The sequence below is a fragment of the Malaclemys terrapin genome, chromosome 2 (genome assembly GCF_027887155.1).
Source record: "Malaclemys terrapin pileata isolate rMalTer1 chromosome 2, rMalTer1.hap1, whole genome shotgun sequence".
In the NCBI taxonomy this organism is placed as follows: Eukaryota; Metazoa; Chordata; order Testudines; family Emydidae; genus Malaclemys; species Malaclemys terrapin.
Genome location: NC_071506.1, coordinates 217,701,939 through 217,805,779, shown reverse-complemented (window position 1 = coordinate 217,805,779; position 103,841 = coordinate 217,701,939). Strand labels below are relative to the sequence as shown.

Here is a 103,841-nt window from a genome sequence, read left to right as displayed (position 1 = left end):
AGAGGCCGAGGGGAATGTCTGTCACAGCTGTACTGAGAGACAGCTGTACTTCCAGTTGCAGGAGGAGAAGGAATGGCATCATAAAAGAGCTGGGCAAAACACAACTTATATGAAAAGTGGGGGAAGATCGATTCTAACCTGCTGCAAAACTATTTCCTGATAATGTCACTTGTACAGCCAAGTAAGGGATAGGGACAATCTCGCTGTAAGGGAGCTAAGTGATCAGTCTTCGACAGGTATTGAATCAATGGTAAAGCAAAGAACAGAACACACTAGCTGTGCCTCAGTCCGTCCCCTCCCCGCTTTAGTCACTGAATCACACCATCTACAGCAATAGTTCACTGCCCATAGAAGCTTACTAATCCTGTAGAAAGCTGTATGTATATGCAAGTTTCACTCTGACACAACACCAGCTGCTCCAAATTGTTTGAGGGCTACAAGTAGATCAGTTACTTTACTGCAAGGGATGGTAGTACTTAGAAAGGACACTAAGCCTGAGTGACTAAAAAGCAGTAGGACAGACCTGTAAAGAAAAGGGCTTTTTTTCTTTTTAAAAGCCCCAGACAATGCCAGTATCTAGTCTGACCAAATGAAAAGTAACGTGTTGGGTTTTCTTTAGCTTATGTGGTGATGTATTACTTCTTAGTCACCCTGTATAATCCCTAATGCCTTCTCCCTTTATTAGGCTATGTCTACACTTAAAATGCCACAGTGGTACTGCTTCAGTGAAGCCACTCACTAAAGCGACCCGTGGGGTTCTCCTTTCACTATAGTTGATCCACCTCCCTGAAAGATGGTAGCTAGATCAACAAATTTTCAGTGTAGACCAATTAGAAACCACCTAGGTTCTTAATGCCCAATAGAGCAGTGCTGAGTTGTTAGGCCTGGCCTACACTGAAAAGTTACATTGCAATAGCTATGTGGCTTGGGTGTGAGAAATCCACACCCCTGAGAGATGTAGTTAAGATGATCTAACCCTCCGTGTAGACAGCACTAGGTTAACAGAAGAATTCTTCCATCCATCTAGCTATTGCCTGGGAGGTGGAATGCCAATGAGAGAACCCCTCCCAGTGCTACAGTGGCAAATTGATGCCATACTACCACCTGATCTCCTCTACTTCTGAGGAAGGGATCAGGTCATTTAGATCACAGCAAGGGCAGCAAACAATGTAGAACTTTCTCCTGGCTCATAACCTCTATAGGATTCAGGCTATGTAGTGCAGAAGTGTATAGGGTACAGATCCACACGGTAACACTGTCCACTCCAACCTCACAGGCCTTCACTGTTAATTCTGACATACTAGCATTATTTATCTTGCCTGCTTTTCCTGCTCTCTAATACAGAACACCCACTCATGTGGTGACTTCATAGGTAGTATTTGGTTAGACACCTGGCACGTCCACGTGGCTGATCTGAGACTGAATCATCTGCCATTCTGAGCATGGGTTCTCCACCTGCTGCTATGACAGCAGGGGTGGCACACCCTACTTCCTCTGTGTTATGGGTAGATAGGAGCTCCTTAAACTTGATAACATGGGGGAGGGGGGGTTAATGATGGCATGTAAAAGCAGGAGAACCACTGCTGGTAGAACAAGTTAGTCCTATCTTCATCCCACTTCCAAAATTAAGTCAGTGGTCTGCTGCAAACACTACATGTAAAACAGTCAAGTCCCCTGTATGGTGAGAAACATGGAGAATTCATGTACAGTCAGCAGGAAATTAAAGTGGGTGGTGTTCCACTGCTGCTCTGCTAGTGCCATAGCTCTTAGTCAGCTGCAATCCTGCAACAGAAACACATGCAAGATTCTAGCAGAGGGTAACAGGAGCTTGCTCAGTCATAAGGAATAGCAAATAATTGAAGATATAATTGCTGACTCTCTCGTCATACGCCTTGCACACAGGAAGAACACTGATCCAGAACTACCTCATGGAGCAAGACAAAAAACAGGTTCAACTGTACAGGTAATCCAAGTTACTCCATCGTAAAAACTTGCTTCAGTTTGGTAAATTGTATTATTGCACCATCCTTACTAACTGTTATACTTTGCACTGAGGTATTCATACCACTGTGAAGCAGAAGGATATTGCAGGTACATACTTAAAGGGTTAGTGCAGCCATCAAACTTGAGACTTTCAAATGACAGTACTCAGCAGCTTAAGCGTCACCACGAATAACTATTGAGATCTTGCTGACTCATGACAGTACAACACAGTACAACAAAATACCAGGAAATACTACTTAGTTGGAAGTGTATGGAACTTTACTCATCTGTTCACTGTTTCATTCATCTGGCTTTCCAAGCAGCTGCTATCTCTCTGTGGAAATGATTTGCTCTCCCGCTGCTTTCGCTCTATCTCCCTCCTCAGGCCTTGTCAGGGTTCCCTCCTCACTCTGAACACGGGTATAGATGTGGGGACCCGCCTGAAAGACCCCCTAAGCTTATATTCCACCAGCTTAGGTTAAAAACTTCCCCAAGGCACAAATTCTGTTGTCCTTGTCCTTGGACGGTATTGCTGCCACCACCAAGTGATTTAAACAAACATTTGGGGAGGGGCCACTTGGAGCCCTATCCCCCCAAACCCTTCACCTCCTTTCCTGGGAAGGCTTGAGAATAATATACCAACCAATAGGTTAACAAATCCCTGGTTTGTAGGTCACTGAAAATTAATTAGGTTCTTTAAAAGAATTTTATTTAAAAAATAAATAAAAGTAAAAATCACACCTGCAAAATCAGGATGGAAGATAACTTTACAGGGTAAATAAAAAGATTTAAAACAGAGGATTCCCCTCTGACTCTGCTTCCCAGTTACAAACAGGGATAAAATTACCTCTTAGCATAGGGAAAATTCACAAGCTAAAACAAAACATAATCCAATGCATTTCCTTGCTATTACTTACAATTTCTGTAATTTTAGATGTATCATTTCAGGATCTTTTTAGGAGCTGGTTTACCTGCTTGGTTTCTCTCTTTGTCCCAAGAGGGAACCAACAAAGAGAGCACAAACAAAACCTTCTCCCCCCCCCCCCCGGATTTGAAAGTATCTTCTTTCCTCATTGGTCCTTCTGGTCAAGTGCCAACTAGGTTAATTGAACTGATTAACCCCTTGCAGGTAAGTGATTCTGTACCTCTAGCCAGGAGGGATTTTATGTTACTGCATACATAAAGATTGTTACCTTCCCTTTATATTTATGACAGTCCTGTTCAGATTGTTGGGAGAGCAGAATCCTGAAACGTGTTGATCCGTCCTTTGAGGTCAAGTTCAGTATCCTATGCATCTGCTGTTGGAAGCTGTGCCACTTGTTACAGCTGAGGGATCTGCACAAGCATTTCTGCTGAGCTGCCATTTGGAGCTGGCTGGCTGACTTTTAGATATACCCACCACTAGCAGGCCTCTCACTACACTCATTAAGCCTCTTCCACAGAGATACAGTGCTTCACACTGTTGTTTACTTAGGCTATGGCTACACTACAGAGCTTACAGCCAATGCAGCTGCCCCACTGGTAGTGCAGATGCTCTAAGCCAATGGGAGAGAGCTCTCCCATCGACTTAGCTACCGCCGCTCACAGGGCCGGAGTAATTATGTCAGTGGGAGAAGCTCACCTGCTGACACAATGCTGTCCCCACACATACTTAGGTTGGTGTAACTTACTTTGCCGGGGGGGGATACCGACCTAAGCGGTAGTGTGTACACAGCCTTAGTCTTTCTACAGAATACAAGCTGTAACTTCCCTGTGTAGATGGACAGCAGCTGTGTTTGTGGCTTGCTCTGCTGGGCGAAGGTAGTAACCGCACCCTTTCCTATCTCATATTTCCTAAGCTGTTGCAGAGTTCCAGATGGCTTAAGAACTATGGTACTAGCAACAGGGAAGTTGTACCATTTCTTGTCAGTGAAACCGTCCGATATCTAATCATAACCAGGCACCAATTTTTGCTTCAGTTGACAGCAGCAATATAAAAGTGGAACAAAATTACATAGTTAGTCTACCCTCCCCCAAGGGTTAGATTTTTTTTTTAAATTGCTCCTCAAGCTTTTGTTTTGTACACCACATAATAGTAAAGGTCACTTTCCAAATTGGATGAGTCTAGTGGAAACTACAAGGAAGTCACATCACGTTCCAGCCTTTGATCGCTAGTTGCAAGTCAGGCCTGACCTATCTGAGGATCACTCATGGAATGTCTCTATTTCCACATGCAGCAGGAACATTGATGCTCGGATATCCCTGCCAGGTAGGCAATGTTCTTGTCCATTACTCCTGGAGTATTCTCGCTCAGCTGTCGTGGAACTTCTCCAGCTGTGTACACCACCCATGGGTAGTAAGTGAGGCGCAAAGGAGCTGAAACAACATCACACGTACTCTTTCCCAGCCGTGGGAAGATAGATAAGCCCTTTCTCCTTTGCTGCAGCCAGGAGTTTTTGCAATTGCAAAAGGGGAACATCAGAGGCTGGACAGCTGCATATGGAGTAGTTTACTAATTGTCCACGTGTGAACTTGACCCAGTAGCACCCTGAAGTGGCCATGTGTGGGGATGTAGACAGCCATCACTGCTGTACATCTCTGTGCTGAAGTGGGCTTTAATAGAGCTTCCCACTAAAAACAACGCCCCCATCCCCAGTGACCATTACATTTTTACAAAGTGCTCCCTTGCGGAGTGCTTTAGACCTTGACCAGCTGTGGTTTTCCAAGCAAATACTGGATTGAAGGACAGCTACATTTACGACTTTGCTGCTTTTAATTCTGAATTCAGTGTTGCCTCAGCAAAAACATGCCAAGCAATTGGCAGAGAAAAAGAGACACCATGCCCTTGCAGCAGCAGATAAACAGCTTCCCGTGGAATAGGGGTTTTTAGTTATCACAGTTATTGCCTTTGCTCTTCCTCCCAGGCAAGGGAAATGCTGACTTGTTCTGGGACTGGGAAAGCTTGCTGGCTAACGAAGTGAAAGGTTCAATGAGCGTTTTCCGATCTGTCACTGTCACCTCCCACAGTCTCACCTTCTCAGCCTTTGCCCATTGCTGTGCTTTTTCTGTTTCCACTTGTCTTTGCTCTGTGAGGTCAGTTTTGTTTCCTAAGACAACAACTGTCACCTAGAAGGAAGAGAGAACAGGCTGTGGTGGTATATGCAGGCCAGTCACTGTAGCACAGAGTTGTTAAATAGCATACAGTAGTGAGGCCGTTCACAATCTAGTCTCTACGTTAATTTCGGCTCACCCTAAACACATTCTGCATTTTGAAGTAGTCGAATGTGGGGTTCAAACCGTTGTGTCACTCAACGTGCTGGGAGCAAAGTGGGTGGTGATTGCTACCCACAACCGGAGGGAGACAGGGGAGTGGAGAGTCACACATCACCCAATGGAAACCCATTCTGCTGATGAGCAAAGCTCTACAGCCAGATTCTCCATTTGCTTTGCACTTTGTGTTACTACACACACCAATGACAAGAATGGAGAATGCTTGTGAATGTCAGTTTGACACCTACTTCACAGAGGTGATGACAATACAAGGCAGTAAGGCAGCCAAGACCTAGCCCAGACTGCTGCTTTCTGAGCCCCAGATTGTAGCATATGGAGAGTAGGGCCTTGGCTACACTTGCGAGTTGCAGCGCTGTAAAGCCGCCCCCAGCACTGTAACTCACTCCCCGTCCACACTGGCAAGGCATTTGCAGCGCTGTATCTCCATGGTTGCAGCACTGCATGTACTCCACATCCCTGAGAGGCATAGCATGTATTGCACTGTCGCTGCAGCGCCAGTGTGACCGCCCAATGTGCTGTGACTGGCCTCCAGATCTCTTCGGCAGTATCCCACAATGCCTGTTCTAGCCACTCTGGTCATCAGTTCAAACTCTACTGCCCTGACCTCAGGTAACCAACCATGTGACCCACCGTTTACATTCCCTGGGAATTTTAAAAATCCCCTTCCTGTTTGCTCAGCTCGGCGTGATGTGGAGTGCTATCAGCGAATCTTTCCAGGAGACCATGCCTCCACGCGCCAAGCGAGCCCCAGCATGGAGCAATGGTGAGTTGGACCTCATAAGTGTTTGGAGGGAGGAAGTTGTACAGTCCCAGCTGCGCTCCAGCCGTAGGAATTATGATACCTTCGGGAAGTTATCAACGGACATGATGGAAAGGGGCCATGACTGGGACGCCCTGCAGTGAAGGAGCTGCGGAGTGCCTACCGCAAAGCCAGCGACGCAAACGGCCACTCGGGTGCTCCCCCTGCGACCTGCCGATTCTACAAAGAGCTGGATGCGATACTTGGGGTTAACCCCACCTCCACTCCGAGCACCACCATGGACACTTCAGAGCCGGTGGGGGGAGGGGAGGAGGAAAATGGGAGTGAAGGTGGTGGGCCGGGTGGAGACACTCCAGAATCCCTGGAGCCATGCAGCCAGGAGCTCTTCTCAAGCCAGGAGGAAGGTAGCCAGTCGCAGTGGCCGGTACTTGGTGGAGGACAAACAGAAGAACAGGTTCTTGGTAAGCGTTTTTTTCTTCGGGAAGGAATTTTTTTGGTGCAGACTCTTTGGGAGAGGAGGGTTAGGCATGCATGCCTAGATGCGGAATAGTGCATTGATGTGGTTTATCACATCACGGTAATCGGCCTCAGTAATCTCCTCGAATGTCTCATCCAGAATGTGTGCAATGTGCTTGTGCAGGTTTATCGGGAGAGCTACTGTGGTCCTTATCCCAGCCAGGCTAACATGTCTGCGCCACTGTGCCACGAGGGGCGGGGGGACCATTGCTGCACACAGGCAAGCTGCATATGGGCCAGGGCAGAAGCCGCATTGCAGTAGAAGACCCTCCCTTGCTTCCCAGGTCACCCTCAGCAGCTAGATATCGTCCAGGACGAACTCCTGTGGAAAATGTTGGGACAGTGTTCAGCGTAGGTGCCCCCTGAAGCTGTTGGCTCTCCCCAAGGCACAGAAGCCCAGAGGACAGTGCAGCCCTAAAACAATCAGTCCCCCTTACTCACCATTTTGAGGCTCCCGTGGGATGTGTGCGCTCTGTTTTGGACGGGAAAATTATGCTATTGTGTAAACCCTGTGTGTTTTCTACTCAAGTGCGGGGGGAATCATTCCTCTGTCTGGTATAAACAATGCTGCCTGTTAAATGTTGCATTTTGCCTATACAGCTGCATCAATTTTGAGACCTCAGCCGTCCCTCTTATCGCCTGCTCAGAGCCTGCAAAGACTCAGGAAGAGACCGCGAAAAAGCAAAGAAGACATGCTGCAAGAAGTGATGCGGCAATCTATTAAAGAGAATAAGAAAGCCCAGAACTGGAGGGAGAGAGAAAGCAGGATCCGCCAGGAAAACGCAGCACATCAGTGGCAAAGCATGGAGCACCGGCAGCAAAGCACGGATCGGCTCATAAGCATCCTGGAGCGCCAAGCAGACACTATCCAGAAGCTCGTAGCCATGCAGAAGGAGCAGTACCGCAAGCGCAAACGCCACCCCCCCCTACAGCCCTTGTCCCAAAACTCTTTCCGTTGTGCCCCACTGTCACCTCCAACCCACTTTCCCCAACTTCCGTGTTCTTCACACCACCAGCTGCCTCCAACACCAGTATCTTCACCACCCAGCCCTGAAAACCATGACCCTTACCCTCTGCACTCAACCCCCATCACCATGCAGTATAGCTATCCTGAAGAGCAGCACTCACTGCACAGCACACCGGACAGGACATACGTGAATCTGTGATTGTACTGTTCCCCACTCCACCCCCTTGTTTCTTTTCAATAAATAAATTTGTTTTCTTTTCAATAAATGGATTTCTTGGCTTTGAAAACGTTCTTTATTATTGCATAAAGTAAAAGACTCCTTAGCCCAGGAAATAAACAGGCACTGCAAGTCTGCTTAGCAAACACTGATTCCTAAAGATTGGAACTACTTCACTCCCATGCAGGGCACCAGATATCACTGCTGGTTTTCATCCTCAAATTGTTCTCTCAAGGCATCCCTAATCCTTGCAGCCCCGGACTGGGCCCCTGTAACAGCCCTGCTCTCTGCCTGTGCAAATTCAGCCTCCAGGTGTTCAACCTCGGAGGTTCATGCCTGAGTGAAGCTTTCACCCTTCCCTTCACAAATATTATGGAGGGCACAGCACGCGGATATAACCGCAGGGATGTTGTTTTCGGCCAAGTCCAGCTTCCCGTACAGAGATCGCCAGCGGCCCTTTAAACGGCCAAAGGCACACTCCACAGTCATTCAGCACCGGTTCAGCCTGTAGTTGAACCGTTCCTTGTTGCTGTCAAGGCTCCCTGTGTAGGGTTTCATGAGCCACGGCATTAATGGGATCTCCAAGGATCACAATGGGCATTTCAACTTCTCTACCGTGATCTGCCGCTCTGGGAAAAAAGTCCCGGCCTGCATCTTCCTGAACAGCCAAGTGTTCCGAAAGATGCGTGCATCATGCACACTTACGGGCCAGCCTGTGTTAATGTCAATGAAATGCCCACGGTGATCCACAAGCGCCTGGAGAACCATAGAGAAATACCCCTTCTGATTAACGTACTCAGATCCTAGGTGGGGTGGTGCCAGAATAGGAATGTGTGTCCCATCTATCGCCCCTCCACAGTTAGGGAACCCCATTTGTGCAAAGCCATCCACTATTTCCTGCACGTTATCCAGAGTCACGGTTCTTCTGAGTAGGATGCGATTAATGGCCCTGCAAACTTGCATCAACACGATTCCAACGGTCGACTTTCCCACTCCAAATGGTTTGCGATCAACCGGTAGCTGTCTGGAGTTGCCAGCTTCCAGATTGCAATAGCTACCCGCTTCTCCACTGGCAGGGCAGCTCTCAATCTCGTGTCCTTGCACCGCAGGGTGGGGGCGAGCTCCTCACACAGTTCCATGAAAGTGGCTTTTCTCATCCGAAAGTTCTGCAGCCACTGCTCATCATCCCAGACTTCCATGACGATGTGATCCCACCACTCGGTGCTTGTTTCCCGAGCCCAAAAGCGGCGTTCCACGGTGGTGAGCATGTCCATGAATGCCACAAGCAATTTCGTATCGTACGCGTTACGCGGCTCGATAGTATCCTCGGAATCCTCACTCTCACTTTGGATCTTAAGGAATAGTTCGACAGCCAAACGTGACTTGCTGGCGAGATAAGTCAGCATACGCCTCAGCAGTTCTGGCTCCATTTCCCGCAGAGAACAGATCACACTGCACAGAAACAGTTGAAAGATGGCGCCAAAGGTGGCCAGAAACAAAGGGATTTCTGGGATGTGAAGCGATGCATCACGGGGTGTTGGGACAGGACCCACAATGTCCTGCACCCACGCCCCCTTCCCACAACCCACAGCGCCCGAATGGAAAGAGGTGCTCTGTGGGATAGCTGCCCATAATGCACCGCTCCCAATGGTGCTGCAAATGTGGCCACGACAGTGCGCTGGGCAGCTGTCAGTATGGACAGACTGCAGCGCTTTCCCTACTCAGCTGTACGAAGTCAGATTTAACTCTCAGCACTGTACATCTGCAAGTGTAGCCAAGGTCTAAGTCTCTTCCTCCATAAGATAACCTGTTGATGTTACTACAGGCTGTTGCACTACACAGAACATCATACAGGCAACCCCTCTATGTTTTGCCTCTAAATATCACACTCAAGTGGCATATTGTCCTGGAGGAGAGACATATAAACTAGGTACATAAGCTAAGACTAATATAATTTTTTTCAGAGGAGTTTATCTAAACATTCTCCTGATGGTTTTACAATCCAATCTGTTTGCTAACACAGCAGAAGTTGAAAGCAGAACTGACTACATCAGGCTACTAGTGCTATTTAACCTTGTGTATTCCAAGAGGTTTTTCTTTTAGTTTTAATCATCTCAATTGTTAGCAACAGGTAAGAAAATCTGTGCCAGTATTTACATTATATGCTCCTTGGAGAAGCCCTGCTCTGCACAGCCCTGAACTCAAACTTTTTACTGTGTCTCTTTAATTCTAACCCTCTCCTCTTGCTTTGGGTTGTTTTCATTCTCGCTCTCCCCTCTTCCTGCCAGCACTGATTTTTACTGTAGCCAGGCCTAACTATTCTTTCCTGTTGAGCAGACTCTGGGATGTCGTATGCCTCCAGTTTCTTTCCTGGGGTTCTTCTGTCTGTAAGTACTTTACTACAGGTTCTCTCGCCTTAATATCTTCTATGACTCCCTGGAGAGCTCTCAGAGCATCATTACCTTCTGAGCAAGTTGGGATTACTGCTTTAAGTTATGTCAATATTGGTGATGTTTTAACTTATTGTTTAGGGCCACCATTTCCACCACGTGCTTTAGTCAAGATCACAGCATCTTTCATTTGCCACAGAGGCCTTCCCAGACCCACCCATAAGCAGCTCTGTATCTGCCCAGAAAGGGGGAAGTTGACTTAGAAAAGCACAATAACCCTCAAGAACATAACTTCTGCAACCCACTCAGGAAACAAGATACCTAGCTATGGTCAATGGCTAATCTGTCTCTTCTGTGACTGCAAGTTGCACTGCTGTCAAACCATTCCTTCTCCCCCCCCCCCCCCCCCGATACGTTTTGAGTACTAAATAGTAAGTCTTGTGTTTTGCAAGAAGTGGTATGACATTCTGCCTGTGTCTCCCCCCCCCCCCCTTTTCCCCCTTCCTTTTTAATAGCCTGAATGAGCTTTACTTTGCTGATCTATCGGCTAAAGGCATTTAGCAGGGAAAACCATTAAAGGATACATGGATTCTCTAAGAAGATGGTAAGCATAAGTGTACTGTGCAGGTGATATTCAGCTAGCAGAGCTGCAACACAGTATCAACTGATAACACTAGCTGCTTTCTAAGGGAAAATACAGCAGTCATTCTGCACAATAGAAGTGATTTAACAGCCACACTGGAATACAGTAGAGTCTCCTTGCTAATTGACTCTAATGTGTGGGAGACCCACTGTCAACTACTGTATTTTGTAAATGAGCAAGTGAATAAAACCAAGTGACCACATTGTTTTATCCACTGCACTTTGGTTTTCATGTATAGCACCTGATCAGTTTACAAACTATACTACCGTCCGTATGAAATACTACATTACATCGCTGCCGAGAAGAGGGGCAAGACATTTATTTTATGTGCCAATTATATAGCGTGTGGATTAATGAAATTCTCCTGTATAAGAAAAGTTCTTTCATTAGATGGCCTGAGACTGCAGGGAAAATTTGCTTTGCTTTGTACTGCTTTGTAATTTAACTTTCCATTACTGTGCTATTTCAGACATGGTCAAGAAATTAAGGCATCAAGCTTTTACCTCTTTTTTGTCTCTGACTGTGTCAATCTCTTTTTTGATCACTTCTGCTCTCTGGAAGGATTCAAGGCTGTTCACAGCATACACAAGAACAAAACCATCAGCAACAGAGAAGTAATGCTTTGGAAACTCTACTCCCTCTTGCAGACCTGTAGTGTCATAGAGACGTAACTGTTCCTTTACCCCACGATCTGTTTCGACTGAAGCCAAATACACATCTTCAACTGTTGCACCCTCTTCTAAACCTGTTGTTTTAAAAAAGCCCCCTAAAAGTTAAAACTTATAATAAATTCTGTAAAGTGATGATGTAAGTATTTATTCATACTGCAGTAAAACTACTAACACTCGGCTTTCAACAGTACATTTCAATCAATTTTTTAAAACATTGCTTTTTTGGATGGTTTTGATCAGGATTTGAACTCAGATCCTATTGTGTTCTCAGCAAGACCAACAGGCCAGCTATTTACAGTAATGAGACCATGTCATATACACATTCAGTACATGAATATATGTAATGCATTTTTATGGGCATAAGTTTAGGATGATATCACTTAGGTGGCCCTTCCCACAGGTTCCCCAAATCCTGCCCACCAGAACTGTACCAGTTGTGCTAAGTATAAAGCCAGCTGTGGAGAAGTCAGAATTTGCCCCTCAGGCAGCATAACGGAGGAAAAAGGAGTACTAAAGAAATTACTAGTGTAAGGCTTAATTAAGTTTTCTTTAGCACCCTATCTAGTCCCTATAGCCCTAATGTTGCCACTCTTCCTCATAATGAATAGTACCTTTCTCCACGAGTAGGGGGACTAATACATGAAGTCTATGGGACTACTTGTGTAAAGTACTAACAACCCAACAGGTAGACTCAGGCCATATGATGCTATAAGCAGCAAGGTTGAAGGATGTTTGAGTGCAGAGAATCTACATAACTTAAGGACATGATGGAGATCTCAGAATTTCAAGTCTAGCTCACTGGTTTTAGTAGTAGTAGTAGTTTCAAGTTTTCAAACAAGCCTTCTGTTACCAAAGTTTGTCATCTCCTGCCTCTATTGCGCACCCACAAACATACGCTTGTTGGTTCTTGTAGGATAGCTAGCTTTCTGTTGATTTTCAGACAATATTGACACATTGTGTTAGAAAATAAGGATTTTACTATGTTGAATAACACTATTTGAAACCCTTCATACCAACAAAGATGCTTAAGTATTCCACCCACACGTGTGCTGATTATTTCCCCTGCTGCATGCAACCTTTGTTTCCAGAAAAAAAGTGGCACAAGCTCTCCTTGCTACTCCCTCCCTCTTTTTCTAGTCTTCATAAAGCCAACTCCTATTAGATTCACAGCAAACTCTGAATCCAACTCTATAGTTGGAGGCAAGATCAAGACTATTTGATCTTGCCTGCAACTATAGCCACACTGACATGAGGACATAAGACTAACAGCATGAGGAAAGACCGGACAGATTAATAAAAAGAGAATGAGTGCGAAATAAGGTTGTAGATCTGATTTAGGAAAGTGGTAGCAGGAGGGTATGCTGGGGCATTTTTAAAAACTAGGTGGCTAATTGAGTCCCTTCTGGGAACAATAATTTCTTCCTGCTCTCTGTCTCCAGCCACTGTACATGTGGCAGTTCCTCCCAACCAACATAATGGAACCAGCGACAGATATGTCTGTACCATCTTACCTGATGAGAAAGGGGTGGAAATGAAGAAGTCTTTCATGCTGGAAAGAGCTGAGGGTGGGAGTGAGAATAAGTAACCATGATGGAGGACCCCGTGCCTCAGAGAGGTCCTTAAGAATTTACATAGCAGTAGTCTCAATGGGTGAAATTCAGGCCTCTGAAAAAGGACAGCACAAGGCCTATGTGCTACTCAAAACAGGGGTTAGAACATAAGAACGTATGTCCTTTAATGGGATCCATGCTCCCATTGTGTTCCTTGGGCACTTTTTGAAAATCCCATCTCAGGTTAACAAATTTATTTAGGCATAAGCTTTCATGGGCTAGAACCCATTTCATCAGATGTATTAGTAAAAGATACAGGAGCAAGTATAAATACATGAAAGGATGTGGGGTGCTTTACCAAGTGTTAAGTCAGTCTAATGAGATAAATCAATTAACAGCAGGATACAAGGGAAGAGAAATAACTTTTGAAGTGGCAAGAGAGTGGCTGATTACAGACAGTTGACAAGAAGGTGTGAGTGACAGTAGGGAGAAATTAGTATTGGGGAAATTCATTTCCTTAACTTATCTCATAGCTGATAAGCTTTGGCAGAAATAGAGGGGCCATAGGCACCTCGAAGTACAGGGCTGACCTCCATCTGAGACATCACTGAACAGAGGGAACATTTCAAAAGCTTTTCCAGACATCTTTAGGAGAAATTAACCAGTCAATGCTCTAGTCTGCTCTCACAAGACAAGTCAGGCTAAAGAGCCCCAGGTGCTATGGAATTCACACCTTACCTACTAGATGTTCAGCTAAACAGGTGTCAACCACAACTAAAACTAAGTTTTAAAGAGTCTACAAAAGTGAAATCACCTCCCTTTTCAATTTAGCAGGATTCCTATTCTAGGTATCTGTATCTATTACATTTCAGATGTAATAAGTCTACTCTTTCTACAGTCATCTATATAGTCTCCCAGGTGGAAGACCAGAATTTCTAGTGTCAAAAAACAGGCAGAAAGAAAACATATTGCACCCTCCACTCTTCATCTTTTTTCCCTTTTAAACTTTTATGTTAAGCAGCAAGAAGAACAAATAACCTCCCACCACCACCACTACACACACCCAACCCACACAACCAATTTTATTGTTACTTTGCAAGTGTCCATTAAGAGGTGGTATAGAAGGCTTGAAACAGAATTTAGAAGAGTTCCAGAAAACTGATCGCTGCCAAAAAACCAAGACCATATTCTTTCTCCCCCTTCATCTCAGTAAAGGTAAGAAATTAAGCCGATTGGTACTCCCAAAACTTGTTGGATTATAAAAAAGGAAAACCTATCTCACCAACAGTATGTTTTCCATAGAGAAGCTGCTCCAAAATTGCTGTTTTTCCCACTGATGCCATTCCACAAATCACTACTTTGTAGCCCTTTCCCATCTTCTTTCAGGATGGCAAAGTCAGCAAATAAATCCTGTTCAAGCAAGGAGATCTGTTATATTTAAGACATTACATTAACAGAACTCTGAAGACAGACTAAAGCAAAGCCACTGAAACATTTAGTGCTTCAGTATATTTTAATTATATAGTTCAACAAGCCATGGAGTTGATTTTGAAGCAGAGCTCTCTCTGAAGCTTATGCTCTAATAAATTTGTTAGTCTCTAAGGTGCCACAAGTACTCCTGTTCTTCTCTCTGAAGAGGTCACTAGCAGCTGGTATTTCTGGGACAATGCAATTTGCTCCCACCTCCACTTTTTAAGCCTCAAGCCTGCCAACGTTTACACACATTTAAATTTACTTAGGCAAGCAATTCCCTCCACTTCCGGGGGGCTGTTCACACAAGTAGAGTTACACACCTGCTTACTACTTGCAGGATCAAGGTCTTGCAGCCTCTTCAGGGCAGGGACTGTGTCTGCTTTTGTGTTTGTACAGCACCCAGCACATTGCCTGTGCAGTGCTGCCAACTCCCACCTCTACCACTGTGGGTTTCATCTCTCTCTCTCTCTTTAATATATGGAGATATCTCATAGAACTGGAAGGGACCCCAAAAGGTAATCAAGTCCAGCCCCCTGCCTTCACTAGCAGGACCAAGTACTGATTTTGCCCCAGATCCCTAAGTGGCCCCCTCAAGGATTGAACTCACAACCCTGGGTTTAGCAGGTCAATGCTCAAACCACTGAGCTATCCCTCCCCCCATCTGACCCCTCCTGGAAACACAAGCGCCTGGGCCTGCATTTCAAACCCAGCACAAGTCTCGCCCTCACATTCGCAGGGAAAAGCTGGCAGAGGTGCCCCCCAAAAGCTCAGACACCAGCGGGCTGAGAACAGCTGCGTGCTGGGCACTCTCAGGCTGGGGGGGGGGGAGGGGGGGTGATGTGCGATTTTGACATGGCTGGAGGTGGCTATGCCCAGGCACCACCCAAACCGCTGGCTCGATGGGCAGGGACCCCTGGCCCGGAGACGGGCGGAGAAGGCACCGTAGGCAGGCAGATGCCAGCTGGGCCCGAGGCTGGGGGAGGCTCTCTCCAGGGCCATTAGCCCAGCGAGCTGGCCCCAGGCCCGCCTTTCCCTACGGCTATTAGCCCAGCGGCAGGGGGCGCCCCTGGCAGGAGGGGTCGGGGACCCCGAGCTGACGGAGCAACTGCCGCGTGCGCCGCAAACCCCGCCCAGCCGCTCCGCTCCGCTCCACCCACACGCCCGGCCCCAGGAACGCGGCGGGACATCGGACCTCCACTCGCACAGAAAGATGCTCCTCCCACCTTGGGGGTGCAGCTCCTAGGCCACTTCCTCAAGCCCTGCCCACCCACAGCCCACTTTGTGATCAGAGCCCCGCCCCCTCCTTTTATTGGCCACGGGGTGAGGGGCGGTGCGGAGGAGGCTAGGCCAATCAGAGCAGTTGGCCCCCTCAGAACTACGTTTCCCAACAGGCTCCAGCGCTGGCGCCGGAAGCGATAGGGGGCTGCAAAGGACTGTGGGAGCCAGGCCTCTTCCTTTCCGGCTTCGGGCGCCATCAGGTGAGGCTGTGTGCCATGCTGGGCAGTTGGCTTCATCCGATCCCATCGGAGCTTAGAGCCGCCCATCCGTCTCTCCTTCTTCGCTCCCTGCGCGGCCCAGGCCTCTAGGGCTCGGGCTCCGAGCCAGGGACAGGGCGGCAGGGAGCGGGTCGGGCCGGCCCGCCCCCCTGAGTGGTGTTGGCGCGAGCTGGGCCGGGCCTCCCCCCTGCGTGGGGGTGCCTGGGGCGCAGGCAGTGGCGTGCCGAGTGGGGAGCCCCATTGGGCGGCCGGGGGCGGGTCACTGAACGGCCATGACAGGGTGAGGAAAGGGGCGCAGCGGGTGCCTAGGCCTCTCTGAGTTGGCTGCTGTGGGACAGCCCTTAGGGTGTGAGGGATGGGGGTGACAGCTTCTGACTGACACGTATGGGGCGGGGGGAGGCGTGTCGCACTAGGGTCCAGGGGCAGCCAAGCCTTAGGGCTGTATCGTGGGGGAGCTTCGCTGAGGAGGAGCTTGGGTAGGGGGTAGATAGTGACTCCAGTTATTCAGCTTGGCTTGCTTTTACTAGTTTGTGTTCTATACAGACATCTGCACCCTGTGGATCAGCAAGGGCTTCTTAAACTGCCCCATTGAAAACAGTGAGGGAATGGTGTAGGAATGCCACCCCATATAGGTAGACTGGAAGACAGAGCTTTTAGCACAAGAGGGGAAGATAACCAAAATGTGGTTTGTTTCTAATCAAGCTGTCTCAGGTTGAGATATTTTTTAGGGTTGAATTTGATGTGGCTGAATTAAATTGGCTTTTTGACTTCCCATGAGACTTGCAAAACTATGCTTCCCATGAGACCTATTCCAAAACATGGGATAAGTGGCTTCTTGAATATTTTGCAGAATTTTAATGATGCTCTTCTGGAGCTTTCAAAGAATGTGAGATACCAATAAAGTAAGCTTTTTGTTAGATGAAGAAACTGAGACCCAGCATGACTTCCCTGAAGTTTTAAGTTTTACAGAGCAATAACTAAAATTCAGGTCTGATATTATTTAGTTTGTGGTAGCAGCCAAAACATGCTGAGTATGTTCACAAAGGAAAAAAGTCTCTGGGCTGAAGAGTTTGAGGTATAAAGACATAAACAGATGAAAAGAGGAGGAAACTTCATGATGGTAATCAGAATGTGTAGGTTAGTTACGGATCTCCAGAATCCCAGATGTGTGCTTCTTTAATAGTGTAGCCATGCTTGACATAGATATCTATCTATCTATCTATCTATCTCCTTGGAGATGAGTTCACATAAGGCAGCATATTTTTTATTCCCTTTGTGATGTTTTTTGGTTGGAAAGATGCTGCAAGCTTACACAGATCTCTAATTCAGCAGGTAAACAAACATGGGTGCCTACAAATACATCCAAGAGCTATGGAGGAAGAAGCAGTCAGACGTGATGCGTTTCCTCCTGCGTGTCCGCTGTTGGCAGTATCGCCAGTTGTCTGCCCTCCATCGAGCTCCCCGACCAACCAGGCCAGACAAAGCCCGTAGACTGGGATATAAGGCTAAACAAGGTAACTAGAACTAAAAGGGTGTGAGGTCAGCATGCTTTAGTGGTGTAATGGTTTTTGATAGGTCCTTCCATGATTGAATATTAATGAATCAGTGTAACTGGGAGCATGCTGCATACTTAATCATGCTCTTCACTGAGAGTTTAAATTTTTGTTTCCTGTGTGAAGTTAGTTTGGTATCATACCAAGTTACCATATGAGTTGTGGGCACATACGAGAAGTAGAACCTAGATTAACTCTTAATTGGCACCCATGTTGGCATTTTGGGTAGAGAAGCTAGCCATAGCCTAAATATGTATGGAAACTGAAATCCTCTCATTCTTATGGTATATCTTCACTACTGAGTTAGCCTCGGTGTTCAGCATCTGGTTTAGCCTAGCTCAAGTATAGACCAGCCACAGTCAAGTTACTGTGTTTTCACTGGTGCTGCATTCCTCCTTGTGTCACCAGCACTTCTGGGGACAGATCCCATGGTTCTATGTGCTGCAATGAAATGAGCCCTGATTCTTTCCCAGTGAATTGTGGGAGACCTTGTCTGTCCTTCTGGGCACAGAAGGAATTATGGGAAGGCACTTGAGTGATATAGACCAGTGGTTCTCAAAGCTGGTCTGCCGCTTGTTCAGGGAAAGCCCCTGGCGGGGCGGTTTGTTTACCTGCTGCGTCCACAGGTTCGGTCGATCGCGGCTTCCACTGGCTGCAGTCCGCGATCGGCCGAACCTGAGGACGCGACAGGTAAACAGCCCGGCCCGCCAGGGGCTTTCCCTGAACAAGCGGCGGACTGGCTTTGAGAACCACTGCTATAGACTATATCCTCGCTGCAAACTGCCAAGTGAAAGTGGAACCTGGGTTCTAATCCACATTCCCAGCTAGACCCGCTAGCCAGAGTTAAAAGCACTAAACTTGGGTGAAGCATTTGTGAGGGGATAGGAGGGAATTTAGGGGGCAACACCCAGGTAAGAGCCTGTATAAGTGTACTCTATATTATTGGTAGGTTATTTCAATTCCCAAACCAGAATGCTCTATGCCAGTGGAACTGTCTATACTTGGGGAGTTTTGCCGCTTTAACTGTACCAGTTAACATAAAACAACAAAACTTTCTCACGCAGACAAGCCCTTAATGTTCTGTATTACTCGGTGAGCAATGCGTGAAGATTATTGTACAAAAAGCAGTACTTGTGGTAGCCTAGAAGTATAGCCCTTGGTGGGGAAGCATAATAGCATAATTAGTGACTCAAAGGTTATAAGAAGTTTGTAGTTCCAAGAAACTCAGTTTTTAAAAAATGATGTTTGCAGGTTATGTTATCTACCGCATTCGTGTTCGCCGTGGTGGTCGTAAACGCCCAGTCCCGAAAGGTGCTACCTATGGTAAACCTGTAAATCATGGTGTTAACCAGCTGAAATTTGCCCGGAGCCTGCAATCTGTAGCAGAGGTAAGTGTCTTTTCTTTTGGTATTATGTCCATTCGTTTGCATCTTCCTTTCCACACACATCATCTGTCTTTCCTTGGTGTCACTCAGTAGCAACTTCTTTGGGGGGCTGAGTTGCACTGGTTCTGAATATCCTTCTTTACCAAAAAGTGATTTCCTCTGTAACGTAGAAGATCATAACTAATGATAGTACCAGAGTACTTGTATAGGATTCTTTATCCATTTCTTATTTTACAGATGTGAACACTAGTGTTCAGAGAAGTTAACGTGAGCAAGTCATTTGCACTGCACATTAATGGCAGAGCAGTCACCTAATGTATATATGCACCTAATGTGTCAATGCAGCTGTCCTATGCCCAGCAATATAGCCTACATCAAATAAGGGGGTTTGAAATCAAGAAACTTCAAATATGTTATGGTGCATGTTTTCGCCTATGCTTTTGGTCTCTGTAACCTAGACTGTCCAAACAAATCCACCCTGATGTTTAAACTTGCTATGATATGCATGGTATGGTATGCATATTTATTCTGCAATCTTAATCACTTTCCTGCAGAAGAATTCAATCTGAGTTGTTGCTTCCCAATACTCTGCTTGCCAAGTAGTAAAATAATTTTTATGAAACTAACGTGATCCTAAGTCAGTTTCATCTTGCTACACTAAGGGAACAACACAATGGTACCTGGTGAGCATCCTAGAATACATGGAAAGGATAGGCTTATGCATAATAAGAGAACATGGAATAGATTAGAACATCTATCAAATTCCACCCTAAAACATAATTATTTTGCTCAGTATTTCCTACCATTGTCATAGTTCATTACATACTGTTTATTATGTATGATCAGATTTAGATTGTAACCACCTCAGGGCATGGATTGTTGTGCTTTATACTGTATAAAGCACAACACCATATAATCAGGGCATTCGCTGTGTCCCATAGCTTCAGAACGCCCCAATCTTACTGAATTGATAGTTGAAAGGTGTTTTGTATCTCTCCATTCCTTCCCTGTAAAGTTCTCATTTACAGTACACCCAACGAAACATCTCTTATGTTTAACAGAAAACTGCTGATGAATGAGTTAGCTAGTCACTGTCTGACCTGCCTTACTTGGTGTGGGGAGGCTGTATTAAACAAGTGTCCCTTGGGGGGGGGGGGGAGGGCGGCAGGAGAGCGGGAGGAGTAGCTCAGTGGGTTTGAGCATTGGCCTGCTAAACCCAGGGTTGTGAACTCAATCCTCGAGGGGCCATTTAGGGAACTGGGGTAAAAATCTGTCTGGGGATAGGTCCTGCTTTGAGCAGGGGGTTGAACTAGATGACCTCCTGAGGTCCCTTCCAACCCTGATATTCTATGATACCCTGAGAGCTTTAAAGACTATGTGTGGGTTAACTTAGCTCTGGATTTGATCACTGGCTACTGAAATACTGAAGCTATAGTGATGCCAGAAATTGCTAATAGAAAAAAGTTTGGCTGAACGATAATTGAGAGCTCAGTTAAACCTAATTACTGTCAAAAGAACGTTATGAGATGTTAAAACTGTGTGTTATATATGGAACTCCATCCTGCGAGTTAGAAAAATATCCAATTGTCCAACAACCCAAAAAGATATGTTTGTGGCAAACAAACTGCCTGATGTGCCATTAAACCTTTTAAATTGGTTTTGAAAGGTAGGCTTTTTCCATTATTGGAGCCTTCGAGCACTAGACGGTTCTAAAGAAACTTCAGACTATTCGGTAGCTTCAGTTGATACCACATACACTTATATACAGTGTCAAAGAGTAAAATGTTACTTATTTGCACACATTTTAATACAAGAAATGAAGAAGCTGTGGGGTATCCATTGTATCAACTGTTAGAAAATTTCACCTAGGTTTATAATGGGTTAGCCAACTTTACTTAAAAAAAAAAAAAAGGTGCTTCCATTGGTTATGCACTCATGATGTGCTCTTGAAATGTGATGTTCATGGGTTATCCCAGCTATCATACAGAGAAGCCTTGAATTCCATCTGTGCAACCACCCTTTCCAAATCAGAGCCTTAACTATACATTATTTTACATAGTGATGAACAGAGTGAACTGCCTTTCTACAGCAAGTTCATGCCAGCAAATCTTTCTAAAAACAAAAGACAACATTGTGAGAATGGGAGTGCTGTGTGTCTGACACTATACTTGTAGTCCCCTTGAGGGGACACTCCTCCAGTGTTTCTCTTGACCATGCATCCGAAGAAGTGAGGTTTTTACCCACGAAAGCTTATGCCCAAATAAATCTGTTAGTCTTTAAGGTGCCACCAGACTCCTTGTTGTTTTTGTCCCTTGACCATGGGCAGAGGTGAGAAGGAGGGGGTTTGCAATGCCAAGAAAAGAATGTCTAAGAAAACAGTTGCTTGTTCTTTGTAAGTCAAAGCTTGTCTGAAATTGTTTCCTGTTGTGTGTTTTGTCTATCTTTACTCTGAAAAGTATTTCTGAATATCAAGAATGTTCCAACTTCCCTCTTTCCTGTAAAGTGTCACTTTTGTGGAGGAAAATAATTTATTTCTTTTTTGGCAACCTGAACTGAGATCCAGGTTGTCTTTGAGCAAGTCACTGTTTATTTTTTAAAAAATTGTAATGTTTTCAGATCTGTCTGCCTCATGCTAATCAGAGCAGTTCTGGTCACTTTAAAGGACTAACCAGGTTTCCAGCTCTTCAGACCCCAGTTCACTTAATTTTGTATACTTTTTTGCATAGACAACTTCTGCTGCTAATCTATTTCAATCATTATTGAGGCTTTGTCTATAGGCAGGAATGCTTGTGTTGCAGTGTTCTAACTTTTGGGTGGAGTGTAAAGAAGATGAATATTGCATTGATTTAACAGCAAGGAAAAACTAATGTAATGCCCTTTACTGCTCTTTTTTATATTGAAATATGGCTTCATGTCCTTGCTTTTTGTTTCAGATATAATAGTCATACTAGATCCTCACTTCTTGCTGCAGGACTGGAAATGGAGTGGGATGTTGGGGAGATCTATTGGCCTGTGGAATAATCTTCCATGGGTAGTGATGAAAGTCTTCTAGTTACACGTGCTTAAAATTAAACTGAACAGCACCAACAAAAGTAAAAAGAGAACAGTCCTAAACTCGCAGGGGAGGGGGCAGGATTAGGTGACCCAGTAGGTCTTTTCTTTCTCTTGTTTCTGTGAAAACTGAGCTGCAGTGTTCTTGGACATCAATTAATGGAGAGAGGATGTTGTGTCTCAGACAAAGTGGGCAGCAGACCTCCATAGAAATTTGAGAGATGGAAAACACTTACCACTTCCTATCCCCCCTTCCAGCCAATACGGGATTATTCCCTCTAGTGATTTTTGTGTGTGTTCTCTACTATAACATGGTGTCCGTTATTGAGGCTTCCATCACTTCCCTCAGAAGACTTTCACAGCGTAATACACGTCCAGTAACCTGATGACACTCGATTCATATAGTCCTTCTTTAAATTCCTTAACTCGGTGGTGCACAAACAGGTGGGCATGGAGGAACGTTCTGGGAGCAAGCAGTGATGCCAGGTGGCTCATGCCAGTCCCATGCAGTAGGGCCCGGGCCAGCCCCCATGGGGGAAGGGGGCTAGGACGGAGCACCAGCTCCTCCTCCACCTCCTGACTCACCTCAGCAGATCACCCAGCCTGTGGGTCAGTGTGCTCTGCGATTTCCACTCCAGGCAGCTTCTGTGCCCCGCCCTGGCTCCACCACCAGAGATCATCACACACGTCTTACCCCCATACAGAAAACCCAAGGTGGGAGGAGCAGAAGAGCAGGTATTGGCCCTGCCCTAGCAGTGCCTCCTGGCTGCAAGATAGAAGCAACCCACCGCTGTGAGGAAGCCTTGGCTGTGCAATAATGGGGGGGAGGGGGCATGGACAAGATTCCATTAATGGGGGCATTGGGGAGGGGTTTGCAACTGGAAAAGCTGTGCACCACTGCCTAAACTGACTTGCAGTCTGCCACATTCGGCTTTTGTTTTGGTGCCTGTTACTGTGGCATATAATCTTGCCCCCAGCCACACCTTTGCTCTCACTTCCTCCTATTCAGTCTTTCATTCCTTGCACTCTTCCTGCACATCTCCTTAATGTATCCTTGATTTTTTTTCCATTCCTACTCTTTGCCATCATTGTGTGTCTGTGCTGTGAAGCAGTCTCCTTCCTTTTGTCCACCAAACGCTTTTACTCTTTTTTTCTTAGTTAAAACTCACACCTGAGAATCCTTCCAAACTGCTCTCCAGTCTGAAATTCTTTTGCTAACTGTTGTCCCTTTTTTGTTGTTGTTGTTGTTGTTGTTTTCTGTCCTCTTCAGGGTTTTTTGGGGAAGAGAACCTGAGTTAAGTGCCACGAATTTCAATTGTCCCTTTCTTAATTTTATATTTGTAGTTAAAGCCCTGTGCACAATCCTAAAGAATTCCTCTCCTTCCACCCTTGTGTGAACTTTTTTTTTTTTTTTAACCCTGTTGTCTAGGAGCGTGCTGGTCGCCACTGTGGGGCTCTGAGAGTGTTGAACTCCTACTGGGTGGGTGAAGATTCCACATACAAGTTCTTTGAGGTAATCCTGATTGATCCATTCCACAAGGCCATCAGACGCAACCCTGACACCCAATGGATCACCAAACCAGTTCACAAACACAGAGAGATGCGTGGGCTGACATCAGCTGGCAGGAAGAGTCGTGGCCTTGGCAAGGGCCACAAATTCCATCACACCATTGGTGGCTCTCGCCGTGCTGCATGGAGAAGACGCAATACCCTGCAGCTCCACCGTTACCGCTAATTCTTGTAAATGTCACAGTTTAATAAAGGTTGAGAGAGAACTTGAATTTACCACTGCCTGTCTCTACTTAATTGGTTAAAATGGGAAGTCAGGTTTTCTCAAGGCGGTCATAGTTGGTACTATCAATGCTACGCCCACATCTCGAATACTGCGTGCAGATGTGGTCTCATATCAAAAAAGATATACTGGCACTAGAAAAGGTTCAGAAAAGGGCAACTAAAATGATTAGGGGTTTGGAATGGGTCCCATATGAGGAGAGATTAAAGAGGCTAAAGAGGAGAGATTAAAGAGAAAATGGGAGACTAAGGGGGGATATGATAGAGGTATATAAAATCATGAGTGATGTGGAGAAAGTGGTTAAGGAAAAGTTATTTACTTTTTCCCATAATACAAGAACTAGGGGTCACCAAATGAAATTAATAGGCAGCAGGTTTAAAACAAATACAAGGAAGTTCTTCTTCACGCAGCGGACAGTCAACTTGTAGAACTCCTTACCTGAGAAGGTTGTGAGAACTGGATAAATTCATGGTGGTTAAGTCCATTAATGGCTATTAGCGAGGATGGGTAAGGAATGGAGTCCCTAGCCTCCGTTTGTCAGAGGATGGAGATGGATGGCAGGGGAGAGATCACTTGATCGTTGCCTGTTAGGTTCACTCCCTCTGGGGCACCTGGCATTGGCCACTACAGGATACTGGGCTAGATGGACCTTTGGTCTGACCCGGTATGGCCGTTCTTATGTTAAAGGATTGGCAAAAAAATTTAACGTGGTGATTGGGTGCTAGAATGACATCCTTGGAGAGAAGAACTCTAATCACAACAGATAAAGTAGGGGCAATAGTGCAAGCGTCTCCATTCTATTCTGGTCAAAAAGGGTGACGTGGTTTCCATGTCTATTCAGTGTTCTCTGCTGAGTCTGTTAACGAGGCCAGCTGTGATGCATGCACTGTGAAGTGAACCAAATGCCAGATTTGTTTTATATTGGTATCAGATGGTACACTGAAAGATGCTTAAAACATAATTTGCTTGGGAGTGATGTCTGGTCCTTAAGTTTGAGTGGGCCAAAGCATTTTTAGTTGTAATTGTTGAATATGAATTAATACTTTTAGAAATTTTCAAGCCTAGGTGCCTCAAATAAGGTGCTTAAATCTATACCTGGATTTAAAATCTAGTATGAAGATACTTGTTCTTTTCATTAAAATATTGTGCATTTTAAATGCACATTTAATAACTTCACACAGTTATATTCAAAGATACAGGCTTGGTGAGTATTTACTACAGTTCTTCAGTGTCTGCTCAGCTTTTCCAGACTGGAACTCTGTTGCTGTGTTCTGTTGCTCTTTATAGGTCTTCTGGCATTTTCTTCTGATTTATTTACTTTGATGTACCTAATCTACATGGAACAGATATTCATTCACCTGTTTAGGAACAATGCAACCTAACACACACTCAAGAAACATAATCTGCTTTCCTAGTATACTTCATTCATTCATTACACTGGGAGTAGAGAGAGTAATGATGCATTCTCACAGAAATGTGCCACAAAACTGGGCTCTGTTTTGGACTCTGATGCCTACCGGGGCCTAGGACCGGACCACAGGGAATGTGGTTCAGAGCCATAGAATCATAGAATATGAAGGTTGGAAGGGACCTCAGGAGGTCATCTAGTCCAACCCCCTGCTCAAAGTAGGACCAATCCCCAGATAGATTTTTGCCCCAGTTCCCTAAATGGTCCCCCTCAAGGATTGAGCTCACAACCCTGGGTTCAGCAGGCCTATGCTCAAACCACTGAGCTACCCACCCCCTTAGGCCATGGAACTCCAGATTAACTGACAGCCTGAAAGTAGCTAGGGACATAAGCTTTTGTGGGTAAAAAACATCTTGCATCTGAACTGAGGTTTTTTACTCACTAAAGCTTATGTCCAAATAAATGTTAGTCTTTAAGGTGCCACCGGACTCCTTGTTGTTTTTGTGGATACAGACTAACACGGCTACCCTTTGTTAAACCTAGTTATTATCTTAAATTCCCTCTCCCTTTCCAATTCATATATTATAGGTATGTATGGGACAGAGGGAAGGTACATGATCAATATTATGTGCTTTTTCTCTCCAGTATCAATATTTACACACTGTTTTAAGGAATCACATGAATACAGTTAAAGAAACTGGGATAGGAGTGTGAAAAATCTCAGTTTTTTTGAGTCAGTCTGACTCTAAACAGATTTTTTTTTTTTCTTTTACATGTAATTGAGAACAAACTGTCTGGTACTTTTTAGACCAGAAAGAATGGGTACAGCAATTACATTCCAGAACAATAGCACTTTGTAGCAAAAATCTCTCTCTGCTGTTGCCAAGTACCGTCAAAAGTAGTCAATTGTAAGCTTTTACCACCTGAAGTAGTATCAGATGCGTTTTAAGCCTCATGTATTAACCACTCACTTAGCATAGAGTTAAAGGTGAGTGCTAGACAAGCAACTTAATTTTAACTATGGTTCAGACTTAATTCATTCCTCTCTAAAGTTGGTAAGTGTGTTTACAAAAAAAAAAAGTGTTAAAATTGATTAAATGGTGTAATTTAGCTGGTGCTCTGACCAAGTTAGAAGAGCTTGCTGGCTGCCCTGCAGTTGATAGAGATGCTCGTTACTTGGCAATGCTGGTTAGGCTGAAAACTGCAGGCTACGCTAATCAACAGTGAGTTTAAGTTTTATTGTTTTGTTTTCTAATCACGGAGAGCCTTTCTATAATATAGTTATGTAGAATGTAAGGCTTATAGATTTACATTTAATGGGGTCAAATGAGCTGATGTTTGGGGGAAGAGAATTGTGAACCAGCATTAATTGGGACACATTGGGGTGCCATCAGCCCTGCCCACAGTCCATCCTCGCTCCTCCCAGGCTCTGCCCCAGGTCCTGCCCCCTCCCTGCTCGTGCCCCCCCCTTCCTCATCCCCCAGCCCCCTGCTGACTTGTATCCCTCCTCAGTCCCCCACTCACCTCCCCCCCCGCCTGCCGCTTGCTCACTTGCCTCTTCACCCCCCCCAGCCCGCCACTCACCCCTATGGCGCCGACTTCCCCTTTGCTGGGTGAGTGCTCACCCACTCCCCGACTCTTCCCGCCCAAGCATCTACCCTTACTTTGCTCCCCTTCCCCCAAGTCCCTGCCCTGCCTCTTCTCCACCTCTTCCCCTGAGTGTGCTGCATCCCCGCTCCTCCCCCCTCCCTCCTGGAAAGTGCTAAGCACTGCCAAACAGCTGTTAGGCAGCGGGAAGCGCTGGGGGTGGGGGGAGGAGCGGGAACGTGGCGTGCTGGGGGTGGGGGAGAAAAGGAGGTGAGGAGAGGGGAGCTTGGTTGCAATTTTTCTCCAGGGGTGCTCCAACCCTCGAGTACCCACGGAGTCGGTGCCTCCCTCCCACTCACCTCCTTACCTGAATATCGGGACAAAGGATTAAATATTGGGACAGTCCTGGGACATCTGGTCACCTTAAGTTGACCAGACCCATGGAAGTGTAATTCTTTCTGTTTCAGTATTGGCATTTGTGCAAGATGAGGCAACTGACTTGGGAGCAGGGTAATATCCTAATCTGTTGTCTCATCTCTCACCTTTAAAATACAATGCAACAGTCACTTGCCTGTCTAGTTGCTGCCACACAGTGAGAAAAGCAACAAGCAGGTGATTAGTCCAGTTGATCCATCTGATGAATCTCAAATTCTCTTACTGGTCCTTTGACTAAATTGGGAGAAATATAATCTCTGTCCTCCTGCAAATATTGTCTATTACACAGCCAGAGTGGTAATACATCAGGCTATCAAATTGAAATATTTAGCTCTTTGGAACCTTTTAGGATCAAAACAACTTGGATCTGAACCCAACCAGGTGCTGCGAGTGAACTTAGGGGCTGCTTGAACCCATTCTTCCAGACTGTTTTGAAAATTATAGCTCTCTAAAGGGATCCACAGTTCTGTAGGTTGCTCTCCTCTTCCTAACCCAGATGTTTCTGAATCAGGTCTAATTACTTACATCTAATTACATACAGAATATTAAGGTTGCAGAGTAAAACAAGTTAGGAAATGCCTGAACTAAGCTGCTTCTGCAAATTTAATTCAGCCTTCTTGTACATTATAATAGTGCTGTTCAGCATCACTTAGGAGGTCTGTAGCAGAGCCAGGAACAGACCCTGACCCTCCTGGGTCCTAGTTCAGTGCCTTATCGGGGAAACAACTTTTTCTGCTCTGCAGACCTCCTGTCTTTATTGCATTGTGCAATGAATGAGGCAGGGGTCCCATGTAACAAATGGTATGTTATCATGTAAGTAAAGACTGCTACATAAGGAACATGCACCATTTGTCTGAGAGGTAAGCAGAATGAGATCTAGCTAATCACAACCAAAGCAGACTTGGCCATGTATTTCATATTTCAGCGAGAAAGAGCCAAGCAGAGCTACCTTAGTATCAGCTCTGAGAATTGTGTCCTGCAAGATATACTTTGAGTTATTTTGAGTCTACAAGTTCTGCTACATCTTCACAGTTTTAATCAAATCTTGAGACATTTATATATTAATAATCAGTCGTATGCCAGTAGCTCCTAGATGCCCAGTCACAGGAATTAGGGCTCTTAATGTACTAGACAGTGTGTATTAAGCTACTAGGCTATACATAATAAGAAAAGAAATTCCTGCCCCAAAGAGCTTACAACCTAACTACATCTTAGGTCCATGTTCATTCATACAATTATTTTTCTCTAATGTACACCTCTTCTGGCATTGTTCATTTTCATGACTAACAAGCAATTGGTTGAGTCCTTTTTCTCATAAGAAACAGTACACAGAGCTCCTACTGTGATAATGCCTGTCTCTCACTAATGGCATCATTAGCCCGCTAAATGGAGCTACTGAGTTACATGATCCTTATATTGTCTTTACTGCCTGGATAAAAACCCAATGTTTATAACAAATATCATTAATAAAATGAGAACTGTATATAGAAAGGCTGAACTAAAATTCAAGAAGATGCTTTGGTGGTCACAAATATTTAATTGGGAATCAATGATTATTGAATGTACAGTGAAACAAGCTTATAATGAAACTTTATAGTGAAGTAGTAAGCTCCAAATTATTTCAGCATAGTTTATTATAGTGGACCTGCTGCTGTTTGAGTTATAGAGAACCTCTGTTTACAGTAAACTTTTTCTATGTGGGGCGGTAGGGGAAAACCTTTGGGAGAAAAAGGTGTAAACTGTATGTAATAAAAGATCAGAATAGTTTTAGAAATAAACTAATTTATATTTCTACAAAACTTTAAGAATACATATGTTAAGCAAAACAACTTCCTTAATTACTTGCAAGAATGAAACAGACACATGTTCAAATGATTTTTATTGATTTGGAGATGGTGGGTTCCCATAGCAGTTTAAGCAGATACATCTAATTGATGTCTAGTTGTCCATTCTCAATAGAACTAAGTGAGATCAGTTCAGTAAAAGGATACTAAGTTTTCTATGTTTAGGTCATTGATTTGCATTTGGAACATGATGGTGACTACAACTGAACAAATCTTGCAAATTTTTATAACAAATTTGCCAGGCTTGGATTTGTGTCCTTTTATGTTCACTCTCTCTGAATATTCACAGGGCTGTTCGCTAAACCAGCAAATTTTAAGCATTCATTTTAGAATAGCCATGGGAAACACATCAGATGTATTACTGTGAATATTTACACTAGTAACTGGATTCTAAGATTCACACTCATCCAATCACTAAACAAAAATGTGTCCAACTGAAACAGCTTGAAATCTGTACTGATTTAAATTTTTATTACAGCTAATGTTAAAAAATTATATAATCCACAGGTTAAGAAAAGAGTTGTCTGTACATCTGGGTATAGTGCTTAGATTATCCACAAATACAAAGTTTGTTTTAAAAGTCATAAGATACATATAGTACACAATCAGCAATCACCCAAATTTAGGTGAATAAATTTAACAATACAATTTAGATATTAGCATCCAAGTATTTGGGTACATCACTCATGAAAAGTTATACAGAGAGTTGGTTGTGGAAAGTATTACAGCAAAAAACACTGTAATGGGTACTTCCACAGGATATCTCAGTGAACAGGCAAAGATTACATAAGGCTGGAGACCGAATGGCCATTTATTGCAAGTGATGGTCCCACTATATCAGGGTTGAGGTACCTTAGCTCTTACTATTTCTGTCTAAATAGAAGATTTTGCTTTTCAGTGGGTGTCATTCTGACAACTTTCATGAGTCCTAAAAATGCACTTAAAGGAGAAAAAATGATTTCAATGTAGGAAATGAGAGATGATGTTTGAGTCACAGGAGTGATTTTTTTAGCCAAATTTAGCCTGAAAGCTATTACTAGATAGGAATGAGCTGGATGGGAAATTGGGATTAAAGCCCAGGTGATACCAAGGCCCAGATCCATGAAGGGACTTAAGTGCCTGTGTCCCAGTTTTAGGCACCAGTGCAATCCACAAAACCTCTGCTTAGCTGATGCCCAGACTCACTCTGTGCCTAAATTTGTTGTAAAAATTCCATAAGCACCTAAATTCCTGCCTGTAGGCATGCATGCTGCAGCTTCCCTCTAGGTGTCCAGGCACCTATCTCCTGCCTAAGCCCCAGTGGATCCCCAAAGCAGAAGAAGATAGGTGTTCCTCCCCCTTCCCCTGGGGCCTGATCCTGTAGGTTGTCTGAGCACAAAATGGTCAGTGTGGGGGCTGGGGGGTGAGGAAGAGGAGCCCTATCTCATAACCTTTAGCCCAGTGATTAGGGTACTCACCTGGGATGTGGGAAACCCCAGTTCATTTCTCTCCCTCTGCCTGATGAGGAGAAGGGATTTAAACGGGTTCCCCACATCACAGATAGGTACCCTAACCTCTGAGCTAAAGATTATGATAGATGCTGCCTCCTCCTTCCTCCACCTCTTGCCCCAGTCTGTTTTGTGTGGAGTTAGGCAGCTACCTAACTCATTCACACAAGAAGAAGAACAGGAGTACTTGTGGCACCTTAGAGACTAACAAATTTATTAGAGCATAAGCTTTCGTGGACTACAGCCCACTTCTTCGGATGTCTATATGCATCCGAAGAAGTGGGCTGTAGTCCACGAAAGCTTATGCTCTAATAAATTTGTTAGTCTCTAAGGTGCCACAAGTACTCCTGTTCTTCTTTTTGCGGATACAGACTAACACGGCTGTTACTCTGAAACTTGTCATTCACACAAGAAACACCTTCGTGCCTATGCCGCCTGATTCCAGGACGGGTGGTTCTCAATTTGTGGCTTGCTAACAAAGATAGGCACTTCCCTGCAGCCCTGATTTAGGTGCCAACCTCTGTGAGGAGGCGGGGATTAGGACACACCCCTTTTGTCAGCATCTTCTAATGGTTAGCTCAGGCAGCTCCCAGCCTAGCTTCCTGGCTTTTGTGGATCCCATTCTAAGGTATCTATCTATCTATCACTGTGCATTGTATAGGTGCCTAAGTCATGCTTAGTGAATTATGTTGTTCCAGTGATTTTCTAGGCACCTTGAAGTTAGGTGTTGCAATGCCTAAGTCCATTTGCGGATCCAGGCCCAAATACTGGAACATATGGAAGTGGGCAGGCAAGCTGTCCATAACCCTTTAAAAAGCTATTGTGTTGTCCCAGTACAAAAAAAAAATTACTTTGACACTGACATTCTTGCTAACTACTGATGTTATCAAATATCCCATTTTGGGAGAAATTAATTGAGAAGATTGTGGCAGATCAGATCTGGCAACGTTGGGAATCTTTGGAGTTGTTTTAGACCCTGATTTTGAGTAGAAACTGTGGTCATTTGCATTGATTGATCTCCTCGCAATGAATAAAGAGTCCATGATGATTTTATTAGATCCATCAGCTGCCTTCAGTACCAGTGACAGTGAAGTTCTGTTGGGATGCCTGTGGTCACCAGTAAGAGTGAATGAAGTTGCACTTGAGTTCCATTCGTTCTTAGTTGGGCGATCTCAAAGGTAGCAATTGCCCCGAACCACCTTTATCTGGGATATTGCAGGGCTCAATTTTCCCAAAGCTGAGGCTGCTAGATTAATGAGTGGGGAAATGTGTGCTATATGAATTTAGTAAGATGCCGATACCCAACTCTTTCTATCACATCAACCCAGTCTGGTCCAGTTGCATGAATAGCCTGATGTAGGAGATGAAAGAGGACAAGTTGGCTAAGGACTAATCCAGAGAGGACTGAAGTAGTGATGTGGCCTGGAAGATGCCCCCAGAAGAGTTGTTGAGGATGGTATCTGCACTCCTGGGGAAGGGAGTTCAGCTTTGGATTTGTTTGGACTCAGAGCTTCTTTCGGAAGATGAAATAACGGATGTAGCCAAAAATGTATTTCCAGGCTCTATGAGTGTAATTTGGATCTCTCACTGGTTTTACACCATTGTAACTCCATTGATTTCAGTGGAATTATTCCTGATTTATGCTTGCCCAAATGAGATGAGAATTGGGCTCTATATTTGCAAAACAGTTTGTTTCCTAGGTAGGAATTATTTCTAACAAGCTTTGGCTCATACCAACAAAGTCTTGTGCATGCTTTCATAAGAGATGTTACATGGTTTTAACCGTTAAGGTTTTATAGCTGGAAGCAATTTTCTTTAGCATTTCAGAGCATTTCTTTGTGACTAGAGAATATTTGATTGAATAACTAAATATTTGAAACCTGCATGACATAATCATTTATAAAGCTTCTTCTCTGACAGTTTGGTGCATAGCAGGCTTATTTATTTAAAAGGTCACACAGTCATATTTTACCACTGGTAATGGCATTTTTATCCATTTAAAAGACTTATCCTAAATCATATACATTTCTAATGCATTTTACTTTGAAGAAACAGAAGCAAATTAATTCCTTCAACTCTTAGTTGCTTTTAATAGGATGGAGAGCAAACCAAATAGAGTCTGTGGACTTCGATTTCATCAATCCTGTTAAGTGCTGAGCAGCTCCTGTGAGGTGCTGAGTGTCTTCAATTCCTGATGATGGATGGCACTCAACCCCCGGCAGCTTTAGGTCTTAAATTCTCTGTTCTCATTTAGACCTCTTATTTCCCAGGTTAGCCACATTCAGAGGGAGTTCACGTGAAAATGATGCAGTAAATAGAGATGATAAAAAACTGAAGCGATTATAATTCCTGTATTGCCAACTAATCACCTCCCTGACCGTTAAAGGCAGTGGTTTTCAACCTTTCTAGGCTGCTTACCCTTTTCCAAATAATGAGTCTATCTTGTATCCCCAACTGAGATAGGGTCATAATAGACCCATGATTAGCTTGCCAAGTCTTACTAAATAAAGTGCGTTGTCTGCCATTACAGGATTTTTCTTGCATACCCCCTGACAAGAGCTCGCATGCCCCTAGGGGTACGGGTAACCCAGTTTGAAAACCATTGCTTTAAGATATTCATTTATAGGAACTCGCTGGGCCAAATTAAGCTCTCTTACACTGATGTAAAACTCAGAGTAACTCCATTAAAGCTGTGTTGTGCTTACAATGGTGTAAAGGAGCAGAATTTGACCTACCTGGCCAGCTCTTTGGCTGGTGTAAATTGATGTAGCTCCATTGAAGTAAATGGAGGTATGCTGATTAACACCAGCTGAGGAGCTGGGCCATTCTATTTAACTGTAACAGGAAAAAAAAGTCAACGATAATATAAATAACAACATCATCATCAGTTGAAACATTAGTTTCTTGCAGTCTCAAGAACAGCCCTTGGATTTGTTTAGATCAGAGCTAAGTAGACAGATTGTCTCACAGACACTATCCCTTCCTCGTGGGACTGTGCAGACCACTTCTCTTCCCAGTCAAAATCACATAACCTCCCTGAATGTATTTTTAGCTTCTTTTAATCTGCTTCAGCACTGGAACCAAGGAGGAGAGCCAGCACCACGTGACCGGCCTGCTCTCCATGGAACACCAGCAAGTGTGCCGCGGGCCACAGTTTGAGGACCACTGGTATACAGAATTGGGAGGGCTGTGCTTTCTGCCTTATTAAGCCATTTTCAGCCCAGGTGTAAATGAGAGTTTCATCTGTTTAAGACTGGGCTGAATTTTGTCTATTGATTCTCTAGTAGATTATACTAGTCCAGGGATTCTCAAACTTCATTGTACTGCGACCCCCTTCTGACAACAAAAGTTACTACATGATCCCAGGAAGGGGGACCAAAGCCTGACCCCGTCCGAGTCCCGCAGCACCAGGCGGGGGGTCCAAAGCCAAAGTGTGATCCTACCACCCCAGGTGTGGGGGGGCCAAAGCTGAAGCCCAAGGGGTTCAGCTCCTGGCAGAGGCCTGTAACTTGAGCCCCGCCATCCAGGGCTGAAGCCCTTGGGCTTTGGCTTTGGCCTGGGCGATGGGGCTCGGGCTTTGGCCCCAGGCCCCAGCAAGTCTAATACCAGCCCTGGCAATCCACAGTTTGAGAACCGCTGCATTAGCATGATAGTGCTGCATGGCTCCAGAAGGGAAAAGCACAGATGATATGCAGGAATAATAGAAACGTGTGAGGAACTTTGGCAAAATTTGGGGATTTATTTTTGTTCTACTTAGGCCTTGAGCTAATGTTATTCTACGATGTTGCCTTTCTGTAGGTACCTCATCCAAGGATCAACTAGGTTAACAAAGAAGAGAAGCAAAATTAATTTAAACTGGTGGGCAGCCAGGCCTGCGGAGGGAAATACCTCAGGGCAGTTGAACAGAATTAATGTAATTGGTCAACAATTATTTTGCCCCTGTGACAACAATATTACTGCATGGGAGACTCTGACCAAAGAGATGGCCTCAAGGGAATCCATCTCAGGTTTTATCCTGAGCCCAGTTGCATGGTGGGACAGGACTTTGTGCGATTTAGTGAGTACTTGCGTACATACTCATGCAGTGCAGTAATGATCAGTAAAGCCTATAGTTTATGTACTTCACTGGTGAGTCTCGGTGCTTTAATTTAAGACTCTCCAGCAAACTGACATAAGACAGTTTGAAAAAAAATCAAAGGAGAAGAGGACATATGTGGAATATTTATTGTTTCACAAATTATGTTACATGGAGGCCTCTCCTGGAGAGAATTCAGAGAAGGAGGAGAAAAGAAATGCAGCTGTTCTACACATAGAGCAGCATCAGCACCACATGGTTGTGTACTGACTATATGACTTCAATAAAACTTGTGATATTTCTCAGGGAAAGTAAAATGTATTGTTAGAAATCAGCTGTTGTAAGAAATGCAAATATTGGTGCAATAGTGCATGAGAGAAAGTTATGGGTAGTTTATTGTGCTCGCATAATCCATTATGCTTCTCCCCAGTAAACCACAATCAACATAATTAAATTATAATAGCATTATTTCTCTCTTACAAAGCAATAATTCAGTCCTCTGGTAAATAAATTGGGTTTGGAGGCCAAGTAATTTATTACAATGAAAGAAAGATATGGCTGAAAAAAACTGAGCCATGATGATGTTATTATATAGGATCAATTAACACAAAAGTAATATATCTTGTCTTTAACTCCTAAAAATAGAGGCCCATATCCTGGTCTTCCAGTGAAATCTGCGGTGACAGCTGAGGCTACTTGTATTGTTCAGGAACTTGGTGATCTTATGTGAGTCTTTTTATTATGGCTAAAGTAGATGGGAGTCATTTTATCACAATATAAAATTATTTGTACCCTTCATTTTGATTGGCCTAGTGAGTCCATTTGCATTAGATGTTTATAAGAGTAACAACATAGTAACATTACATAGGATAAAAATATCTGAGGGATATAAACTCTCATGCTTCATGCCATATACCAACCACTACTCACGTGGATTAGGAAGAAACTTCTCTTATATGCCTGTTAGTACAGAACTGAGAGACAAGGTGAGTGAGGTGATATCTTTTATAGGACACACTTCTGTTGGTGAGAGAGACAAGCTTTTGAGCTTACACAGAGCTCTTCTTCAGGTCTGGGAAACTCAGAGTGTCACAGCTAAAACAAGATGGAACAGAATGTATAGCATAAATAGTTAACACATTTGTCTCTCTCTCTCTCGGTTTGCTCTATTGTCTGTTTTGAAAGGTTCTGTCCTGCATGAGGATCATCATGAGGGACAGGGTTATGCGCTCACATTTGCAGATGCCATGACAGAAAATTAAGGGCTCCCATCTCACCCTCTCAGACTAGATATAAGCCTTTGGGGCCAGAATATATTATGAACACAGCTATAATCCTCTCTGTCCCCGCACCCCTTTTGGGATGTTGTTGGTCCGGGAGGTAAGGCGCTTAATTTTATTCTTTTAATTCATTTACTCTGCTGTATATTTTTATAAGTTTACATTTTTCAGTCTCTGCTTTTTTCTTGTGCAGTTTTGTAGTTGAACAAATGGTTTCTTTCTTTCTTTAGTTTCCCTCTAGGAACCAGGGATGGGAGTGGTTTCTGTGCCTTGTGTCCTGAATGCCAGCTAAAAGGGCCCAAAGGGACACCCAGGGCCCCCCGATCCCACTCCCAGTGGTTGGAGTACCCTTTGAATGAATAGGGATGGATCTGATGGGACCCCTAGGGAACAGCGAATCTGGGTTCTGATATATACCGGTGGTAGTGGACTATGCTATGTGGTACCCCAAAGCCATCCCACTACATACAACAATCAGAGGGGTAGCCGTGTTAGTCTGAATCTGTAAAAAGCGACAGAGGGTCCTGTGGCACCTTTAAGACTAACAGAAGTATTGGGAGCATAAGCTTTTGTGGGTCAGAACCTCACTTCTTCAGATGCAAGACTTGCATCTGAAGAAGTGAGGTTCTGACCCACGAAAGCTTATGCTCCCAATACTTCTGTTAGTCTTAAAGGTGCCACAGGACCCTCTGTTGCTACATACAACAAATGCACCCACCCTAGCGAGCGATCAGGTCTTTGCCAGGGTTGGGATGCTGAAGGAAATATGGACAGACAGGGGATCCAACTTCTTATCCAAAATGATGAGAGAACTGTGCGAGATGCTGAAGATCAACACTCTTAGATGTCTGTCTACCACCCACAGACCGTGGAGCTGGTGGAGCAGTTCAATAGGACCCTGAAGTCCATGTTGAAGAAATTCATTGACACTGATCCATTGTGCTGGGACTGGTTGCTGTCATCATTGTTGTTCGCCACATGCGAAGTCCCCCAAGCCTTCACCGGGCTTTCCCTTTTGAGGAGGCAGCCCAGGGGGATCTTGGATCTCCTCCGGGAGACCTGTGAAGAACAAGAATCCTGAGTCGTGGGCGCAATGTTGTACATGCTCCAATTATGGGAGCGACTCAAAACGCTAGGGGGATATGCTAAAGAAAACCTGTTGAGAGCCCAGCAGACACAGGAGAGCACATACAACCAGGGGCCTGATTGCGAATATTCAGACTGAGTGACAGGGTGTTACTGCTGCTCCTGTCCTCCAAATAAAAGCTCTTGGCCCAATGGAAAGCTCTGTGTGAAGTGGTCAGGAGGGTAGCTAGGACATATTGACTATGAGATCCATCAGCCTAGGAGATGGAAGGAGACTAAAATCTATCACTTCAACCTCTTGGAGGCCTGGAAGGCTCAGGAGACCTTACTGGTAGCCCCGTACCCCCTAGAACCAAACCTCAGGCCTCAGGCATTGCCCCCCCCAGATCCAACCCCCCTACTGATGGGGCCAAAGCTCAGCCTGAGACAACAAGCCCAAATAATAAAATGACTCAGGCCTTCCCTCCGTGTTCTCGGCTCTCCCAGGGAGGACACACTTAGCCCATCACCACATTGCTATGACATTTGGACAGAAGATTCAAGAGAACCATTGACCCCTGCCAAGGAAAATGTGGGACGTCATCCATGAAGAACTCCAGGCTATGCTGGCTCTGGGGGGGAGGTAATTGAAGAATCCCTCAGTGAATGAAGGAGCCTTATCGTACTGGTGCCAAAGCTTGATGGATCAATGAGGTTCTTCATTGATTTTAGAAAGGTCAATGAGATATTGTGTTTTGACACCTACCCTATGCCCTGGGTGGATGAGTTATTGGAGAGACTGGGAAATGCCAAATACATATCCATGTTGAACCTTACCAAAGGGTACTGGTAAATCCCTCTAACGAGGGCATCCCTGGGGAAGACAGCTTTCCCTACTACCTATGGCCTCTACCAATGTGTAACCATGCCATTCGGCCTGCATGGAGAGACCACCACCTTCCAGTGACTGATGGATCAACTACTGTGACCCCACAAAGAGTACGCTGCTACATACATTAATGACATAGGTCATCCTCCCAGTTGGCACTATAGATGACTATGTCCCTCTCAGAGGTTACCCAAGCCCTCAAGAAGGCGGGACTGCCTGAAAACCTGGCCAAATGCTGCCTGGGCCAGAAAGGAGAAACATTCTGTGGGTACATCATGGGGCAGGGATGGCTACAACCCCTGGGGATGAAGTCCAGGTGCAAACCACCTTCCTGGCCCCCTTAACCAAGAGACAGGTGAGGTGGTTCCTTGGACTGGCGGGCTAGTATAGGTGCTTTGTTCCTGGCTTTGCTACAACAGCCGACCCCCTTTCTAACCTTGTGAAAAGTACCTGACCCATGAAAGTGCAATGGACCGGGGCATGTGAGGTGTGACAGAGCCTTCCAGGGTTTGAAGGTCTGGCTAACTTGGGGATCCGTTCTCTTTTACCCTGATTTTGCAAAACCATTTATCCTTTAGATTGACACCTCAGACGTGGGCCTTGGGACCATATTGTCCCAAGAGGTAGATTGTGAAGAACATCTGGTGTTGTTTTTGAATAGGAAGCTGTTCCCTAGAGAAACAAACTACTCTACGATTGAGAAGGAGGAACTGGCAGTGAAGTGGGCCATAGAGGTCTTACATTACTACCTGTTAGGAAAATCCTTTTTACTTGTCATGGGCTACACCCCTCTACACTGGCTAAACTTGATGAAAGACATCAACATCCAGATTCAGAGGTGGTACTTGCAACCCTATGACTTTCAAGTGCTCCATTGCCCAGGAAAGGCGCACGCTAACACTGATTTCTTCTTGTAGGAGGGAGGAAGAGAGATGAGGAATGCTCACTGCCCGGTTCTAGCCTGAGGGGAGGGAGTGTGATGGGGTGTTTGAACCCCACGCCATTGAAGTGAGGGTTAAGGGGTTGCTCTGGACACAGGAGGCATGCCCCACCCCTTCTGGGCATGATCACAGTGGAGATAGAGTTCAACGGGGAGCAGCTCAGCTCAGGCTCCCAGACAGAGCAGGAGAGCTCTTGGGTGTTGTAGCCTCCTGCAAAGAAGCTGTCAAGGCACCTCTAAGCCGGGACCAGACCCTACATTCAAGCCACAACAGACAATTCAGATGCAGGGGCTGTGTATGACAAACCACCACAGATAGAGGGAGACCGTCCAGACAGTGGCCTGAGAGAACTCCAAGGGGGACTCCAAGACAGACTAGTGGCACCAGCAGAGGATCCAAAGCTGGGGAAGGAATAGGACCACGGAGCAGGCATAGGGGCACCTGTCTCCTAGGCCAGTGGTTTTCAAAGTTTGGGTCGCGACCCAATACTGGGTCGCAGCATGTCAGGCACTGGGTTGCTCTGGTCATGAAAAGTCCTGTCGACAGTGCTGCCCAGCTAAGGCAGACCAGCGCCTACCTGTTTTGACACCGCACTGCGCCCCGGAAGCGGCTAGTAGCAGGTTCAGCTTCTAGGCAGGGAGCCGCCAGAGGTAAGTCTGCACCCCAACCCTGCGCCCCAATCTCCTGCCCCAACCCTGAGCGCCTCCAAACCTGGAACCCATTCCTGCACCCCAAACCCCTCATCCCCGGCCCCACCCCAGAACCTGCACCCCCAGCCCAGAGCCCTGACCCCTCTCCTATACCCCAACCCCCTGCTCCAATCACAGCCCATTCCCACACTCTGAACCCCTCATTACTGGCCCCACCCCGCAGCCCTCACTCCCGCACTGCAACCCTCTGCCCCAACCCTGAGCCCCTCCCACACCACAAGGGGAACTGGTGGGGGCAGCATAGGGGAGGAAAGTAAGTGGATTTATTTCAGGATAGGTGAGTCATGTAACTTATGAGCCTTTTCTGATTTTTCCATCTACATGTAACTGGCTGGCAGGGGAGTAGCTTAACAGGTGAGAGAACCAGTGGGAAGGATTGCACAGGGAGGAGTAAGTGCACTCTTGCAGTCACAGTATTCACATTTCCATTCACTCTGGTGCGCTGCAGCATTACAGTGACATGGTGGCAGATGACACCGCGCTTAGCTTTGCTGCACTGTTGCAAGTACTGTTATGTGTGGACACATGCTTCTTGGTGGAGGATGGCACTGCCCTTTGCAACAATATGCTCTGATCTAGCAACGCTTACTGAGAGTCTATGTGCAGTAGTGTTGGGGCCTAATTTGACAACCTGATATAGGCAAAGGACGGAAAGGCTCCAACACTATTTATTTACCCCTGGCCCTGGCCTCTTGTTTTAACCCTTGGGCTGCTGTTTCAAATATAAACAAGGGATGAGACTTCTTACTACGCCACAGGGAAGGGGCAAAACGAACGTTATCTTTCAGTTTGGCGTCAGGCCACTTAGGGAAAGCACAGAGGGGGTGTGTGTGTGTGAGAGAGAGAGAGAGAGTGTGTCCACCATCAATTCTGCTCTGCTCTCCCCGCGGCTGTCAGGACTCTTGAGTGCTGACGCCTGCTCCCTTGCCTGATCTCTCCCCCCCATTCGTGACCATATATATAGCAAGTTGGGAATGGGGCGAGCAAGCAGGAGTGCAAAAAGTTCTGCAGCCGCGCTGAGAGGGGCAGTAAAGGGCTGCAGGTCGGGGGGAGGGTAATTGCTGGCCCCTATGTACCCCCAGAACCCCGTGCGCACCACCCACGCACGTGTGTGCGGCCTGCGATCCCCGCAGCCCTCCACTCAGGACTGCAGGGAAGTGTGTCACTAGGTAAAGCGAGAGAGCCAAGGTAGGAGGAGGGAGGCAGCGGCCGGGGGAGGAGCTGCCTGCCAGGGGGAGGAGAGGGGACTGCACTGCCCAGAGCGCGAGGAGAGAAGGGGCCCGCGCAGGGAGGGAAGGAAGGGAGGAGGTGGAGGTGAGTCACATGGTCAGTGCCGCACTCTGTGACTCTCCTGTGTCTCAATCGCTTTTGTTGTAAAGGGGAGGAAGCCGAGGAGCGAAGCAGCAGCAGCAGCCGCCGCCGTGCCAGGAGCCAGCCCAGCAGGAAACCTTCCCAGCCAGGCTCTTCTGCTGCTGCTGCTTTGCAGACACACGCCCAGCCAGGGCTGGGGAAGAGGCGCCCCCGCTGCAGAGACAGCCGCTGTACTGTGCCGACTGGCGGGGAGCCCGGGGGCACATGTAGAGGGGCAGCGGCAGGGAGCAGGAGAGTCGGGGTGCTAGGCCTGCTTGGTCGCAGAGTACCGCGTCCCCCAGTCGGGAGTTTCACGGTCCCTGGTGCCTCTCGTCGGAGGAGGAAACTATGGAGGTCAATGCAGGTAAGAGACTTGCTAAGCTCAGCTGCTAGTACGGGGTGCTGGTATGGGGAGGGAGGAAGCCCCAGGGTGGATGCTTTGGGGTCAAGGGGGAGCGCACTATGTTGGTCACTTGGGGGATCTGGGGTGGATGATCAGCGACCCCCATGTTAGTGTCGGGTGGGTGAATGCCCGATCGGGGAATGAGGGCACTGGAGGGCGGCTGTCGCTGTCAGGGTAGCGTATCTAGTAGAGCGTCTCGCGTGTGTGCTGGGCAGCTGCCCCCCTGTTGTGGGGTTTGATCCCCATTGGGGAGGGGGGTTATTCTTATTCCTAGCCTGTGGGGGTTTAAAGTCACCCCCCCCCCACACACACACTCCTCGGCTGCTCTGTCCCATTTGTGTGGTGGATGTTGGGGAACCTGGGTTGCTACGGCTGCCTCCCACAGACTGATACCCGCTCCCCCCCCACCCCCGCCCCTTCCCTGCGGAGCCTGTGGCCGGTGTCTGCCCTTCCTCACATGGACCCGCTTGCCGAGCCATGTGTCCCTTCTGTTTACGTTCCGCGCTGCGTGCTCGCTTATTGGCCGTGCGGGGCTGTGACGTAACGATTGCATACTAGGGCTGGGGCGGGCCAGCTGGGTGGCTGCCGGCGCCGACACGTGAGGCCCGCAGGAGGCCGCTGTTTTGGTGACCTACATTCATCGGGGGTGACGGGACGGGGCGCGCAGGGGACACGTGGGTCAGAGGACGCCCGATCGATGCGGCGCTTCTGACCACGCCCACCGGAGCGCCGGGAGGGAGGGGTTTGCACCGTTCTGACCCCGCCCCCAGAGGTGTTCCAAGGTTCTTACCGCTCGCCTTTTGGAGCGGGAGGCGCCGCCTCTAGGCGTTGCATTGCAGGAGGGGGCGGGGGGAAGGTGTTTTTTTTCCCCTTCAGAAGAGGGCGTGGCTAGAACCTTGGAACACGGAGGGTGGCTCCGTCCCGATGGGGCGTGGTTAGAATGCCCGCAGAGTGGGGCTGGGGGTCGCTGCCCCCTTCCATTCACCAGGTGATTGTGGCTGGGCAGGGGACCAGGAGGAGAGGATGGGGCAGGAGAGGGGTGTTGCCCTTGTTCCCCTCTCCGACCTCCCAGTGCCTGGTGCTTGACCAGAGCTCTGGCGAGTAAAAGTGCTAGGTATTTAGGATCCCTGAAGTACGGTGACCAGATAGTAAGTGTGAAAAATCGGGAGGAATAAGTGCTTATGTAAGCCCCAAATATCAGGACTGTCCATATAAAATCGGGACATCTGGACACTCTCCTCTGGCGTAGGGTTGGCCCCCGGGCGGCAGTCTTACTGGCTCGTTGCAGCATAGCATGTTGTATTTGTGTGCCTGCCCATGTGATTGGAATGAAGACACGTTTAAAATTCTTCTCACGTGGACAGGCTCTTGCAACAGCAGGACTATAACAGGTGAAAGAGGGGGGCAGACTCGCCTGCGCTGATGGTTGCGCTCATGTAATGAGCCCAGCAAGTCAGATGGCTGGACACGTCCAGATTACAGCATGTTACACGAAAAGATCTTGGGTCCCACCTGAGCGTATGGGAATTAGAATGTCTGTCTGGGCTTTATAGGAAGGTGGGGGAGTTCTGGCTTTACAAAAATAGCAGAAAAGTAATTGCCATGTAAGGACACAATGGCTCCTGCATCCTCCCTTAAAATAAATTGAGTGAAAAGGCTGGGTTTTATTATTCTATATATAATAGCGGCTGATTATGTAACAGCTCCTGTGGCTCTAGTGAAAAACGTTGGGCAGTGCTTTATGAAACAGAATTAAATTGACTTTGGAAGGACGCATTTGCTGTGCCAGCAGCTAAATAACCCTTGGTGTGACTGTGCATCTATAAATTATTTCAGCAAGAGCTGATAATTTAATGTGCCAGTTTTGTTATTTTCAAGACTATTCCTTTGCCCTAGAATGGGATGGTTCCCGTTTAATTGAACCTAAATGTGATAATCTTGCACAGTAGAAAATTCTTCATAGCAGAAAGAACAATTAGCTTTCCTTCTCTTGACTAAAGTCTTCTCTTTGTACCCTATATCATTTCAGTTATTTTCATTGGTAAACTTTTATGTTAAAGATGAAAGGCAAATAATCTAAACTATTGCAACAACAATAGAGACTGGTACTAAAATAGCATCTGGGTAGGCTGAACTCTGTTTTTTGCAAAGATTTAATAATCTGCTGAAATATAAATAACGGGAGTCATCATTAAGAAGTTATATAACTTCCTGCTCAAAATACATGTTCACCGTGAGCTGGTGGTAGTATATCATCATCAATATAAATTTCTTTCAGAATCCTTTGTGAATATGACTAAAATGAACACCCAGAACTGGTTTCACATCACAACAATTCAGTTTAGGATAAAATAAAATTCCTTTGTCTTCTATGTTAGCAAATTCTGTTTTAAGAGTCAAGAAGTTTGTGTCTGCAGCGCTGACTCGTCCATACAATATCAGGACCTGCTGCTTCTGTGAAATGTGTTTTTTCTGCACTGCATACATGGGTTTTTCTGAAATGCAGCTATAACCTAGTTCTTCTAGTCCAGGGGTCGGCAACGTTCGGCACGCGGCTCGCCAGGGTAAGCACCCTAGCGGGCCGGGACAGTTTATTTACCTGCTGACGTGGCAGGTTTGGCCGATCGTGGCCCGCACTCGCCGCGGTTTGCTGTCCTGGGCTAACGGGGGCGGTGGGAAGAGGCACGGGCTGAGGGATGTGCTGGCCGCGGCTTCCCGCCGCCCCCATTAGCCCGGGATGGTGAACCGCAGCGAGTGGGGGCCGCGATTGGCCGAACCTGCCGCGTCAGCAGGTAAATAAACTGGCCCGGCCCGCTAGGGTGCTTTTACCCTGGCAAGCCGCGTGCCGAATGTTGCCGACCCCTGTTCTAGTCAAATAGAAAAGAATATTAAAATCTGAGCAAAGGATTTCTGAGGAGCCACAGAATCTTCCAAGATAGTCTCAATTTTAATATATTTCTCAATAATATCACAAGTAACCAAGAAGTCCCTAGCATACAGAAATGGTTAGTATACCCAGTGGGTCTTAGATTTCCAGTGGGGACTCAGGCGCCTAACTGCCCAAGTCCAACATTTAGGCACAACTGGCTTTCACAGAACTAGGGCTCAGCTGTCACCTGATCCTGTAGCTGCCAAAGTCCCTAGGCATTCAAGTCTCCACTGGTAAAGTCCCCAAGGCACTTAGGTTTCTGTGGGTGGGCATGTGCAAATCTGCCTAAGGCCTGGCACTGCTGAGCAGCTCAGCACCTAATTCTGGCCTAAGCTCCAGCAGTATTCACAAACGAGGAATTCCCTTGCCTCTCTCAGCTGCTGAGCCCAATCTGGTAGCTGTGTTCTGAGTACACCTGCCCCACACCAGAAGACCAAGGAGGAGGTGTGCTTATATTCACCTGGTTCAAATTCCCACTCTGCCTGCTATGGAGCAGGGACCAGGCCTCCCCCACCCAGATGAGTTCCTGAACACCTGGGCTACTGAGTATTCTGGGGTGGCTGTCTTTAAGTCTGTCCTGGTGAAGCAGTTCCACGTTGTATAAATAATTAAATAGTCATTGGGCCAAAGAAAGCATGAGGATGACCAGCCTAGTGGTTAAGGCACTCACCTGGCTTCAAGTCCCTGCTCCAAATCATGGCTCTTGTTCAGCGTGCTGGTGTCTGTGAAACTCTTTTTAAGGGCCTCTCACTATGTGTGTACAGGGAACCTGAGAGCCTAACTCGGGCCTGTGAATTCTACTAGGCAGTAGGATGTTAGGCATTGTAATGCTAGATTGTGAATCTAGCCTTGGGTCTTTTGGTTTTGAAAACCTCATTAGGAGGGGCAAAGGTAAAATGAATTTGCTGTACAATACTCCTCGGTTAGGTCCTGTCTTCCATCTGTTCAGGGGAGAAGGTGCAGCTCAGTACCCTCTATCCTATAGGACAGTGGTGGGCAACCTGCGGCCCCTCAAGGTAATCCGGTGGCAGTCCGCGAGACAGTCTGTTTACATTGATTGTCTGCAGGCATGGCCTCCCGCAGCTCTCAGTGACCGTGGTTCGCCGTTCCTGGCTAATGGGAGCTGTGGGAAGCGGCATCCAGCACATCCCTGTGTCCCGCGGCATCCCACAGCTCCCATTGGCCGGGAACAGCGAACTGCAGCCACTGGGAGCTGCGGATGGCCGTGCCTCCGGATGGTCAATGTAAACAAACAGTCTCGCGGCCCGCCACAGGATTACCCTGACGGGCCACATCTGAGCCTCAGGTTGCCCACCACTACTAAAGGGTGTGAGGATAAGTCTCCATCACTGGAAGAGACATGATCGTTTCTATATGGTACTGGGTGCAATTGCTTAGTGTTCCCCGCTGTGATTAAGGCGGGAGGTCTCCTTTGATTGGCATTTCACTTGCTCTGCTTGGGCTCACATGGAAAGAAGTATGCTTCCCTTCCTTTGCTAACTCAGTAATGTGACTTAATGTCAGGTACAACAGTAAGCAGGACACTCAGGGAAAACAGGGGTCTGTCCTATGAATTGCAGGACACTTGGGCCATGTCTACAGTGGCATAGCTAAGATGCACTTTTTTCCATCACTGTAGAAACTCCACCTCCCCAAGTGACAGTAGCTAGGTTGATGGAAGCATTTTTCTATTGACCTAGCTGCATCTGCCCTGAGGGGTTAGGTTGCCATAGCTGCGGCATGCAGGTGTGTGGATTTTTCACACTCCTGGCCACTGTAGCTATGTCAAACTAAGTTTTAAGCATAGACTAGGCCTATGTGTCCCCCAACTGGTTAATATGGGGCTTATGTAATATATTTTAGCGCTTCTTTGGTGGAATCTGATGCACAGCTTCCATTACGGTAACATGACTTGTGTCAAGTGCCACCTCTCTCTCTCACACACTACACTGAAAACTTACCCCTGGATGAACTGATCATTGCAGTATATATGGTTTATAATAATAACCCTACAGGAATGATGTTAAGGAATACACCATTGCACATAGCATTGCATTTCAGGACTTGAAAAGTAATCCCTGTAAGGTGCATACTTAAGTAAGCACTTGATATCGAATTCCACCTGAACAAAGTTTTGCTGAAGGACTAGATAGAAGGTAAAAAAACTTTTACATAGTGAATGGGAGATTTAAGTTTGAATTAATGTTAATGTTTTGACACCGCTATTAAAAAGTAAAATAGATCCAGTAAAGCTGCTACAGCAATGCTAACAGGTTTAATTAAATTTACAAAAACAATGAAATTCCAAGTTTACTATCTGTCTTTGATTCTTGTGCCAAGTATTTCAATTTGTATGTTGCAGAGGATCACTCAGTGTTCTAGAAATTATTTATGTATCACAAAGGTATAATAGAGTAGTAGGACAGAGTGGCAGCATTTATCCTCAAATGTACTATAATTAACATAAGGCACTATGACCCAGGACCCGCTGTACCGACTTAATCTGTTGAGCAAGCACTCCTTGTTATTTGTAGCTTTTACTGACTTAAGGCATATGCATCATCTTATTCTGGTCTGTAATGAGTCATATGTAAAGGGATCTTCCACAGCAGTACAAAGGGAGCAGAAAGGGAATTAAACACAGTTTTTAAATAGCTTGGGTTTTGCCAATGAGCTTTTACATTCACCGATTTTAGTGTGAAATAGCAAATACTTTGTAATGGCTTTTAAAATATTAGGTCTTGGAGATGACAATTGACTTGGTTCTCAAAAGAAGAGTAAAGAATTGTTGTGTCCCTTGCGAGATCATTCCTTGGGCATATAACCTGGGGAAGGGACCCTATGAAAAAAATCAGTTTCCATGCCTAAAAGAGAGCAAGAAGCTGTTTTCTCCAAAAGTATCTCAAGAGTTTAAGACTAAACAGTCTCCCGGTTCTGCAAGTGGGAGTGCAGTGCCTTGCAAAGAGCCTGGCAACTGAAACTATATTTAAATGTGCTACAAAGAGTTGTAATGCGACAAGTGGTACTTAATATAAAAACAGGCCAGGACTGAACTCCTTATCTTCATGCCCCATCCCCTTTCTCCATTACTGTGGACACCACCAACCACCTCCCTCTCTCAGGCCTGTATCCTGGGTGTCATCTTTCACTTTAAAGACTAACAGATTTATTTGGGCATAAGCTTTCGTGGGTAAAAACCTCACTTCTTCCCATGAAAGCTTATGACCAAATAAATCTGTTAGTCTTTAAGGTGCCACCAGTCTCCTTGTTGTTTTTGTAGATACAGACTAACACGGCTACCCCCTGATACTTATCTTTCACTTTGCCCTTTCTCTTACCCTTATCTAAATGATCTCTGCTTCTGTCTTCATAACACCTCTAAGATCTAGGCCTTGGCTACACTCGCGGATTCACAGCGCTGCCGCGGCAGCGCTGTGAAGCGCAAGTGTAGTTGCGCCGCCAGCGCTGCGAGAGCTCTCTCGCAGCGCTGCAAGTACTCCACCTCTCCGAGGGGAATAGCTTGCAGCGCTGCGAGCGAGCGTGCAGCGCTGCAGGCGCTGATTACACTGGGGCTTTACAGCGCTGCACTCGCTGCGCTCAGGGGGGGTGTTTTTTCACACCCCTGAGCACAGCAGGTGCAGCGCTGTGAATTGCCAGTGTAGCCAAGGCCCTAGTCTTTTCTCCCCCTCCAATTTGCACCTCCTACCCTGAACTCCCTTCAGAACACTGCTTCTGAGATCAGGTTTTGATTAGGTTATATCCTCCCAGCTTTGAGTCCCTCCAGTGACTCCCCATCATCCACATCAGATGCAAGCTTTTTACACTTGCTGTTGATCCCATCCCCTGCTCCCTCTTTTATCTAATCTCATTTTCCGTTTTAGGAGGCAAGGGAAGATGGGGTGGAAGGGGAGGTCAGTCATGGAAAGCTAATGGAAAGAAATGAGTTTGGGGGAGGGGTTTGAAAGAGGCACATGTAAAGACACATGGCATGCTGCGTCAGGTGGTGCTAGGGTGACCAGATAGCAAGTGAAAAATCGGGACAGAGAGTGGGGGGTAATAGGCACCCATGTAAGAAAAAGCCCCAAATATCGGGACTGTCCCTATAAAATCAGGACATCTGGTCACCCTAGGTGGTGCTGGCTCAGGAAGTGGATCACTTGCGAGCTGTGTATGTACATTTGGTATTTTGTCATTACAGTCTTTGCTTTCCTTCCCCCAGGGGGCGTGATTGCTTACATCAGCTCTTCAAGCTCAGCGTCTAGCCCAGCCTCTTGTCACAGTGAGAGCTCAGAGAGTAGTTTCCAGTCCTCCTCTTCGCCTGTACCATCTTCACCAAACAGTTCCGCCTCCGAGAGCAGCTGTAACAGTAGGAGCAGCGAGGGTTCTGACGGTGCACCAAAGAATGATCAGCTAGATGATGCTGTTAAAACAAGCTGGTCGAGTGCTGCTGGATTGACCAAGGGCCATGGTGGACTTACAAGTATGTATGTTTTGAGGTATTATCAGGCAGATAAACATGCACTGTCATGCTCCACTGTCTCAAACTGATGGCTGGTCTTACCTGGCCTGAGGACATTCCCAGCCTTCATTCTGGTGACCACAATTTTCCCTCCACGCTTAATCTCTAACTTCCTTCCTTCTAGACAGCGGTAGCTATGGTGCTCATCCTCTGGCCAAGATGTTGAGCAAACAGCCTCTTGCTAGACAGAAGCCACAACTTCAGCCTGAATCAGCCATCTTTCCAATCTTTTTACAACCCTACTCCTTGAGCTCAAGCTCATCACCTCTGCTATGTGCCTGAGTTTTACTGATCCAGGATATGAAATGCACTGATGCCACTCCCAGACCTGGAACTGCTTCCTCACAGTGCAAAGTGGTGCCAACAGGCCATATTGTCCTTTGGCCCACAAGTAAGTTTAAATCAAGAACTCTCACTAATTTTTTTTTTTATAAAAAGCCCCAGCAGTTTTGAAATTATGTAAGTGCTAAAACAAAGTCTGCTACAAGTCTCTCTTTGTGCTCCTTTCACTGAAACCTGGCCAAATGTCATTTTAAAAGACAGTTTAGTCCACAGGCTCAAACCTAGGAACAAATTCTTATTTCCATCAGTGTTTCTCTTTAATGACTATAGAGATCAGTGGAATCATTTTAGAAGTTTATATTGTGATAGCACTTAGGAATCCCAGTCAGGGCCCAGGACCTCATTGCGCTAGCTACTATACATGCACACAAGTTCCTTCACCAGGAACTACTCCAGACAGACACCAGTAAAAATGTGTTCAGAACGTGTGCACTAAGTTCCAGCTACAAGTGATTTTATTTTTTTTAAACCACAAATAAAATAAAATTAAAAGTTGGTATGGCCAGAACTACAGGGGTGCTGGTCATTGCAACTATATTGTAGGCTTCGACATAGGCGCCAACTCCGTGTATGCTCTGGGGCTGGAGCACCCATGGGGAAAAATTGGTGGGTGCTCTGCACCCACCAGCAGCCAAGAGCCCCGCCCCAGCTCACCTCTGCCTCCGCCTCTTCCCCTGAGCACGCCGTCCCCGCATCTCCCAGCGTAAAAAGCTGTGGGAGGGAGGGGGGAGAAGCGGGAAAGCAGCGCACTCAGGAGAGGAGGCAGGGAAGAGGTGGGGCCGGGGTGGGGATTTGGGGAAAGGGTACAATAGGGGCAGGGAGGGGGCGGAGTTGGGGCAAGGACTTTGGGGAAGGGGTTTGAATGGGGGTGGGGCAGGGGTGGAGTCGGGGTGGGGTGGGGTGCGAGCACCCACCGGCGCCAGGAGAAGTTGGCACCTGTGGGCTTCGACTTGTTTTAGTTACTGTGTTTCTGCATTATATATTCTTTGATAATCAGAAGTTTAGCAATAAAGGAATTTTTTAAAGCAATCTTTACAAGTTAAAAGTGATCCCCGGTTGTTTTTTGTTTTTTTACAAGAATGTTAACATTGAATAGTGACTGCAGCGATATATGGATCAGAGGGTATTTCAATAATCTTTTAATTTGAATTTAGATGTTTTTCTTCTACCCGAGACAAAATTATTTTTGCCAGCCAAACTTTCTGGACAACCCTCCTATTCAGGGGCGCTGGAACAATTTGTATAGTGGGGGTGCTAAGAGACATTGAACCAAACTGTAAACCGTGTATATGATGGAAACCACTTCAAGCCAGGGGATGCAGCAGTACCCCCAGAACCCATAGTTCCAGCACCTATGCTCATATTTTGTGTTTTGATGGCATTATGAAGCCAACACTAAAGTCTGATCATTGTACTTTAAAAAGCCTTCAAATTATTTAAAAAAATATTTCTCTCCCACCCAACCCCCAGCCAAAATAAATAAATCCAAGATCTTAGTAAGACCTTTCCCCTCCTCTTCTGCTTTGTACATTGTTTGGCAAACATGAAAGCACTCAACGGGACTGCTCATGTACAGAAAAGCTGCTGGTGCACTTAAGTGTTTGCAGAATCAGGGCATAAGAACCTGACAGTGAAATTGGCTGTAAACAAAATTGAGACTGATTTAACTGATTTTTAGGGTGGGATTTTTCAAAGCGCTTAGCAGAGCTATGCAGAGGACAGAAATTCCCTTTCACAAAGGATTTCAAGATTGACATTTGCTCGTGTTCTCTTTAGGGACTTAATATGAACTTTAATGAAACTGCAGTCTCAGATGGCAAATGGTTCCACTGAAATTTTTCCAACCCGCTCTAGTGCTCAGCATTAGTCCAATTCTGATCCCCTGAAGTCACTGGCAGAGTTGGCAATGCTGAACACTTTGGAAAGTCCCATTCTTTACTATCTAAGCTGGAACAAAACATGCAAAATATAAAGAAAGAGCATAAAAAGTGGCAAGCAAATTGGACTTAGAAAATCCTTTCAGCTTTAAGAATGTAAGGTCCTGTTTCTGCAAATGCATCCCAATGGGGAGGCTCTGTGTGGCTGTGGAGGACTGCCTGCATGGAGTCAATTGCAGGATGTGACCAAAGTTTTTATTAGTAAAAAGGGTAAAATAACTTATTTGTTTGCAACATGTGATTTTGAAGTTAACAGTGTCTTTTAATATTTCTGTTTTTAAGAAAAGATCTTTATTCTCAGTTGGGGAAACTGCAACATTTATATGGGCTTCCTTGTCCTGATGGGAAGACAGATTGAGCCCAAACTTTGGTGACCTAGTTTCCTAAATGATCCTTTTAAAAATTCATAAATGTAAGCAGACTTTTTTTTCTACCATTGAGTGCAATGCTACTTTTATTAACAATTCACTGTTAGCCCAGTGTATGTGTGTTCTCCCCATTCTATCCAGCGATTCTTCCGAAACTAATCCCTGCTGAGTTGTGCAGGGTTTTCCTGTGTTCTTGTTTTTGTCTCCTCTCTTGTACATTGAACTGATTTGCAGTATCTCATTTGCAAAGCACATTTTAAGGGGCAGAAGTGTATTCTATGGGTAGGTCTGCACTTGCAGTGGCATGTCGAATACATACACTGCATGCCCAGCTAGCACAGGTATAAAAAGCAGTGGAGACAATGAGGCACTGCTTAGACAAGTAGAGTAGAGACCCGGCTGAACCTTAGGGTATATACCTTATGTGGCTCTCTACGTGCCTAAGCAGTGCCTCCCTATCTACATTGCAATGTTGTATCCCACTGCCAGAGCCTTTCCTCACTGCAGGGAAAAGCTCCAGCAGGTGCGCACTCTCACTGGGGTGTGTAGCTACATGTACCCTACATACCCTGCCACCAGTGTAGATAAGGCCTATGAGGCAGAATGTTACCATTGGATTTTCATGCCCACTTTCTTCTGTTCTATTTCTAGAATTTAATGGCATGGTCCTCCTGTGTAAAGTCTGTGGGGATGTCGCTTCAGGATTTCACTACGGTGTTCATGCTTGTGAGGGTTGTAAGGTAAAGTATAATAGTCTCCTTTTTGTTGTGGATGCTGACTAGTTTTCAGATCACTGGGTAGTTAATAATTGGAATCATGGGGTAAGCGGATGATGATGTTGAAAAGTTAAATTTATATTAATCTAATAAAACGTTAATCTGAGAAGGTTCAAAATATATGCAGGTTGCTTTAAAAAGACAAGCTGCTTGGGAACACACCATGCCTTCCCATGGGAACAACTAAACTGGTGGCCTACGTGTCACCACTGATTGATCAAAGATCTGTTCTCAGACACTGGAACACCATGAATGGCCCATTTTGTGAAGGAGCTTTTGGCAATTATGTAAAAGCCATTTTCTTGAATGGAGGAGGCTAGACATTGTGCAAGAGGTGGTCTGGTGGCTAAAATACGGGGCTGGGAGTCAGGAGAGCTGGATTCTATTTCCATCCCTGCCACAGATATCCTGTGTGATCTTGGGTAAGTCAGTTAATCTCTCAGCTCTGCTGGTTCCCCCATCAGTATAATGAGGATAATAATGGATCTTAAGTTTTGACTGCTGGGGAAACTTTTAGAATTTATTATAGTTAGAAACAACCAGTTTATTGTATTGATCCTACCGTGCACATTATGCTTCACTGTGCACATTATGCTTCCTTGCACATTATGCTTCACTGTGCTAGCAAAACTGTCTGAGGGAGTCAGACGAGTCAGTCACGAGAAGTTGTAAAGTGCCAGGAGTGGCACCTACTTCTTATGGCTCTGAAAGTGTATATGAGGAAGTGAAGCTTCCTTGCAAATGTCCGGATCTTGATAGAAGATTTGACCTGTACGGTAATGGGTTGTGGTTTTTATCGGCAGGGTTTTTTCAGAAGAAGCATTCAGCAAAACATCCAGTATAAGAAGTGCTTGAAGAATAACAACTGCTCTATAATGAGAATGAATAGGAACAGATGCCAGCAATGCCGCTTCAAAAAATGTTTGTCTGTTGGAATGTCAAGAGATGGTATGTTCCTGAATTGAATAATGACGTTGTAAAAGTGAATTGTGCTGCACATGCCTCCCGTCTCAAAAGAGAATGTGTCAAAGATCGTAAGGAGGCAGAAACAGATAGTTGAATCCTGTTGTACTTGGACGCTAATGTTGTCTCTTACATGTGGATTAGCTACGTCTTCTCACTGTGTGGCTATACTGAGCACCATATATAAAGTAGCCAAGAAAGCCCTCCCTTCTCTGAGCATCTGGAGTTGGGATTAATACAATAGGACGTGCGACAGCTGCTAGATGGACGGACTTGATGTAACAGTCTTAGTTTATTTTACTAAGTTAAACAATATTTTAAACTCCTCTGGGTATTAGGCCAGTTTTTGATCTCAGTTACACTGGTGTAAATCCAAAATGACATTCTTGGTGGCAGTGGGGTTATTGTGGAGTTACACTGGTGTAACTGAGATAAGAATCTGAACCATCCTGTCCAGTGTATTGCATACATTTCCTAGGTTTTATTTTTAAACAAGAGGAAATAGTGCCCAATGTAGCTCTCACTGAAGTCAGTGGAAAGATTTAATAGGAGCTGGGTCAGGCCCATAGCACACTATCTTCTTATTGTCACTTCATGTAAGGCTATTACAGAGAGTAGAGTTTCAGGAGTAAGTTTTCAGTGCAAGGAGAAAGCACAGAGCTGCACAAATTTAATGGTAACTGAAACTGCACCGCTGAATCTCTGAACGCCTCACTGAAAGTCTGCCTCGTGCAATAGTTTTCAGTGAGGTGCAGAAAATATAGATTGTTTGGCTTCCAAAGCACAAATTTAATTGAGCTGAGACCTTCACCCCTCCCCCCCACCTTGTTTCACTTTTTCTTTCCCTCAGATTCATACTGAACAGGAACAAATTTAACACTCATTGGGCAAATTTAACCTAGAGCTTTATTTAAAAAAATTGTGCTGTCATTCTGAGTATCACTGACAACAACCTCTAAGGGGCTGTCTACACTCAGGCTGGTACCCGATTGATTTAAGTAAACCAGTTTAATTAAATGCCAAACTCCTGGGCAAGCACACTTACGTTGGTTTAAAACTGGCTATGTTGGGTGAACTAGCCCTACAAATGTAAGCTAACGTGATATAAACCAGGTTTAAATCAGTTTCAGAGTGTCCACAGTCAAAGTTGCACTGATTTAACTACATCAGTTTTAAAGCACACATTTGAGTGCAACTGTGTGTATAGACCAGACCTAGTTTGGAATAACGAAGAAAAGGGACATAGATACTTTTGTTATATTTTTCGCTGCCTTCATTTTACATATAAACAGTGGTGCATAACATGATCTTGGACCTGATTCTAATCTGACACCAGCTTTACACTGGATTAACATTACTGCTGATATACAGCCATGCAGATGAGATCAGGATTAGTGCCCGAGCGTAAAAAGGCAAGATTATCAGTTTTGTGTGTACTGGTTTTCTTGACTGAATTTGGCGTGCACCTGTGTAACTAAAACCTTTTTTTTTCTTCCTTAGCTGTTCGATTTGGCCGCATTCCTAAACGTGAAAAACAGAGGATGCTGATTGAAATGCAAAGTGCCATGAAGACCATGATGAACAGCCAGTTCAATGGTCACTTGCCAAATGAAACATTAACAGAGCATCAGGAGCAAGCGCCCCTGTCATCTCAAGAAGAGCTTACATCCAAACCCCAACAAGAGCTCGAAAACATCAAAAGTCCATCTCCTCCTCCTCCCTCTGACATTGCAAAGGAAGAAGTGATTGGTATGGTGACCAGAGCCCACAAGGACACCTTCATGTACAACCAGGAGCAATCAGAAAACCCAGCTGAGGCCAGGCAGCCACAGAGCGGGGAAAGAATTCCGAAGAACCCTGAGCAATATAGTTTGAATAGTGACCATTGTAGCAGTGGGCTTAGTGACACCCATTATACCGAGAGTGAGCAACATCTTGCTGGACAATACAAAGGGAGAAATGTAATGCGTTATCCAAATGGGCGCACCGTTTGTTTCACAAATGGCCACTGTATGAACTTTATCAATGGTTATACTCAAAGAATGTGTGAAAGGATCCCAGAAGATGGGTTTTCGGCAAATGAGAACATGAATATTTACTCATGCAACACTGGAGGGAGAATGCACCTGGTACAGTAATGTCTGTTGTTGCTGGTGCAGGGAGACACTTTTTGCCATATGTTTTTGATGATCTATAAATACAGATGGACCAAGTGTAGCCCCAGAATCAGTGAAGTTGCACACAGATTAATTTGGTCTATAGTGGAGACCCAGATAGCACCCAACGGAGTTTAGGGTAAAGAACTACTAGATAGAGATCCACAGCTTACACTGTGTATGGGATTTGCAATCAAGCAATTGAGATGGTTCGTCTAACAATGCTTTTAGCTGCCAGATAGTCTGTTTTCAACTAAAGCACATAAAAGATATAGTTGAAAATCAGGTTACAGTAGGTTTCTTGGAAAAGTGAGCCCTATGAATCACTAAGTCCTTTTCCACCCTTTTCCTCTTAGGGATAAAACCTTTAAAATAATTTACAAAGGTAGATACACTAACTTGAAGTATATTTTAAAAAGTATCCAAGCACGAGTTCTGAGGTGCAACTTTGATCACCGGAAGTCAGTAAGGACTTCAGTGGGGTCAGGATTTCGTCCCTAGAATTAGTCTAGTTGATTTAAGTCTGTTTTTACCAAGGTCTTTTAGTACTTGCTCATCTTGTCAGAATGGTCATTTTTTTATTTAATTTAATTTAATTTAATTTTTTTTAGGGCTAGGTTTATTTATTTATTTATTTGAGATCAGATGTTTTTATGGAAACTACTTAAAACATTTGGATTTGGAGGCTTCTGGGCTGTTCACAACAAACCTGTCCTTCTACCCCTACAACAATTTAAACTCTGAGCCAGTGATAGGATTTACAAGGACGGGTCCCTCCCTTTCTTTATCCCCACTCATCTAGGACTGTCCAGTAGCAGCATCATACCAGAAAGCATTTCCTTGTTGCAGCCTCTTTGATCACCTTAACTGATTTAAGTCACGCAACAATGCTGCATATTTCCCTTCCTTTGCCCCATTTTTAAATAAGCCCCCCCACCTTTACCTTGCAGTAGCTGCCTTTTTTTCCCTTAAAGTAGACTCTCTCTCTCTCTCTTTCTGTCTTTGCCAGGTGGAACAGACTGGGGAAGGGGAACATAGGAAATACTCCAGTTCTTGTTCTGTTATGCTCCATAATTGCAAACCTTCAAGTACAAATTGGCTAAACTTTTCCACTTCCTAGTTTCTGACGATCCTTCAAGCTTTTCTCAGCTCCCTGAGAATCCCCTTATTTGTAAGCTCTTTGGGGCAGGGACTTCTTTATTGTGTGTGGCCAGTGCCTAGCCCAGTGGGGCTCAGACCTCCAGTTGTGGCTGTAGGCCCTATAGCGTTACTAATAATTCCCAGTCTTGCTAGTCTGCCTAGATTTCAGACAAGACTGGTGTATCATGGTTACTCTCCTAAACGCTGAGCAGATCTTGCTTGACACTGGTGTTTGTCTTTCTCTGGAGTTCGTCACAGCCGTCCCTGAGATGACAACAGGATGACAGCCAGTGTCTGAACATGCTTTCCCACCAGCATTCTCTTCCCCACCCATTCCAGGAGTAAAAGAGCAGTTTAGATTTTTTGATCCTGGTTTACAGTGGAGTAAGTGAGGGCAGATTCAGGGATAACTATAGGAGCCAGAGAGAGTGAGATCAGAAATGGGGTGTTCAGTTTCGATTCCCTGCATGGTAGTAGCTTTCCCTAATTTCATTGTTGGAGCAGCCAACGTTAGCAAAATTTTAAACTGATATTTAATGGAGCTGCATAAAATATCCCTGTTACTTAACTAATGAATATTCCTATTTTATCTGTTGTATGATTAGCGTGATGGTGTCCTAAACACCGAGTCTGCTTCTTTCAAAGATTGGTTAAAATGTGGAATATAATTTGAAGAGGGGTTTTTTGTGTGTGTGTGAAAATTCTAGGTTTGTCCAATGAGCAAGACTCCCTTTGTGGACCCAAGTAAGAGTGGCCATGAAGTCTGGGAAGAATTTTCGATGAGCTTCACCCCTGCAGTGAAAGAAGTGGTGGAGTTCGCAAAACGCATTCCAGGGTTCCGAGATCTTTCCCAGCACGACCAGGTCAATCTTCTAAAAGCTGGGACCTTTGAGGTGAGAATCTCAGCGAATGTCTTGCCAACATCCTTCATGCTTTAGATGTTGGGCTGACTGTGCAGCAATCTTATGCCTTATTAACAGAGATGCATGTGTCTCAATCTGGAATCAAACTTCCCCCAGGGTATGCGATTGCTCCATTAGAGAGATGGAGCCAGATCCTCAATGGGTACAATGGCATATTAATGTCAATAAAGCAATAGCAGGTTACACCAGCTGAGAATCTTGTTCACATCTGGAGCCTGTTAACTTCACTTAAGCCCCAGCAGGGTTCATAGTTTTGTGTCAGCTCAGCAAAACCTTTCAACCAGAAACCCTTTTCCCAGACTTAGACAGCTGAGAACCTGCTCCACCTCCTCCCTCACCCCAGAACTCATCATTTATTTCTTTTAAATAGCTACCTGTTGCTTAGCCCAGAACTATGGGGCAGCAGGGAGAGGCTGCAGGTAGCAACCTTGCTTCCATGGGTCTAATCTGAATTACTCGCCCCACAGAGGCTCATGTTCTCTGTTCTGCACCTGTTTCCTCTGCTGCCTGAAGTCTCTCCTGCAGAAAGAGCTGATGGGGCTAGAGTGATTCCATTTGCACAGGAGTCCCTCCGGTGGTAACCGGGGGTACTGCAGTCACTGGAGCCTCCAGTATCCCCTAGTGTCACTAGCTGGAACTTTACTCAGTAATACAGTAGCTACACTGTAGATACTACATAGTGTCTACAACGTGGCTGATAGCTGGGTCATTAGTAGTGGGCCTTAGCACCACCAGCTCTTTATGACAAGTCATGCTTGCATATGGTCATTATGTACTGTATGTAAATTGGTATCAGCTGGTTAATAATGCAAGGACTCCTGATGTGGTGTTACAACTAGTCAGTGTCCCTCACTTGATGACCTTTATTTAGTGGCGTGTCCTTCTCTGTGTGTGATGCACACTATTATTAGTGGAGTTAAGCTTGCATGACTGGAGGAGACCTGACCCCACAGAATTCAAGGTCTCATTCAGACAGGTCTGGTTTCTATAACATTTATTTTTAAGCAGGAATATTGGACTGTGGGTTTACTTGCATTGAAGAAATCATTTTCTCTTGAAAGTTGTTGGGTCCCTTGCTTTCTTCACTGATAATGCATTAAATTGCACAGTTCTAGAATGGTCAATTGTTGGCGTGAGAGGCACGTGTTACACTGTGAAACTCAGATCCAGGTCCTGGCATCTTCTGTGTTAGTTTCTCTTTACTTCTGACTGCTCCCCCTTCCAGTGCCCTATCTTACGTTTTCATTACCATACTTGTACTTAGCCTACACTATCACCTCTCCCCAGCACATCTTTTCCTGAAGTAACCATTAAAATTCTTGCTCAAATTATACAAAAAGACTGATTCCTGTCGGAAAAATTCTACATGTTTTAGGCTCCACAGAGCGGAGACCGTCATCAAGCTGGGGGGATAAATTAGAATAATAGAATATCAGGGTTGAAAGGGACCTCGGGAAGTCATCTAGTCCAACCCCCTGCTCAAAGCAGGACCAATTCCCAACTAAATCATCCCAGCCAGGGTTTTGTCAAGCCTGACCTTAAAAACCTCTAAGGAAGGAGATTCCACCACCTCCCTAGGTAACCCATTCCAGTGCTTCACCACCCTCCTAGTGAAAAAGTTTTTCCTAATATCCAACCTAGACCTCCCCCATTGCAACTTGAGACCATTACTCCTTAAAACAGAACAACCACATTAGCAAGTTTAAACCTTCCCTCTGGCACTTCAGCACCTGAACTTGTGAACCCCATTCTTCTGTCTTCACACCAGTGATCAGCATCATCAATAAAATGTTTCCATATGCAAAGGTGCTCTCAGTGTTCAGACATATCCTTGGAAAATAATAAATAGATCTGGCTGGCCACGTGCTTACCTTTATTCCCTCGTTTATACATAACAGTGTAATGAATAGCTAGATGTCAGTGGGGCAGTGCCAATGTCAAAAGGCCTCTGGGCATCTGACCAAAATTTAAAAGCAAAACCAAAATTACAATAGTTGAAAGTGATGAGCCAGTGAAAGACAATCCCAGGAGTCACTGGAGCTGTCGTTAATATAGATTGAAACATCAGGGAGCCAAATTCTCTAAGTACAGCCTCTCTTTGTGCATGTACAATCACTTGTGTGTAGTTTTGTACATCAGTACAAATGAGATGCCTTCCAAGACACAATCACGCACAAGCACAAATGATTGAGGCCCCTTTTGAAAACACCAGTTTGACTTCCTGTCTAAAATTCCTATGTGGAGTCTAGATTTTATTTTACACTCTGGATTTTAGCTCTAGATCCTCCCCTGGTGTAAACAGGCATAGCCTCAAGCGCTTCAGTTGAACTGTGCTGGTTTACAGCAGCTAAGGAGTGGGCCATATGGTTTGAAGTCCAGAATTAACGCCCTGTTCACCTAGAAGAGTCTTTATTTTAGGCTAGTGACTCCACACTTCTGGGGCTCCATCCTGTGAAGTTCTGAGCATTTTCAGTTTCCAGGGAAAATTGTGGCAGCAGGGGGTGTTCAGCACCTTGCAGTGAAATTCCCCATTGCAGAAAGCCAGGCCCAGACCTGTCCACTGTTCATGGCCCATTTAAACTATTTTGCATAAGCTTCCGCATGGTGCTAAAATTCACCACAGCATATATTTCTTGGGTGTTGAAAGTGAACCCACAATATTATAGTGCTCCTGGGCCAGATCCTTAAGGGTATTTAGGTGCCTAACTCCCTCTTTAGGCACCTGAGTCCACTATTTAGGTGCCAGTTATAACTTGTCAAAATCAGTGCTTAGCTGTTGCCTACCCACATAGAGTTTCCACCTGTACGCGTGAGCAGAGCCACCTAGGTCCTGATGCTGTCCCACAGCTAACAAGCTGCACCGAGCTCTTGCTTAAACAGAAGCCTTCGTGGGTTTCTCAGACTAGGCTCCGCCCCCTCCCCCCCCCCCCCGATGTCCCCAGCAAGGCCCGCTCCAAGATGCATTCTCAGAGCACGCTTAAGATCCGCTGCTAGTCATAAGAGACAACCGGGACCGGATTAAGTTTGTGTGAGTAGGGCACACAATGTGGGATGTGGGAGACCCAGGTTCAGATCCCTGTCCCAATGAATAGCTGATAAATGGAACAACTTCAAGAGGAGAGATTGAGCAAGTCCCCAGAAAAGCCAGGAGCCTGGTGTTAGGGCAAGCACCTGGGATGTGGGTGATGTTGGTTCATGCCCCTGCTCCAAATCAGACAAAGCAGAGGCTTCAAATCAGGCCTCCCGTAGCACAGATAATTGCTCTGACCACTGGGCGATTGGCTGTGTGAGGGTGTGTCTCGTTTTCTACTAGAAAGGTCTGGGTTTGGGCTGCTGAGGCATGGGCTGACCTGGCTTAGGTGCTTAATTCCAGGAAAGGGTCCAGCTGAGAATCCTGAGCTGAAGGACGTGCCTAGCTCTAGCCTGTCAGTCAACTGCTTAAGGCCCAGATCAATAGGAGTTAGGCAGTCGAATGCCTTTGTGGATCTGGTCCTAACACCCTGCCCCCCTCCGCCCCCCCAGCATTTCGCACCAGGCAGCTTCCCGGGCCTTCAAGGATCCCTTTCCTAAGGACCTAACCTTGCATTGTACAAGTGCCCTGGTGCTACCAACAGTCCCTGCCCAAAGAACTTACACACTAACATAAGACAAGAGACAACAGGTAGATACAGACAGATGGGGGGAGTGCAGGTAAACAGTGAGACAGTACTGGTCAGGATGACAGGCAGTCACTGCACACCAGCAGCCTGTTTTGTTTTTGGGGGGGGGGGGGGGGGGGAGGGGACGGGCGAGGAATCAAGGCCATAACACAAAGCAAGTTGGACATTTTAAAATGAAGTTGGTTTTATTTTATCTAAGTCAGAAGGTGGCAGTTCTGTACATTATATTTAAACAATGGAACATGTCGGGAGTTATTAAACATTGAGCAAATGGAACCTTACTAACCATTCCACATGGAAAAAATTCACAGTGCAGCTGAGAACAAGGAGGCAAAGTTTGACAGTTGTAAATGCTCAAAAAGAGGTGCCGATACCAAAAATATATCCCCAGTTGGAAGCTACAGACAAGGTGTAATGTCAAGCTCTGTTGTGTTAGTCTTTCCAAGGACACACATTCTGTTCTTTTCCACTGAGGTTCACTAACATTGCCTGTGAAAACCCAGCAGTGGCATAGTACTTTTACAGACAACACACCGTGGGCTACCTCCTCAGCTGATATAAGTCACCATAGCACCATTGAAATCAATGGAACTATTCCAGTTTACTGCAGGAGAGGATATAGCTTGATACTGTTACTTGCTACCCACACACACAGGGCGAAGAAAACATTTCTTCTAAAACCATGAATATTTTTGTTTGTTCAGTAGCTATAAACAAGCCCTCATACTGGTGCATTTGTGAATAGTGTTTTCTTTATGGCTCAGGATGTCTGAGGCTTAAGTTTTAGCTCTGCTATCCCTCCTCCCCCTCCCCCGTCAAACAACAGCTAATTTTCTTTATTCTTCCAGATTTCATGGATGTACCTTGCATCATTCTTTAGCGCTAAGTGGGGTACTGTCTATTTCTAATCAAGATGCTAAGTGATAGGAATGAACTGTTTGAGTGTTGTAAAATTAGTTTTATTTTCTCTTTAGATCTATACAAATCTACCTATATTTTCTTTTTTCTCTTTTGCCAGGTTTTAATGGTACGGTTTGCGTCTTTATTTGATGCGAAGGAACGTACTGTCACCTTTCTTAGTGGAAAGAAGTACAGTGTGGATGATCTGCATTCAATGGGAGCTGGCGATCTACTCAACTCCATGTTTGAATTTAGCGAGAAACTAAGTGGCCTGCAACTTAATGATGAGGAAATGAGTTTGTTTACGGCAGTTGTCCTGGTCTCTGCTGGTAAGGAAAGAAAGTTAATCTATACCTTTGCCAAACTTCGAATACACTTGTCATTAGAGCGAAGGCCCCTGTAAAATATATCCATTAAGCCAAATTAAGTGGGCTTGAAGGATTTAATGGGCCTTCTCTAAATTCCTGGCAGCCTGTAGTTTAAACTTTTACAGCTCTGGCAAGGGGGAAATTGCATATGTGAAAAACAGTTCTGATTTGCAGATGTTTAGGACTTTTCTGCTATTACTCTGGAACCCAAACTTCTGTTTAAAAGAAAAAAGAAAAATATCTAGCTTTTGCTGCTGCTGTCTCACTGCTGTAGTAAAATATCCTTTCCGAAAAGTGTCCGCAGCCAGACAAATAATAGGTCAAGAGTGGGAACTATGGGCCTGATTTTTCCCCTCACTTATCCAGTTTTACACAGGTGTAACTTGACTTGTGGGAAGTTACTCCTGACTTAGACCAGTGCAGGTAATTGGAGAACAAGGTGCCTTTTTACCTCAGAGATATCTTCAAAGCCTGGTACATAGTTTAGTAGTTTCACTTTTTTTGGTAAGGTCTCAATCCTGCAATTGGATTGGAACCTGTATTAACAATAGGGTTTAGTGAACCATATCTTGTGCAGTGGAAGAGCCCATCAAATCTTTAAAAAGATGAACAACCTCAACTATTGAAATCAGTGGGAATTGAGACTCTCAATTCTTTGCTGGAGCTGACCCAGTTTTCCTAAAGTTGTCACTTTTAGTCTGTCTGGAACTTGACAAAATACCTTAAAGACCATCAAATTGTGTTTTCTGCTGCCATAAAATGCTAAAATATCAGAGTTGAGATTTGGGTCCCAAGTTGTATTCCTGCCACATCCCAAACTCTCGATGGTTTTCTTAGTATCACTGGGAGTTTCCAGGGTGCAAGGAATGCAGGACTGGGCCCTTAAACAGTTCCCAGGTTATTGATTTTTGAGTTCACCATCAGACCTAGCAATTCATTTTCTAAGGGCCACATGGTAAACTACTTACTCACATAGGTGAGCAATTATTCACTTGAATAGTCCCACTGGTGAGTAATCCCATTCTCTCCAATGTTGCTGCTGTGATACATTAAGTGTTTAAAAAACCAAAACAGCACCAGCAGGTGGAGACTGCAGGCCAGCTTCTACAGCTGTTTGGGAATGCAGCTTATTCTCTCCCTGTCCCCCATTTTGCTAGCCAATACATAAGAGAAGCTGGAGCAGGGGCCATGCCTCCCTTCCCATCCACCTTTTGATTCTACATGCCCCAGGAGCGTAGGGAGGGAGCTGTCCTTGTTCTCCCAAGTGTACAAGGGCTGCATTTTTGCCTGGTCCCATACCTGAGCCATGTGAGTGTGGGGACAAGGCTCCTTATACACTCCCACAAACTGTGCACCCACGTTCTGTACTTGAGACAGGCAGAATCAGAGTGGAATAGTTTTTCTTGAAAAAGGGAAGGAGGTTGAGAAATTTAGATAGTAAACATGTTCTAGTGCAGCAGTCTCCCGTGATGTGTTCTGTTATCAGGGCTTGCTAACTAACTGTAACTGGAGATAGGGCCCAGTCCTGTAAAGAGTTGAACTTGCTGTGCTTCCATTCATCAGGGCAACAAACACCTGGCTCAGATAGCTTCCCCAAGCCGATGATTTTCAAAAACAGGACCTGAGAGCTCGGCTCTTAAATTCTTTCTTAGACCTGATTTTCTGCAGTGCTGAGCACTTGCGGGTCCTGTTGAAGTCAATGGAAGCTGCTGGGTGCACAGCGCCTCCAAAATGTTAGGCTACTTTCATTATGCAACTAAGGTCCTGATTCAGCAAAGCACTTTAGCACATACTTTACTTCAAGCATGTGCTTAAATCCATCTCTCTTCAGTAAAGTACATAAGTGCTTTGCTTTGCTGAATATGTCTGAGCTTTGCTGACTCAGGATGTCTGAGCTTTGCTGAATCAGGGTTTAAATAGGGACGTGGGGAGACTCGCTTGAGGCACCCAGGTTTGAAAGTCTTGGCTTACATTTTTTCCTATATTTGTTGATTTGGACAGCTGACTCGTAACTGCTTTTTATCTGCAAACTATGTCTGCCTGCCTTTTCCTCTTACCCTCTTTTTCCCTTTAGATCGATCTGGAATAGAAAATGTTAACTCTGTGGAGGCGCTGCAGGAGACACTAATTCGTGCACTAAGGACCTTAATTATGAAAAACCATCCAAACGAAGCCTCTATTTTTACAAAACTTCTTTTGAAATTACCTGACTTGCGTTCCTTAAACAACATGCACTCTGAGGAACTCTTGGCCTTTAAAGTTCACCCATAGGCCTTTAGCTCTTATTTATACATGAACTTGCCTCATGTTAAGCTATATATTTTGTGCTAAAATATTTATTTATATATGTTTGTACAACTTGTTGGAGAAGAAAACCTCATTGACTGAGTGATTGGTAGATATTCCGTAACCCTGCAATAACACTTCAGAGGGAGTACTTTCAGTGGTTAGCAATGTGGCATTCAGAGTTTGTCAAGATACCCAGAATCATCAGTATGTTGACTGTTAAGTTTTTCACTCAACAGAAAGACCTGCCAGCTTCCGCTGGTGAAAATCAAAAGCATAGTAGCTGTGTGGGAAATGAGAGAAATGACAGTTGGGCTTTCCCATATCTAACTCATGTAGTCCTGCTTGTCTGGAAAGCTCTTACTAATTCACTCATGGTTTCACTGTTCTTACTCCATGAAATTTCATGGAATATTTCCAGTCCACGTCATCATTTAGTGGACATACACACGCCATCTGTATATAATGTAAATAGATACATAGTTGGTGTTAATGACTATATAAAGTACAGAATTGTGTGTTTGTGTATATATATTTGTGTATGTATATAAATTGTTCTACATAAAAATATAGACATAATTTCTTCACAATATTTTAAACTGTGAAGGAGTTAAACTTGCAAATGCAGCTGATCTATGGAAAGAACCAAAATAGGTGCACTTTGTCTATTGCTGAACTAATTATCTGACTGTTTATAATTTTTAGAAAACAGCAAATTTGCATTGCTAGGCTCTATTGGTTAATATAAGAAATACTGTGGCACCAGAATTGCAGTCAGGTCCAACTTTATAATGAGAACTATTAACTGAAAGAGAATTGTTCAGGGTACTATTAGATTGATTATTTGTTGCAGCTAAGGTTCTTACCTTGTGCTGATAGTGGTTAAAAAGCTGTTGGACATTATTCAAGCCTTCAGTACAGCTGACTACCAGATGAGCAACAGAATCCATCAATTCCTCCTCAAGAATCAAGGACAAATTTCAGGAAAAGTGTATCCATCTAATATCCAGATTACAGGTTTGTTTGGGTTTTTTTGTTTTTTTGTTTTTTTTTGCATGTGTATGTTCTGTGACCATTTCTTTCTTACACTACACCAATTTGCTACTTGACTGCTAAATAAGATTTGAATACATAATTGTGAGAGACACCTCTGTCTTTTCATGTTATTTTCCCCGCAGCATTAATATGTATATAAATATTGGAGCTGCATGCTTTTTAAAGAACATGTTTTGTGTACGCAAAACAGGTGCACTCGATTGTTGGATATCATGACTCGCTTAACAAAACAGAGGTTTGGGGCTCTATTTATTCCAGACACAAAAATTCCCAAACTTGAGGGTCTGTTTTGTATTCTGCTACTTTCCATCCTAGAAAGGGGGTTCCTCGTAGAGTTGGGTTTCTTCTGTTATAGCAGGAAGTGACACCACAGACTTGTGATTTAAAATGCCAAAGCAGTAATGTTATAAATAGTCATGTTACTGTCATATAATGTGGGAGTGGAAAATGCTCTTTTTACCTTCATGTTTAATTGACTTATGTTCAAGTTTGACCCTCTAAGGTCTTAAAATTGTCTAACACTAATTGTTGTCAACTGATAGAGGGTTGTTGCTAAAGGGTTAATGTGATGTGTAAGGGTACAATCCCACAAACCTGATGGCAGAACTCCCATTAACCTTGCAGGTTCAAAACGCTATGGACCTGCTTCAAAGCCGGTTGAAGTCAACACGAGTCTTCCCAATGACTTCAGTGGGATTTGGATCAGGCCCTGGAGATCTGATTCTACACCATACAAGTCAATGGCAGTTTTGCCGCTAACGGCAGTGGGGTGAGAGGTTGCACTGTAGCATGAACATTGGGCCATCAGTTCTTAAGCAGAAATCTCAGTTGAAAATGATGAGTTCTGCCCAAAAGTGAATGGCAAGGGAGCCAGACTAAAGGGGATCTAGAAAGAATGCAGCTCTATCCTTGCTTTTCCAAAAAGCAGAGGGGTGCAGCCTTTCCCAATAGCTCCCCCTCCTCCTCAGCTGGTGGGGCGAGAACTCTCCTGCTGTTTCAAACTACTTCAACCACTGGAGAACGGCCCCCCTTTTTAAAATGTTTTCAGCAGATTACATTTCTAGGGCATTTCCCCCTTGTTTCTGTAAACACTGCATTCAACCAATATTAGTTTTAGAGCTTAACTTATATTCTAAAATGCACATTTATGAAAGGACACAAGTGCATCATTTGTTTCTGCAAGGAATCAAGGTGGCTCTTTCATAAACCCTATTTCAAAAGTGACGGTCAAACTGACCCCTGATTTTGGGCTTCTTATAGAGGCCTCTTCACCATCTCTCTCTCTCTCTTTCTTTTAAAACTTATTATTATTAAGCCTTTAGGAATGTATAACCAGGACTGTGTAAGTATTGCTTATTCAGATTTTAGTTAGGTTCAATATATATGCACTAGATAGATATTCTGACTTGTGCAATTTCATTTGAATGAAATCTTCCTACATGTAATGCAAACAGAACTTATATCAGCTGAAAAAACCCCAGATTCATGCTGAAAGGTTTGATGAAAAAGAAAAAGCTATTCAAAATGGCTCTTATTTTGTGAGCTCTGTAACTGAACTGCAAACAAAAGTGACATTAGCCATGTCTTGTGAGCTCTTTCTTTTACTGTGTCACTGGTTATACACTTGTTAAATGCTGAGATAATCGTCTTCAGGCAGGACACTGTAGATGGGACTTTTGCGGAACGATTAATATAACGTACTGTATGAATTTATTGAAATGTTCCTCTGATTTTACAGGTTTAAAAAGATTAAATATGGGCATTATGTCAGCAAACAAAGCTGTTTCCATGCTGTTATGTATTGCTATACATATAAAGTCTACATCGGGGAGGAACAGTCCATATGCCACTGCACAACAAATCAGAATGCCAGCTGGTGTAAGGTCAGTGGAGCTACACTGATTTACAGTGGCATAAGATACTGATTTTTCCTGCAAGGTGGATGAATGGTTGGTTAGTTGCAGATGATTTATTATTACAAACAGGGTAGGAATAGATTTCTATCATTTTAATGCTAATTTAAAACCTCTTCACTGCATTGTAACTGAGTAGGGTACATGGTTTGTTTTCTGTAAAACTAGTCTCAGGGAGACAAGTGCACACAAAAGCAACTGATTAGCTTTGATTTTCCAATTTAAAATTTGTAGAATGTCAATGAAGCGTTTATCATTTCAAGCTATCGGTTCTGGAGAGCTGGAAACACAATTTAAAGGGGCACTGTCAAATTTCCCTGAAAATTGTGTAGCTGCTGCTGCTAAACAAAATAATCACACACTCTAAAACCACCATTATTGAAAGAAAAGAGAGACAACTCTTGACATTTGGCTTTGTGCATTTGGCAGTATTTTGTGTATTGGCACTGCTTGCCGTGTAGCGTGGCTGTCCACCAAATCCTTCAGGCCTGCAGTGAGCTCTTCGTGGTCTGAAACCTGTGCCCACAGGGAATCTTTGTGACTCCAGTGGTGTTCTGTGCTGGTGCAGGGAAGGGGTCTGAGGGGAGCTCATTGCAGACTCCCAGCCTTAAGCAGAGCACTTAAGCATGGGCCTTGGGAAGTTTCCCACTTTGTGGGAATCTCACACACAGCAGCATGGGGGAAGGGAGGAGGAGAGTGACAAAGTCCTCCAAAATAGGCAGGGAGTCAGATGAGAAATTACTTTTAATTCATTTGGAGAAACTAACAAGATTTCAAGTTGACAGTGCTGCTTCAAATGAGGATCTTGCCTTGCCTTGGTCCCAAATTCTGATTTCCAGTTGTTCATGCACTAACAGAAATAAATGGTACCTTTTACAAGGAAAACGGATCTAATATTGTAGTCAATATCTGGGTACAATGTATTATTAAAGTATAAATGAGCATGGGCATAGACAGTATCTCATCCTGTTTCTGAACCATCATCTAAAAACTGTGTGGGAGGTATGGAGAATAAAGATTATTTCTAACCAACTGCTTTGTGTTTTAATTGTTAAACACTTACTAAAAGTAAGTGGAAGTAATCATTGCATCCTTCCCCTGAAGAGCTTTCCAAGCCCTTAATCTTTGAATTCCTGTTTAGGTTGAAGTGAACACAGATGGTGACTCTCCTGAGAGTCTCCTGTCTTAATAAATTGTTCTCAAGTAACATCACCGGTCCACTTGTGTGCTCGTAAACAGGAGGAGAGGCAAATGAAATGTGTTAAAAGAAGTTGCAATTAACATGTACAGAAGTCCTGCATCAGGGTGGTCACACTGTAGTTAAGATTAAGATAGGTACTCCTTTCTGAGCCCCTGTTTTCAAACACTCAAGTTATTTTCCAGTTTACCTTTTGTGTTGTAATTGGTCATGCTTATGCTCAACTCAAAGCCAATTTGTGTGTGTGTGTGTATTTATATATGGGAAAACCATAAAGGCATTTTTTAGTTACTTTTTTTCCCTATGTTAAAAATATGTCACATTTTTAATTTTTTGGCGGGGGGGTAAAGAGGGCCCTCTCAGGCCTCAAACCTGTCTTTAAAAAAAAAAAAAAAAAAAAAATCACATTTAGCAAAATGCCCACCGCTTAAGGATTACCAAAAAATTGGTTAAGATTTTCCAAGTTGACATCACCTTCCATTTACCGGTAACAGTTTAGGGCCAGCTTCAGTGCTCGTGTGTAACAGTAATCACACAGCAGTGAGACTATGCAGAAGTTTGAAGTTAAGCCTCACACTTTACACTTCCTCATGGTGTGACATGAATTATTCCATGGGTGGGTTCCTAACATCATCCTCTTGCATCAGGATGACTCAAGCCGAAAACTCTACAGGCTGCCTTTAACTGCAGTTTCTGTTACCTACGTCTCTCAGGTGATACTAATGGGGAGGTGGCCAAAAGCTATTTATAAAATGCTGTAAAATGTTAGAGCCGTTTTCCTTGACTGGCCTTCATTTACAGGTCATGTTTTGTAAGCTGAGGACAGGGAGCACTAGAGGTGATTGCTGCATAGGGTAATTGACATCTTGTTCTTGTTATATTTTTTTAATGTAGTACACTTTACATACAGAAAACATTTTTTTAATGAGACAAGCACCATAATTCTCAATTGCCCCTTTATGCCATTCTGGAAGTTTAAATGCACTTCAGATTCAGCAGATATGGCCCATTCACACTGCCCAAACTGGTGTAGAACCACTGGAGGAAAAGCTCTGCACTGGCCCTGCTCCCAACCTCTGGTGTACTGGATGGCGTGGAGGCATCATCCAAGCACACTATGGCTATTCACAGGGGCCACTCTATCTTACTTTAGGGCTGCGTAGGCCTCTGTATGTCCCCAGAACAGTGGGAGCACAAAGGTGGCTTAAAGGTGTCCCTTACCCCTCAAATCTCCCACTCCTGCTCCAAGTGCAGGAGCGGCATCCCTGAGCATCATGGCCAAAGACCATAGTGTTCCAGCTAGCTTGTAAAGCCCGTGCTGCACAGGTGCCCGGGCAGGGAAGATTTCTATGTGGGCGTCTGGCTAAGGAGCTGCTTACCTAGCATGCTGTCTTGTACACTGGGCCCCACAGTTCAGCTGCACCTCATTTAACGGGGCTGCACTTACCAGCGCCTGAGCAGGTTCTTCTGAGGCAAACCCTCACTTGTGGCTGGGACTTGGAGCAGGGGCTGTTTCCAATCAGATGGCTTCTCTTCGCCTTTCACCCATATTATTTCCCCACCCACATTGCTCAGCTAGACTCCCTTGTTCATCTCTTCCCCTTAGCTCAGGACTTTCTTCTGTGGTTGCTTTATTTCTGTCTTCCTATCAGCCCTTTTCTGTACTTTCCCTTATACAAAGTCACCAGCGTAATCCATACTGGCACCTTGCCACTAGCGGTACCTTTGTAGCACTTCCTTACTACGCTGTTGAGCTATTCAGTGGCGTGTATGAGCCCCCTCTGGTGGCTAGTTTGATGCATGGACTTAAAAGTGCAAATTGGTGCCGCTCTGCTATATTTGTTTTTATATGCACTTCAGGGCAGGGAGTGGCTCTGCCTCTGTATTTGGCAGCACCTAATTCACAGTGGCCACTACTGAAGCATTAAATTATCGTTTGGCAGTAGTTAATTTCATGGGTGGTCCAGCTCAGTGCTGCTCTTACAGTGAGCCCGGCCTGCACACAAGTGCCAGTTGCAAAGGGACCAGCTGGCACGTGATAGCACAGGATCAAGACTGCCCCCCCCCTTGTTTGCAAGGCTCTTCCCCTGGATGTTCAATTAGTCTGGCAGGATGGGGCTCGCTTAACAAACCACAGGTCTGGAAACCACAATCTTGGGAATCCTTGGCATCAGCAGGAGAACAGCTATACCAGGGCAGATCTGTGCCTTCCTTCCTGTACTCCCCTACAGCCCACTCCATGGCAGCACAATTCCTGGTAGCTTTTGAATAACTCAATGATTCCCCTTCTTTTATAAATAACCTCACCTAGTCCTGACTGCTACTCATTTACCTGCCCATCTGAGTTTCCTGAAACCACTTGAGATCCCTGCAGCGGCAGATTGAACCCAGCCTTCTCAGAACCTATGCTCTTGCCTTTCTGCAGAAAAGGCTTCAAAAGGCTAGTTTCCCAAATAAGAGAGAGCCCCACAACCTGATGCTGCCAGGAAACATTCAACTACTTATGCCCCTGCCTTTTAATGAACAGCAGTAGCCCATCACAGTACCCTTACTTGGTCTGGCTAGATCCTGGGCTCAGTCTGTGCTCAACACCCTCAGCCAGCCAGGGGCTCTGTCTTAACTCCCCCAGCCTTCGGCAGCCCTCCCCAGGCTCAGCCCTGCCCAAACTGAGCTGCTCATGGTCCTGCTGCTCTTCCACCCAGCCAGGAATCCCACTTCCTTCTCTTCCAGATCCAGGCAGTAACTGACTGCTCTGCCCCTGCTGTTTCTTTTTATATGGCCCTCCTGACACCTGATTGGTCATTCCAGCAGCCCCTCTGATTGGCTGCTTCCTCTACAGACACTCTAGGCTGCCTGGAGGATTTCTCCTCTGCTCTTTTCTCGGGCAGGGTAAGGCAGGGATACAAGGCCTCCAGCAGGGGGCCTCTGGAGCTAATCTCACTCCATCACAGTCCCATTGAAATCTGGGCCAAGTGTCAAGCAGTTACAGGAGATAATGGTCAGTTCACTGCACTACCTTTTTCTGTGCTATGGCTTTTCTGCTGTAGTTTATCATTTGCTAGGTCGTACGATTGCTATGGCAGACTGCACTGCCTCACTCTCAAAAAGCCAAAGCCAAATTCACCCAGTGACAATAGCGTTATGCCAGGGGACAACATAATTTACTGTTTAACCCTACGCTTAACATAAAACACAAAGAAATTGTCCATGCTCACTATGATATTGACACTTTAACTATGGGCATGAATGAGCTGATTGCAGAAGCATGCCTGTTAGGATATGTCTACACTATGGGATTAATCCGAATTTATATAATTCGAATTTTGGAAACAGATTGTATAAAGTCGAATGTATGCGGCCACACTAAGCACATTAATTCGGCAGTGTGCGTCCATGTACCGGGGCTAGCGTCGATTTCCGGAGCATTGCACTGTGGGTAGCTATCCCATAGTTCCCGCAGTCTCCTCCGCCCATTGGAATTCTGAGTTGAGATCCCAATGCCAGATGGGGCCAAAAACATTGTCGCGGGTGGTTCTGGGTACATCCCCCCTCTCCAGAGAAGCAATGGCAGACAACCGTTTTGCGCCTTTTTCCTGGGTGAACAGTGCAGACGCCATACCACGGCAAGCATGGAGCCCGCTCAGCTCAAGACAGCAGTCATGAACATTGTAAACACCTCGCACGTAATCGTTCAGTTTATGCTGAACCAGAACCTGCAAAACCAGGTGGCGAGGAGTAGGCTATGGCAGCGTGGCAGCGAGCGTGATGAGGCCATGGACATGGAATTATATCAAACCGCGGGCCCCAGCGCTTTGGAGATCATGCTGTTAATGGGGCAGATTATAGCCGTGGAACGCCGATTCTGGGCCCGGGAAACAAGCACAGACTGATGGGACCGCATAGTGTTGCAGGTGTGGGACGATTCCCAGTGGCTGCGAAACTTTCGCATATGTAAGGGCACTTTCATGGAACTTTGTGACTTGCTTTCCCCTGCCCTGAAGTGCCAGAATACCAAGATGAGAGCAGCCCTCACAGTTGAGAAGCGAGTGGCGATAGCCCTGTGGAAGCTTGCAATGCCAGACAGCTACCAGTCAGTCGGGAATCAATTTGGAGTGGGCAAATCTACTGTGGCTGCTGTGATGCAAGTAGCCAAAGCAATCACTAAGCTGCTGCTACGAAAGGTAGTGACTCTGGGAAATATGCAGGTCATAGTGGATGGCTTTGCTGCAATGGGATTCCCTAACTGTGGTGGGATGATAGATGGAACCCATATCCCTATCTTTGCACCGGAGCACCAGGGTACCCAGTACATAAACCGCAAGGGGTACTTTTCAGTGGTGCTGCAAGCACTTGTGGATCACAAGGGACATTTCACCAGCATCAACGTGGGCTGGCCGGGAAGGGTTCATGATGCTCGCGTCTTCAGGAACAATAATCTGTTTAAACGGCTGCAGCAAGGGACTTACTTCCCGGACCAGAAAATAACCGTTGGGGATGTTGAAATGCCTATAGTTATTCTTGGGGACCCAGCCTACCCCTTAATGCCATGGCTCATGAAGCCGTACACAGGCAGCCTGGACAGGAGTCAGCAGCTGTTCAGCTACAGGCTGAGCAAGTGCAGAATGGTGGTAGAATGTGCATTTGGCCGTTTAAAAGGTTGCTGGCACACTTTACTGACTCGCTCAGACCTCAGCCAAACCAATCTCCCCATTGTTATTGCTGCTTGCTGTGTGCTCCACAATCTCTGTGAAAGTAAGGGGGAGACCTTTATGGCGGGGTGAGAGGCTGAGGCAAATTGCCTGGCTGCTGATTATGCGCAGCCAGACACCAGGGCGATTAGAAGATCACACCAGGAAGCGCTGCGCATCAGAGAAGCTTTGAAAACCAGTTTCATGACTGGCCAGGCTACGGTGTAAAAGTTCTGTTTGTTGAAAACCCGCCCCCTTGATTGACTCATTCCCTGTAAGCAAACCACCCTCCCCCCTTAAATCACAGCTTTCTTTTAAAGGAAATAAAGTCACTATCATTTAAAAATAATGTATTCTTTATTAATTGATTATAAACATAGGGAGAGAACCGACAAGGTAACCTGGGTGAGGTTTGGGAGGAGGATAGGAGGGAAGTAAAAGGCCACTGAAAAAATGCAATATAATGACAGCCTTTTGGTTGGGCTGTCCACTGGGGTGGATTGGAAGATTGCACAGAGCCTCCTCCCCCACCCCCACGTTCTTACACGTCTGGGTGAGGAGGATATGGAACATGATGAGGGGGGAGGGAGATTATACAGCAGCTGCAGCGGCAGTCTGTTATCCTGCTGCCGTTCCTGAAGCTCCACCAGACGCTGGAGCATGTTTGTTCGATCACGCAGCAGCCCCAGCATTGCAGCCTGTCACCTCTCATCTCCAGCATCCCTCATGACCTCACATTCACTGGCATCTTTCCTGTATTTAGATACCGTGTCCTTCCACTCATTCAAATGAGCACTTTCATTGCGGGTGCTTTCCATTATTTCCGAGAACATCTCGTCTCACGTCCTCTTTCTCCGCCGCCTTATCTGAGATAGCCTTCGGGAAGGAGGAGGGAGGCTTGAAAAATTTGCAGCTGTTGGAGGGAGGGTTGAAAAAAGGGAGAGAAGTTTTTAAAATGATACATTTTACAGAACAGTGCTTATACTCTTTCATGGTGAACAACACTATTCACATTACATACCACATGTGATTTCAGTACAAGGTCGCATTTTCCATCTTAATATTGAGTGCCTGTGGCTTTGGTGTTAGAGATCACAGACGCAGGTCCGGGCAACAGAATTCAGCTTGCATGCGGCCATGGTAAGCCATTGTCTTTTTGCTTCTGCACCCTCCTTTCCCACATACCAAGCAAAGCCCACTGACTGCTGCGGTTTTCCTGTTAACCTTCAGCAGCAGAAAACAAACTAACCCCCCCCATCCAATTCTCTGGGATGATCGCTTTATCCTTCCCCCCACCACGTGGTATCAGGGAAGATCCCTGCAGAAACCAATCTAACCCCCGCCCCCTCCTCCCGCCATGAATTATCTGGGATGATCGCTGTACCCCTTCCCCCACCGCGTGGCTGGTATCTAGGGTGACCAGACGTCCCGATTTTATCGGGACTGTCCCGATATTTCCTTGTTTGTCCAGTTCCCCTGCGGGACCCGAGCGGGATGGGGGGGCTGGGGCCTGCTGCCCTCACTCTGGGGCCGCTGCGGGATTGCACCAGCTGGGCAGCAGCCCAGATGCAACTGGCCAGGGGCTGGGCGCAGCGTGCGCGCTGCTGGGTCCCTGCAGCAGGCCCGGGCTCGGGGGGTTTGGGCCCGGGCGCCAGAGCCGCAGCCACCGAGCTTGGCCATCGGCCGCTTCCTCCCCCCGCAGCAGTGGGAGCTGCTGCAGCGCCTGCTCCCGAGTCCCGCTGCCCGGGGGGGGGGGAGAACAGCCGCCGCCTGGCCCCACGGGCCGCCCCGCTACTCTCCCTACCGCCCGACTGAGTCCTGTCTGCTCGGGGCCAGGCTGGACTCTCACGCACCCTGGTCCTGCGCTTCCCCTGCGTCTCCCGGGCCTCCCTCCAGCGCTTGTGGAGGAAGGGTGTTTTCCCCTCCCCCCCCCATGTCACGCCCCCCCCAGCCCGCGTCCTGATATTTGACTTGGGTGATTTGGTCACCCTACTGGTATCAGGGAAGATCCCTGCTAGCCAAACGTGAAAAGCTCAGGGCCAATTCTCCCCCGCGCTTGGCTAACTGCAGGGAAGGATTTCTTTTCAGCCACAGGCAAACAGCCCAGTAGGAATGGCCACCTCTGTCCCCTTAATTAAATTCTCATATTTCAACCAGGTTACCATGAGCGATATCAATCTCCTGAGGATTACACAGCGAGATAAAGAACGGATGTTGCTTGAATGCCAGCAAACACCGGGACCAAATGCTGCCAGGCTTTGTCACACAATAATACGAGATTACTTGCTACTAGCATGGCGTGGCCAAGTGTCCTACCATGGAGGACAGAATAAGGCTGCACTGCCCAGAAACCTTGTGGCAAGGCTTTTGGAGTACCTCCAGGAGAGCTTCATGGAGATAGAACAGGAGTACTTGTGGCACCTTAGAGACTAACACGGCTTCATGGAGATGTCCCTGGAGGGTTTCCGCTCCATCCCCAGACATGTTAACAGACTTTTCCAGTAGCTGTACTGGCCGCGAATGCATCCCAAGTCCTCAGGGCAAAGTAATCATTAAAAAACGCTTGCTTTTAAAACAAGTTTTATATTTTAAAAGGTAAACTCACCTGAGGTGCCTTCCATGGGGTCATGGTCTTGGATACTGGCTTGGGAGGGTTGGGAGGGTACTTCAGTCAGGCTGAGAAAAAGATCCTGGCTGTTGGGGAGAACGGAGTGCTGGGTGCTCTCCGCAAGCTCGTCCTCCTCCTCCTCCTCCTCCTCTTCCCCATCCGCAGAATCCTCAGGTGTAGCTGATGAGATTACCCCCGCCTCGGAATCCACGGTCAGAGGTGGGGTAGTGGTGGCGGCCCCCCCTAGAACTGCATGCAGCTCGGCGTAGAAGCGGCATGTCCGCGGCTCTGACCCGGAGCGACCGTTTGCCTCCTTTGTTTTTTGATAGGCTTGTCTGAGCTCCTTGACTTTCACGCGGCACAGATCTGAGTCCCTATTGTGGCTTCTCTCCATCATGCCCTTGGAGATTTTTTCAAAAGTTTTGGCATTTCGTCTTTTCGAACCAAGTTCTGCTAGCACTGAATCCTCTCCCCATATAGTGATCAGATCCAGTACCTCCCGTACGGTCCATGCTGGTGCTCTTTTTTGATTATCGGCCTGCATGGTTACCTGTGCTGATGAGCTCTCTGTGGTCACCTGTGCTCTCCTGTGCTGGGCAAACAGCAAATGAAATTCAAATGTTCGTGGGGCTTTCCCTGTCTACCTGGCCAGTGCATCCGAGTTCAGATTGCTGTCCAGAGCGGTCACAATGGTGCACTGTGGGATGGCTCCTGGAGGCCAATACCATCAAATTGCGGCCACACTAACCCTAATCGGAAATGACAATATCGATTTTGGCGCTACTCCGCTCGTCACGGTGGAGTACAGAAATCGATTTTAAGAGCCCATTATTTCGAAATAAATGGCTTCATTGTGTGGACGGGTGCAGGCTTAATTTGATTTAACGCTGCTAAATCCGAATTAAAGTCATAGTGTAGACCAGGCCTAACTCTTACTCTTTCAGGCAAATGACCAAACTCCGATACTTTGCACTTTACAAAGCACCTTTCACTGACCTCCGGGTGTCACCCTGACTAACTGAAATGACAATGAACAGGGCTTGTCCTTGTATACACTGACCACAAACTGACCAGAATCTGCCTCAGCTTAGGTAACTCAACTCTTCAATGTTGTGTTCTCTCATGATAAAACTGTAAAGCAAAGACAAGGCTTGAAACAGAAGAGCTGGGTTTTATTCCTGGCTCTATCACTGATTTGCTGTGGGACCTTAAGCCAAGTCACTTAACCTTACTGTTCCTCAGTTTCACTGTCTGTATAACAGGAAGGTAAATACCATGCTATCTCCCAGGGCTGCTATGAGACTTCACTGAAAAACATTTGTAAAGTGCTTTGAGATCCTCACGTGGAAGGGGTTGTAGAGATGCAAATTGTTACAAAGGTGCCTAGAAGAAACAAAGACTAACCAAACTGATTAGCTACTAGATATTTTTTTCCTAAGGTCCAAAAATGAGTATTGAATGGCATAAGAGAGTCCATCAGTTCAATCTATTTATTATGCTAATAGGAGCTGTGATACGCTGTATAAAAGTGTACTACAGAGATGATATTGTTTTCTTACATGAAGAAAGTCATAATTAAGCACAACATTAAAAAAACAACACAACACGCTCTGTAATTTTCTCACTTCACCTTATCCACAGTGCCTTGGAATTAGCAGGAACAATGTAATGATGGTTTCAGGATCCCAGGTAATTTATATTACCCTTAACACAGTCCTTCTATATTGTCCCTTTGCTTGAAGACTAGTTCAGAATTATATTGCTCACATTCTAGTTTCCATGGGATAAATATCTCAAAGAGCTTGTTTGGCAGAGGGTCCCTGTACTGAAGTCACAGGTCACACCATAACCTCAAATTCTCAGGCAGTTCGATCTTTCTATGCTTTAGCATATTATTGCAGACACAGTCTGGACCAAGTACCTAGAAAATGTCAACGTTAGGCTTTTAATAAGCCATTGCAAAGGATAACCTTGTTTTCACAGTTGCGGCCAAATGCGCTGAATACATTTTTTTGAGCACTAACTAGAATTCACTGGCACATTTTCCCCAAACAGAAAGTACACAGATACAGCCCACTGCCCAGGAGCCAGTGTTAGAATCCATCCACTGTGCGGGCAGACAAAGTGTGTGCGCAAAGTTGTTTGCACAAAGATAATGGCTAGATTGAAGCCCTTTGCATTCTAAACCTTAAAATGTCCACTATGATAACTGGTTCCCCACTAACCTTTAAATACAGTCCTCTTGTAAATCCTCACCCTCCATGCAAGGGAACTAATACACATCCAACATCCTATTTTAACAACTTTCTTTATAACTGGAAAAAAGGCAACATGATGTTTCCAGTTATCTTCACAAGGGGGCGCTCTACCACAAGGAATGCCATCAACTGGGTCAATTTATGGTGGCAAGGACATTTTCTGCTGTCTGTGTCTCAGCCCAAAAGGAAAGCTATTAGGAAAAATAAACAGATTATCAGGCTTTGCAGCAGAGACATTAGACAAGAGGGATTAAAGCACAGCTCTAGGGACAAAGATAATGAAGCATGCATTTATAGAAATGTCAGGACAAATGAGAATGACATAACCAAATAATCAAAAGCAGGGAGCAGAGGGAAAGCAGCAGCAATGATAAAAAAAATTAAAATCACAAGCACATCACAAAGAGCAGCAATTATCCCAGACTGGAGGAAGAGAAAATGCATAGCAGAAAGGGAGCACACGAGAGAGGTACAGAGCAGGAGTGGAAGAGCTCTGCTCACAATGAAAACAATACAATTCAAACCACCCAGATGCATTTAGAGTTCGGCTCAGATACCAAATTCCCGGAATAATTGGTTCCAGCTGCTCATCCATTGCTTGCTGTGCTTGTAAGCTTTTTTATGGGGAGGGGATAGCAGCCAGACTTATGCCACATACCTGGGGGGAGGCTGGTCCCAAGGCATGGAAGGGAGCACAGGAGCAGGGGGAAAAGGATGGAAAGCATTCAGGCAGAGAGCAGTGGGTCTACAACGTAACCCTTCCATTCCTCCCACACCACTGAGAATCCCTTCCATGTGAACACAGCCTTTGGGTGGCTAATGGGAGGTGCTTCAGGGAAGAGCCAGGCAGCCAGCACTAATTTGGTCAACAATGTACTCTCTTTCTCTCAACATACGGACATCAGAGATTATTTGAAAGCTTATTATGGCTACTTTAAGATGAGGTATGACGTGGCGCTGTCAAGTGCTGCTGTTACCATAGAAACAGGGACACACAATGACAATCAGCACATTAAAATGGCCACTTTGAAATATTTGCGTTTGTTTCTGTTAGTTTAATGACTCTATGCATTATTTCAAGACATACAAACTGGATTGCTTTGTGACCTCAAAGCATCACAACAATCTAAAGGCTAAAACAAAAAATCTAGTAATAAATTTGTACAGGTGTAATTTAAATGTAATAGGGCTGGTGACATTTTTAGTCAACATCATCATCATCATCATCATCTTGTTCATCATTATGAACTTTGTCAAGAGTGCATGGGTTACCACAGTCTTCATTGCCTTGGCATGTACACAATTCTGAGCAGGGAAGATTGTTCTGACTACTGACAGAGTTAACTGTGCGGCAACTTCTACTGGTACAGATACAAATAATGTCTTGTACAAGCTAAAATGCCATTGCGCCCTCAAAGAATACAAGAAGTAGTTCATCATCCACATTTTTCCATCCAGGTTGCAATGGTGATCTCACCAAGCTACCAGCTTCCTAGCTGCAGAAACTGCAGCTTCTCCATTACTCTCTCCCAATTTGCCAAGATCCCTGAAGCGGTAAACTCCCTTTGTTTTGACAACACAGATTCTCCCTCCCCCGACCACCACCAAATAGGGATGATACAGAGTCATATACTGTTAATGCGTGTACAACAGGAAGTATGGTGCAGAAGTCAGGAGGGAGCATGTCACAAGTTGCGTGCACAGGTATGATGAGATGCTTGTCAATTGTGCTTGTAAGGGTGCCCTTTTCAATTCACATGTTCTCTGCATGTTCAAGTTTTGGAAAGTAATGAACAGAAAGGACCAGAACATCTATATTAAGTGATCTAATTACTATGGTTCCTTTGCCACCAAGAGACCCCAAAGCCACACTGGCACATACAGCATGCAGAAACATTCGTGTGTCTGCTTCCTCTTGAGTATTATGCAAGTCTTGGGCTTCTTCCACACCTCTACTGTGATGGAATTTGCTACTTCACCACTGGAAAAGCCTCCAGCAAGGAGGAGTGTTTATGCTGGGTGCATTTGCAAAATGCACACTCCCGGGTGCATTTTGAGCTATATATTCACAGAGGAATTTTACAAGTGACTGCTGGTTAGATGCCATGTTTAAGCAGCTTTCCATGGAGGCACAAGGCATCCACCGATGAGCTGGTATTTCTTGCATCCGACCTTAGAACCTGTCCGGCCCTGTCTTTCTGAAGTTTTCGCAGTGTTACTGTTGTCGTATCTGTCATAGACTTTGATTACAGCATTAGCTTTGCCAAATCCTTTTAGGATCTGCCTCAAATACACGGCAGACAATTCATTCAACGTGTGGAATTCATCTCCAGGCATCATTGGTATGACAGTTATGGCATCTCTGATCTACGCTATGATTTCTTTGTTGCATGCTCTTAGCTCATGGATTTTTTTTAGATTGAGTTTCCAGCTGATGCTCTAATTCAGCTTTGTCTGTTCTTCTTCTTGTTCCATCAGCATGGAAGAGGGACATAGACACAGGTCCTATTGGGTGACTAATAGGAGTTGCCATTGAAACATCATCTCTGCATTTTGCTAAGAACAGGGCTCTGAGGAAAACAAATTCTATATTGCTGGCTGCTGTGATTGCCCCTTCCTTGTCAGACTTAAATTTGGTTTCTTGCTGATGTCAGCAAATGTTTTGATGCCAAATTTCTTGTCTGGGCTGAAGAAGCTATGTGTCCCATCACAATCAAATACACCTCTCACAGATTTCTCCAACAATCTGCTATTTTCAGCAGAGACTCTTGTACATCTGATATTACATACAGTCCAATAGATATGTTGATGTGATGTGATCAGGGTCAAATGGGTTTGTCATATTGTTGATGACATGGTTGGTAAGAGCTATAACACACTCTTCAGTGCAGGGGCAAGGACTTGTTTGTGGATTTTTGTCTTCACTACTTCTTGTTAGGCCACATCTTTCAGAGCTTTTGCTATTCATAATATGAAGTTGTGTATTGTCATCTCTAACACTAATACTGACCTGTGCGTAAGTGTTATTGAATTAAAAAGCTAGTTTCTAGAATATTTCAAAGGCGAGTACTGCATGCATTGGCAATCACAAATTAAAACCTTCTACCAGGCAGACTAGATGCTACATTGTATGTACAAAAGGACAAACATTACATTAGGAAAGCACACATATTCATACCTACTGACTATGCAGCACAAATTATGGGCACGCAATCTACTGGTACTGGTGCACAACCTTCACTGAGAGACTCATCTGGGGAGGTGGTGGTCCTATACTGGCAGAAAAAGCCCTTCTGTCAACACACACTGCGTCTACACTAGCAGGCTATGGCATAGTCTCTTTAGTGTAGCCATAGCCCCGCTCCATGAGGTGGGGAATAATAAGGGTGCAAAGGTGTCTTCCAGATGGGGAGCTCAAAGTACTTTACCACCTTGAATGCAGCCTCAACCCCTTGAGTCTTGGACAGACTTCCATAAACATACACTAGGGCCTCTCCTTCTTTAAGAAGCTGCTTCTGCAATCATTCCACCTCCAAGGACAACAGATTATACTGTGGCGGCATACATGGTATGTGTTCCATATTGTTAGAGCCTGCATAGTAGTCATGTTTGCTTGGGTGTCTGTACCCTAATTAGGCGCAGTATGTGTGCTCGTTTGTGTGGCACACTCAAGCTGCGGAAAGGTCCATGTGCACACAAGGCCCCAAACCCTGACTTTCTTATATGTGCAAAAAAATGAGCACAAGAGTTTGTGCTTACATGTGTATGTGCAGTTACCTCTCACCGATGTTCATGCACAAATACCCAGTGTGCACAAAGGTGCTAATCAAACATATGATATAAATGGTTATTTATTTGCATGTAAAGGTGCAGACAATCCAGGCACACCCCCTTGCAGCCTGGTGTGGTGCTGCAGGTGTGCCTCACCTCAATTTCTCCTGGTTCGGGGTGGTAACAGGTTCGCTTTGACACCTTGAGGGGATGGGAGAAGAAGCCAACACATGCTAATACAATAGCATGCCCTTTTTATATAAGGTTTCAGGCCAGGACCAGCTCAAATAAACAGTTCATAAGGTTCTCCTCTCAGAGCTTTGGATCAGCTCCCAAAGCCCACAAACAAAGCCTCGGATTAGGACGGTCTCCTAGAGCCTGATAGGAAACAACCACCACTCACTGCAGCCTACATAGCTTTTACCCCCTTCTCTCTGGTTCAGCTTCCTCTTTCTATGTGTCTAGCCCAGCCCTAGGGTGGGGCAGAGCCTCCTTGATTACCCCCAGGCTGTCCCAGCTGTAGGCTCCAGCCTGTCCTGTAAAGGGGGCGTACACTCCTTCACACACCTGCCCTAGAAACTTGCTCAGTCCTAGGGAAAGTTCTACTGTTTGTCCATGCCTATATGTGCACTCCAACAAGACAATCTTCCTAGCTGATGGAACAGGGATGCTGGTCTAGCCACTTCCCCATAACCATATCCTCCAACCAAAGGGGCACATCCTGCTTGGAAGCCCCAAGGATGTCTGCAAGACCCCTGGCCATATCTTTATTCTCATCACTACAATGTAGAGAGACCTGGAATTGTGCTCCCCAATGTCCTCTGTAATTTGTTTGGCAAACAAATTGCTCCGCAGTCTTTAATGTGTCATACTTCAAAACAAACTGAACATCTTATAAGGCCAGCCATCCTGTCAGGCCACATTGGAGGTAATTAAGAACACCAGGCTCGCATCATTGGTAGATCCGCATAAGGCTGCCTCCCAGGCTTTTCGAGCACAGCCTCCCCAGATACACTCACAGGCAAATCCTTCAGAGTTATGGTCATCTTTCATCCAACTTGACTCCCTGTGAGGATTTCCAGTCACTACTGACTGCATCTTTTTTCCTGAAGGCTTCAGGAAAGGACTGAAGTGAGCCAGCCCCTTTCTGATCCTTTTGACTCATGCTACTTTGTGAGTGATCGTATCAGTTAAGGAACCACCTTTATTCTCCTCCCCTTATGGAGTCATCTTTTCTTTCGAGATGGACTTATTTGGGGAACACTAAATGATTAGGGGTTTGGAATGGGTCCCATATGAGGAGAGATTAAAGAGGCTGGGACTCTTCAGCTTGGAAAAGAGGAGACTAAGGGGGGATATGATAAAGGTATATAAAATCATGAGTGATGTGGAGAAAGTGGATAAGGAAAAGTTATTTACTTATTCCCATAATACAAGAACTAGGGGTCACCAAATGAAATTAATAGGCAGCAGGTTTAAAACAAATACAAGGAAGTTCTTCTTCACGCAGCGCACAGTCAACGTGTGGAACTCCTTACCTGAGGAGGTTGTGAAGACTAGGACTATAACAGCGTTTAAAAGAGAACTGGATAAATTCATGGTGGTTAAGTCCCATTAATGGCTATTAGCCAGGATGGGTAAGGAATGGTGTCCCTTGCCTCTGTTTGTCAGAGGATGGAGATGGATGGCAGGAGAGAGATCACTTGATCATTGCCTGTTAGGTCCATTCCCTCTGGGGCACCTGACATTGGCCACTGTCGGTAGACAGGATACTGGGCTAGATGGACCTTTGGTCTGATCCGGTATGGCTGTTCTTATGTTCTAACACTGGGCACTGATTAGGGCCCCATGATGTTGGTCTGGGCCTGCAGCTGGGGAGTGGACCCTTGTCTTTTTCTTGTCTACTTTGGTTTCTTCCTACATGGGTGTTTCTACATTACTAACATGGTATCTTTTCCCTTCAGTGAATTGAAACACTTCCTCACACAGCCTCTCACTGGACATTCCCCAGAATGTAAACTTTTCTTCAGGGCTGACCTCTCTGTCTCCAGGAGTTCCACCTTTTGATCTGGGTCTCAATGATCTGGTACTGCCTGAGGATTTCCTTGTGAAGCTCTTACAGGTCTCTCTCCAACAGCAAACACTTTTCCTCACCATTTTCTTTTTTTTACCCTCAGGTGGGCCAACTCCTGCTTCTTTTTTATGGCCTGAGACAAAACATGGTTCCTGGAGAAGCGTCTCTCTTCCTTTTCTTGCAAGGCCTCTTATTTTTGAGCTTGTATGGTATTCATCTACGCAAGGACACCAGCCTGCTGGCAAGCTATTGCTGGGCTTTCCATCTCATTGCACATACTTGTTGTGTACCTCTGTCCTCTCCAGAGTCACCATCTTTAGTCCTCCAGTGTCTAAATTGTTCCAGGGGCTGAATGTTTTGCTACTTGATTTTCATAGTTATTTTCCTCTAACTGGACCTCCAGGCCTGTAAGTTTTGGTACACATTCTTCTAGTCTTTTAACTGCACTACTCATGTCCTGCAGCTCATTCTGGGTTTGCTCATTCTCAAGCTCTGGGCTTGTCCAAACCCTTCCAATTCCAACTCTTGGGGAGGTTCTCCCCTGGTATAACTCCTTTTCCACCTTGGCTTCCTGGGGGCAGGTGGCCTGGCATTTTTTGGACTCAGAGTCCAGTGGCTTTTCCCAAGCAGGCTATCCTTGATTCCATGGCTGCAAAGGGAAGACTGGTACCCGGGCGTCATTGTTCTTTCCAATTCCTGAAATTTGGTCGTCAAGTCCATATTTACTTAGCTGACCTGCAGATTTATTTTCTCAGGCTGGTTATTCACTATCTGGTGGTTGTTCTGCTCCTCTTCCAGCTGAGCCTAGCCTTGCTTCTTCTTTAGGTCTTTGACCCTAAGAACTGGCCACCCCAGCCATCAGACCATCCGTGTTGTGCAGTGCCTGGCACTTGCAGGAGAAACTTACAGCTGATAAATGTGGCATTTGGACCATCTCAGTCTTCATCTGGTTGCACCGCTACTGGAGCTTCCTCTTTAACTGCAGGGCTTCTTGGAGGCTAACCCAGATCTTCCTCTGAAGAATGTCATGTTTGTTTTCCAGTGTGTTGATTCATTCCCTCATCTTAGCTGCAATCAAATGGCTTTGCTCCTTTTCTGCACCTTTCTGTCTGTCCTCTCGTTGAAATAACCCATAAAAACAGATTGCTTTTCATCAGGTCTAACAGGTTAAAGCTTAACCGGTCCAATTGAAACTGGTATAGTGCCATGGTTGATGTAGAGGAGCGGAAATGGTTCAACTAGTTGTCCTGCTACTGTTCAATAGTGGCCTTGCAAAATCTTAAAGAATGCACTGCTTCTGGGAGCTGAGCTGAAATTTGTGGGGCAGGTACCCCAAAGGCATTGCAAGTGAAAAGTTTAGGACAGTGCTAACATAGGCACACAACAAAACTTCAACAGATTCACTCTGACTAGTGTGGATGTACTGAATGAAGCATTTGTGTTTAAGCTGTTTCAGTACAACCAGTTCAATACTCCAGAATGCACAAGGTCTAAGGGAAAGGTCAGGTGAGTACTGTGAATGCGTGAAGTGAGTGAGCAATGCTGCATTTATGTTGCTAACATGGGTGGAGCTGCTCCAATGGGTATGTGCATTGGTGGCAGATTTTAACAAAAGGGCCAAAGAACTGTGAGTGAAGTAGGCCAATATTCCAGTAATGACTGAATCAAAAATGTAATACAGAACATGAAAGAGTCTCCATAGACATCCCTGGGATTCTGTACTGGCTTGTCATAGTAGAGTTTTCCAAGCATTCTTTGTGACTGGAATCCTTCTTTGGGACCCAAGCAATTTTTTCACTTTGAATTATGGTCTGCCAGGTTCTCAAAAGCTCCTGTACTGCAAAGCTATTTTAGTGATTAAAGCAGTAAGGCTGGCAGTGAACAAACACAGTAAAGAACTTAGAAATCCCAAATCGCAAAGGACTTGTATATGGCTAGGAATACAAACAGAAGGTCTCAATAGAGTCTACTGATGATTGTGTCTCTGATTTGTGTTCTGCCAAACCAGCACTGAGAACCAGTTCCTCAAGAGTACTTGATTGTGTCAAAGAAAATATTAATTATTCTTATGACTGCTGCTCTCACTAATCAATTTGATGCAGTTTGCACTTCCACTGTGATGAGCACTTGTGACGAGTGACAAGAGGTAAAATAGAAAAATAAAACACACCAATAAGGAAAATCTTGCCAAAAAAAAACAAAAAACAAAAAACAAACAAACAAACAAAAAAAACGGGGGTGGGGTGGGGGTGAGGAAAACACCTGAAAAGATGTGTGCCAAACTTTGCCAGTGAGTTGCTTTCCTTGTGCTGTATTCCATTCCCTTTCTTCACTTGGACTTTCTCTATATAGACTGCAAGTCTCTCAGGGCAGGGACCTGTAACCCTTACTGCTGAGACTGTTTATGCAAATAAGGGCAGAAGAATCACAGCCCTTGTCTTTTTACCTCTCTATAAAGTGCCTAGAATGCTTTGTGAGCTGGTCCTACATACATGAAAAGAATTTCAAGAACAGACTTGACCATTTGATTTAAAAATAAGCCTCAAAAGTTCAGATGCGCCTCTGAACCTGCTGACCCCCTGAACAAAATTGTGCTAGAATTATGCCTAGTCATGTTTTAAATGACTTAGGAACCTTAGGAGTCCCACTGACTTTTGCTGAGACTTAGACTCCAAAAAAAGAAGAACAGGAGTACTTGTGGCACCTTAGAGACTAACAAATTTATTAGAGCATAAGCTTTCGTGGACTACAGCCCACTTCTTCGGATGCATATAAGCCCATGGCGCAATGAAGGTGAGGGCCGGCGCGCGCCGGCTGAGGTGGGATCCCGAGGCCACTGATTCGCGGAGGGCGCACCACCGGCCCGTCTCGCCCGCCCCGTCGGGGAGGTGGAGCATGAGCGTCCGAAGAAGTGGGCTGTAGTCCACGAAAGCTTATGCTCTAATAAATTTGTTAGTCTCTAAGGTGCCACAAGTACTCCTGTTCTTCTTTTTGCGGATACAGACTAACACGGCTGTTACTCTGAAATTAGACTCCAAAGTTACTTAAGCACTTTTGAAAATTTAACTCCATGTCTACATTACGAAATTAGGTTGAATTTATAGAAGTCGGTTGTTTAGAAATCGTTTTTATAAGGTAGGTTGTGTGTGTCCCCACACAAAATGCTCTAAGTGCATTAAGTCAGCGGACTGCGTCCACAGTACCGAGACTAGCGTCGACTTCCGGAGCATTGCACTGTGGTAGCTATCCCACAGTTCCCACAGTCTCTGACGCCCATTGGAATTCTGGGTTGAGATCCCAATGCCTGATGGGGCAAAAACAGTGTTGCGGGTGATTCTGGGTACATGTCGTCAGGCCCCACCCTCTCTCCCTCCCTGCCGTGAAAGCAATGGCAGACAATCGTTTCGTGTCTTTTTTCAGCCCAGTCGCCATAGCTCTGGGATCATGGAGCCCGCTCAGATCACCACGGCAATTATGAGCACTTTAAACACCACGCGCATTATCCTGGAGTATATGCAGGACCAGAACCTGCCAAGGCAAAACCAGGCAAGGAGGCGACAGCAGCGCGGTGACGAGAGTGATGAGGAAATAGACATGGACATAGACCTCCCACAAAGTACGGGCCCCAGCAATGTGCAAATCATGGTGTTAATGGGGCAGGTTCATGCCATTGAACGCCGATTCTGGGCCAGGGAAACAAGCACAGACTGGTGGGACCGCATAGTGTTGCAGGTGTGGGACGATTCCCAGTGGCTGCGAAACTTTTGCATGCGTAAGGGCACTTTCATGGAACTTTCCTGAGTTGCTTTCCCCTGCCCTGAAGCACCAGAATACCAAGATGAGAGCAGCCCTCACAGTTGAGAAGCAAGTGGCAATAGCCCTTTGGAAGCTTGCAATGCCAGACAGCTACTGGTCAGTCGGGAATCAATTTGGAGTGGGTAAATCTATTGTGGAGTCTGCTGTGATCCAAGTAGCCAACGCAATCAAAGAGCTGATGGTATCAAGGGTAGTGACTCTGGGAAATGTGCAGGTCATAGTGGATGGCTTTGCTGCAATGGGATTCCCTAACTGTGGTGGGGTGATAGACGGAACCCATATCCCTATCTTGGCACCGGAGCACCAAGCCAGCAAGTACATAAACCGCAAGGGGTACTTTTCAATGCTGCTGCAAGCACTAGTGGATCACAAGGGACGTTTCACTGACATCAAAGCGGGATGGCCGGGAAAGGTACATGATGCTCGCGTCTTCAGGAACTCTGGTCTGCTTCAAAAGCTGCAGGAAGGTACTTTCTTCCCAGACCAGAAAATAACCATTGGGGATGTTAAAATGCCTATAGTCATCCTGGGGGACCAAGCCTACCCTTTAATGCCATGGCTCATGAAGCCATACACAGGCAGCCTGGACAGTAGTCAGGACTTGTTCAACTATAGGCTGAGCAAGTGCAGAATGGTGGTAAAATGTGCATTTGGACGTTTAAAAGCGCACTGGCGCAGTTTACTGACTCGGTTAGACCTCAGCGAAACCAATATTCCCATTGTTATTACTGCTTGCTGTGCACTCCACAATATCTGTGAGAGAAGGGGGAGATATTTATGGTGGGGTGGGAGGTTGAGGCAAATCGCTGGCCGCTGATTACGCGCAGCCAGACACCAGGGCGGTTAGACGAGCACAGCAGGGCGCGGTGCGCATCAGAGAAGCTTTGAAAACCAGTTTCATGACTGGCCAGGCTACGGTGTGAAAGTTCTGTTTGTTTCTCCTTGATGAACCCCTCTCCTCCCCCGGTTCACTCTGCTTGCCTGTAAGCTAACCACCTTCCCCTCCCCCCTTCGATCACCGCTTGCAGAGGCAATAAAGTCATTGTTACTTCACATTCATGCATTCTTTATTAATTCATCACACAAATAGGGGGATAACTCCCAAGGTAGCCCGGGAGGGGTGGAGGAGGAGGGAAGCGCCGGGTGGGGTGCGGGAGGAGATAAGGACAAGGACACACTGCAGTTTAAAACTTATTGAATGCCAGCTTTCTGTTGCTTGGGCAATCCTCTGGGGTGGAGTGGCTGGGTGGCCGGAGGCCCCCCCACCACGTTCTTGGGTGTCTGGGTGAGGAGGCTATGGAACTTGAGGAGGAGGGCTGTTGGTTACACAGGGGCTGTAGCAGCGATCTGTGCTTCTGCTGCCTTTCCTGCAGCTCAACCATATGCTGGAGCATATCAGTTTGATGCTCCAGCAGCCGGAGCATCGACTCTTGCCTTCTGTCAGCAATCTGACACCACCTATCCTCTTCAGCCCACCACTTGCTGTCTTCAGCCCACAATTCAGCCCGCCACTTCTCCTCACGTTCATATTGTGCTTTTCTGCACTCTGACATTGTCTGCCTCCATGCAGTCTGCTGTGCTCTGTCAGCATGGGAGGACATCTGGAGCTCCAAGAACATGTCATCCCGAGTGCGCCTTTTTCACCTTCTAATCTTCACTAGCCTCTGCGAAGGAGAGACATTTGCAGCTGGTGGACGAGAAGGGAGAGGTGATAGTTAAAAAGACACATTTTAGAGAACCATGGGTACACTCTTTCACGTTAAATCTTGCTGTTCACATTACACAGCACATGTGCTTTCGTTACAAGGTCACATTTTTCCTCTTATATTGAGGGCCTGCCGATTTGGTGTGAGAGATCACTCACACAGTGCCAGGCAACAGAATTTGGCTTGCAGGCACCCATGGTAAGCCACAGTCTTTTGGTTTTTTTAACCTTTATAACATGTGGGAATGGTTTCAAACAGCAGCACCCTCATTTCCCATACCAAGCGGCCGTTGGGTTGGCCATTTAAAATGGGTTTGCAATTTAAAAGGAGGGTCTGCGGTTTCCAGGTTAACCTGCAGCACAAACCCAACTAATCCCCCTCCCCTCCCCCAACACCCAATTCTCTGGGATGATCACTAACAGGGGGAACATTTCTGTTCAGCAGAGCAGAAACGGACACCTCTGAATGTCCCCTTAATAAAATCACCCTATTTCAACCAGGTGACCATGAATGATATCACTCTCTTGAGGATAACAAAGAGAGATAAGGGATGGATGTTGTCTACATGCCAGCAAACACTGGGAACATACACTGCCATGCTTTGTTATGCAATGATTCCAGACTACGTGCTACTGACCTGGCGTGGTAAAGTGTCCTACCATGGAGGACGGAATAAGGCAGACCTCCCCAGAAACCTTTTGCAAAGGCTTTGGGAGTATATCAAGACGAGTTTTCTGGAGATGTCCCTGGAGGATTTCTGCTCCATCCCCATACACATTAACAGCCTTTTCCAGCAGCTGTACTGGCCACGAATGCCAGGGCAAATTAATCATTAAACACGCTTGCTTTTAAACCATGTGTAATATTTACAAAGGTACACTCACCAGAGGTCCCTTGTGTGCCCTCAGGGTCTGGGAGCACGCCTTGGGTGGGTTTGGGGGTTACTGGTTCCAGGTCCAGGGTGAAAAACGTGTCCTGGCTGTTGGGGAAACTGGTTTCTCCGCTTCCTTGCTGTGAGCTATCTACAATGTCTTCATCATCATCTTCCTCGTCCCCAAAACCCGCTTCCATGTTTCGTGATTCTCCATTGATGGAGTCAAAGCACAGGGTTGGGGTAATGGTGGCTGCACCCCCTAGCATGGCATGCAGCTCAGCATAGAAGCGGCATGTCTGCGGCTCTGCCCCGGACCTTCCGTTTGCCTCTCTGGCTTTGTGGTAGGCTTGCCTTAGCTTCTTAATTTTCACGTGGCCCTGTTATGGCCTCTGTCCTTCATTCCCTTTGAGACTTTTTCTAATGTTTTGGCATTTTGTTTACTGCTACGGAGTTCAGCTAGCACTGATTCATCTCCCCATATGGCGAGCAGATTCCGTACCTCCCGTTTGGTCCATGCTGGAGCTCTTTTGCGATCCTGGGACTCCATCATGGTTTCCTGTACTGATGAGCTCTGCGTGTTCACCTGGGCTCTCCACCACGCTGGGCAAACAGGAAATTCAAAATTTTGCAGGCCTTTTCCTGTCTAGCTGGCCAGTGCTGTCCAGAGCAGTCACAATGGAGCACTCTGGGATAGCTCCCGGAGGCCAATACCGTCAAATTGCATCCCCACTACCCCAAATCCGACCCGCAAAGGCCGGTTTCAGCGCTAATACCCTCGTCGGAGGTGGACTAAAGAAATTGATTTAAAGAGCCCTTTAAGTCGAAAAAAAGGGCTTCGTCATGTGGATGGGTCCAAGCTTAAATCAAGGTAACGCTGCTAAATTCGACCTAAAATCGTAGTGTAGACCAGGCCAAAGACTGAACTGATTTAACTAAACTGGTTTAGAAATGGGTTTAGTTAAATTAGTGCAACCCCTTGTATGGAACGCTTTGTTCAGTTCAAGAGTGCCTTGTATCAATTTAGCTTAAGTCAGGAAGGAATCAGCTTAAGGAGAGATCAGCCTCTTTCATGAGCTGACAGCACTTCAGTCTTCCGGTGAGGTCAGGAAACAGTATGTCTACACAGCACAGAGAATCAAGTCTCCCAGCCTAGGTTGACAGACTTGGGTTAGCGGGGCTCGCACTAGTGCTCTAAATAGCTGTATAGCTGTGAAAATAGCTCAGGCGCTAAAGCCTCAGGTTGGGAGTGGTCTTTCGAGCCTGAGCTCCAGCCCAGCCCGCAACTTCAAAGTGAGTCTATGCAGCTATTTTTAGAGCGCGAGTCTGTTGCCTCTGGCTGGGAGGCTCACTGCTCCGGGGCACGGACAAACACCTACAGAGGCTAACGAAATGAAATGAAATACAGTGCAGAACTCAGACAAACTTTTGGAACGGTTTGGTTCAGGTTCATCTTGGGTTTTAGGAGATGTTTGGGTCCCTTCTTTGGCATGAATACATTCAGTCATCCCCAAGGGCTATTTATTTTATTATAAACACCCAAATATGTGCTGAATATTTTACAGGACAAACATCAGTCAAAATAAACCAGTGATGCATTTTGGATTGCTAGATTCCTACCATGAGTTGCATATGGTGTGTAAGTAGCCCATGTATTTTCTGGAATGTGCGTTTTGCTCAGAGACCTTTGCTCTTTTTGGCATCCTTTAAATCTCCTCATTCATTCATGACAGTTATGCTATCCCCATCCTCCTTGTTCCCAGTGGACAGGATTTAATGTGCTAACCCCTCTGAGAGTTGTCAGGGAACGAGAGATGATCAGTGTACAGCTCCATAATCTCTCACTTCAGAATTCCACTCAGCACTTCAATGACTGTATTTATGCACTGCCCAGTATGGCACAGTTCCTTCCTACATGAAGCATGAGGACTGCAGCCCAGCATCGGGTGGATAATACAGGGATAACAATTGATCTGGCTTGATGAATGAGAGGATGCATGAACTCACTCTGAGATCAATGTGTGGTCTACCAGGGCTGTCTGCAGTCATACGCCAAATCAAGACAGGCTCATTCTGATCCTCACACTTCCATTATAAACATTCTTTCCTAAGCATGTGTATGAGCTCGTAAAGCAAACACTTCAGGAAGCAACAAACAAAATATCCTGTTATCTCTACGTTCAGCTTTCACTTGACCCTGGGAAGACCATATAATGAGTGCAACAGAATGAAGAGCAAAGATTCCGATTACCCACGGTCATTATTTTAACTGACATATGCTTCCTGCTCAGGCACATTGAGATGTGTACACATGAAGCAAGCAGCAAGAACCCAGGTGCTGCAGACACATTTACTACTATGCAGCCAGTGTGCAGAAGACACTATTACTACGCAAGTCACAGGCAAAGAGCTAGGCCTAGAAACCCGTCGCTTCAGCTCAGACAGCAAAGGCCTCGGCTACCTGAGCTTAAGGAGAGCACCTCTAGTTTGCACTGCTGGTAATTCCCTTAGCTTCCCTTAGGGTACATCTACACTACAGGGGGGAGTCGATTTAAGATACGCAAATTCAGCTACGTGAATAGCGTAGCTGAATTCGACGTATCGCAGCCGACTTACCCCGCTGTGAGGACGGCGGCAAAATCGACTTCTGCGGCTTTCTGTCGGCGGCGCTTACTCCCACCTCCGCTGGTGGAGTAAGAGCGCCAATTTGGGGATCGATTGTCGCGTCCCAACGGGACGCGATAAATCGATCCCCGAGAGGTCGATTTCTACCCGCCGATTCAGGCGGGTAGTGTAGACCTAGCCTAAGTCACAGGACACCACCACTCACTCAGACAACACCAGGAAATTGGAGCAGGAAAGTTTTTGCACTTCCTGAGGGCCTCATTCATCACAATGGTCTGTCAGTTTTACTAACTTTACTGTGGTGACTCAGTTCCCGGATCTTTGAGTGAGATTATTCAATTAGAACAATTGATTCATTTGGAACAGGAGACACAGGGAACACAGTAAAAGGTTTTGGTGTGTTGCTGTAAGTTAGCTCTGAAGAATCTGATAAAAGGAGCCATGTTTAGCACACCTTCCAGGGCTATTCATTGAAACAAACCAATCCGATTCTGAAGCCTAGCTCAACACATTATACACAAAGGGTGATGTTCATATGAGGTGAGCCTGGCCGGTGAGATGATCTTCTGCACCATGCAGAGGGGCTGTGTGTGGGCTCTGCAGGCAGAGTGGCCGCACAGAGGTGTGTATGCATCCCCTATGTCTCACACAATGGGCATCTGGGACAGCCTACATCAACTAAACAGAACTAATGCTCCCAGTATCCTACTAATCTGGTACAGAAGGGCTGAGATTACCTTTGTAGGTACGTACATGTCCCTCATCACTGCAGTATCCAAGCACCTCACAATCATCAGTGCTACCATGAGGTAGGGAAGTATCATCTCCATTTTACAACGAGGAACTGAGGCACTGATTTACAGTAGAACCTCAGCGTTACGAGCATCTCGGAATGGAGGTTGTGTGGAACTCTGAAATGTTTGTAACTGAACAAAACGTTATGGTGGTTCTTTCAAAAGTTTATAACTGAACATTGACATAATACAGCTTTGAAACTTTACTATGCAGAAGGAAAATGCTGCTTTTAATCACCTTAATTTAAATGAAACAAGCACAGAGACACAGGAGCGGCACCAGGGTTTTTGTCACCCTAGGCGGCAGCGCTCCTCCTCTGAGCATTCAGGGGGCCTGGGATCTTCGGTGGTGGGGGTCCTTCCGCTCTGCATCTTCGGGGCACTTCGGCGGCGGGTCCCGGAGTGAGTGAAGGACCCGCTGCCGAATTTCTGCCGAAGACCCGGAGCAGAAGGACCGTCCCTCAAATCCTGCCGCCCTAGGCGACTGCCTAAAGTCACCTAGTGGAAGCGCCAGCCCTGCAGAGACAGTTTCCTTACCTTGTCAAATCTTTTTTTTGTTTGTTTTTTTTTGTTTTAAACCTTTCCCTTTATTTTTTAGTAGTACTGTATTTGTGCTTTTTTGGTCTTTGCTGCTGCCTGATTGTGTACTTCCAGTTCCAAATGGGGTGCATGGTTGACCGGTCAGTTCGTAACTCTGGTGTTCATAACTCTGAAGTTCTACTTGTAATTAAGTGATTCACTGAAGGTCAGACTAGGAGCCCTTGGCTGAGCTAGAAATTCAACCCCGACCTTCCGAGTTCCAGGTCACTACCCCATCCACTACAACATCCTTCCCACCTCCGCGCTAGTCCAGTATAGGTGGATACAGCAGTCACAGGAGTCTGCGCAGCATGACTCAGGGTTGGGACCGCGCATCCCTATCTGCTCGACACTCCATCTTCAGGGAGCCAGAATACCGAGCTGTAGGTGGGTGGAGTGAATTTCACCCATAGCAAATTCCTTCTCACCATACCACAATGAGCCTTGGGCAACAAAGCATTCATCCGGCACCTTCAACACATGGAGAGGAACCTGTGCTTTAATTATGCTGTATATTACATAAAGTGTGTTTCACAAAGGCCAAAAGTCCTCTGCTATAGTAAATCAAATAAGCAAGGCAATGAATAATACCCAGTAACAAGATTAGCTTAGTGTACTGAGTATTATTTACCTTGAATGGGGCATTTTATATGGGAACAATTCACAACAAATCCATTAAAAAAGATGATTGGGATTAGAGAATGTGTTCCACGTTTGACGCTGATCAGATTGTTCCCTAGTCTTTCTAGTTAAGTCTCCACTGTGACTGAGGGTAGGAGGAAGCAGATACTCATTTATGCTACCCCAGGAGGCTTTTCTTCGTGGCAATCAGCACACCTCTTTGGAAGAGGTGCTAGGGTTCAGAGTGCATTCTGCTGATCATCACCACGCTCAATGAACTCTATCCTGCTGGATTGTTAGAGGGGTAGAAGACTGGATGATTGCAGAGACAACTTGTTTCCAAAATGTGATCGATGAGCATAGAAGTGCAATTATAAGGCCCAAGGAAATGAAGCTCTTACTATTGTCATTACAGACTTGTCCTTACCAGGGGGAAATCTAAACGAGGGGCTTTGCGGGAAACAATGGCCATTAACATTTAAAACGCTGAGTCTTGGAGGTCTAGTTTCTCAGTGAGGCTCTGTTATGGGATGATCATTGCTTTGATAAATGCACCAGTATGAAGGGAAACATTTGGATAGTTAAACATCTCACAAGATCCTGTGAGGGAGGGGGAAGGAAGAACTATTATCTCCACTTTGGAACTGAGGCTGGGTCTACACTATCCGCCTGAATCGGCGGGTAGAAATCGACCTCTGGGGGATTGATTTATCGCGTCCCGTTGGGACGCAACAGTCGATCCCCGAATCGACGCTCTTACTTCACCAGCGGAGGTGGGAGTAAGCGCCGTCGACGGGAAGCCGCAGAGGTCGATTTTGCCGCCGTCCTCACAGCGGGGTAAGTTGACTGCAATACGTCGAATTCAGCTACGCTATTCACGTAGCTGAATTTGCGTATCTTAAATCGACACCCCCCCCCTTTAGTGTAGATGTAGCCTGAGACACAAAGAGATTAAGACCCAGATCCTCACAAGGTATATGATTCTAGTGGAAGTTAGGAACCTGAATGCTCATGAGGAGCCTGGCCTAACTGACTTGCCCAAGGTCTCACACAAAGTCTATGGAAAAGCAGAGAACTGAACATCTCAGCACATATCCTAGGTCCTCTGTCTCTACAGAGCCACTCTCATTTTCTTTACATCCAGGTGGGTTAGCAAGGTACCCGCAAAAATGAGTCAGCAAAACACACAACACTTTTCAGCAGGCTAATCACAAGAGGTTTCCAAGCCAACAGTATCATTCTGTTACAAAGTTAAGCCAACTTTTGCTTCTTGAAAAAGATTTGCATTTTAAAACATAAGAACAGCCATACTGAGTCATTCCAATGGTCTATCTCTCCCAGTGCCTTATCTTGACTAATATGGTGATGGACCTAACCTCCATAACCTTATCTAATTCTTATGTGACTCCAGTTGTACTTTTGGCCTTCACAACATCCCCTGGCAATGAGTTCCGCAGGTTGACTGTGTGTTGTGTGAAGAAATTCTTCCTTAGGTTTGCTTTAAACCAGCTGCCTAGTAATTTAATTGGGTGGCCCCTGATTCTTGTGTTATGTGAAGGGGTAAATAACACTTCCTTATTCACGTTCTCCACACCGGTCATGATTTTATAGACCTCTATCGTATCCCCCCCTTCAGGCATCTCTTTTAAAAGCTGAACAGTCCCAGTCCTTATAATCTCTCCACAGATGGAAGCTGTTCCATATTACTTAGGCAGAGGTTCACATCAGTTCTTTCTTCATCCAATCCAATTCACTGCAGTGAGAGCCAGCACAGGCTATGTTTAACATAAATACAGCTGGCACCAAGCTAAATGTTCTCATACCTTGGGGAAGTTTTGAATGGGACTGAGGCCAAATCTTATAGTTCAGCCCCATTGCTAGACACAGCTAGGGGTGCAAAGTGGATGTACACTGAGCGGAAAGCTTTTAGGCCAGAACTATTTCCTGGCTTGGACTTGTTGATATGTTTGTTCTATATGTCTATATTCTGTACTGAGCAGGTACAATATTAACATTATACAGTATAACACACCATCCTGTAAGGGGTGGGAGAGTCACAACATTTTTTACAACTGAGCTGTAAATACACTGCTCCTGTGTTAGGCCAAGCACAGTTCTGAGTGTAAGTTAACAAAACCACCCAGATTGCTTTGCACTCTCTTTTCCAGACAAGCACATGGCTTGTTAGTTGCTATGCTTGCCTCCATTTCTTTTGTTTTTTAGAAGAGACACCATTATGCAGAGTCTATACAGTAGGGTTGCCAACTTTCTAATTGGAAAAAACTAAATACCCTTGCCCAGCCCTCTGCCCCGCCCCTGCCTACTTCATTCCCCCTCACTCTGTTGCTCACTCTCTCCCACCTTCACTCACTTGCACTGTGCTGGGGCAAGAGGTTGGTGTGCAGGAGTGGGTGAGAGCTCCAGGTGGTGATGCAGGCTCTGGGGTGGGACCAGAAATGAGGGGTTCAGGGTGTGGCAGGGGGTTCTGGACTGGGACAGGGAGTTGGGGTGTGGGAGGGGGTGAGGGCTCTGGCTGGGGGCGCAGGCTCTGGGGTAGGGCTGGGGATGAGGAGTTTGGGGTGGGAGGAGGCTCAAGACTGGGCATGGGGTTTGGGTGCAGGAGGGGGTGTGGGTTCTGGGAGGGAGTTTAGGTGCAGGAGGTGGTTCCGACCTGGGGCAGGGGATTGGGGTGCGGGAGAGGGTTTGGGCTCCCGCTGGGCGGTGCTTACCTCAGGCGGCTCCCGGAAGCGGCCAGCGTGTCCCTGTGGCCCCTAAGGGGAGAGGCCCGGGGGCTCTGCGTGCTGCCCACACCTGCAGGCACCGCCCCCACAGCTCCCATTGGCCGTATTTCCTGGCCAATGGGAGCTGCAGAGCCTGTGCTTGGGGCAGTGGCAGCGTGCTGAGCCTCCCTACGCTGCCGACTGGGACTTTTAGCAGCCTGGTCAGTAGTGCTGACTGGAGCTGCCAGGGTCCCTTTTCGACCAGGCATTCCGGTTGAAAACCAGACGCCTGGCAATCCTACTATACAGGCCAGCTGAGTGCAGTGGAGTATAAAACAAGCAGCATCAGCTTCCATTCCTGTGCGCAGCGTCAGATGCAAACACTTTTCTCACTGTTGAGTTTCCAGCTGTGTCATCTATAACAAACACAATTGAACTCCAACTGCTGCTGTTTCCCTTTTCTGGAAAAATAGGCAATTTTCAGTAGGTCCTTTATAAATTAGATTATTTTATGTGCAGAGTTAATCCTATTCCCATTTAAGCACCTTAATCCTGCCTCAGCATGGAGAGAGTGATGAGATGACCTCTTGAGGTCCCTTCCAGCCCTATATTTCTATTATCTTTATGCAGAAAACAGTATAAGTGGAACATTTCTTCTTGCCACACACACGCCCCCCCCCCCAAACAATAATCATTACAACGTCCTTTTTGGGCCAGATTCTGAGGCCTTTACTCAAACTGAATAGTACTTTACTCCATGTGTTGCTGCATCACTTTCAATGGGCCTATTTGTGGAGTAAGGTGCTACAAAACTGGAGCAAGGCTACCAGAATTTGGCCCTATACTTTTGGTTTCCCAAACACCTATTGCACCCTCTCCACTATATCGAATGTAAGAATCTGTATGTCCTGCAAAATCAGAGAGGATAACTGCTAGCGCTGGCAATGCAAGATCTAGCTATACGTACTTCCAAGAAGTATGCAGGGCCTATTTCTACCACCGATATCTATTACAGGACTTGGAGCCCAATTCATGTTGCCTTGCACCTTGTATTGTCATTTAAACCAGTGCATGGCGAATGCAAAGTGGGTGTACAATGCTACAGTTAGGAGCTGGTAGTGTTTTACACTCATTTTGCACTGGTTCAGGGCAAGAGAGAATGGGACTTGTCCCCGTGCATTGTTTAGGCCTTATCTACACGCAAATTTGCACTGGTGTAGTTAAACCCCTGAGTGGGCACTCTTATTTTGGTTTAAGAGCAGCTTATTTGGGGTTATCTTAAACCTGTTTCTAATCAAGTTCAACTAAACTGAAATAAGCCTGGGTTAAACCAAAATGAGAACGTCCACACAGCCTTTTGCACTGGTTTCATGTCACACCTTAGATTACATTAGTGCTCCTTTGAAAATAGACAAGCCCTTAGTATCACAAGCGGTTCCAGTGGGACTAAGCAGGAAGTCCTGAAGTATATTTTTGCAGGATTGGGCCCTTAATTTCTTCCACATATTTAATGTGCTCCAGAAAACTACTGATGCAACACAGGCAAAAATGCCAACGTTATGTTAGTCATTAAGAAATAATGTCACTTTTCAATGCTTTTAAAAACATTTTAGAAAAAAAAATCACTTCTCTCAGAAATACGCTCATGGTAATAATTTATGGAGACTGCAGTCTGTCTGATGCAAGGAACATATTTTTCTATACACCAGCTTTCTACCCAGTGCCATGCTATTGTTCTAGCAGCTTTTAGACCTGACCCCAACTCCATTATCTGCTCGTCAAGTCAATGCTGGAACCAGATGGATCTTCAGTCATCACTTGCCTCCAGGCTTGCTTGATCCGGTGTGTAATTTTAATTCAATAACTATAATCTTGGCACTATAAAAAGCTTTAAAGTAATAATTCTCCAATTCAATAGTCTGACTGTGTATCTGCATAATAAAATGAATTATTTTATATTGACAGTCAAGGGAGTGGAAAGATTTTTCTAAAGTCTTCTTGGCAAGAACCTTAAGAAGGAGACTGAGGCTCCAATTCTTTACATTGGGGCCTCCTTTCATTAATCAACAATTAACTTGGAGTCTTTTCATCACTCTTATTAATAGCATTCCACTCCCACTGGAGCATGCATGGACTGCTGCAACAGAAAATTTAATGAAGACCACTTGCCGTCCAATACAAGAGCAAAGGTGAAGGATCAACAGTCCAAGAGAAGGAAGAAAAGTAGTGAATTCTCAGTACAACAAAATCAAATTAACTTAGGGCCAGGCAAACTATAGCTGAGAACACATTTCTAGGTTTAGATCTAGATCATTTTAGACCACTCCGTCTAGAAATGCAGTCCCTGCACCATCCTTCTAGCTGTAGAGAGAGGAGACCAAGTTTTTGCTGCTGATTAACTGTAACAAAAGGCAATTTCTATTCCTTTATCATGGAAGGCTCACATAGAAACAAATATAATGGTCACTAGTGCATTGCTTGCACATTTTAAAAATTATACAGGTTTACATCATTCAAATTAGACACGGAACTCTGGTGAATGGCCAGAGCACCCTTCAGTTCTGCAAAGTTTAGGCAGCTGAGCTCAGATTCGAGAGTTAGTACCTGCCACAGAGAAAGTGAATAAGACAGTATGTGTGAGTGTCTGGGGCAGCCAAAAGGATAACAAAGACAGGCATCCAAACAGCAAAATTCTTCCCTAAAGGGCCTAAAATGGAGCCCTTCAGAGAAAGAGGAACTACTTGCAGGATGTACATGGTAGAGTTTGACTCCTCTAGTCTCCTGCCTGTTGTGTTACAGAGCTATGATCTCTGGGTGCTCCTCACCTGAGGAGAATGTGGCCCTAGTATTCTGGGCCATGTCTGAACCCAGGAGAAGACAACTACTTCTCCTCACTGCTGGGTGAGGCCATCTTGCAATAAGGGGACTGGCTCTGGGACTACTACTGATGTATAGCCTCCCACAGCATCACCTGGTGGGAGAAATGCAGGAAGGCAGCTTCCCACTTAAACTTAAGAGAGAATGCAAATGCTAGCTTGTTTACGCTGTGTCTTTAGCTTCTTCTTTTGCTTCATGGTGGGTGTTGCTGGTATCCCCTTGGTTGTTAGTGACCAGAGGGGATGAAGGTGTTCTGCTTTGTTGTTAAGTGTAAAACACCATCATCATTACCACCATGGGAAAAAATTGCCAGGAGAGTGAGTGTGCATGTGTGTGACAGAGCTGGAAGCTCTAGGCCAGTCAGATCCGAGTTGGGTAAAGGGTAGAGTGTCTAAGCAAAAACTAGGTACTTGGTAAAGTGAAATTATTACCTGAACAGATGTATGATGATTTAATCTATTTTTTGTACAGAACGTTAACCAGGGGGTCACACACTTTGCACTGGCAGTAGGATGAGCTCATTGCACAACCCAGGGGCTCCTTGCCTCCCTGCATTCCACCTCTCAAACTCCCTGTGTGCCACCCTCCCATCCCCCTTTACTGCATGGACTCCCTAATCTCCCCCTATACCAGTTGCTCTGTGTGCACCTCCATTTCCACTCCCTGCCCTATTCCCTCCCTTTCCCCTTTTTCCCATTGCAGTGGTTCTGGGTGCTCCCTTCCCCTACATCAGGTTCCCCAGTTCCACCCCCACCCCCAGAGTTCTGTGTGCTCCCCCCCCGGGTACCCTATTCCCCCTCCATGGTAGGGGTTCCATGTGCACCCACACATTCTTTTCCCCCCATGCTTCCCCTTTCCCCCTTCCCTCCATAACAAGTCCCCCATTCCCTTCACAGGGGTTCTGTGTGCCCCCAGTCCTCCCCTCCTCTTAACAAGGTTCTGCATTCTTTCCTTATGCCAGGGGCTCTGTGTGCCCCATCTCCCCCCCACCCCCAGCCAGGGGCAGTATTCCACATACCCCTTCAATCAACAGCATGTGGACAGATTGCTACATTTGTACAGGTCACCATTGCAGTCAGTGGGGCTATATGTGGGTGTAGCAGTTCACCTGCTGTCTGCTGCCGGACCAGGGCCTGGATGGCCAGATTTTCGGAGGTGTTTAGCATCCACATTGAAAATCAGCCCATACAGATTTTGATTCAGGTGTGGCTCAGAAAATCTCAATCTATTCACAATAGAAACTTTTCAGTGGATTGGCCCAGCTCCAATTTTTAGCATTGTGCTTGGAGTGCAGACTTGATATACAAACACAGATTCTCCACTGAGACCAAATTTCTATTCCTGTGGCTCTAAGTGAGATAGTTCTCCCTGAGTCTTCCCTAATAATGTATGTCTAAATTATTAACCAGAGTATTCAGCGTTTGTTAATAATTTTAAGTGCTCTCAGGATGGATCTGAATGAATGAAGAACAAGGGAAGATCACTATGTTTCTAGTAACTAGTAATTAGTAACTAGATGCATATGTTAATACTATAGTAATACTTTGCACGTATAGGGAAGAATAGTTTGCATATGAATGTTTAGCATATCTGGCACATAAATACCTTGCAATGCCAGCTACAAAAGTCCCATCTGAACGTCTGTTCTCACTTTCTGGTGACATTGTAAATAAGAAGTGGGCAGCATTATCTCCCGTAAATGTAAAAAAAATTATTTGTCTTAGCGATTGGCTGAACAAGAAGTAGGACTGAATGGACTTGTAGGCTCCAAAGTTTTGCATTGTTTTGTTTTTGAGTGCAGTTATGTAACAAAAAAAATCTACATTTGTAAGTTGCACTTTCACAATAAAGAGATTGCACTACAGTACTTGTATGAGATGAATTGAAAAATACTGTTTCTTTTGTCTATAATTTTTACAGTGCAAATATTGTTAATAAAAATAATAGTGAGCACTGTACACTTTGTATTCTGTGTTGTAATTGAAATCAATATGTTTTAAAATGTAGAAAAACATCCCAAATATTTAATAAATTTAAATTGGTATTCTATTGTTTAACAATGTGATTAAAGCTGTGATTAATTGCGATTAATTTTTTTAATCACGATTAATTTTGTTGAGTTAACTGTGTGAGTGAACTTCAATTAATCGAGAGTCCTAATTACTAGATTCTTCAGCAAAAGTGACTTCCACATAATGTGCTTATCTTGTTTGAACTACAGCACATCTCCTATATACAAGACGCATTGAAATGGACTCACAAGGCACTGGAACATATTACAGCAAAAATGCATCCATAATTTCACGGTTAAAGACAAAATGACCTATAATGAGATGTGTTGTAAGAATTTATATTAGTCATTCACTTAAAAAATACATTGCCTTTTGAATCACATCCATCATATGCTGGACTGAGGGTTCCACTTAAATCAAGTGCACCAATATAATCATGAATGCCATTAATTGTTCCTAGGAGCTGTGCACTCATATTGCCTTCCACTCTTATACTTTGCCTTCCTGATCTTCTCTTAGCAACATGCAAAATTTGAGGCCAAGTTTATGGGTTGCTTTTATCTGCACAGCTGCCAATAGATCTCTAATTGTGTGTACCATCACTGTAGTATCTGATTATCTACAGGGAAGCTCTACCAAGAGTGCCAATGATGGTAATTTTTTATTGGGATATTTCTTGTGTATCAACAATGGTTTATTACAACAATCAGTAGCCCACTAACCTCCCCTTTTGTCCTATGACTTCAGGGGTAGTTCACCTTGAATGGTCCCTTAGAATATGTGCTAACTACTTATGCTAAACTATCTGTTCCATCTTGTATTTAGCTACCTTTCCCAGACCTGATCTGAAGAGCTCCGTGTAAGTGCAAAAGCTTGTCTCTCTCACCAACAGAAGATAGTCCAATAAAATATATTACCCCACCCAGTCTTTCTAATATCTCTTGTACAGAATTCGACAGGATAGCTCAATGCACCTATACTATTCAATTCTTTAGGGTTTTAGATGATTTCTACAGCACTTTATTGGTTCATTAAATTCTATAGGACTGCTCTATAAGGGGGGGGGGTATTTAGTTCCTGTGAAAGATACCAGGACAACAAAGGAAGAAACTAAAGACCTCTGTTTATCTACAGAATAGGTACAGAATTTGCTGTGGCAAAGCAGAAGTCGCCCCACCGTGCCAATGTGATTTAACC

The 103,841-nt window shown here is 45.4% G+C and overlaps 4 protein-coding genes across 8 annotated transcripts; 2 read left to right on the top strand and 2 right to left on the bottom strand.

Moving 5' to 3' along the window:
* Nucleotides 1-4,848: 4,848 nt before the first annotated feature.
* NKIRAS1 (NFKB inhibitor interacting Ras like 1) lies at nucleotides 4,849-14,343 on the bottom strand. Its single transcript, XM_054019973.1, has 3 exons — nucleotides 14,250-14,343; nucleotides 11,250-11,491; nucleotides 4,849-5,088 (listed from the first exon to the last, which is right to left on the bottom strand). Exons 1-3 carry the CDS (start codon nucleotides 14,341-14,343, stop codon nucleotides 4,849-4,851), a joined length of 576 nt encoding a protein of 191 aa, XP_053875948.1.
* Nucleotides 14,344-17,265: 2,922 nt separating this feature from the next.
* Nucleotides 17,266-23,710, top strand: RPL15 (ribosomal protein L15). The gene is made up of 3 exons (XM_054019968.1): nucleotides 17,266-17,450; nucleotides 18,741-18,877; nucleotides 23,355-23,710. The coding sequence occupies exons 1-3, from the start codon at nucleotides 17,279-17,281 to the stop codon at nucleotides 23,658-23,660; spliced, it is 615 nt and encodes a 204-aa protein (XP_053875943.1). The 5' UTR covers nucleotides 17,266-17,278; the 3' UTR covers nucleotides 23,661-23,710.
* Nucleotides 23,711-40,779: 17,069 nt separating this feature from the next.
* Nucleotides 40,780-68,458, top strand: NR1D2 (nuclear receptor subfamily 1 group D member 2). Of its 5 annotated transcripts, XR_008443988.1 has the most exons (9): nucleotides 40,780-41,152; nucleotides 48,340-48,600; nucleotides 51,938-52,026; nucleotides 52,866-53,010; nucleotides 54,526-55,154; nucleotides 57,029-57,214; nucleotides 61,922-62,132; nucleotides 64,246-65,474; nucleotides 66,138-68,458. XR_008443988.1 is itself a non-coding variant. In XM_054019964.1 (8 exons), the coding sequence occupies exons 1-8, from the start codon at nucleotides 41,137-41,139 to the stop codon at nucleotides 64,440-64,442; spliced, it is 1,734 nt and encodes a 577-aa protein (XP_053875939.1). In that variant the 5' UTR covers nucleotides 40,780-41,136; the 3' UTR covers nucleotides 64,443-68,458. The 5 variants fall into 5 exon arrangements, 4 of the variants coding, with proteins under 4 accessions (XP_053875939.1, XP_053875942.1, XP_053875940.1 ...); XM_054019964.1 differs by having other exon boundaries at nucleotides 64,246-68,458; XM_054019967.1 differs by lacking the exon at nucleotides 40,780-41,152 and adding an exon at nucleotides 51,201-51,330 and having other exon boundaries at nucleotides 48,511-48,600; nucleotides 64,246-68,458.
* Nucleotides 68,459-73,707: 5,249 nt separating this feature from the next.
* LOC128832902 (myb/SANT-like DNA-binding domain-containing protein 2) lies at nucleotides 73,708-76,518 on the bottom strand. The gene is made up of 2 exons (XM_054020605.1): nucleotides 75,918-76,518; nucleotides 73,708-74,225 (listed from the first exon to the last, which is right to left on the bottom strand). The coding sequence occupies exons 1-2, from the start codon at nucleotides 76,462-76,464 to the stop codon at nucleotides 74,152-74,154; spliced, it is 621 nt and encodes a 206-aa protein (XP_053876580.1). The 5' UTR covers nucleotides 76,465-76,518; the 3' UTR covers nucleotides 73,708-74,151.
* Nucleotides 76,519-103,841: the final 27,323 nt, after the last annotated feature.

Coding starts and splice junctions, on each gene's coding strand:
- NKIRAS1 (XM_054019973.1), bottom strand. CDS start 14,343: ATGGGAAAGGGCTACAAAGTAGTGATTTGTGGAATGGCATCAGTGGGA. Junction 11,492..14,249: donor CTATGGAAAACATACTGTTG/GTGAGATAGGTT, acceptor TTAAAACAACAG/GTTTAGAAGAGGGTGCAACA. Junction 5,089..11,249: donor CAGTCAGAGACAAAAAAGAG/GTAAAAGCTTGA, acceptor TCTTCCTTCTAG/GTGACAGTTGTTGTCTTAGG.
- RPL15 (XM_054019968.1), top strand. CDS start 17,279: ATGGGTGCCTACAAATACATCCAAGAGCTATGGAGGAAGAAGCAGTCA. Junction 17,451..18,740: donor GGGATATAAGGCTAAACAAG/GTAACTAGAACT, acceptor TGATGTTTGCAG/GTTATGTTATCTACCGCATT. Junction 18,878..23,354: donor GCCTGCAATCTGTAGCAGAG/GTAAGTGTCTTT, acceptor CCTGTTGTCTAG/GAGCGTGCTGGTCGCCACTG.
- NR1D2 (XM_054019964.1), top strand. Junction 48,601..51,937: donor GGGCCATGGTGGACTTACAA/GTATGTATGTTT, acceptor TTCTATTTCTAG/AATTTAATGGCATGGTCCTC. Junction 57,215..61,921: donor TAAAAGCTGGGACCTTTGAG/GTGAGAATCTCA, acceptor CTCTTTTGCCAG/GTTTTAATGGTACGGTTTGC.
- LOC128832902 (XM_054020605.1), bottom strand. CDS start 76,464: ATGCAGGCCGATAATCAAAAAAGAGCACCAGCATGGACCGTACGGGAG. Junction 74,226..75,917: donor CCCCATGGAAGGCACCTCAG/GTGAGTTTACCT, acceptor TCCCTCCAACAG/CTGCAAATTTTTCAAGCCTC.